Source organism: Jaculus jaculus, chromosome 6, assembly GCF_020740685.1.
Source record: "Jaculus jaculus isolate mJacJac1 chromosome 6, mJacJac1.mat.Y.cur, whole genome shotgun sequence".
NCBI lineage: Eukaryota > Metazoa > Chordata > Mammalia > Rodentia > Dipodidae > Jaculus > Jaculus jaculus.
In genome coordinates, this window is record NC_059107.1 from 1861467 (window position 1) to 2004241 (window position 142775).

The window sequence follows — 142775 nt, forward strand, 5'->3', positions numbered from 1 at the left end:
GGCCCAGGACTCCGTGTAGGAGAAATGCTTCACACTCTGGCATCGCTCTCTGCGATGGTTTAATGTCCTCAAATTTTTTTTTTTTTTTTTTTTTGGTTTTTCGAGGTAGGGTCTCACTCTAGCCCAGGCTGACCCGGAATTCACTATGGAGTCTCAGGGTGGCCTCGAACTCACGGCGATCCTCCTACCTCTGCCTCCCGAGTGCTGGGATTAAAGGCGCGCGCCACCACGCCCGGCAAATGTCCTCAAATTAAAGATGAGGAAAATGAGGCTCTGGAGGGGACAGGTCACGAAGTAACAAGGGCACTGTAGGGCCAGGCTTGGGACCCCTGCCCACTGCCAGTGCTCTGCACCACACTGCACGGCTGGGGTGGGGCTCTCACGCTCACAGTCCTGGAAGCCAGCGCTCCTTACTTTCCGCAGCACACACGGGCTGATGGGTGTGTCTACTGCTGTTGATGTCCTCCACCGACATCGGACCCCTGGTTCCACAGCCTTCTAATGTAGACTGAAGACCAGCTGCTTTTCAGGAATCCTCCAGACCTTCAACACGAGATTGGACTGCTGAGGCATTCAGCCTTGTGGGCTGAGCGGTTACCAAGCTCTCAACCTCTCCTGCATGCAAAGGGCTGTCTTTGGACTAACAAGCCCTGGTTGTGTCAGCCATTCTACTGAATATATATATAAATAATTTACATTCACTTCTGTTCAAGAGAACCCTCCCTAATTCAGTTGCTTTTCTTGTTGCTGGGACCAGATACCTGACAAAAGCCACTCAGAGGAGGAAAGATTCACTGGTTCAAGGTCCGAGTGTGCAGTCTATCATGGAGGGGGAGCAGGGCTGCAGGGGTGGCTGCTCCCAGCAGTGGGGACAGGAGCATGAGGCCACCTGCCTGCATCAGTGTGGACCAGGAAGCAGAGGAAGTAGAATGACTGTACTCAGCTCACTTTCTCCCTGAGCCCCTGGCCCAGCCCAGGGATGGTCTGCCCACATTCAGGACAAATCATCTCTCTTCAGTTATACTCCTTTAGAAATGTCCTTACAGGGCTGGAGGATGGCTTAGGGATTAAGGGACTTGTCCAGGAAGCCTAAGGATCCAGGTTCAATTCTCCAGGACCCACGTACCCACATAAGCCAGATGCACGAGGTGGCACATGCATCTAGAGTTTGTTTGCAGTGGCTAGAGGCCCTGGCACACTCATTCTCTCTCTCTTTCTGGAGACATGGCCCACCTGTTAAAAAAGCACTTGCAAAGCCTAACAACCTAGGTTCAAATCCCCAGTACCTACATAAAGCCAGATGCGCAAAACGGTGCATGTATCTAGAATGCATAAGCAGTGATAGGAGGCCTTGGAGTGCCCATATTCACTCTCTCTGTTTGCCTCTTTTTCTCTGTCTCACTCAAATAAATAAATAAAGTATCCAAGCATAGAGCTACAGAGATAGTTTAGGGGTTTAAGTTGCTTGCCTGCAAAGCCTAACGACCGAGTTTTAATTCCCCAGTACCCACGTAAAGCCAGATGTACAAAGTATGTGTGCAGTGGCTGGAGGCTCTGACACACCCATATTCATTCATTCTGTCTTTGAAAATTAGTATTTTCTTTCTTAAAAAGTATCTAAGCTAAGCATGATGGCACACACCTTTAATCCCAGTACTTGGGTGGCAGAGAAAAGAGGGCAGATTTGAATTCGAGGCCAGTCTGGGATTACAGAATGAGTTCCAGGTCAGCTTGTGCTAAATGACACCCTACAAAGACTCAAGAGTTACCATTTTCTATCACACATAAAAATACCAATTTAGCCAGGCATGGTGGCACACACCTTTAATCCCAGCACTTGGGAGGTGGAGGTAGGAGAGTGTGAGGCCAGCCGGAGACTACATAGCAAATTCCAGGTCAGCCTGAGCTAGAGTGAGACCCTACCTTGAAAAAAAAAACACCAATGTAGTCTATCTAATCATCTCCCTCCCTCCAAGGCCCACAGAGGAGAAGGACTCACATCAGGGCGAGTCCCCACCAGCCCCATGCTCCTTTCCCAAACTCTAGAGCCTACACGTTCCTGTATTGGCCATTAGAGGGCGCTTTGAGCTCAAGAGCCAATTTACAGACCCAAGGTTTTCAGGAAACCCTCCCACTTCAAGCCATTGGGGGGGTTGGTTCCAAACTGCCTAAGTCTGCCACAGCAGGCTGAAGACTCCACAGCTCCCGGGACACCGCTCCATGCCATCACTCACCACCTCCGCGGCCACTTCCTGAGTCCTTGCCATGGGCTTGGCTCACTTAATCCTCACACAACCCTCATGCCATCACCTCCACCTGGTGGAGGTACCACCACGGCACAAAGAAACGAAGCAGCTTCATGACGTAAGTGGAGTGCACAAGGTCAAGAGTTCATGACTGACAAGGCCAGGATCCCAACGAGACAAAGTGACAGACGCAGGTCACCAGAGGGTGGACACACACAGCGGGTGTGACCCAGAGTTCAGAACCAGCCTAGAATTCTCTCTCTAGGTGGCATTAGTGGAGCCAGAGGGGCACACGTGGGCTGGTGGGAGTGTGCCCAGCCCGAGTTCCCCTCCAGGCCTCTCATCCAGAGGGACCCAGCCATCCTGACCTGACTTCTGGAGGAGTGGGCCTGGAGGGAAGGGAATAGCACAAGGACTCCCAGCATGTCCTGGGAGGGGCTGTGGGAGACAGGAGGGGTGGATCCTGGCAGAGAAGAAAACCCAGGGAGTCCCAGAACAAGGCACAGGCATTGAGTCGCCGAGGTCTTGTGACACTGCTTCCTCGGGGAGTTGCAGCCATCCCCGCACCACCAGCATGGCCAGCAAGACTTTCTGGAAAGGGTACCCGTGTTGCACAGGAGTAAGTGCTCTAGAAAGAGACACAGGCCATCACCGAGCAGAAAGGCTGCCACCACCATTAGAAGCCCTAAGACGCAAAGGCTGCTTGCTCACTTTTGGACTAAAGACGATCGAGTCTCCAAGAGTTGGAGGGAAAAGAAATAATAACCTATGTGACGCTCTAAGATGTAAAGCGACTTGCCCAGGACCCACGGCCCGTTCAGTGGAAAAAAGACAGCCATTCTCTCGGCATGGTGGGCAAAGTCAGTAGGACGCCACCCTGCAGAGGCACTGGACAGTGCTGACAGCCCGGGTGGCCCCCCAAAAGAAACAGGAAAGGTCTCCAGAGAGGAGATTTTTCTCACAAGTCCCCACAGTCTCCAAGTTTCATCCAAGGAAACTGCTTGGATAGATGGATGCAAAAATAAACAGGATGACGTCAATTTCTGCCCGGCCAGGGTCCCGTTCATTACTGAAAGAGGCTGTGCTGAGTCACCGACAACTTCTGGTAAGGGCTGAGGGAGCACTGGGAAGTGAGTCAGTATCACCGAGCACACACCCTCCACAGCCCCAGAGCTGCAAAGTGGCACGTACAGGGTCCCTCCATATCCACATGGCTCTGCCCCCAATCCTGCCTAGAATGTCAACTGTAGGGCACTTTGTCCTTCCTGCCTTGAACAGTGGCATAATGTCTGTGGTTACCTACACCTGGTGTCCTGTGTACTTTGCATCACCTCTATGTTGCTTCTGATACCTGAGATCATGCGGGCAGGCAGTTGTTCTGCTGGGTTTAGAGGAAGATCACAAGGAGCATGTCTGGACGTGTTCAGCCCATGCACACCTTCAAGTCCTTCCTCTGTGAAGTCTGCTGAATCTGCCCTTGAGAACCTGCAGACCTCGCAGGGCTGACAGCACGGGCAGATACGAGGCTAACCTCAGAAGCCACAGGGTACGGGTTAGGAGGGAAGGAGTCATAAATTTCCACGAGCCTGTCCAGGGAAGGTTCCAGAGAGGAGCGGCCATCTGCTGCGTTCAGAGCGTAACTTCGGGTTGAGCCCTGCCAGGGAGCTATTTCACGCTGTCTGGAGACACTTTGGCTGTCACACGTGGTAAGAAGCAGCATCGTCTGGTGGGGAGAGGCCAAGGCTGCTTTTAAAGATCCTCTGGCACACCAGAGGGCCCACAGTAAGGATCTCTCAGCCTAGAATGCACACAGCAGCAAAGCAAGGCACCCAACCTGGCTACAGGAAAGACATGGCCTTTATGCAGCGGCACAGCGGCTGGGGAGAGAGCCCGGGGCGGAGCGCGGTGCTGCCTACAACAGCAGCTGCGCCACCTGCTTTGCTCACTGATTTAAAAAAAAAAAAAAAAAAAAAAGGCACCATAGGCCAAGTGTGGTGGTGCATGCCTTTAATCCCAGCACCCGGGAGGCAGAGGTAGGAGGATCGCCGTGAGTTCGAGGCCACCCCGAGACTCCATAGTGAATTCCAGGTCAGCCTGGGCTAGAGCGAGACCCTACCTCAAAAAACCAAAAAAAAAAAAAAAAAAAAAGGCACCATTCTGGGTTCTGCAGTGTAAATATCAGGTTGAATAATAAAAAAAAAGATGGCAGGATGGTGCTGTGTGCCTCTCATCCTGGCCCTTAGAGGTGGAGCCAAGAGCTCAGCTGCCAGTGCACGCCTTTAATCCCAGCAGCCAAGAGGCAGAGGCGGCCAGACTGAGATTACACAGTGAATTCCAGGTCAGGCTGGGCTACAGTTTAACTGCCTAATAGAGGAAAACAAGGATGTCAAAACAGAGACTTGATAGAATGAAGGATTCAGTGCAGAGGGAGATTGGAGGGGGGGAGAAGGAGGGTGGTGGGAGGAGCTATGATTGTGATTTGTTGTCGATATGTATGGAAATTGTCAATGAAAAGTGAAAAAAAAACCAGTAACGTATGACCAGCCTCAGCTACATATAGGAATTTGAGGCCAGTCAGAGCTACATGAGACTTTGTCTCAAAGAAAAAGAGAGAGGAAGGAGTGTGTGTGTGAGAGAGAGAATATATAACTATGTATTTTACAAATATGCTATAAATAAGATTGATTTAATATTCAGAGACCAATTAATATAATCTACCAAACCAACAGGTTAAAAAAAAAAAAAGAAAAATCATACTATTCTATCAAGTGATGCAAAAGAAAGCTCAAGGTCACACATATGCCCAAGGTAGCACATGTGTCTGGAGTTCAATTACAGTGGCTGGAGGCTCTGGTATGCCAATTCTCTCTCTCTCTCTCTCTCTCTCTCTCTCTCTCTCTCTCTCTCTGTCACATACACATACATATATATACATATATATGGGCTGGAGAGATGGCTTAGCATTTAAGGCACTTGCTTATGAAGCCTAAGGACTCATGTTTGATTCCCCAGACCCTACATAAGCCAGACGCACAAGGAGACACATGCGCATAAGTGCCACATAAAACTGGAGTTTGATTAGAGTGGCTGGAGGCCCTGGCACACCCATTCTCTCCCTCTCTCTCTCACTATCATAAGAAAAAGGCCAGTCTGTTGGGCTTGCCTCAAAAAAAATTTTTTTTTAAAGAACTGATTTTCTGTCTGGAGGGATGGCTTAGTGGTTAAGCACTTGCCTCTGAAGCCTAAGGACCCCTGTTCATGGCTCAATTCCCCAGGACCCACATAAGCCAGATGCACAAGGGGGCGCACAAATCTGGAGTTCATATGCAGTGGCTGGAGGCCCTGGAGTGCCCTCTCTCTCCCTCATTCTCATTCTCTCTCTTCCTCTCTTTGCATCTTTCTTTCTCTATCACTCTCAAATAAATAAATAAACAAAGCCGGGCGTGGTGGCGCACGCCTTTAATCCCAGCACTTGGGAGGCAGACGTAGGAGGATTGCTGTGAGTTCAAGGCCACCCTGAGACTACATAGTGAATTCCAGGTCAGCCTGGACCAGAGTGAGACCCTACCTCGAAAAACCAAAATAAATAAATAAATAAATAAACAAAAAGTTATTTTAAAAAAAACTGATTTTCCCCAAGTCAGCCAAGCTGCTTTCTTAGTCCTGCACACTTAGGCGGTGTAGCACTTGACACAGCACTCCTTCAACCCTCCCAACAATCGCTGAGTGTGGCCCTCCCTCTGAGCTATGGCAAAGCAGGAGGCAAGGGGTGCCTTGGGGAATACTTTAGTCTGGTACCAAAAGGCTGTCTCTGATGCTCTGAGACCTAGAGCTGGTTCCAGTTATCTGTACACGCACGCACACACACACACACACACACACACACACACACACACAGCCTTGCATCCTCTAACAACAACGGGCTATATAGGCACAGTGGTCAGGTAAGATGGTGTTTGTAGCCATTCATGTGTCTAAGTATATTCAGTGTGGCATGTGCATGCCTAAAAACAAACGGAATTCAAGGGACCAGCTTACCTGACTGTGGCACTGACAGCTTGAAAATGCATAAGCAGATGCTGTGGTCTTGAGACACAATCTCTTCTTTCTCAGGAAAATCTCAGTTTAATAACCTCCAACTGATAGATGAAGCCCACCACACCGGCAAGGAGCCTTTTCTCAGTCAACTGTTACAGATGTTAAGCACATGCACAAATACCTTTACAGTAGCCCCTAGGTTAGTCTTTGAATCACCACGTTGATGCACACAACTACCCACTCCATTCCACATTTATCCGATATGCAGACAGCACTGAAAACTTCTACTTAGGAGTTTAAGAATCATGAAGAGATCTACAGACAAGATTATATAATGGAAAAAAAATCCTGGTCTGGAGAAATGGTTTAGTGGTTAAGGTACCTGCCTGCAAAGCTTAGGAACCCAGGTTTGACACCCCTGAACCCATGTAAGCCAGATGCACACACGTCTGGAGTTCGGTGGCAGTAGCTACAAGGCCCTGGTGCACTCACTCCCTTTCTCTCATAACTCCCGTTCCCCCTTTTGGGCACCTCTCAATTCTGCAGATGGTTCTAACCTTTGCACGACTCCCGTTTCCCACTTCGCATAGTTGAAAACACTTCAACTCAAGATCTAGAGATATCTGAGTGACTTTATTTTTTACTTTTATTTATTTATTTGAGAGCACCAGAGACAGAGAGAAAGAGGCAGATAGAGAAAAAGAGAGAGAAAATGGGCACACCAGGGCTTCCAGCCACTGCAAATGAACTCCAGACAAGTGTGCCCCCTTGTACATCTGGCTAACGTGGGTCCTGAGGAATCAAGCCTCGAACCAGGGTCCGTAGGCTTCACAGGAAAGCACTTAACCACTATGGCATCTCTCCAGCCCATGAGTGACTTTATTTTTTAAGTGTGAAAAAAAGACACAGACTGCAATCTCTCAAAAATAAAAAATAATTCATTTATTGAAGGGGGAAATTTAACAAAAAAATCTATGTGTGCAACCCAACATGAGATCTACAAGCTCTGACGCACCCACATGTGTACAGACACCATGCTGGAAATACACAGGCACATGACACACCATACTGAATCAAGACTTGCTGCGTGATAACTCTCTTGTCCACTGGCAGGGTTCACAACAGTCACCTGATTCTATTGTTTATTAAAGGAACACAACTTGCCCCAGCATCGCCTTGATTTGAACCAAAGAAGAGAGCTAACATCAAGCACCTTCCAGCCTCAGTTTCTTCCTCAAGTATCTGTCAGCACCATTTATGTCTCTGGCAAGGGAATGACTCAGGGTGCATAGAAGAGAGAAAAAAAAGAAGAGACCCGCCGGGCTGAGGAGGGAGCCAGCATCGGGATTATCTACCTGCAAGCTTGGAATTCAAAAATGAGCCAGGCTGCTTGCTTTTCCCGGACAGTCCCGGCCATTTCTAATGTACTCTGGCAAATTAAATTCTGAGGCAGACTCTGATTACGGCATCCTGCCACTCTGCCGCTGGCTTCCCGTTCTGAGCAAAGCAAGGGCCCCACTGGGAGCAGCAACTGCCCAGCAGTGAAAGCAAAGCCAGGGTACAGAGCTCTCTGTACGATCAGGACATACAGCCTGCTGCAGACACACACAAACTGAGGTCTTGTAAAGATGGCGTGAGGCCATAGAAAGAGGAAATCCAAGAAGGAAAAAGGAACATGAGGCAACAGACAGGGAGAGGGGATGGTTTTCTAACGCTTGCCATCCACCTTAAGACGGTCCTTAAGACGGTTGGTCGCACCAACTCTTGCCTCTCATGGGCAATGGGCACCCGCACTGGCTGGAGAGGCAAGATGGGATCCTGGGCTACATTCTGCCCCCTCAGTCACATCTTTCTGGCCCAGACAGCAGCACAATACAAATAATGCCACATGCCTGTCACACTCTTGCCCATCCCGGGAGGGGGGCATTGCCCACTGGGAGCTGAGACTTGTGCCCAGCAACGGCATTTCAACATAGAACCAATAAGCGAGCCCAAAACAACCTTTGGGATCCTGGGAATCTGAGAACCAACTGGGGAGCTGGGGGAAGGGACTCTGGGGTATCTGGGAGATGCAGCCCCACTTTCCCTAAAATCTTGTCCAAAGCTTGGTGATCAGACTTCTACTAATCTGGGCGCTTTCTCACAAGGGACCGGTCAGGGCATGGTGAGAAGTGATGCAGCTGGCTCCCAACGGGAAGTGGGGGAAGCCAGGGGCGCCTGACTCAAGCGCCCTGTAGGCTGCTGTGGAGAAGCTGCACTGGCCAGGGCTCGCCCGCAGCAAAGGACGGTGGGCTTCCTCCTTCCACCACTGCTCCAGGCCTAGGAGCTGGCAAGGGCACTCCTGCCAAAGCTACAGTACCAGGGCCCTGGTGCCTCAGGAGCACAGGAAGAGCTATCCAACAGAGAGACAGGCCATGCTCGAGAAGCTGCCATAGCCTGACCCTAGAGCCGGCTCTCCTCCGCCCATGCTCTCAGGCCAGAGAACTTAACGCCGCAGCCTGTCCTCTGCAAGAGCTGGGGCCGGGGGACCTCGGGCGTCTACCTCAGACATCACCTCTAGGAGCTCAAGCACGCGGCTCACAGCAGGGTTGCCAGAACCTGAGCCCGGAAACAGAGGATGAGGGGGACAATTTCCAAGCCCACTCTGGTCACTTCCCACCTGAGACTTCAGAGGGTAGTGCCTCAGAGAACCCCAGCTGACACCTGGCAACGTAAGCTCCTGTAAGAGACTACCTACCAATGAGTGGGCAAGGGGAGACGTGACGCCCTCCCACGGGACAGCAAGGAGCAATGCCACATGCTTGGGCGGGTCAGGAGCTGCAGGACACACCATGGCCCGCAGCCCTTCCCCTGGAGCCACGGGGCGGGGGTGGGGGGTAAGGCCCTGGAAAAGAAGAGCTGAGCTAAGGGTAGGCCGTGACTCTTCCAGCTTCTCTGAAACACACGCGCAAGACATGATCAATTCTAGCTTTTCTCCCTAAACCCAAGTACAAGGCAAATCCTATCTCTAGGCAGGCAAGAGACTGGTGACAGGAGTGAAGAGACATGACGCCTGTGTCACACGCTGCTAGGACACACAGAGCGAGCGAATGCCCTTCAGCAACACTCTGACAAGGACACAGCCCCCAGGCAGGGGACCGCTGACATCTCTGAAATTTGCTACCTAATCTGAAGGTCCACCCTTGATGTGACCAACTCGGAAGGCCACGTACTCTCAGAAGCACATGGGGGGACAGACACATGTCACAGTTAGTGTTCAGTGGTTCCTTCGAAGCCCAGGGCATGAAGGCAGCTTGGGGCAGGGCACTGTAAACAAGTGAGCATGAGTGTGCGTAGTGTCAATGAATTCATTGTCAATGAGCTCTAAGAACGGAACGTGGGACGGACCTCAGCAACAAGTGGGTGTCTTTTGGCCAGGACGGCAGGTGGAGGTGGCTGTCTCCCCTCCCAGTGGGTCCAGATGCCCGAGGAGTCACAGACAAGCCTCGTCCTCGACAGAAACCCCTGCTGCTACTTGGCCACCCTTGCCCTGGGCCCAGCACACGCACAAGCATTTCCCAAGCGCTTTACGTTCAAGCTGACTCGTGGCCTCCCAAGGAGGTACACACTCTCTGATCCTGCTTAAGAGATCTGCACACGCCTGTGATTGCAGCGTGGCTCGGGAGCTCAAGGTTACCCGCAGCTTCAAGTTCAAGGCCATCCTGGGCTACATAAGGCTGTCTCCCTGGGCTATATGAGACTATCTCAACAACAACAACAACAACAACAAAAACCCAAGTAAATAAAGGAAACCTCTAGACGCTCAGCGAGTGCTGCTGAGGATCCTGCCCAGCCACCTCCCAGGGCAGAGATTTCCAGAAGCAGAATACAATTTACTGGGGAACAATTCATGATGAAGCTCAGTCTAGAGTCAGAATCTAATCATAAATAAAATATAAATATCTTCAATTTAGGCAGCATCTCATACCTTTTAAGAGCAAAAGTAATTAAAGGGATCGTATTGTGACCTGCACAGAGGAACTCAGAGAAGAGGTGGTATGGCCCAGAGGGCACAAGCCAGAGACAGCGGATGTGAATTTTTAAGCACTGGGGGGTGGGGGGGGGCTGGCTGTAAACTACTTGGTAAGTCCATACACCCCTGAGACTCAACTGGGTGGAAAAGTGAAGTACAGTCTTAGGGAGAGAGATGGGGAAGAGGCCTGGCTCCATAAACAACAAGAGTCCCCACTCATTTGACCCAGGCCTGGCCCAGGAAAGGAAAAGAGGTGAGGTGGGGAACACCAGTAAAATCTTTAAATAAAGTGAGCCGTGCGAGAGGAATACTTAGGTAAGGAGGGTCAGGAGAGGAAGGCCAATGTTGAGGTGTGAGGAGAAAAAGTGATGAGAAGTTCTGGGTTCAAATAAGGACCAGTGTGTGGTGACAGCACTGTCACGAGCAGTACCTCGCGAGGGTCTTCTACACCGCCCTCCACCTGCCCTCAGTCACCCCGGCGGGGCTACTCAGGTGCCAGGTGCAGCAGAACCCAGACAGCCATCCTGCCTGTCTCCAAAGGCTGGACCATGCCTGAGGCTCCGAGGACAGACCCTGGGGGGATGGGCAGGGGCATGGAATGCACCCGAATCACTACATAAAGGCACTGGTGGAGTTGGTGGCAATGGGACCGCTGCTCGGCTGGATGAGCTCATACAGGGCCTCGTAGGTCCCCACCACGAAGCCCACAAAGCCCAGCACGCTGATGAGGGCATCCTTGGCGATGGTGAGGGGGCTCATGCCCTCCGTGTAGTAGGTGGTCACCTCCAGCAGGGGCGGGATGATGAGGGCCAGGGCGCTGCTGCTCACGGAGCCCACCAGGGAGATGACCAGGTCCAGGCGGGGGATGAGGATGGCCAAAACACCTGCAGGGAGAAAGGAAGAGCCTGGTCAAGATTCCGCAGGGCTGGAAGAGACCACCTGATGGCCAACAGTCATGTCAGGTCATGGGATGGTGAGTTCTAAGGAAACCCAGACACTCTGGGCAATGCATGACCAGACTCAGGCCCTTGGCTACAATTCACATGTTTTTGTTTTAATTAATTAATTTTTAAGTGTGCAGGGGAGATTGAGATGGGGAGGGGAGGTAGAAGAATAGAGAGAGAGAGAGAGAGAGAGAGAGAAGGAAAGAGAATGAATATGGGAGCACCAGGGCCTCCAGCCGCTGCAAACAAACTCCAGATGCATGGGCCACTTTGTGCACCTGGCTTTATGTGGGAACTGGGGAATCAAACCTGGGCCGTCAGGCTTTTCAGGCAAGCTCCTTAACCACTGAGCAATCTCTCCAGCTCTGTTTTTTGTTTTTGTAAGATGATCTCGTTAAGTAGCTCAGGCTGCCCTCATTATCTAAGATTCTTCAGGCTTAGCCTCCCAAGAGCTGGTATTACAGGGGTGCATAAACTTGTCCAGCTGACATTTGTCCTTCTGAGGAAGCAGAACCAAGTTACATTACCAGGATAATCTGGTCTTCCCAAAGGAAGGAAGGTAGGTAGTAAGGTGGTAGGCCATTTCTGAGTAACAGCTTCTTCGACTAATGTTGCTGAGAAAACTAGTTATCTGTACATAGAATATGAACGTAGGCTGCTCTCTTTCACCTTGTATCTAAAAATTCAAATGGATCAAAGACCTTAATGTAAACCAGAAATGATTAGAGGGGAAAACTCTTCAGGATGCAGGCATAGGCAAGGAATTTCTGGTTTGTTTGCCTATGTTTTTTTTTTTTTTTTTTTCAAGGTAGGGTTTCACTCTAGCCCAGGCTGACCCGGAATTCACTATGTAGTCTCAGGCTATCTCACGGCAACCCTCCTTCCTCTGCCTCCCAAATGCTGGGATTAAAGGCATGCGCCACCACACCTGGCTGGCAAGAACTTTCTGAAACAGACTCCAATCACTCAGAAAATAAGGACAATAATTAAAATGGAATTTCATGAAATCAAAAAGCTTCTGGGGCTGAAGAAATGGCTCAGCACTTGAGACACTTGCCTGCAAAGCCTAAGGACCAGGGTTTGATTCCCCAGTGCCCACATAAAGGCAGATGCACAAGGTGGTGCACATGTCTGCAGTTCATCTGCAGGGGCTGGAGGCCCTGGTGTGCCCATTCTCTCTTTCAAACAAACAAATAACTAATTAGCTTCTGAGCAGCAAAGGAAACAATCAAGGAAAGGCCACAGAATGGGAAAAAATTCTTTGCTAATTTTACATTTGAGAGAAAATTAATATCTAGAAAACACAAATAACTCAAAAAACTACATAGGACATCAAACAGCTCAATCAGTAAAGGTACTAGTAAAATGAGCAGACAGTGCTCAAAATATGAAGAGTAAATGCCAATAACCACATGAAAAAATGTTCAACTTAGGGACAGGTGTGGTGAGCACGCCTTTAATCCCAGCACTCGGGAAGCAGAAGTAGGAGGATCACCATGAGTTCAAGGCCACCCTGAGACTCCATAGTGAAAAGCTCAATTTCACTAGCTGCCAGAGAAATGCAAATTGGCGTTCCCCACATGGCAGACAGGAAGCAAGCAAGCAGCAGTGGTGGCGAGGACATGAGGGAAAGGGAGCCCGTACCCACTGCGGGCATGGGCTGGTGTCAACACTGTGGGCATGGGCTGATGTCGACACCAGGGCCATGGGCTGGTGTAGATGCTGTGGGCATGTGCTGGTGTCAAAGTAGAGGTGCAGCAGGTGGGAAGTGTCCACTGGCACAACAGTGGCATAACAGATGTAGGGGTAACCAACCATTTTCTATTATTTATTTATTTGAGAAAGAAAGAGAAAGCAAAGAGAAAGAGAGAGAGAGAGAGAGGATGGGTGTGCCAGGCACTGCAAACACACACTAGACACATGTGCCACCTTGTGCATGTGGCTTATGTGGGTCCTGGGGAATTGAACCTGGGTCCTTTGGCTTTGCAGGCAAGCGCCTTAACCGCTAAGCCATCTCTACAGCCCCAACCACTTTCTGATTGGATCTGAGGCCCACTCCACAGGAGAGGATTCATGTCAGGTACTGTAAACTCCTGGCTGGAGAGATCATAGGCCCTAGTAGAGAAGCTCTTACTATTGCCTGGCTAAGTGGATATGCTGTGCCCGCCAAATGATTTCTAAACAACTATGTTTATGCCCACAGGTGGGTGCTGCTCTCAGCCTTGGCCAGAGAAACATCTTTTCCTCAGGGGGCAACGACTGCTGCAGAGATTATGACTGTGCTGAGACTACACGGGAGATCTATGTCACCCTCCAAGGCTCAGGGAGCGTCATGGAGGAGGAGACAGAAGGAACGTGAGAGCCGGAGGGAGGGCAGGAGTGCTGGGAGACGCTACCTCCCAGGCAGGACACGTTCACAACCTCACAGCAAGCGTGACCACCTGCAGGAGACCTGGGCAACATTCGGCCCATCAACGTGCTCTCACGGAGGGAGGAGCAGCTCGTGAAGCCCACCACGCCCTGAATATCTGCAGACTCTTGCTGGTTGCTGGGAGAGGGCGGCATTTCCTTATAGCCACTGACAAGTTTCCCATGAGGCAGTAAATAACCCCCACCCATGCTCCTGTGAGCAGCCCTAATTAAAGTTAGTGGGACAGACACATACATGTGCACACACACACACACACATGAAAGAGAAGGGGGATTCGTTGGGAAAAGAACAAGGATTATCAGGAGCTGGAGGAGAACAAGAGAGGGTAATGGAGGTTGCGTATGTTCAAAATAAATTAGATACATGAATAAAATTGTCAAAAACGGTAAAAAAGTATATTTACAAAACAAAGAGGAAAAATTGTCCAGGGAAACAAAGAGGAGTAACTGAGTGAAAAAAGGAGGAGAGATGGCTTAGCAGTTAAGGTGTTTGCCTGCAAAGCCAAAGGACCCAGGTTCAACTCCCCAGGACCCACGAAGCCAGAGGCGCAAGGATATGCATGCATCTGGAATTCGTTTGCAGTGGCTGGAGGCTCTGGCACACCCACTCTCTATCTGCCTCTTTCTCTCTCCTTCTCGCATGTGCTCTCTCTCTCTTTCTCAAATAAATAAATGAAAAAAATTTTAAAAACATTTTGTTAAAAGGAAGACTGAACGGGTGTGTGGAGAGGAATACTCAAAGTATATTACTGCCTGTACAAAAATGTCCTTAGGAGGGGCTGAGGCCAGACAGCTCAGTTAGTAAAGCCCCATACTTTCTCAAAAGCAGGAGGACCTGAGTTCAATCCCCCAGCACCCATGTAAAACACTAGGTGTGCCTGTAATCCGAGCTCTGCCAGGGTGGAGGGGGCAACAATAATCACAGCCCTGGAGACGCTAGCCAGCTAACTTAGCCTGACTGGTGCGCTCCACACCAACGCGAGAGCCTGCCTCAAACCGTGGCTCACGGCACTAAAGAGAGGCTTACACTGAGTGCGGAGCCCCTGCAGGGACTCAGGGACAGCACTGACCCTAGGTCGCCACAGTCCCCTCTCACAGCACCAAGCTGTCTGCAGTTACCAAACATACAAGCGGGAAATGAGTCCTGGCCCACGGAAAAGCATGAGAAAATGAACACCACTCTCTCAACTGCCCCAGCTGACCAACAATCTGAAGGTGACAATCCAAAGGTGGGTGTCAGTCACCAGCCACGTCTGTCCACCCCTGGGGTGTGGGGAGAGTGGTGAAAAAGATGAACCCCAAGTGGGGTAAAAATGAGGCTGGACTGAATCTCCCCTGTTTCCCTTGGAGATGGAAGGCGAGGAAGAGGATGAAAGGTTGGTGCAAGACAGGAAACCATCCAAGACAGCAATAAGGGCAGGCTACCATTAAAAAGCATAGCTATAACTGAAAACAGTCAGTCCCATCAAAGCTCTAACATGAAATGCCAGCCAGCCTAGTGCCATGGGATCTGAGAGAGCAGCGAAACAAGAGCTCACACAAATACATTGGAGCTGGTGCTCTCGCAAGTCTCTGGGACTCCCAGGGTTACTTCAAAGGCTGCAGGGAAGGCGCCGAGCCCCGCCTCTCTTCATAAGGTACTGAATCACAGCAGATCACAGAGACAAGAAACAACCTCACGAACTTGGAGCTCACACGTAGCCTCCAGCTGAGAGCAGAACGGAGCATCTTTCAATGCAAGGAAAGGAGACAAGACCCGCAGACAGAGCCAGAAAAGGGATGTTCAAAAAAAAAAAAAAAAGAAAAAAAAATAAAACCAAGGGGATCTAAGGACAGGGTGTGACGTGGGACCTGGGAGTGGTGCCCCTGCCGGGTGGTGTAGAGATAACCCTGTCAGGAAGCAAGACAAGCTGCAGGGAGGCTCAGCCAAGCTCTAGGAGAGACTGGGGTGGAGAACCTCCATGCCCCAGCTCCACAGGGTGGGGCGGGGGGGGGGGAAAGGAGGCCGCAGTCGGGCGCAGCACATTTCAAAGACAGACCTAAGACAAGGTGTCCTACAGACAAAATGAAGCCAGACAAACACACCTAAGCAGATGCTACCATAAAAGGCTTCTGCTGAAGTGGGGAAAAGGCATTATTTGAATTGTCTACAGCCTTCTTCCAACACCCTTTAGATTCTAGAAGAGGGCTCTTCCTCAGCACTCAGAACTCAGAACTAATCCATCCAAGAAAGAAATCCACATCCAAGAGAAAACACCAGGAGCTGCCGGAGGGGAGGTTAAAACCCGCCGTGCAGACAGTGGGGCTCACCACGGCGTTGTTTCAAATTTTTTTTATTTACTTATTTATTTGCATGCATATGTGGGGGGAGCCGGGAGTGGTGTACCAGGGGCTCTTGCTCCGCAAATGAACACCAGAACACTACTTTTTGCATCAGGCTTATGTAGGTGGCTTAGGATTTGAACCTGTGTCAGCAGGCTTTACAAGCAAGTGCCTTTAGCCAGAGCCGGCCATCTTCTCAGCCTCTCGGTGGCATGTTTAAGGCATGGTATCAGAAAGGTGAGAAGCATCATGTTGCTTCACAGTCACTCTGGCTCTGGCTTAGCTGTCACATGGACCGTCTATACACGGGCCCAGGAGAGAGGCTGAAGCCTTCCAAAGAGCCAGCGTCTTGGATGCCACAAGCTCTACAGGGCTGGCGGCTCCAAGCTGTTCATCACTTGCCCTGCTCCTATCTACCCTGCAATCCTTAGAGCTGCCTAAGGTTCAGATCAAGGTCACCCCATTAGTTCTAGGGAGTTCTAGGAGGCTGCAGTATTCCTGAAGCAAAACGAGAATGAGCTGAGCATGGTGGGGTATGCCTGTGATCCCAGCACTTGGGAAGCTGAGGCAGGAGGATTGCTGTGACTTTGAGGCTACCCTGGGCTGCAGAATGAGATTTTTGTCTCTAAGATTAAAAAAAAAGTGTGGCTGAGAACTGCAAGTGGCTTGAAGGTTCCCCATGGGACAGGCCCTTGTGCAGACCTCTGTCTGCTCAGTAGGGTTAGCAAGTCTCCTGCCTGCCCATCTCCCACCAGCAAAGCCTTCCTGACCGAGCGCCCGCCAGGTGACATTCACCTCCTTCACTCCCACGGCCCGCAGCTCCAGTGCAATGACAAAATCATACATAAGACGGGGGTGGGGGGAATTAAATACACCCGTCTTGACTGGTGGCTCACATCAATTATCCTAGCACTCTGGAAGCTAAGGTAGGTGACTGCTGTGAGTTCAAGGTCAGCCAGGGCTCAGAGTGAGTTCAGGTCAGCCTGGGCTAGAGTGAGACCCTGACTCAAAAAAAAAAAAAAAATATATATATATATATATATATATGTATATATATATACACACAAAATGTACAAAGGTAGTCAATAAGTTTCTTTTAAAAAATAAATAAATAACAACTCATTTATTTTTTCAAAAATGGAGGCTCAGATTAAATAATTTAAGGAAATTTTCAGAGAAGTCTCAATATAATAAGCAAAGTTTCCCAAAAGAATAAACCCTTTTAAAAACCTGGTATGTCCAAAACTAAACGTGTAAATGAATGTTATGTTTCAAGCATTTTAATTTGGAAAACAGCTGCAAAAATAAAGTCTTTATCACTTTTGATCAAACAGAAAATAAGGTGATATCTTCATTTCAATTGTCTTTTTTGTTTGCTTGCTTGCTTGTTTGTTTTTTGAGGTAAGGTCTCACTCTAGCCCAGGCTGACCTGGAATTCACTATGTAGTCTCAGGGTGGCCTCCTTGTATTTTAGCCTCCCAAGTGCTGGGATTAAAGGCGTGGTGGTGCATGCCTTTAATCCCAGCACCTGGGAGGCAGAGGTAGGACAATCACCATGAGTTTTTATTTATTTGAGAGAGAAAGAGAAAGAAAAACAAAGGAAGGGGCAGATAGAGACAGAGAGGGAGAGAATGGATGTGCCAGGGCCTACAGACACTGCAAACAAACTCCAGACACATGTGCCACCATGTGCATCTGGCTTACGTGGGTACTGGGAAATCAAACCTGGGTCCTTGGCCTTCACAGGTAAGCACTTTAACTGCTAAGATATCTCTCCAGTCCTATTTTAACTTTAAAAATTATTTATTTATTTTTAACATCTTGCATGTTGGTCATAGTCCCATTGGGCTATACTCTTATGTTCCCTTCTTTCCCTCCCCACATTCCACTGATGGCCCTCCTCAGTAGTTTTTTTTTTTTTTTTCTCTTTTTAAGATATTTTATTTATTTATTCATTTATTTGAGAGACAGAGAAGAAGAGGCAGATGGAGAGAGAGAGAGAGAGAATGGGCACACCAGGGCCTCTAGCCACTGCAAATGAACTCCAGATGAGTGGTGCAAGTGGCTTTATGTGGGTACTGAGGAATTGAACCTGGGTCGTTTGGCTTTGCAAGCGCCTCAACCACTAAGCCATCTCTCCAGCCCCTCAGTGGGGTTTTAACTCACATCTCAGCACAAAACAGAGGGAAAGGGAATGAAAACATACCAAGATAAATAGCTCGCTTATCAATACACATGTATTTTAGAAGGTTAGCATCCAAAAGGGTCTAGGATACTGTTCTCAGCTTAAAAGTGAGCAATCACCTGAAACACCGGACGGCACCTTCTAGTGAAGTACCCAGTGCTCCTCACGGACACAGGCGAGATGAATCTTTGTTTGCGGGACAAGGTCTCAGGCTGGCCTCAAACTGCATGTAGCCAAGGATGACTTTGAACTTCTTTGTATCCGCACATGTGTATGTTCGCATGTGTGTGGACACATGTGCGCTCATTTAGCATGGAGGCCAGAAGACAACCAGAACCTCAGGTGCTTCCCTTGGGGACATCGTCCACCTCTTTTTGCGACAGGGTCCCTCACTGGCCTAAAGTTCACTGATCAGGCTAGACTAACTATCTGGTAAGCTCCAGGGCTCTACCTGCCTCCTGGGAGACCTTGAACTTCTGATCCTCCTAAGAACTAGGATTACAAGTGGGCACCCAACACTTACATGGGTGCTGAGGGACTGAGCTTGGGTCCTCACACCTGCACAGCTAACGTGACCCACTGACAGTGGGTCTTCACTCTCCGCAGCACATTAACCTGCTATGGCGGTTTGACTCAGGTGTCCCCCATAAAGTTGGGTGTTCTGAACGCTAGGTTCCCAGCTGATGGAGATGTGGGAAATAACGCCTGCTGGAGGCGGTGTATTCTTGGGGGTGGGCTTAAGGGTGTCATAGTCAGTGTCCCCTTGCCAGTGTTTGCCACACTCTCCTGTCCCTGTTGTCCACCTTATGGTGGCCAGGAGGTGATGTCCACCCTCTGCTCATACCATCACTTTCCCTGCCATCATGGAGCTTCCCCCCTCGAGACTGTAAGCCAAAATCAACCTCTTTTGTTTTCCCCCCACAATCTGCTCTTGGTTGGGTGATTTCCACCAGCAATGCGAACCTGACTGCAACACCTACTGCCCTCCACTCCTGAGTCCTCGGGGTCACGGAGACCCGAGGCGCTCCACTGGCTGTGCTCGAACTCCAGCAGCGCGTGTGTGGCCGGGGACCGCCGAGGACCCTCTGGCCGTGGCCCCGCCTGCTACTCACAGGTCACGCAGACCAGCGCGGTGCGTACGAACAGGTCCACCACTAGCTCGCAGTGCTCGGGCGCCCGGGACACGAAGAACGGGACGATGATCTCAGCCGGGACGTAGAACTGCAGCGCGTACGTGAAGAAAATGCCGATGGAGTAGAGCAGCTTCACTGACTGGTACAACCTGCGGAGGCAGCGGCTTCAGGAATCGGCAGGCTTGGACGCCTCAGAGACAGTGTGAGGAGGCACCTGGAGACACCAGCCCACATGGCCTTCCCGCCCAGGAATTCCGTGCTGGTTATATGACACACTTCCACATGCATGCATAAGAACGTGCCATCGGGGCGCTGGAGAGATGGCTCAGGGGTTAAGGTGCTTGCCTACAAAGCCTAAGGACCTAGGGCTGACTCCCAGAACCCACATAAGACAGATGCACAGGGTGGCACATGTGTCTGCAGTTTGTCTGCGGGGGCTAGAGACTCTGGTGTCTCCTCTCTGTTTCTCATAAGCAAATTTAAAAATACATATATAAATGTGCAATCAACACAGTCCTCTGCAACTGTAGGTAAAAAGGAAACACTGAAAAAATAGTGGTATGTAATCTGGGGATAAGTGGTTGAGTAATCTCAATAACTCCATTTAGTTCTTTTTAAAAAATATTTTTATTTATTTATTTATTTGACAATGAAAGAGGAAGGGAGAGAGAGAATGGGCACACCAGGGCCTCCAGCCACTGCAGACAAACTCCAGATGTGTGCACTCCCTTATGCATCTGGCTAATGTGGATCCTGGGGAATCAAACCGGGATCCTTTGGCTTTGCAAGCAAGTGCCTTAACCACTAAATCATTTCTCCAGCCCTCTACATAGTGCTTAAATATCATGAGGGAAGCCGTGTGTGCTGGCACACACCTATAACCCCAGCAATCAGAAGGCGGAAGCAGAAGGATCAGGAGTTCAAGGTCATCTTTGGCTACACAGCTCAAGGTAAGCCTGGGCTACATGATACCTTGTACCAGGGGTTAACAACCACCCATGAGGCAGACAGAACTCTAGGTGCTAATAGAAAACTACCTACAAGGTGACTTAGTAAGTAAAAAATAAAGAAATAAATAAACGGGGGCTGGGGCGATGGCTCAGTGGGGAAAGTGCTTGCTGTGCAAGTGGGACAACTTCAGCCCCAACCCCAGGACCCAGGTAAAAGCTGGGCATGGCGATCCGAGTTTGCAATCCCAGCACTGAGCAGGCAGAGGCAGGAGGGTCCCTAGGGCTCTCCAGCCTGCTAGTCAAGCCTATTGAGAGACCCTGTCTCATGAAAAGGTGGATGGGGGCTGGAGAGATGGCTCAGCGGTTAAGTGCTTGCCTGTTAAGCCTAAGGACCCTGGTTCGAGGCTCAATTCCCCAGGACACACGTTAGCCAGATGCACAAGGGGGCACACGCGTCTGGAATTCGTTTGCAGTGGCTGGAGGCCCTGGCGCGCCCATTCTCTCTCTTTCTCCTTCTCTTTCTCTGCATCACTCTCAAATAAATAAATAAAAATGAACAAAAAACAAAGGTGGATGGTACCTAAAAAATGACACTTGAGATTGACCTGTAGCCTCCACATGCAACGCACACCTGTGTACACACCCTCACACACATAAGCTTGCACACACACATGTATACACACAAAGAATAAAAGGGGGAAAAACACCCACGCATACATGTTATTATATATACTAAACACCTCACAAGTTACACTGTAAATTTGGTGCCTAGGGCAGGCCGTGGTGAAAACACCTCTCCACACCACCAGGGCTGCCTTGCTACCATGGCCTCCAGAGCAGCTCACGAGAGAGGCGCGCTGACTCATCCCATGACCACTCGCTTCCCCGCCATGCTTAGCAGAGCACAGTGCTGCCTGTCCCCGTGTGACACTTGCGGACGGCCGCCCAGATGCCCAGCACAGCTCCATGGCAACAAGCCCCTTGTGTGCAGGGCAGCAAGCACCACCAGCCTTTCTGCGGAACCCCGATTCAGTGCAAGGTGACCAGTCTGTTGGGTTTGCCTCGAGAAAAAAATTCAAAAGTGGGTACCAGCAGCAAAGAAAAATAAAAACACATGCTAAAAAAAAAAAAAAAAAAAGCGGCCCATTTCAAGGCCACTGCTTGGCTAGCAATGCAATGAAGCTGACCGCAGAGTCCTGAGCCACACGCGGGCATCACGTAAAGTCTCACCATCCAAAACACACACGGAAAATCAGCCAGGCAGCACTCAGGCTGCTTGGAGTTCCAGTGTTTTCAAACAGCAGCTGCCCACGGTGAGACTGTCACCTTCAAAACATGCTGAGCACAAGGTGTGACCTCCGGGCATATCAGTATGCCTCTGTGCCATCCACGGAGGAAGGAGGCCACAAAAGGCCTGGCCGGCTTGGGGTCCACCACGAGTCACCTCCACCTGTACGGCAAGCCCAGGACTGAGTGACAGTGGCCAATACAGCCTCTCTCTCCTCTCGCCCCACGCACTGAGAGTGGCTCCAGGCGCCCCAGTGGATGTTTGGCCCGTCTGGGCTCAGGATCTCCCCGGAGGAATGTCCCTCTGGCTGGCTGTCTCACATGTGAATCCAGTACATGCCATGTCCCACAACCTCTGACACTCAGGGCAGCCCATGAGAGGCAGCAGCAGGCTGGCTGAAGGGGCAGGTGACAGGGGAAGCCCGTCACACGCTGACCCTTCGGCTTCTGGAAGTTTCCGTTCCCCCACATACCAGCAGTTGGGCAGGTTGAGTGTGATGCTGCCTTGAATACTGGCTCCAAACTGCAGGTATCCCAAGGACCCCAGGCTGATGTAGAGGGCGGTGACAATGGCCATCCCCACATACAGAATAAGCGGGAACTTGCGTGGATCCTTCATCTTGTTCTCAAGGGGCAGAACCTAGAAGAGAGGAAAAAAGAAAAATGAGCAGGCCAGCCCAGAAAAAGTAACTTCTTCACCTCAAACCCCCAAGGCACAGACAAGACAGATCACTTGCCCCAGCTCAAGGCTAGAAGGGGCTCCGAGCCCATGGTCTAAGCAGGTGTGTGGAGAGGCAAGGGCAGGCCAGGGCTGGAGCCCCAGAACCTTTCACCTTGAGGGCAGTATGGCCCCTAGCAGCTGGCCTGACTATAGCCAGGCTAACCTGGTTAAAGCACAAGACACGCCAGGAAAGCTGCCACATTGGTTCCCAGAACAGCGCTCTCACCTCAACAGGAGCAGCACTGGTGGTGAAAGGTTAAAACGAGCCAGTTGAATCCATGGTGCCAGGTTCCTGCAGGAGGTTCCGAGGCTCACACCCCAACTGAGCTAGGTTTCTAGCCTCCTGTTTCAAACCAGTGACCCTTGTGGTCTCCTTGGTCATATCAGAAGACAGTCTTTTATCCCCCCTCCCCCAACCAGGTAGTCCATGTTGGCCTCCAACTGACTATGTAAGTGAGGGTGGCCTTGAACTTCTGACCAGACAGCTCTACCATACTCAGTTTATGAGATGCTGAGATAGGATCCAGGGCTTCATGCATGTTAGGCCAGCACTCTATCAACTGAGCTTTAATCCCAGCATAGGGAGCAGTTCCCCACAATATCTTCACAACTTGATCTAGCACAGCTGAGAAAAAGCAACAAAGAGCCACATCTGGCTGCCCTGCAAGTCAGCTCTCATCTTGTCCCTGTGCACATTTTCCTGCCTGGCCTGTGGCCACCTGAATGACAGGTCGGAGCTGTGACCACCTGCTTGGTGCTCCAAGGTACACCACAGCGTCCCCATGGCTCCCACATCCTCAGCTTCAGCGGTGAAAATGGCTTCTAAGCACCAGCCCGTGTCCTTCACCCAGGACAACAAAAATCCATAGGGTGCGAGGCCAGCTCGCCCATGTCCTATCAGCCCAGGACAGCTGTGTCAACAAAGAGCTCTGACATAGCACACAGCCTGACATCTGACCCCAAACCCAGAACCAGGATCCACATGTCAACTAACTCCCGGCCCCTCTCCCTCCTCTATGCTAATACAGGAAAATACAAAGAAACCTCTGAGTATCAGAGAAGTGTCCGCAGGGTGTCTGCCTAAGCCTTGGCTACCGAAGGGAAGCAGACAACTGCTTCGGTGGTGCTGTGGCAATGGGTACAGACTTCCTACAAAGTTCCCCAAGAACCCGGGCCCTGAGCATCTGGCCAAACCTTTTCTGCCTCGTCCTTCAAGTCCCAAGTCCCCGGTCTGCCTTTGCACTGCTAAAAGCCTACCCTCAGGCCACTGCGCCCCAGCAAGAAGCCACCAGTGCTCCTGAGTCAAGGTGGGCAGCCCCCCTTAGCAACAAGAAGCCCCAAGAGCTGGTGCGGGGACCAGTCTGAAGCCCCAGCAAGATCTGGGCCTCACCCCCGAGGCTGCCCTGCCACGTCAGAGCCCAACTCACACCACCAGCGTCACCGGGCAAGTGCACGGCATTCCACAAAAACAGCATCCCACTTCTTTTTTTTTTTCTCTTAAAAATTATTTATTTGCAAGCAGAGAGAGAAAGGATAGAATGAATGAATGAATGAATGAATGGGCACAGTAGGACGTCTTGCCCCTGCAAATGGACTCCAGATGCATGTGCCACTTTGTGCATCTGGTTTTATGTGGCTACTGGGCACTTGAATCCCAGCCGGCAGGCCTTGTAAGCAAGCGTCTTTAAATGCTGAACCAACTCCCAAGCCTCCTCTTTTTCTTTCTTGACCATAATCTTGTTATATAGCCTAAGCTGGCCTGAAACTCACAATCCTCCTGCCTCAGTCTCTTTGGAGGGGGTAGGGAGGCATTGAGACAGTCTATTGCACAGGTTGCCCTAGAACTCACTAAGTAACCCAGGCTGGCATCAAACTCATACCAATCCTCCTGCCACAGCCCCCCAAACAAGTGCTGGGATTATAGGTATGTGCTTGGCACTAAGTTTTCTTAAAAATAGGGGAATAACTTGGGGAAAAACAGAAATGGGACAACAAGAGAAATGCTCCAGTCAACAGATCTGGTGGTAACTCCTGAGAGAAGAATCCTTGCTTTTACTGTGAAAATACAAATAAAAATGGAATCTGGTGAGGTCAGACTGCTCTCGTGAGGAGGAGCACAGTGAACTTAGCATGAAAGGGACAAGGGCCAGGAGGGAAGTCAGGCCACACCAATGCCCCGGGAAGAGGAAGTGGCTACAGGTTTATGGATTCAGTGAATTCAGCGCTGTTATAAATAAAAATACAGGGCTGGAGAGATGGCTCAGCAGTTCCGGCACTTGCCTGCAAACGCCTAACGACCTGGGCTCAATTCCCCAGCACCCATGTAAAGCCAGATGCACAAACTGGCACATGCTTCCGGAGTTTGTTTACAGGGGCTAAAGGCCTGATGTGCCCATTCTCTCTCCCTCTCTCTCTGCTTGCAAATTATATAGATACCTTTTTGTTGTTGTTGTTGTTGTTTTCAAGGTAGGCTCTCGCTCTAGTCCAGGCTAACCTGGAATTTACTATGTAGTCTCAGGGTGGTCTTGAACTCATGGTGATCCTCCTAGCTGTGTCTCCCGGGTGCTGGGATTGAAGTACATGCCCAGCTCAAATAAAATATTTTTTAAAATACGTTGAACATTTACTTTGTGTCAGGGACAGTGCATAGCACTTTATACACATCTTACTTAATCTTAACCAGTGCTGATCATTAAGCTTCGTTTCAGGACCATGGAAGAAGAACCAAAGAGGTCAAGCCTGGCGCAGCTGGCAACACTGGGCTAATCCCCAGTTGCTCTGACTCTAGGCCCAGAGTTCCTGATCACTACATAGCATCACTTACCAGGCACATACAGGAAGTTCTGAATTTAAATGCTTAAAATTACATATCATTTCTAGTCACATAAAATTAGATATAACTTATCTTTAAAAGTTGGAGCTGGGCCAAGCGTGGTGGCTCATGTTTTTAATCCCAGCACTTGGGAGGCAGAGGTAGGAGGATTGCTGTAAATTCAAGGGTACTCTGAGACTGCAGAGTGAATTCCAGGTTAGCCTGGGTTACAGTGAGCCCCTGCCTCAATGAAAAAAAAATGGAGCTGGAGGCAGCCAAAAAATCCTTGAAACACTTTTTACTAATTGCCCAGGAAGTCTCTTTTCTTTCTCTCTTTTTCCTTTTCTTTTTTTCTTTCTCATTTTTCTTTTGCACTCTGTTTTATTTCTGTCATCTTGTGTGTCTGAGACAGGGTCTCACGTGGCCCTCTACTGCAGCAGGGGGGGACCTTGAGCTGCTGATCTCCCCACCTCTACCTCCAAGTGCTGGGATTACAGGGGAGTGCCAGTGCCCCCAGGGCACTTCTGACAGCCTTTGCTGAGCACTGGAGCACACCGTGAGGACAGTGAGGGTGCCAGGGAGCACTCAAGACCAAGCCAGGGTGCTCTCTTACCATTCCAATGCCTTCAAATGCAAAAATGGCCGTGCCAAAGAACAGGGGGTAGGTCTTCCATGGCGCCACCAAGGGGAGGTGGCTGGGGTCTGGGATCCTCTGAAAAGACAAAACAGCAGAGGGCTCTTCAGAGACTCATCATCTGAACTCAAGTAAGAAAGAGAGAAGCTTCTTGAAAGCTCAACACAGACAAGATGCACTGGGGACGTTCAGCACCCCTCACTCTCTCTCACTCCCCCTCTCTGTTGAAGCTGGTAATCTCCTTTTGCTTTGGGGCAAGACCTGCCCAGTGTACCATAAAATAGTCAAACACTGATGCTTGCATACAGAGTCACATTGTTTCACTAGGATCCCATCCCCAGAAGTTTAATGTAAGGGAGGAAAATAATCAAGAGATAAGCAGATTGAGTAGAGCTATTTAGCAAAGTGACTGAAAACAATCATCTTAAATACTCCCCAAGAAATGATAAATTTAGCAATTAACCACCTACCAAATACATCAAAGAATGTGAATGTGAGAATTAAAAAGTAAAAGTTGGACTGGAGAGATGTCATAGTGGTTAAGGTGCTTGCCTGCAAAGCCAAAGGACCCAGGTTTAATTCCCCAGGACCCACGTAAGCCAGATGCACAAGCTGGCGCATGTGTCTGGAGTGTGTTTGTAGCAGCTAGAGGCCCTGGCATGCCCGTTCTCTCTCTCTATCTGTATCTGTCTCTCTCAAATAAATAAAAAAGTTTTAAAAAGAAAGCACGGAAAGCCATGGAAGTAGAAGCGGAGACTAGTTGGGAAGAAGGGGTCGGCAGCAGCAGGTGGGGACAAGGGAGGTGGCAAAGGGTGACTATGAACAAATTATACACAATGTATGCAAATGTCATAGTGAAACCCATTGTGTAGGATTAATATGTGCTAGTTGAAACATTTAAAAATAGGCAAACTGGGCTGGAGGGATGGCTTAGCCGTTAAAGCGTTTGCCTGCAAAGCCAAAGGACCCAGCTTCAATACACTGGGACCCACGTTAGCCAGATGCACAAGGGGGCACAAGCATCTGGAGCTCGTTTGCAGTGGCTGGAGGCCCTGGCGCACCCATTCATTCTCTCTCTCTCTCTCTCTCTCTCTCCTCTCTCCCTCTTTCTCTGTCAGATGAATAAATAAACAAACAATTTTTTAAAATAGGCAAATTAAAGCCAGGAGTGGTGGTATATGCCTAAAATTCCAGCACTGGGGAAGCAGAGGCAGGAGGATCAGGAGTTCAAGACCAGCCTCAGCTACACAGTAAGTCTGAGGTCGGCCTGACACTGGAGACACTGCCTCAAAGTGGCAAAAGGTAAACAGAAGGAGGAAACTGGTAACTGCAGGACCAAGGTGGGCAGCACCTACAAGGAGGCACCCCACAGCCTGCCTGGCTCACGCTGACCCGGCCACTGTAGGAGACTGGGTCAAGGCTAGCCGGGAGAGGGGCGAGCAGGAGGTGCTGTCCTTCTAGACGGAGGTTTTAATACCACATGCATACACTGCTTAGATCAGAATAGAAATGGGGGCCTGGAGAGGTGGCTTAGTGGTTAAGGCACCTGCTTGCGACCCTGACAGCGCATGTTCAAATCCTTAATACCCATGTAAAGCCAGATGCACAGACTGGCGCTTGCATCTGGAGTTCATTTTCAATGGCAGGAGGCCCTGGTGCGCCCTTCTCTGTTTCTGACTGTCTGTTTCTCTCTCTCTTTCCCTCTATCTCTCTGCTTGCAAATAAATAAATAAAAGTTTTATTTATTTTTTTGAGAGTGTGAGAGTGAGAGAAAGAGAGAATTGGTGTGGCAGGGCCTCAGCCACTGAAATCAAACTCCAGATGTTTGTGCCGCCTAGTGTGCATGTGTGACCTTGAACTTGTGTCACCTTTATGTGTCTGGCTTAAGTGGGATCTGGAGATTGAACATGGGTCCTTAGGCTTTGCAAGCAAGTGCCTTAACCGCTCAGCCATCCCTCCAGCCCAATATTTTTTTTATTTGTATTTATTTATTTGAGGGAGAGAGGCAGACAGAGAGAGAGAATGGGCATGCCAGGATGTCCAACCACTGCAATGAACTCTAGATGCATGCACTGCCTTGTGCATCTGGCTTATGTGGGTCCTGAGGGATCGAACCTGGGTCCTTTGGCTTTGTAAGCACCTTCACCACTAAGTTATCACTCCAGCCCAACACCCAGTTTAAATTATTACTCCATGCTATCTATTATTAACTTTTTTTTTTTTGAGGTAGGGTTTCACTCTACCCCCGACCAGCCCAATGTTTTTTAAGTGGACTTTAGTGCTGCCTTTACCAATGTGCTGTGTCTCACACACCATTTATCTTCTCTAATGCGCATGTGGAAACTTACCACTGAGGTGATGCTGGGAGATTTAACACAGCTGGTTTGGCTAGGGCGGGGGTGTGGCTCAGTGGTAGAACACGTGCCTAGTGAGAGTGAGGTTCTGAGTTCAAACCTTGAAACCACATTCAAAATAAGAGTGGATTCGGTCATTAAGAGGGACTGATGGCTTTCTCTGAAACAGGGCCACTTTTCTTTCTTTTTTCTTTTAAAATTATGACACATAGTTTCTTATATATCCTCTGTTCCTCTAGAACAGTTGTTTTAAAAGTTTTATTTATTTATTTGAGAGAGAGAAAGGCAGATAGAAAGAAAAAGAGAGAGAGGAGGAGGAAGAGAGAATGGGTGCTCCAGGGCCTCTAGCCACTATAAACAAACTCTGATGTATGTCCCACCTTGTGCATCTGGCTTACATGGGTATTGGGAAATCAAACCTGGGTAGTTAGGCTTTGCAAGCAAGTGCCTTAACCGCTAAGCCATCCCTCCAGCCCCAGGGCCACTTTTCAAGGGAGTAAGTAAACATCAGATCCTGTGGGACTGGAGGCTACTGTGTGGGTGGGTCATGGGAGAGCAAGGATGGCTTCACACTTGGGCACACACACGACGGCCTGCCCTGCGCCTGACTAAGAGCAGCGTGAGGCTGTCACTGTTATCCAAAGAGGCCAAGGTGTCATGTTGAAGGACCTCCCAGCCTCCAGAAGCGTGAGCTAATACACAGCTGTCAGAATGAGCCACCCAAGGGTTTCCTGTGGCAGCAAAAGAAAGCTGATGAAGACACACCATGGCAAAACTGACTTAACCATGTGTGGTGGTTTGATTCAGGTGTCCTCCATAAACTTAGGTGTTCTGAATGCTAGGTTCCCAGCTGATGGAGATTTGGGAATTAACACCTCCCGGAGGGAGTGTATTGTTGGGGGCAGGCTTATGGCTGTTATAGCCAGTGTCCCCTTGCCAGTGTTTGGCACACTCTCCTGTTGCTATGGTCCACCCTCTCTGCTCGTGCCATTGTTTTCCCCTGCCATCGTGGGGCTTCCCCTCAAGCCTGTAAGACAAAATAAACCTCTTTTACCCACAAGCTGCTCTTGGCTGGGTGATTTCTGCCAGCAATGCGAGCTTTCCACACTGCGACAGAACAGCTGAGACAGACAACTTACAAGGAGGAAGGCATGGCCGGACTCAGAGTGCGACAGGCTTCAGTCCACAGTGCTTGGCCCCACTGCTACGGGGCCTGTGGGGAGAAGGACAGGCTCGGCAGGAAGCACGTGGTGGAACAAAGGAAGCTACGTGCTGAGAGCAGAGAGAAAGGGTAGCTGCGCCCCCATGTCAAGGGCACCCCCCCAACAACATCCTCCTCATATAGGGCTGTATCTCTTAAAGGTGCCACCACATCCCAATGGTACCATGCGCTGGGGTCCAGGCTTTTAACACCCTCTTGTCCTCTGTAGGACATTCTCTCCAGGCCATAGCAACCACGCAGGTACGGAGGTGGGCTCAGGTGGGCTCTAGCAGTGTGACAGAATGATATCAGCTGAATGTGAAAGTCTGTTCTTAAGCTCCATAAAAGGCTTTGTGTGGTGGGTGGTTTGAATGTGGAATATCCCCCACAGCTTCACGGGTTTGCCACTGAGCCTCCCATTGAATCTCCAGCTGGGGCCTCTGGGAGGTGCAACCCTGCAGAAGGAGGGCGTGTGTCCCCTCAGCTTGTTGTTTCTATGTCCCCCGCCACTGAGGAGACACGATGCGGGCCATCTGCCCCTGCCATGACAACACGTCCCCTAGAAACCAGGAGCCAGAAATAAGGCCTTTCCTCGTGTGAGCTGCTTAGGGTCAGGTGTTTTGTTCCAGCAATGACAAGGTAAAACCATACCTCTCTGAATGATTTCAAAGTATTCATACCTCTCTCAGAACAAACCAAAAAAAAAAGAAATCCTTTTTTTTTTTTATGTGCCCCTACTTCAAAATTAGATAGAGTTGTTCATTAAGAAACATTTTAGTAGATGAATGCAGACAGATTAATCAGTGTTTTGGCTCTGAAATGAAACACAAGAGTAAGACTGCCCTGTAATTATTCCTGAGTCATGGATGAAAGGAAGTTTCTGAGAACAGGTACCACCTGGGGGGCTGGTGATTGACAGCTGCCAGGCTCCTCCACAGATCAGAAGGAGCTGGCGGGGCCTTCAACAATGATGGCTGCAGGTACCACATGAATGAGAGCTTAATGACAGCTACTGACGCACAGCCTACCCAGCTAAATGGAGAAGGTTTCACTTACAAAGAAACTTTGCTCATTAAAATCAGCCATTATAAACATAGCTCCTCAATACTCTCAATAATAAAAGCTTTTTGAGAAAATGCCATACAATGTACATGTGGATTGAAAGACAATGCTCCAATTTGGGAACTGTTACAATTGAACAAAAAAATCAGAATCAAGAAAAGAAATAATAATAGAATCAGAATCAAGGAGGGGCTGGGAATGTAGAGCACTTGCCTTGCACGTACAAGATCATGGATTCAATCCCCCACACCAAAAAATTAAATAAGCACATAAAGTGTTATTTAGCAAGAAAACATTTTGGAAGAGCGCCTCTGGGGCAAGACACTGGGCTCAAAACATCACTAGAATGAGTGCACGGGCTGAAGGCGGAAAGCCTGCTCAGGCGGATGACCCCTACCCCCCACCCCTCCCAACCCCGGCTTCCTGGGATGAACACACTTGCTCGAGGAGCAAGAGCGCCAGGCACGTGTGCTCAGGAGCGGGAGAAGATCCAGCATCAGCAGATGGGGACGGCAGGGATAGGCCAGAGCAGAACTGCAGCCAACAGCAGAGGCAGCAAAGATGATTTCAGGACAGCATCCAGAGCTGAGAGGCATGAGGATAGGGCGCTGCGACTATGCCAACACCCAGCTGGACCACCATCGTCCCTCTCGCTCGAGATGGGCACCTCCCTCATGTGGAAGTGAAATGCTCCAGGGGGGCAAATTCTCAGCCTGGCCCTCTGACCACTGTGCCCACCCGTACTGGGTAACGAGTCAATATAATATGTGTGTCTATGAAAGGTGGCCTCATGCACATCATGTTTAGATTCACTGGAATATGCACTAAGTACTCTTTATTAAATTTTTTATTTATTTGAGAGAGACAGAGCATGGGCACACCAGGGCCTCCATCCAGCCACCGCAGATGAACTCCAGACGCCTGCATCACTTTGTGCATCTGGCTTTACGTGGGTCCTGGGGAATCAAACCTGGGTACTTAGGCTTCGCAGGCAAGCACCTTCCTTAACCACTAAGCTATCTCTCCAGCCCTTGCCTAGGTACTCTTGAGCAATCTGAGTACAAAGTGAAATCACCTGTTTATTCACTCTTCCTTATTCAATCATAAAAATAGCCAATTGTATGTTGATGACTTTAAAAAGATATAGGCATAAGAGCTGCTCATTTTATGAATTAAAAATAACTTAGTGGGTGTGGAAAGATGGCTTAGTGGTTAAGGAAGGTGCTTGTCTGTGAAGCCTAAGGACCCAGGTTCAAGGCTCTGTTCCCCTGGACCCACATAAGCCAGATGCACAAGGTGGCGCACGCATCTAGAGGTGGTTTGCAGTGGCTGGAGGCCCTGGAGCGCCCATTCTCTCTATCTGCCTCTTTCTCTGTGTGTCACTCTCAAATAAATAAACAAAATAAACAACAATAACAAAAAAAAAAAACAACTCTGGGAGATGGCTCAGGGGGCAAAGCGCTTGGTGCACAAGAGTGATGACATGCATCTGGGTCTCCAGAACCCACACAGCCGACGCAGTACCGAGGGTCTGCAATCCTAGCACTCCCCCGGCAAGATGGGAGGTGGAGATGGGAGAACGGCCAGCAGCTTGCGGACCAGGCAGCCCAGGGCGCACAGCGGTGAACAAAAATGACAACTGACCTCCACATGCATGCTGCGGTACACATGTGCCCACACACGCACGCACGTGCACACACACACACACACACACACACACACACGCACGCGTGCATGCGTGCGCACACACAATTTTTAAAAAATTTAAGTTCTACAGAGGAGCCAGTCTCTATCAGCCAGTGACTTAGCAGAACAGGAGAACTTGTACACACTCTTGAAGGGGATGTTAATCTGCTTCTATTTTTATTGATGTTTCCTGTAAGTCCGTGCATACGTGTGCATGTGCGGCGGGGTGCAAGTGCACATGTGTGTAGGTGGAAACCAGAGAACATCGCTAGATGCTGTCTCAGGTACTATCCACCCTTGCAGAGCAGAGCCTCTCACTGACCTGGCGCTCACCAATTCGCCTAGACTAACTGAGCTAGTGAGCGCCAGAGGCCCTGTCTCCATGGTGGCCCAGTGCTGGGACGGTACTGGTGCTGCCACGCCTGGCATTTTTATGCAAATCCTGGGACTCCAAACTCAGGTTTTCACATTCGTGAGGCAAGCGCACTTCACCGACCAAGCTTTCTCCCCAGCCCTGATTTTTATTTTGATCTTAGAACATTTTCTCCATTTTCTGACTGTATACAATAACCAGTCACTTTATAAGAAGATTTACAATAGCAATTTCTGTTGGTAGTAATCCCATTCCTAACCTCCCCACTCTCTCCTAGACATGTTTTTTAATTTATTTGAGAGAGAGAGACAGAGAAGGGATAGAGAGAATGGGAGTGCCAGGCCCTCCAGCCACTACAAATGAACTCCAGAGCATGGACCATCATGTGCATCTGGCTTACATGGGTCCTGGGGACTCATACATAAGTCCTTAGGATTCACAGACAAGTGCTTTAACTGCTAAGCCATCTCTCCAGCCCTACTAGACATGCTTTTCAAAAATACATATATATATTTGGCTGGAGAGTTGGCTTAGCTGTTAAGCGCTTGCCTGTGAAGCCTAAGGACCCTGGTTCAAGGCTTGATTCCCCAGGACCCACGTTAGCCAGATGTACAAGGGGGCACATGCATTTGGAGTTCGTTTGCAGTGGCTGGAGGCCCTGGCATGCCTATTCTCTCTCTCTCTCTGCCTCTTTCTCTGTCTGTCACTTTCAAATAAATAAATAAACATAAAACAAAAAATTGAAATGCATATATATATATATATATATATGTATAATTTATTTGAGAGAGAGAGAAAGAGGCAGAAAGAGAGAGAGAGAGAGAGAGAATGGATGTGCCAGGGCCTCCAGCCACTGCAAACGAACTCCAGATGCATGTGCCCCCTTACTTGGGTCCTGGAGAGTCAAACTGGGATCCTTTGGCTTTGCAGGAAAATGCCTTAACTGCTAAGCCATCTCTCCAGCCAACACATACTTTAAAAAATATTTAATATATTTATTTGAGACAGAGAGAAAGAGAGAGAATGGGCACACCAGGGCCATTGCAAATGAACTCCAGGTGCATGTGCCATGTGCACCTGGCTTACATGGGTCCTGGGGAATTGAACCTGGATCCTTTGGCTTTGCAGACAAGTGCCTTAACAGCTAAGCCATCTCTCCAGCCCTCCTAGACATATTTGTGTTTTTTTCTTAATATTTTATTTATTTATCTGAGACACAGAGAAAGAGGCAGAGAGAGAGAGAGAGAAGAGAGAGAAAGAATGGGCATGCCAGGGCATCCAGCCACAGCAAATAAACTCCAGATGCATGTGCCATGTGCATCTGGCTTTCCACGACTGGTACCCTAACTGGGGTAAATGTCTCCTTGGGAAAAGTCACACCACATCTGTTCTACATATTTCCCACGTAAGCGACATACAAGCATTCCACATACGTGATTTGTTTGTTTCTCCCACAGTCCGTAGAAGGACGGGGTAGGGCCTGGGCTCGTACCTGGACAATGAACTGATAGATCATCACCAGGCTGACCAGCATGCTGATGTTGGCCAGCAGGGAGAAGATGGACAGGATGCGGAGGTTCCGGATGAAGGCCAGCAGCACCAGGAAGGGCAGGAAGGTCAGCATGTAGAGTCGCGAGTCCATGGTGGGCATCAGAATCACCGTTTCATTGTTGTGGCAGTTGTTGGTGGTCCCGTTAGCCGCTTCGATCACCTAGAACAAGAAGAAAGGAAAACGAGAAGCCCTCCCCCATGACTAACCCAACACGTGTCTCATTAGAAAAGGTTCCTGACTGAAGATCCAGGGTGTGAACTTGCCCTTATAGACTCCAGTGGCTAGGGAACCTTCCTGAAAGATCTTCATGGGTCATTGTTACCAAGCCAACTGTCTGAGCTGGGTTTGGTCCATCTTACTAAAAACAGAAGGCTATGAGACAGATGAAGGGGACCCACAGGGACACTCGGCAGGCTAACATTGTTAAGGCCTATTAAAACCACCACAATGAGGGCGGGAGAGATGACTTAGTGGTTAAGGCATTTATCTGCAAGTGCTAAAGACCAGAGTTTGATTCCCCAGGACCCTTGTAAAGCCAGATGCATAAAGCGGCGCATACAGTGGCTGGAGACCCTGGTGTGCTCATTCTCTCTGTCTCTCTCTTCTATCTCTCTCTCTGCTTGCAAATAAATAAAAATATTTTTTTAAAAACACCACAAGGATGGAGAGATGGCTTAGCAGTTCAGGTGCTTGCCTGCAAAGCTAAAGGACCTCAGTTCCATTCTCCAGTACCCACATAAGCCAGATGCACAAGGAGGTACACACATCTGGAGTTTGCAGTGGATGGAAGCCCTGGCACACCTATTCTCTCTCTCTGCCTCTTTCCCACTCTCAAAACATAAATAAAAATAAAATATTTTTGGGCTGGAGAGGTGGCTTAGTGGTTAAGTGCTTGCCTGTGAAGCCTAAGGACCCTGGTTCGAGGCTCGATTCCTCAGGACCCACGTTAGCCAGATGCACAAGGGGGCGCACGCATCTGGAGTTCGTTTGCAGTGGCTGGAAGCCCTGGCGTGCCCATTCCCTTCCTATGTGTCTCTTTCTCTCCCTCTCTCTGTCACTCTCAAATAAAGAAGTAAAAATGACAAAAAATATTTTTAAAAAAATAATAAAATATTTTTTTAAAAAAACACCACAATGACAGGTTCCCCAGAATCTCATCATAAGCGCCCCTTCCGATGTTCCTCTTGGAAAAATAAGCAGAGGTGCTGGGGGATGGGCAAGCTGCCCACTGAGCTGGCAGCTGTTGGCACCATGTCTTCCCACCCTGACTGCCATGCAGCCAGACGATGGGACAAACAAGTTCCCCAGGCTTTCCTTGTGACAACCCTGACCGTATTGAACACTCCGCGAGTGCCTGGAAGAGACTACACACCCACCCCCGTGGCTTGGTCCTGCCCCTGACCACAGAGCCTCAGCCAGGACTGTTTCAGGCAACTTCAGGGAGCTTTTTGCTCTCAGAAGCCTCTACATGATCCTGCGGCCACTTCCAACGCCAGAGGGAGCAATTCCCCGGTGGCCCAGCAGGGAGCGCTGTTGTGACAAGGCTGTGATTGGTGCAAACACAAACCTTCCTTCACGTGTGAGGTTTGCTGCCGCTGGTACAAACACTCCTCTGGCTATTGGACTCTCTTAGTGAGTCGGCTGAGAGATGCTCTACAACACTGCCTCCCCTGGCACTGCAACATTAAGCTCAACAAAGGGTAGGGTCTCACTCTAGCCCAGGCTGACCTGGAATTCACTATGTAATCTCAGGCTGGCCTCGAATTCATGGTGGTCCTCCTAATTCTGCCTCCCAAGTGCTGGGATTAAAGGTGTGCACCCCCTGCCTGGCTAAAAGGCTTATTCTGAGCAGATGTTTTCTTTTACTAGGGTGGGCTGCGCTGGGGACACAAAGACAGGAGTCACAGGGCCAGCAGAGCAGCAGAAGCAGAAAGGCGGCCATGCTTGACCATGGGGGTGGAGGAAACAGGGGCAGAGATGAGCCGCTGCAGGCCAAGACACAAAAGCATCAAAGTGGCCGGGTGCTCACAGCTGGAAAAAAAGACAGCTGAAAAGTTCAAGAGCACAACCAGGCCAGGAATAAGAGGACGGTCTCCATGGGGGAGATGGTGAAATGTGGCTAAAGACGACAGCCTGTGAGGCCTTGGCCCAGGGAGAGTGTCAGAGAGCTGCCAGGCCTTCCACGCAGGCACGTCCACCCAGCAGCCTGTGGGCCACAGGAGACCACATTGCCATCGAGAATAACTGAGAGTGGGGCCCGACACACAAAACCGTAAACTTTCTCAAAACATTTAAGAGGTTTGTGAGTGTGATTTTTTTTTTAATTTTTTTGTTTATTTATTTGAGAGCGACAGACACAGAGAGAAAGACAGATAGAGGGAGAGAGAGAGAGAATGGGCACGCCAGGGCTTCCAGCCTCTGCAAACGAACTCCAGACGCGTGCGCCCCCTCGTGCATCTGGCTAACGTGGGACCTGGGGAACCGAGCCTCGAACCGGGGTCCATAGGCTTCACAGGCGAGCGCTTAACCGCTAAGCCATCTCTCCAGCCCTTTTTTTTTTTTTTTTTTTTTTGTAACTCAATTGTCGGTTCTGGGACATAAACTTTGCAGATGACAATGTCATTTCACAATATCAAAAGGTTGGCCATGCCTACCAGGGCCAGTGTCTCAGACATCTAGGCACTTCAACACAAGCTGCTGTCAAGGATGCCTGACACCTGTGCCTGCCCTCTATCTACAACACCAGTCCCCCTAACAACTGGGGGAATCCTGTATTCCCAGGCCTACCCAAGAAGGGTGCCACTGGGAAAGCTAAGGGCCCCAGGATCCAAGGCCTGCTCTGGGGCTGTGACACCAGAGCATCTCCCGCTGCCACTCCCGCCTGCCTGCGGCAGCCCACTGCCAGCAGATGCCACAAAAACAAAGCCCTCCCAAGCCCCGCCCTCGAAGAGTTTTTCCTGCCTCCACACGGGCCCCCGCTGATGGGTAACAGACTGGCAAGACAACCCGGAGTTTCTTTTCACCCCCATGTTTGGATGAGAATCAAACAAGACGGTGCATAAGGGGTTAAAACCCATACACTTGGGCTGGAGAGATGGCTTAGCGGTTAAGCGCTTGCCTGTGAAGCCTAAGGAGCCCGGTTCAAGGCTCGGTTCCCCAGGGCCCACGTTAGCCAGATGTACAAGGGGGTGCACGGGTCTGGAGTTCGATTGCAGTGGCTGGAGGCCCTGGTGCGTCCATTCTCTCTCTCTCTGTCTCTTTCTCTCTTTGTCTCTCTCAAGTAAATAAATAAACAACAACAAAAAATGTAAAACACCCAAACATTAGGCTTGGAAGGAGCCCCAAGCAGAAATTCCATTCGATTCTCACCCCCCTTTTTTACCAGGACCCTACCTGTTTGAAGTTGTCAGCCAGAAACACAAAGTACACACAGCAGAAGCCCAGCTGGGTGACGATGAGGAAGAAGTCCACAGTGCGCCTGCGGAGGGGACAGAGGACCGCACAGACCATCAGGCACACAGTCTCCCACAGACATCAGTGCCACGTGCCCTTGCCAGCAGGTGATGAGAACAGGCGCCCAGGGAAGAGGACCAGGTGCACCAGTGGAGTCTGAGGAGGGGGAGGGGCTGGTCTATGCGGTTCCCAAGGCCCTTGCTGGCTTGAGTGTTCCTGCGTGAGCTCAGGGGATCCCCCAGCAGACCAGGTGCCATGCCTGCCCCTGGGCCTCCTCCCCAACCACCTCCCAGCTGACACCTTCTTTCCCACAGCCTCAGGGAGCCCTTGCCATAGGAAACTCAGGAGCACATTATAGACCCTTCTCAAATGGAAAATGGTACTGTAGTGAGAAAGAATGGATTGAATCTATGTACTGTCACAGGAGAATAGCTGAGGCATTTAAGGGGAAAAGAGAGTTGGCAAATGACAAACATAAAAGGTCCACTTGTGGAGAAAAAAAAAAAACATATGAATGTTTTGCATATATACAGAAAATTCTAGGAGGATAGCCATGCAATGATGACCAGTATTTGCTTTTACTTCACCCAGTATGTCCTCCAGTCATGTTCAGAAAATTGTTCTGGAGGCTGGGCGTGGTGGCGCACGCCTTTAATCCCAGCACTCGGGAGGCAGAGGTAGGAGGATCGCCATGAGTTCAAGGCCACTCTGAGATTACAGAGTGAATTCCAGGTCCGCCTGGGCTAGAGTGAGACTCTACCTTGAAAAGCCAAAAACAAAAAAAAAATAATTCTTGGGCTGGAGAGATGGCTTAGCCATTAAGGCACTTGCCTGTGAAGCCTGAGGACCCACGCTGCACTCTCCAGCTTTCCCGTACGCCAGACGCACAAGGTGACACAAGCACGCAAGGTCACACATGCGCACAAGGGGGCGCACGCGTCTGCAGTTCGACTGCAGTGGCTGGAGGCCCTGGCACACCAATTCTCTCTCACGCGCATGCTCTTGATCATCAAAAGAAAACAAAGTTCTTCCTATGAGCACACACTTAGGACAAGAAGGGAGGCAGGAAGAATCAACCAGTCAAACCATGGTGGTCACTCCCCAATCTGGCCTCTCCCAGTCAGTAAGGTGTGCCCATGCTCTCTCTCTCTCTCAAATAAATAAAGTATTTTTCACGGGCCCTGCCTCCAACCCCATCACCTGCGTCCTCAACCACCGCCGTCAGACATGAGACCTGACAGGCCCGCCCCCAACAGGGTTCTCTCCCGGTCCGTTTCCACCATCCCTGAGCTTCTGTCTTGCTTTCTGGCTTCTCTCCCCACAGGATTTTCACCCTATGCAGGTCATGCACCCCTGCAGGGTGGGGACCCACGTAATTTGCCCCAGGGAATATATCTCCCTTCCTCATCTAGAGCTGTTCTGGGCCACGTGTAAGAGACTACCAAGATGCAGTGGTTGAACAAATGAGTGAACAGAATGTGTTGTCATGAAACCCAAAGCAGAAATGGCCTTTAGAAACCTTTCATGCCAGGCCCTACCTATACGGATGAGAAACTGAAGCCTGAAAAGGGAAAGGTCACCCAGCCCAAGGTCTAAAGGCTTACCACCAGCAGAGCTGACCCCACCGATGTCCTCTACCCCGGCACTGTCCCCCGAAACATGACAGGCCATTGCCGAGGCCCTTGGTTTCCCACGAAGAATAGATGGTAAGACCCTAGTGCTGAAGACTCCACATACTTGGGCTGCAAGGCCACTGAGAATTCCTGCTGGAGCTGAGCTGAAAACCTCCTCCATGTAGACCAGCTGACAGAAAGCTGGAAGAAGCCATTCTACGTGCAATTCAGTTCACTGTCCCCACATGTCACTTGCCTATCTTTGGTCCCTGTAGTGATTTGATTCAGGTGTCCCCCATAAACTTAGGTGTTCTGCATGTTAGGTTTCCAGCTGATGGATATTTGGGAATTAATGCCTCCTGGAAGGAGTGTATTGTTGGGGGTGGGCTTATGGATGTTACAGCCAGTTTCCCCTTGCCAGTGTTTGGCACAGTTTCCTGTTGCTATTGTCCACCTTATGTTGGTCAGAGAGTGATGTCCACCCTCTGCTCATGCCATCGTTTTCCCCTGCCATCGTGGAGCTTCTCCTCAAGCCTGTAAGCCAAAATAAATCTGTTTTTCCCAGAAGCTGCTCTTGGTTAGGTGATTTCTACCAGCAATGTGAACCGGACTGCAACAGTCCCCCACATGGGGAGCCATGACCAGACCGAGCGGAACAAGGTAGCCGGTTACCTTCCCCAGTGGGCGTGGTTCCGGAGCCAGGCGCTGGGGCTGGATTCCAGTCCATGCATCACTGTGTCCCCGTAGTCCAGGTAGGGTTTGTTCAATCTGGGAGAGAGGGTAAATACAGACAGCCCAGAACACGTGGGTAAGACAGCGGTGGCGACAGAGAACACGGAACCACTGAGTCCCAGGGCCAGTTGCCCACTTGGCACCCCAGAGGACCTCTGAGTCCTGCATCTAATGCTCCTAAGGCTCAGAGATGTGCAGCGGACGGCATGCCCACCTTCATTACAATTCACAACCATCTGGTAGAATCATTTTTACAGGGCAACTACTAGCAGAAGCCTAGAACTTTAGAATGCAGTCTCTGTCCAGTGGACGTAAGTCACTTTAAGAGGTGACAATGCCCCAAAGTAACATGAAGCCAGCAGGGAGAAGTAACTCTGCTGTGACTGCACCGCCTCCAGCGACTGCGAAGAGCAAGCTGCACGGGCCACTTTCCCAACAGACCCACAAAAGATGCCCCCCCCCCCCCCCCGTAACAACTGAGACCCCCTCCAGACGGCCCGGGGCTCTCACCTGCAGCAGAGGTGGTGAGCACACTTCACCAGTATGCCCATGCAGTGCACAGCCACGATGCCTATGACCAGCAGGCTGAGGGGCCCCATCTGGGTACAGGGGTTGCAGGCAAGAGAGGAGAGACAAGCAGGCAGGATTAGGAGTATACACAACAAAGAAAGACTTGATTTGCAAATGATGTTAGTGAAGGGAACTTCTTTTTTTTTTTAAGAGAAAAGCTAGAGAGAGAGAGAGAGAGAGAGAGAGTGTGTGTGTGAATTGGCGCACCATGGCCTCAGCCACTGAAATTGAACTCTGGGCACTTGTGCCACCTAATGGGCATGTGCAACCTTGTGCTTGCCTCACCTTTGTGTCTGGCTTACATGGGATCTGGAGAGAGAGTGAACATGGGTCCTCAGGCTTTGCAGGCAAGCACCTTAACCGCTAAGCCATCTCTCCAGCCCATAAGGGGAACTTCTAAGGACAGAGTTTCTGGCTGATATGAGATACGTGATCATGGATATTAGCTCATGTGTGTGTGTGCATGTGTGTGTTTTTATCAAGACCTTAGACCTACCTTCCAGATAGTGAATTCTCTGGAGAACAGTTCAAGATAAGTTTGTCCCTGCACTGTTGTAATCAGCAGGACAGGAGTTCCTGTGACCAAGATAAGCTGGACTAAGGGACACAGGAGAGGAAGTTATCCTCAGAGCTGGGCTTATCAAGAAGGACAGCACCTGGCTGAGAACCATCGGCAACTCTGAAACTGGTAGTGTCTTAGAGCCCAGGCAGTGCCTGGCACACACACGACCTGAATACATAGCTTGATGAATGAATGTCTGAGCCTTGCTTTTTTGTTTTCCAGCTAAATTAAACGCACGCACACCTAATATTCCGACACTTGCCACTACCATACCCCTCCGCTGGTGCAGACTTACCAAGATGCCTGCGTTTTTCACTGCCAGAGGCAGTCCCAGCAGTCCTGTGCCGATGTTGCCTTTCAGCAAGTGGATCAGGGTTTGGAACCATCTGAGGCGGGAAGAAGGCAGACAGGGAATGTTAACCACAATGGGAGCTAAGGCCTCTCACACACTGAGGACACCGCACAAAGGGCTGACACTTGGTGCCCGCACGCATTACCTCATTTGAAAATAACCCTGTGAGATTTCATGAAGAAGCAACCTGCTCAAGGTCACACACATAATAAGGGGCGGGGCCAGAGTCCAGGCTGGCTAGTCTGACCCCAGAAAGCACTCTTACCAGGGTACCCAAGGCCTCTGACCTTGGCACTTCCCAAGCTCCTCTTCTCTCAGACAAGAAGCCAAGGGGATAATGAGACCCCTCCCAGGCACCCTATCCTTTACTCCTCTATTCAGGCCTGGTTGCAACCTTTAAATAGACCACTAGACAACACCCAGAGTACAACAGAGGACGACAAGACATAACTACAATGGGCAGACCCTGGTGTAGGAAAATGGGGGAACGACAAAATAAAAGTCCAAACCGTCAAACAGAAAGAGTGAACAGAATCAATGTCTATGAGAGACCAGAAGTTCCCATAGAAGCCGGAGCTGGAGTGATGGCTTAGTGGTTAAGGTGCCTAAGGACCCAGGTTCGATTCTCTAGGACCCACGTAAGCCAGATGCATAAGGTGACACATGCATCTGGAGTTTGTCTGCAGTGGCTGGAGGCTATGGCACACCCATTCTCTCTCTCTCTCTCGCTAATAAATAATAAATATTTTTAAAAATACAGAATCCAGGGCTAGGGAGATGACTCAGTCAATCAAGTGCTGCCTTGGAAGCATAAGGAACTGAGTTTGAGCCCCAGCACCCACGTGAGAGCTAGGCATGGTGGTGCCTGCTCGTAATCCCAGCACTGGGAGGTAGAGACAGGAGGACTTCAGAAGCTCGCTGGCCAGCCACTCTGACTTCATCGATGAGCTCCAGGCCAAGAGCTCCGGGTGGCTGGTAACATCCAAGGTTGTCCTCTAGCCTCTATGTGCATGTGCACATATCTGCATGCACGCCTGTACACACGTGTGCCTGCACCTTAAAAACACACAGAGACACACACGAGACATCAACTGCCACAGGCTGCAAGACTGGAGAAGGTCTCTTCAGAAGGTCGCCTGACCTACCCATCCGCCTCAAGATGACCCTGCCTTTGTACCGACTGCCCCTCTGTGCCACAGCTGCAAACCTTCTCCGATGTCCTCATTCATCCTTTCACTCAACAAACACCATCTACCTCGCACAAACACCACAGCAGAGGTGGAAATGGGCACAAGGCGGCCGCGGATCGTGGCCTGTGACACCTGGGGGAATACTTTCCTAACTGCCTGCAAACCGATGCTTTTCTTCAAGTCTGCGTGCAAGCAGAAACAAAGAACCAACAGCACTTGCCACCCACACGGGACATTAGTGAGAGCTACCCAGGCTCTCTCCCTTCGTCTTCAGAAAGCAAGTGACCCTCCCCACGGCTCTCGGGGTTCCAGGGAACAATCAGGAGCAGCTTTTGACTTTGCACGAGAAGAGAACATGCTCCCTGCTCTGCTCAGGAGCCCAGAGGCCAAGTGTATTATCAGTAGCCAGTAGCCAGGAGATAATGTACCTATTAAATTTCTATCTTAGCAAATGTTTAATCCACTTATGTGCAAAGGTAAACACCACAGTAAGCCCTTCTGCCTCCCAGAAGTTCCTCCAAATGTCCCCTGAGCCAGCTTCATGGGGACCAGGGCATTCTGGCCTCGCTCTGTCATCCCTTCCATGGAACCAAGCGCCTCCCCTTTCTTGGCTATAGTCTCACCTGTACTCTGAAGATACCGAACCAGGACACGATGATTTCCAAGGTCCCTTTGGTCCAGAGCCTCCAAGGTTCCAGACCACTAGTCAAAATTCTTCTTTAATAGACAGCCCCAAGCTGGAATGAGTGTCACGGAGTCCCCTCCAGAGGCCATGACATTGCACCCACAAGGTGGATGACCTTCCAGAGGGGGAAGGGAGAAGCCTTAACATTTGCACTCGCTCTTTTCTGTTTTGGGGTCGTCTTCATGACCCGAGGAACCACGGCCCCCAATACCTTTGCCTACATAGACTGCATTTCATGATATATAGTAGATTAAAGTGAAAACCAGAAAATCAAATGCATGTAATTAAAATAACAGGTTTGTTACATATGAACAGTTTTTGATGAAATTAACTCTATTTTCCAGTAAAAGAAAAATGTGAGAAGAATCACCCTGTGCTTCATGTCTTCCAAACCTCTGAAATGTCTCACAGAACAGAAGCCAACTGTGTGTGTCCATTTCTACACTCACTCCACATAAAACGTGATCTGCTCAGACATGTACTTGGAAAAGGAAGAAGTATTTTATTAACATTTATAAATATTTTATTTATTTATTTACTTGAGAGAGAGAGAAAGAGGCAAAGAGAGAATGGGCACGCCAGGGTCTCCAGCCACTGTGAAGGAACTCCGGACGTATGCACCACCTGGCTTAGGTGGGTTCTGGAGAGCAGAACCAGGATCCTTTGGCTTTGCAGGCAAACGCCTTAACCGCTAAGCCATCCCTCCAGCCCAAAGAAGGAGTATTTCAATAGTCTCTTCTGCTATGACATTTGTCTTTGATAACACTCCACGATGAAATGAGAGTTCCTCAGGGGCTCGCAGCAATGTGGAGTGGGAACATCTCAGACTCAGGTATCTTCTCACCTCCCAGTGGGTCATTTGCTCGTGCAGTTTCCTAACACACTTTGCCTACTTGGAGAACGCTGGCTTCCTGCATTATGAAGATGTTACCAAAATATCGCACACAGGAGTGTAGGCACTGTCCTCACAGGAGACGCTTTCCGGTAGAAAGCAGTTGCTGAGCTGAGCTCCCACTGGTCAATATGAGGGTGGTTTGGGTTTGTTTGTTTTTTTCTTAATTTTACTTCAAAACTCAAACTTTTTAAATGGGCAACAAATATTGTTGACTATTTTTCCTGAGCTGATGTGTACATTTCTTTTTTTCTTTTTTCAGAGAAAATACTAACTCCTCAGGTGTGGAAAAACCTAGTTAGCTGAGTGTTGAGTGTTCTTTCAACTTAAAAAAAAAATATAGGGCTGGAGAGATGGCTTAGCAGTTAAGATGACTGCCTATGAACGCTAAGTACCCGGGTTAGACTCCCCAGAACCCACATAAGCCAGAAACACATGGTGATGCATGGGCACAAGGTCACACATGTGCACAAGATGGCGCACGCATCTGGAGTTCATCTGGAGTTCGACTGCAGTGAGCTCCCACTGGTCAATATGAGAGTGGTTTGGCCCTGGAGTGTCAATTTGCACGTGCTTTCTCGTTCACTCTCGCTCATAAAAAAGTAATTAATTAAAAAAAAAATATATATATATATATATATTGCTAGTTCAGGGCTAGAGAGATGGCTTAGCAGTTAAGGCTCTTGCCTGAAAAGCCTAAGGACCCAGGTTCAATTCTCTAGGTCCCATGTAAGCCAGATGCACATGATGGTGCATGTACCTGGAGTTCGTTTGCAGTGGCTAGAGGCCCTGGCACACCCACTCTCCACCACCCCCCCACCCCCGTCTCTAGTAAATAAATAAAGAATAAACTTAAAGTGGCTAGTTCAGTTGGCAACTCCAAGCTCTCACTCACACTTTGCTCCTTTTCTCATTTTGTCATACAACCTAGTGAAAGACCTGCTGAAGTGTAATAAAAAGAAATTTGACTATTTCATCGTGGACATTGTTTTTTAATTAATTTTAAATATTTTTAATGTTTATTTTTATTAATTTATTTGAGAGTGACAAAGAGGCAGAGAGACAGAATGGGCACGCCAGGGGCTCCAGCCACTGCAAACAAACTCCAGACGTGTGCGCCCCCTTGTGTATCTGGCTAATGTGGGTCCTGGGGAATTGAACCGGGGTCCTTAGGCTTCAAAGGCAAGCTCTTAACTGCTAAGCCATCCCTTCAGCCTTCATCATGGACATTCTTTTGCAATTTTGTTTTGTTTTGTTTTGAGACAGGGTTTCAAATTACCCAGGTTAACTTTGAACTTGCTATGTAGCTAAGGATGACCTTGAATTTCTGCAACTCTTGTCTCTCCCTCCAAATGCTGGAATGATGGGCATGCACCATCACGCCTGGCTTAGGAAGTGCTAGGGGTCACATCATACCCAGGGCTTCCTGGATGCTAAACACACATTCTTCCCACTGGGCTACAGTTCCAGCTCTCATCAAGGATGTTCCTTTTCTTTCTTTCTTTTTTTTTTTTTTTTTTTTTTTTAGTATTTGTGTCTATTTGTGTGTGTGTGTGTATGTGTGTTTGCATCTGGCTTTATGTGGGTACTAGGGAACTGAACCCGAGTCAGCAAGCTTTGCAAGCAAGTGCCTTTTAACTGCTGAGCCACCACCCCAGCCCAAGGATATTCTCAAGGGAAGCCTTTCCTTTTGTTCCCTCATAACTAGCACAATGTGGAGCCACACCTCTCTTCATCACCCAGTGCCAGGTGCCAGTGGTTTTACCCACCACCACTTCCCATCCCCAGTGCACGCATCAGCGTGGTGAGGAACAAATGGTACCTTAGCACAACTATGCAGAGACGCTCTCGGGACCCCAAAGTCTGGAGAGCACCCTTGGCACATGGATACCCCAGGTCAACTAAGACCAGTGAGAGCCGGTGACCTACCAGTCTGGGAAGCAAGCCTGAGGCACCCTCAGCAGGTCACCCAGGAGGAAGGCGTGCCAAGGGGTGTAGTCTGAGGCTGCCGTCCCAGCTGTCAACAGGTAGACAGCGTCAAATGTCGAGGCCTGAGGTTCACATCTGCGACCGGACCTTCAGTTTCTGAAAGCACCGGGTGTGGGCAGTGGCTGAGAAGCTCAGCTATGTAATTTGTGCCTTAGCAAACTAGGCAACAAGGTAAGGCAAAGCACCCAGCTCAAAGCCTGTCCCTAACACCTCCTTATCAAAGTTCCACTTGGGTTCACAGGGGTTTCCAAGTCAGCTTTAACCACTCGTGGCGTGGCATGTCTCCTACATAAACGTCTTGGTACATCCTGCACCCCAGGCTGCAGTAAGCAATATTCCAAGTCCCAAAGGAAAAGCTTCCCTGTGCCAAGTGTGAGGGGACCGAGAAACCACCACCACCTGCACGCGGGCTGTCCCGGTCGCCAGGCACGCCAGTACCGGGGCTGGACGAGACCTGGGAAAGTGTCACGATACAAACTCAAGGAAGGAGTCTTGATTACCAAGAAAGCAGTGGAAATAAGTTTGGATTCTACCCGAGAAAGCCCAGTGTGAAATGAGCAGCATTCAGATCAGTAACAGAGGCCCCTGCATGAGCCAGAAGCTATGGAGTGGCGGGTGGAGTGGAACTTCATGCGGTGCATAGACAGGCTGGCGCTCGAGGGCAAAAACGGGAAGGGAGCCGACCCGAGAGAAGCTCAGAGGGCTTACACAACAGCATGGGAAGTGGTCACGAGTAGGGCTCCTTCTGCCTGGGGGACACCAATGGGGTGGACAAGGTTAGAAGGCAGAGGGGAGGGACGGTTCTCCTTGCGGCCAGCTGTGCTATGGGCAGTCTCTTCCAAGAGCTGAAACCACAGGCGAGTCGGGGTCTACGAAAAGCCAGCCACGTGAGAAACAAGCCACAGAGACACATGCCAGCTCGGGCAGTCAAGGGGCTGGGCCACGTGGGCAGACCGTATCTTCTAGATCTACCCCAGTTCAGGGAGAAAATAACTAACTAGCCCGGGGGAGTGTGCAAACAGGGGCGTTTCCCCCTGCAAGGGCCTCTGAGACAACTTCCATGGGCTCCTGGGGCTGGCACAACTCTAGGACACAAAGGAACCCTCAGTAAGTCACATTCAACCCACAGAGGAAGGAAGGGTGACCGCTGAGCCTGAGGCCAGATGACAGGGCTGCCAAGGATGAGGTGCTGGGGTCCCCAGAGACACTACAAGTGTGCTGAGGCGGGTGGTGGGAGGCCACTCACCTCTTTCCCGTCGTGGGAAGTGGGGGTTAAGTGCAAAATTAAGCTCTCCCCCCCACTCCTTCAGTCTGGTGAACTGGCTTCTTGGCGATGACGCAGAAGTCCCAAGGGGACTCTATCTGCCAGGGAGGCTCCAATGGAACCACGAGGCATATGAGGTTCCGGGGCAGATGGATGGCACAGGGTTCTACAGCAAGATAACACTATCCCGTTTTTTTTTGTTGTTGTTTGTTTGTTTTGTGTTTTTCAAGGTAGGGTCTCACTCTGGCCCAGGCTGACCTGACATTAACTGTGTGTTCTCAGGGTGGCCTCAAACTCACGGCCATCCTCCTGCCTCTGCCTCCCCAGTGCTGGATGACACTATCTCTTTGGATGGCAGCTACTCAGTGCAAGCTCTTGCCGGCCACCGACTTTCTGGGACCAACCCGGTGAAAGAATGGGAAATGCCTCACGAAGTGGCAGCGCCTTGGCACTGCCACCTGCGCTGCCTGGGGCAGTTTCTTCTGTCAAGGGAGGACACCGTTCACCTCCAAGGCAGGCCATGGGACGTGGCTCACAGCCAGGAGAGCGGGAGATCGCGGCTACTCACGTCGTGCTGCTGCTCTCCCCGAAGCGCTGGTAGGAGCCGGGGGAGAAGCTGCTCCGGCCTTCGGACGGGCTCTCCTCGGGGCTCGCGCCGGTGGAGCTGTAGTCGTGGTAGTCTCCGTTGCGAAGTCTCTGCGTGGACATGGTGGCTGCGGGGACAGAGGCAACGCTCAGGCCTCCCGTGCCTGGGGCCTTCAGCTCCAAGTGTGGAGCGGGCTCGGAGGCAGACGCCATCAGTGTCACAGCTGCTCCCTGTGACAGCCACACCGCAGAATGGGTCTGACCAGACTGCCTGGTACCAAGGAGAATGCAAGAGGTACAAAGTGCACAGGGCAGGCCGGACTCACTGGGCCCCTGCCTCCCCACCTTCCCAGAAGGTGGCACGCTCATAAACATCTAAATTCATCACAGTGCGCCTGAGCGACAGTGAGGCAACACCAAGGAGGTGGGGACGGGACGAGAAAACACCTCCAGGAATCGCTCCCTCCACTGAGATTACCTCCAGCCTCCTGGGACCTAATCTCTTGGACCTCAAACAATGGCCAAATCGTTCAACTTTCCCCAGAGCAAAGTCTCACAGTTCCAGGTACTTGGATGTTTCTCAATGCTCCCTCTTTTTCCTCTACCTTCCTAGAGAGTGTGGTTGCAGTCACAAAGTCCCCTCTGGGTCACCCAGCTCTGCTCAAAACCCATGGGGCCCTGGGTCATCAATAATACTCTCCTTGCTGCCAGGAACTCAGCCCTTCTCATAGCCTTTGGAGGACTGACGTGGGCACCCCCAGGCTCTGTTCTTGCCACCAAGCACAGTGCCAAGACACTGCAGCTAAAAGCAGCGGGCAGGAAGAGCAGAAACATGAGGGAAATGAGTCCCTGGCCTTCATCCAAGCCCCCCCAACCCCTTCACAGCGCTGTGCTGGGACTCACAGAGCGACACCCCAAAGTGCCGGTGCTCTAGCAGGCAAAAGAACAGGGGTCCCAGAGTCTGTCCCAGTAGCACTTCTAGGACTTTCTAAAGTGGCTTGTTTTCCCTGGGTCCCTTGGCCTTTCTCTGTGAAGGCTCCTGTGTCACATAAAACTTGGATTAAATAAATGTTATCCCTCCTTGTTAACCCGTCTTGTTAAGGGAGTGCTGGCTATGACCTCTTCAATGCAGAGGCAAGGTGTCACACCTTCCCCATTTCTCCGCCTCCTGTTCACATTTGAAGGTGCTGAGAGAACAATCGCGTCCTGTTGTGTGTGGGTGACAGAGTAAGCCTGGGCCAGATTCTCTCCACAGACAACTCCAGCAGAGAGACAGCAGACATTCTCTGGTAGACAGCAAAAATAGCCCCTGGAAGTCATGAACACCCCAAGAGTCTTCAGATTACTGCAGCCTCTCGTCTTATCAAGGAACGGTCCCCCCAAAATGGAGGGACCTGCCCCGCTAGGCAGTAGCAAAACAGGAAGCACACAGGTCTCCTGGAGCCCTGAGTCTGGAAAAGTCTCCTGGCTACAGTGTCAGGTTCTGCGAGAAGCACTAAACAGAAAAAGAATCCTCCAAGAATCTGCGATCAAGAAGGGGAATGGAGTAAAATTAAAAGTGACAGACAGAGGGCTAGAGAGATGGCTTAGTGGTTAAGGTGTTTGCCTTTGAAGCCTAAGAACCCAGGTTCAATCCCTTAGTACCCACATAAGCCAAATGCACAAGGTGGTGCGTGCATCTGGAGTTCATTTGCAGTAGCTGGAGGTCCTGGCAATCCCATTCTCTCTCTCTTTTCTGTCTCTAATAATAAAATAAAACATTTAAAAATGATAACAAAATCCTTTGACCTTGCCCATTAGGCTGTCCTTCAGCACGTGCCTGTATTCAGGTCCTCGAGCCTGAGGTGCCAGCTCAGAAACCTGCTGAGGAGACGGCTCTCCAACCACCATTACCACATCCATCCACCCCAAGGCCCCCAGCGCTGCCCAAGGACAGCTCTGAGCCAAGGGCTCCAACGAGGTCCAGTCTTGGAAAAACAGCTGCTGCATACCCACAAGTGATACGGGAGAAGTCACGTCTCCTCCTACCAACTGAAGGTAGGAGAGAGTCCTCGAGGTCTCACGAGGAAAATGCCTGGCAGAGAGTCAGAAAAGAACCTGGCTCAATCCACTACCTGCTGCTGTAACTAACTGTCTGAGGAAGAAGCACGAGGAAGGGCTTGGCATCTGCTAGGCTTCTGAAGAGGGTGCCATGCTTCTTTGACATGGCACAAAACTAGAAATCCAGTGGCTGAGGAGGAGGGGGTCACACGGAGAGGCAAGGAGAGATGCTGGGCTCCTCCACAAACAACCTGCTGTAACAGAAACTAACCCTCTCACTCAGAAACCACATTAATCCCTTCTTCAGGGTGGAGCCATCATGACCTAATTACTAATTACCTCTTAAAGACCCTAGCATTTCTCAACACCATCCCCTTGGGGATCAAGCCCCAGCATGACTTTTAGTGGTAACAAAGGCCTTCAAACCACAAGGGCCTACAAGCCCAGGGAGGAGCCAGCCTGGATAGCCCACCAGCATCTTCCAGCTGAAAACCTGAGGGATTGGTTTCTACCTGTGCTGGAGGAATTCACAGATATCGTCCCGCTCTGGGACAAACACACTCACAAGATAATCTGGGGGAGAGGGGTATCTATGATACCTTCTAACACAGAAAGTGGAAAGTCTCTCATCATGCAAGCAAAAGCTAGCAGTTAATGTGTGTGTCCAAAGCCTGCCTCTATCACCAATTTCCTTGACAACACTGAACAATTTTCTTTCCTGGTATCTTAGTTTCCAAATGTGCAAAGGTGGGGGAGGGGCAGGAAGAGTGGAATAAATAACCTCCACCTCTCTGTACAGCTGACATTCCAGAATCAGTGAATGTCATTATTTATGCAAACAGTTATTTCTAGTCTCTTTTTCAACATACCAAGAGCTTCTTAGGAACAGAACCTTTCAAGTGCTATTAGAAAATTTTCAATGCCAGGGATGGGATACCTTCCAGTGACTTGCTGGCCAGGGAGGTCCCTGATGCCCCCAAAACATTACAGGCCATTGCCGAGGCCCTTAGTTTCACATCAGGAAAAGATGGTAAACCCTATTGCTGAAGACACCACATACTTGGGCTGCAAGGCCACTGAGAAATCCTACTGGAACTGAGCTGATAACCTCCTCCATGTAGACCAGCTGACAGAAAGCTGGAAAAAGCCATTCTACATGCAGTTCAATGGGAGAAAGCGATATCACCAGTGAAGATACTCAACAGTGGACACTGCAAGCCTTATATTTGGCCAGCCAGGGCAAATGAGCCAACGGGTGCAATAGTGGCACATCTGTCATGGTGGAAACCAACTGCCCTCTAATTGGACTGGAGGCCTGCTCCAAGGAAGGGAATAAAACCCTAATACTGAAAACTTAAAACAGGGTAGTCATGAGCCCTAGGGGTGTAACGTCTGCTGCTGTCTGGCTAAACGGATAAACTATGCTTATCAAACCGCCCAGTAAGCACTTATCTTAATGTTCATACACTTATATTAATGTTACTCTCACTTTTGGTTAGAAAAGCTTCTCTTTTAAGATGGCAGTGACCTTGGGATGACTCACTCAGGTGGGAATTATCATCAGATATTGTTTATAATCATGGGAGTTGTTAATAAAAAATATTTGAATTTTTTTTAATTTTAAAAAATTCAAGATAATAGCAAACACAATTTAATTAAGAAATAACACAGAATTTAAAAAAATATCAAAACCCCTCTCAGCTGCTTCATGTGACAGATTCTTCTTCAGACACTGGAGAGAGGTCCTGTATGTTGTATCTAAGAACTGAAGTTACCCTGAGGAGAACATTGCTAAGAAAACTCATCAAAAAGCAGATCAAGCCTAAAGATCTAAAGTCTAATAAATGACTGCAGATGTGGGAGATGTGGCTTAGCAACCGCATGCATATTGAAAAAAGAAGAAAGTGCTCCTTGCAGGTTTTGGTTAATAATAAGCTCAAAGGCAGTCAATAATACAGTAACAGACGCCAGAGAAGTGAAGAGAGCTCTAGGCTGCTGTGTGAGCAAGGGAGAGAACTGCCCATGCGTCGTGTCCTGTTCCATGCAGCACTCGGCATGGGGAATGATGACACACTGTGTATATCCAGGGGTCAGGCCAGGATCAGGAAAGGGGTAGCCATCAACTAAATAAGGATGGCTGGAGGCAACAAGAAGGTTCAGTCTGGCAAGTTAGTGGGTAAGAAGATCTTGTTATGAGCTAGAGAGATGGTTTAGCGGTTTAGGCACTTACCTGCAAAGCCAAAAGACCACGGTTCAATCCCCTAGGACTCACGTCAGCCAGATGCACAAGGGGGCACATGCATCTGGTGTCCGTTTGCAATGGATGGAGGCCCTGATGTGCCCATTCTCACCCTCACTCTCTCTCCCTCCCTCTCTCTCTCTCTTTTGTTAATTTTTTTGTTCATTTTTATTTATTTATTTGAGAGTGACAGGACAGAAAGAGGTAGAGAGAGAGAGTCTCTCTCTCTCTCTTTCTCTCTCTTAAATAGACATTTTTTTAAAAAAGATGATGTTGCCAGGCGGGGTGGCACATGCCTTTAATCTCAGCACTCGGGAGGCAGAGTAGGATTGCCATGAATTCGAGACAACAGAGTGAATTCCAGGTCAGCCTAGGTTAGAGTGAGACCCTACCTTGAAACAATAAATAAATAAATAATAAATAAATAAATAAATAAGATCTTGTTATGATACACAGGCTGGCCTTGAACTCAATCTGTAGCCCATGGTGGCCCTTGAACTCTCTTACCTCAAGCCTTCTGAGTCGCTGGGATCCTAGGACCGTGCCACAAAAACTGTCTGTAAGAGCTATGCTATGGATTAGACTTGTTCTTTGGGGCTTTTAAAGATCACCCAGAGCCAGGATCAATGGGTAGAAAATTGAGGAAGGCAAACCTTTGGTTAGATGTAGGAAGAACAGCAACAACAAAAGACGTTTGTCTCAACAGAACAGACCAGTCTGGGAGAAAGCGTGCTTCCAAGGGCTGGGGAGATAGCTAAGTGGGGAGAGTGCTTGCCCAGCATGCTCAGGCCCTGGGTTTGATCCCCAACACCTCATAACCCAGCTGTGATGGTGTTTGCCTAAAATCCTAGCTCTAGGGAGGTGAAGGCAGGAGGAGCTGAAGTTCAAGGTCATCCTTACTATATAACAAGCTTGAGGACTACATGGGAGCCTATCTCAAATAAGAGCTAGTTTAATGGTTCAGATGGTCCAGCACTTTCAGTACATGCATGAAGTGCTGGGTTTGATCCCAAGAACTGCAAAACCAGGCATGTACCATCACACCCTTGTAGTCCCAGCACCCAGGAGTGGAGTGGAAGCAGGAGGATCAGGAGCTCCGTGTCATCTTTTGAGTCCAAGGACAGCCTAGGCTACGTGAGATCCCATCTCAAACCATAATCACAATAAGACAAGAAACCCCATCCCTGCTTCCTCAAAGAGGGTGGACAAGGCCTCTTCCTCCCCCTCCTGTTGCCCAGCTGTGCCCACTGCATGCTGGCCTCCGTGGCCACTCTCCCCTCTGTGCTTCCTTGAGGAAGCCTAGCATCCAAGCTGATTGCTGCAATGACCAGCTCTTGCCTGTGGGAGATTTTAACAGGACCTGTTGACTGGGATGAGTGTCATAACCATGAAAGTTGGAGACAAGCTTGTCTTTCCAGTTCTGGAAGACAATGCGCACAGTTTACAGGTCATGTGTGGTCCATCGACACAAGTCAAAATCCCCTTTAGATATTTTGTGGTTAGAAAAAAAAACTCTTCCAAGTACATTCAACCAAAATTGCAATGAACTAATAATTAGTTTAGTTTTGTTATATTTCCTTCTTTTCCTTCACAGTTTGTTACTTTTCATCAATAGATTAAAGTTGCTCGTTAATCTGTAAAATGCACCATTTTTAGAATGACTCTGAAAATGAGCAGCTGGAATCACCTTGTACAATGGTTGAAGTATAGAAAATATATTTGTACATTGAATTTTGTTTTTTATTTTCCTTAAAGTCATGTATTAAAATGTCTGGAGAATAAGTTTAAAAGAGAAGTCTGTACTGCTTTCTTAGATGTAAAGGCAGGTTCCTTTTTAAAATTAGCATATTGCTTCTATTTGAAAACATGGCAGATGTGAAAACTGGCATACCAGAGCTAGAACACAGTCTAGCCATCGAGTCCCCTGTTCCGGTCCCACCAACTCTTTATCACTTTACTGTGGAGTTGAAAGGATTGCACTGAGTGAATTGGAATTGGATTTTAAGTTTTAGTGGTGGATTAAGATTCAACAGTGCCAGCTAGGTTCTGTAGAGCTGTACCATCTAACAGTGCCCACTGGCACTCAATGGGTATCAAGAACTTAAAACACACTGGTAAACTGGGCATGGTCACTCATACCTATAATCCCAGCACTCAGGAGGCGTGCCCAAAAACCTGACAAGAAGCAACTTAAGGAAGGAAGGGTTGCTTTCAGCACAAAGTTCTAGAGATACTTTACATCACCGCAGGGAAGGCGTGGCAGCAGAAGCCACAGGCTGGCTGGTCACATGGCATGCACAGACAGGCGGCAGAGAGAGAACAGGAAGTGGAGTCAGGCGATAAAGCCTGAAGGGCCACGCCCCGTGATCCATTTCCACTAGTCAGCCTCCATCCACCTCCTGAAGGTTCCATAATGTTCTCAAATAGCGCCACCATCTGGGGACCAAGTGCTGATACTTGGGAGCCCGCCCCAGCAGCATTTTACATTCAAGCCACAGGAGGCTGAGGCCTACAGATTACCACAAGCTGGAGGCCCGCCCGAGTACACAGTGAATTCCAGACTCTGGGCAACTGAGCAAGACCCTGTTTCAAACAAAATAAAACAAACATAATAGAAAGACAACAACAACAAAAACCACAGGGGTCAATTCAGAAATGTGGGACACACTGGATTTCAATGACTCGGTTTTAAAAAAAAGTGAAATATCCATGATCTATAATCTCACGCTGGGCTGCAGAGGTGGCCCTGTGGTTAAAGTGCTTGCTTACTGCTGCAGTCAAGTCCACATTGCTGGTAGAAATCACCCAACCAAAAGCAGCTTGTGGGGAAAAAAAAAAAAAAAAAGAGGTTTATTTTGGTTTACAGGCTCGAGAGGAAGCTCCACAATGTCAGGGAAAACGATGACATGAGCAGAGGGTGGACATCACCCCCTGGCCAACATTAGGTGGACCATAGCAACAGGAGAGTGTGCCAAACACCGGCAAGGGGAAGCTGGCTATAACACCCATAAGCCTGTCCCCAACAATACACTGCCCCCTGGGGGTGTTAATTCCCAAATCTCCATCAGCTGGGAAACTAGCATTCAGGACACCTGAGTTTATGGGGGACACCTGAATTAAACCCCCACACTTATAATCCCATGCTGATTATATGTTGCAGTGATAGGGCCTTGGACTACGTTAAGTTACACATTAAAATGAAAAAAAAAATTGATTGGATCTGAAGTCCACTGGGGGGGTAATTCATGGCTGGTACTTAAAGCCTAGTGAAAAGCTATGGCTGGGAAGGTCATAGGTTCTAGAAGGAAATCTACTACTGTCATTTGGCTAAATGGAAATACTGTAGCCATCAAAGCAGCCTCTAAATATTTATGTCTGTGTCTACTGCTTGAGTCAGAGAAGCTGCTTTCTGCACTCGCCAGTGACCACCGGGAAGACTCAAAGCTCATCGAAGTGCTGCGAATAAGTGACCTTTGAGCGCTCAGCATTAAATGGGACCTCTCTATCACCCCCCCGCCAAGGTCAGGGAGCATTAGAGAAGACAGGGAGGAAAGGAGGTTAGGAGCCAGAGGCTGGGGGATAACTGTGGAATGCTGTATTCCAAGTGTGAAGTGGCCATTGCTCTCATGAGCCCGCAGTCATTGCCTCAGGATAGAGGCCCATCGGCAGGCCACCATGGATGGGGGAGGGGCAACAAGAACAGAAGGACATCAAAGTGGGGGGACTGGTTCAAAGAGAAGGGATTCAGTGGAAGTCCAAGATGGAGGAGGAAGGACAAGAAAAGGTAACAGGAGGGGATGATGATCAAAACACATTACAGAGCTGGGCGTGGTGGCACACGCCTTTAATCCCAGCACTCTGGAGGCAGAGGTAGGAGGATCGACATGAGTTCAAGGCCACCCTGAGACTACAGAGTTAATTCCAGGTCAGCCTGGACCAGAGTGAGACCCTACCTTGAAAAACCAAAAAAAAAAAAAAAAAAAAATTACATAATATATGAAAAGTGTGAACACAAGGGTTAATTAAAAAAATCACTTCTCAAACCCGTGCATGCTACCATATTGTTTTTATTTTTATTTTTTACTATTTTTTTATTTTCATACTTATTTATCTATTGGTGTGTGCAAGATAGGGTGTCACTGTAGCCCAGGCCGGCCTGGCACTCACTCTGTAGTCCCAGATGGGCCTCAAACTCAGCAATCCTCCTACTTCTGCTTCCCAAATGCTGGGATTAAATACATGCATCACCATGCCCGGCTGGCTCGTGGTCTTAATCCCAGCATTTGGGGGACTGAAGTAGGAGGACTGCCATGAGTTCAAAGCCAGCCTCAGCTACAAAGTGAGTTCCAGGTTGGCCTGGGCTACAGTGAGACCTCCATCTCAAAAATAACAACAGATCACTTCTCAGCTTTTTGGCTAATGGGGGAGAGAGAGATTGATTCATTTCAATTCAGGGACCAAACTGATTCCCCAGAACATTGTGGATTTTTGTTGCTATTGCTTTGTATTTGGTTTTTAAAATAAACTTGGAACTTTTACCACCACTATATTAAACTTAGTAATCGGCCTAGACAGAGAATTGCCATTTTGTACTACTGAATCTACCTAACCAAGGAAATTTTTGCACACAGGCTGTCCTTACTCTATAGCCCAGCCTGGCCTTGAACTCACTAAGTAGCCCAAGCTGGTGTAGAACTCTCAAACACTCATCAGCAGTTTTAGTTTTAACCAGCTTCCTGGGTGACCCTGATCGCAAGTAAATGTATGTCGAGTTTTTCAAAAATGACATGATCCTATGAGGTCTACACCTCAAGCCTCTCTCCACCAGAGCTCAGGCATGGGTCATATTTACAAATTAAAAGTATGGTCCACTGAGCATAGTAGTGCATGTCATTAATCCCAGCACTCAGGAGGCAGAGGTAGGAAGACCCCTGTGGGTTCGAGGCTACCCTGAGACTACATAGTGAATTCCAGGTCATTGTGGGCTAGAGCAAGACCCTACCTTGAAAAACCCAAAAACAATAAAAAGTATGGTCTACTATTTTGAAACAATGACACTGAGTTGGACTTTATAACCATTTATAACAATCGGTTGCTGCATTTTCTCTTCTCCACAGTTCAGATTCTAATTTGTTTTATTTTTATTTTTATTTTTGTTTGGTTTTTCGAGGTAGGGTCTCACTCTAGCCCAGGCTGACCTGGAATTCACTATGTAGTCTCAGGGTGGCCTTGAACTCACGGTGATCCTCCTACCTTAAAGACATGACACGAGGACACAGACCCAGCTGCTCTACGTGGTGTCAAATGTATGACCTCTCCAAGAACCGTGCTTGAAAGACAAACAGCCAGGACGGGGCTCACCCGGCACAGAATCCTGTGCACCCCGTGACTGGAGCCTCTTGTCCAGAAGCGCTGCACGCTGGGGCAGCCGCTCACATCCCCACACTCTGCACAGACAGCTGCTGAGCAAGCGCAGGCTCGCTTTTGACCCAGAGTCTCAAAGATCATCAAATGTTAGGACCAGGCGTGACTCCAGAAGATCTGGCTCCAGTGTCCATTCAGAAGCAAGATAAGCAAGCCGTGCATAGGACAGCCCCACTGGGCCCTGCAGCTCAAAGAGGGCTGGAGGTTAGACTCAGCACCCAGAGTCCCAGGTTCCCAAACCAGCCCCAGAGCCTGGAGCAGAATGAGCTCTGCAGGGGGTCCTCTGTCTGACAAACAGTATGTACCCTCTCAGGCTGCTATCGGGACAGAACCCCGGCCAAGTCACTGTGTCTGCCTTGCTCTGTGCTCCCTCATCTGAGAGACGCCCTAATAGACTCAAGTCACTAGATCGTTAAGAAGATATATGTCAGGCACATTGCCTGGTACATGAGCCTTCCCAGATAGAGGCAATCATGATTATTACTATAGAGACATCTGTGGACAGGAGCGAGAGAGCTCTTTATAGACACCCGGATGTACCTTCTCCAGTTAATGTTCTGAAAAGCTAAGCCAGGACCTGAGCTTGGAAATGGAGATCCAAGTGTCATACACACCTCAGGCGACCCACATAGAGATTCCTGGCTTCATGAAAAAAAAAAATCCCAGAAGAGCCTCTGCGGAAAGAGGAGGTGACTGGGATCCGGCCTTGGGTGTCTGGGCTTCCAAGGGAAATGTGTTGGGGACAGCATTAAAAGAATGGTCCTGTGGTTTTATTCTAGAATACACGAGATGTCAGGGCTGTGTGCTCCTCAGTGAAGCCTGGCTGGAGGAGAGACACGGGGTCCCTCACAGCCTGGCTTGCAGTAGACAGACTCGACCTGAGTTTCCCCCACAGGAAAAGGAAAAGTCGCTCAGCGAGTTGGTGGTGTCCACCAGCAACAGCCTTCTAGACGGGGTTAGCGGCTGCTGGCCAGCAAAAGTAGAAACAGAAATGGATTCGCTGCTCAGGACCTTGCTTCAGGCGGGAGAGGGACAAAGCGTCAGTAAGCAAGGACTCCTCCAGACATAGGATGGCCTGGGTACCCACGACCGCGTGGTGCCGGACGCTACAGACACGAGAGCCTCGTAACAGGACGTGGAAATAAAAGAGAGACTGACTGAGAGTAGAGTGGGTGTGGTGGAGAGCACAGTTTCAAAGGGGAGAGGGGAGGGAGGGAGGGAGGGAGGGAGGGAGGGAGGGAGGGAACTTGGACCATGGGTTATTGTCTACAATTACGGAAGTTGTCAACAAAAAATAAATGAATTAAATTTTAAAAAAGAATAAAGACTCAAGGGGCAGGGATGAGGGATAAAAAGGAAGAAAAGTGAGGGCTGCGGAGATGGCTTATGCTATGCAAACATGAGGACGTGAGTTCGATCCCTGGCACTCAAATAAAAAGGTGGACACAAACAAGTATTACCTTTAATCCTAGCACAGGGACAGGAGGCTCACTGGAGCCCACTGGTACCCAATCTAGCTGAAAAGTAACAGGCTCTAGGTTCTGCAAGAGTCTCTGCATCAGGGGAATATGGTGGAAGAGGAACAGAGGATGACACTTGATATCTTCCTCCACATATGTGTGCATGGATACACACACACATACACCAATAATAAAAATAAAGGGGAAGCCAGGCATGGTGGCACACGCCTTTAATCCCAGCACTTGGAAGGCAGAGATAGGAGGATTGCCGTGAGTTTGAGGCCACCCTGAGGTTACATAGTGAATTCCAGGTCATCCTGAGCTAGAATGAGACCTCACCTTAAAAAAAAAAAAAAAAAAAGAAAGAAAATGAAATAAATAAATAAAAGGAAAGAGGGCTGGAGAGATGGCTTAGCAGTTAAGGTGCTTGCCTACATAGCCAAAGGACCCAGGTTCGATTCCCTAGCACCCACATAAGCCAGATGTGCAAAGTGGTGCACACATCCGGAGTTTGTTTGTGGTAGCTGGAGACCCTGGTGTGCCCATTCTTTCACTCTCTCTCCCTCTTTCTCTGTCAAGTAAATATCTTAAATAAAAATAAAATATTTAAAAAAATAAAAGGAAAGAAAGCTGAAATGGCATTTAGGTCAGCTCTCCACCAATGCAAACAAACATTTGGGGCACCTGGTAGGGCACCAGGATAAGGCTGAATGAACAGCTACACGGCTGAAAGAAATAAGGACATAATCAAAGACCGAAGAGACGGCAGCAACGGAAGAAATCACGCGGCGGCTCTGCCCCCGGCAGCTCCAGCCCAGACGCGACCTCTGCTGCACTTGGTGTCACTGCTGGGACAAAGCACCTGACCAAAAGCAGCTGATGAAAGCCAGGAATTTAGTTTGGCTTACAGTCTTGAGGGGAAGCTCCACGATGGCAGGCAGGGGAAAGCATGGCATGAGCAGAGACCGAATATCTTCCACAGCAGGTGGAAAACAGCAGCAAGAGATGAAAAAAGGGGAAAAGCTGGCTACAGCACCCCTAAGCCCGCTCACCGCAACACACCTCTGTCAGCAAGGCCCCGCCTCCCAAACTGCCATCAGCTGGGGACCAAACATTCAAAAAAAAAAAAACGTTTATGGACGACATCTAATTCAAACCACCATAGCCTTGAACTCAAAATGAAACTGAACCTCTTACTTTTGACCTCAAGAGCATCTTTTCTTGCACGTACATGGGTGCACGCATATTTGTGTATGGGTATACATGTGTGGGTGTGCGTGTGTGCATTCAGGCATACGTGTGGGGGCCAAAGGTCAACATCCAGTATTGTCCTCAGTTGATCTGCCAGTGAGTCCCAAGAATTCTCCAGTCTTCAGCTCCCCCGTGCTGGGATTACAGGCACCCACCCCACATCTGGCATTTTCATGCATGCTTGGGATCTGAACTCCGGTCCTCCACCCACACAGCCATCTCTGCATCCCTCAAGAACATCTCTGATGGAGATGTGTTCTAAAATGTGCTAGGGTTGGGGGAGCTCAGGGGCAGACTCCTTATCTAGCACGATCTAGGTCTGGGTATCCTTCCCCACCACTGCAGAACAGAACCAGAAACCTTTATGCACTAAATGTACTAATTACTGTAAATGAAGATTTGGACAAGAGTCAAAACAGAGTCCCGGCTGGGTGTTGTGACTTGCGTCTTTAATCCCAGCACTTGAGAGACCAAGGAAGGGAACCATCATGAGTTTGAGGCCAGCCTGGGCAAAAGTGAGACCCTGTTTCAAAAAAAAAAAAAAGAGGGTCCCAGTTATCTAAAGACAATTAAAATTATCGACTGTTGGCATCTAGCTTAGCCATAACAGAGACAGGAAAAGCCTGAAGTTCAAGGCAATTTAGGAACGAGTATAGGAGAAAGCCCTTTTCAGAACTACTGGAAGTTGCAAGGCAACTCTGAGTAGAAAACAGAGCTAGATGTGGACACTGAATGTCAGAGCAGAAGCGCCCTGGGGGACTGAACCAACCCTGTCGCTGTACAGATGGAGAAACTAAGCCCGCGTGAGGATGGCATCACCCGGGTGGCGAGGAAGTGGTAGGGATGGAGCTAAAACACAACCTTCCCAATGCTCCAGTGTCAGATCGTCCCTGCACACCATGGCTATCTTGTTTCACCACAAAACATCCATCCAAGTCATGGGTTCTCCCGCCCCCCCCACACACCCCAGCCACACACACACACACACCCGGAAAAAAGCTGCAACTTAAAGCGCACACACACACACACACACACACACACACACACAGTGCAAACAAGTCTTTGCATTCTCCAGATGAGCCAAGCTCTCCCGCACTCCGCGGGGCCACTTGGCGCCTGGGAGCGTCACATTCCAACTCCTTTCATGTTTCACGTGACTTACACAAAATTTCAGGACGGTAACCATGCCTACAGAATGATGAGTTTGCAGAAAGAAAAAAAATTTCTGAACAAAACAAGAGAGAACCACGCCCAGGATCCATGCAAGCCCAGCCGGCGTGGAGGATGAACGGAGGGAAGCTGCACGTGCTGGACAAGCCAACAGCTGGCGGCGCTCAGAGATCCTTTCCCAGGGGGACCTTAACAGCCCCCCCCACACACACACCCAGTCCTGGGACTCGGTTTCCCCTGCTGTCGGAGCAGAGGGCTGCGGTTCTGCATGTGTGTGACCCACAGTCCCGCCACAGCTCGGCAGCGTCAAGGTGGACGCTTGGGGCAGCGCGCACAGGACACAGTCTCTCCCCCCACCACCACCCGGCTGGCCATGGGCGTGATGTCTCCATCTGGGGACCTCAGGCTGCACACCTATCCGAGGCCCCCGAGTCCTCCCAGCCGACCCGGAGGGCGAAGGCAGCAGGGTGGGGACCAGGGACCGGGAGTCGGAGGGCTGCCCTCACCGAAGCCCCTGACCCGGAGCATCTCTCTGCGCCTGCGCAGCTAAGGACCCAGGGACCAACCCCGCAGGAGGCGCGCGACTCACCGCTAGGGCTCGGGCTCGGGCTCCGGCTCGGGGGCTCCCGCACAAGCCACCTTCGCAGCCTCAGTGACAGCACCCAGCCATCCTGGTCTGCAGCCCGGGCAGCCGCTTCCGGGCCCTGTCACGTGACGCAGGCTCCCCGGCAAGCCCTGATCACGTGCTGCCGCTCTCCTCCTCCTCCTCCGCCTGCGTGCGCTGCTCGGCAGCACCACCCGGCGGCCTCCGGTCGCCGCTGCAAGGAAGGGCTGCGCTTCTGAGGACCACCAGGAATTTAGGAGGCATTGTTCTCGGAGCCTGGGCAAAACCAAGTGGAGCAACACTGTCTCCAGAGGCCGTGGGCTTTGCGAAATAGTCCTAATTTTTACACTTGCTGTGGATTCGGTAACACGTGTCAATGAACAGTGTGTATTACTTTGCAATGACAAATCTTTATCTTTTGAAAAACTCATGTAGCCAAGGCATGGTGCCAAGGGGATTGTAATCCTACCATTGGAGAGCCAAGGCAGGAGGATGAAAAGTTCAAGGCCTGCCTGAGCCACTTAGAGAGCTACCCTGTATCAAAGTTAAAAAGAATAATAAGGTTGTGGCCGGGCATAGTGGTCTTTAATCTCAGCAGTTGGAAGGCAGAGGTAGGTGGATCACTGTGAGTTCGAGGACAGCCTGAGACTACATAGTGAATTCCAGGTCAGCCTGGACTAGAGTGAGACCATACCTCCAAAACACAAAATAGGCTTGGGGTAGCTCGGTGGTAGAGTAACTTGGCGTGTATGCACAAGGACATGCACGTGCACGCGCGCACACACACACACACACACACACACACACTCATACACACAAAGAAAGAGCTGGGTTTGAAGGAGTCCAGTGAAGTGCTTGCCTTGCAGACATGAGGACCTGAGTTCAACCCCCAGAGCCCACATTAAAAGTGCCTGTAGGGCTGGAGAGACGGCTTAGCGGTTAAGCGCTTGCCTGTGAATCCTAAGGACCCCAGTTTGAGGCTCGATTCCCCAGGACCCACGTTAGCCAGATGCACAAGGGGGCACACGTGTCTGCAGTTTGTTTGCAGTGGCTGGATGCCCTGGCACACCCATTCTCTCTCTCTCTAAGTGCCTCTCTCTCTCTCTGTCTCCCTCTCTCTCTCTCTCTCTATCTCTCTGTCACTCACAAATAAATAAATATATATTTTTTTTAAGTGCCTGTAATCCCAGCACTGGGAAGGAAGAAACCGGGAGCCCCTAGGTCTGGTTAGTCTAGCCAAATTAGGGAGCTCTAGGTTCAGAGAGAGGCCTTGTCTCACAGAATAAGGGGGAGAGTGACTGAGGAAGACCCCTCGACATCAGTCAGCCTCTGACCTTCACGTGTGCACCAAACATGCACCTGCAATGCCCGCGCGCACATGCACACACACACACACACACGCACACACCTCTGGAGTGGCATGACTTACATTCTGAGCGCCCTGCAGGGTGGAAGGGAGGGCTCGCCTTGTACCAGCTGCTGCCCTCAGCTTCCTTTCCAGCCCTCCCTCTTCAGGCGGGCAAAAGCACATCAAATACATCTGCGGTCTCTGATCTCTCTGCTTTAGAGAGTGTGCCCAAATTATCTTTTATCTTTCTTCATTTTTCTTTAATTTTATCTCTTCCTTTCCCTCTTTTTTCTTTCTTCCTGTGTGTTTATTTGTTTTTGCAGTATTGATAAAAGTGAGCCAAGGGTTTTTAACCAAAGGTAAGACAGCATTCTGGGGCTGAGGTAGATGGCTCATGGTTAAAGGTGCTTGCTTGCAGAGCCTGACCACCCAGATGCAATGCCCAGCACCCACCTAAAGCTGGACACAAAAAGTGACACGCATGTTTGTCATTCATTTGCAGTGGCAAGGGATCCTTACATACACATGCAGAAATAAATTGAAATTTATTTAAGAAGCATTCTATCACTGAACAAGCTCTCCAGCTCTTTGGTAATTTATCTTGAGACAGAGTCTCACTGAGTTGCCCAGCCAGGCCTTTTGAGCTTGCAATCCTCCTGCCTCAGCCTCCCAAGTACCAGGACTTATAAGCCTGTACCACCAAGCCTGGCCCATATGTCAATGTCAACTAATTTGGGACTCCACTAAGAAGTCGCTTTCAGGGCAGCCCAGGGGCTGATGCTTGATAAAATAGCCAGGGTACAGGAATATCCAGGATCCGCCTTTAGAATTCCGTCTCCTATGTTGAGAACATTCTGCTAGGTTCCTCTCAGCCAGGGCTCCTACTACCGAGAAGAGAACAAAACTGGACCAAAATATAGGAGGATCACCGTGAGTTCAAGGCCACCCTGAGACTACAGAGTTAATTCCAGGTCAGCCTGGACCAGAGTGAGACCCTACCTCCAAAAACCAAAAAAAAAAAAAAAAAAAATCTGGACCACAATATTCCATGATTTTTTTTCTTTTTACTATGCGGCTTGGGTGGGAGGATGAGAGGGGCGTATACACATATGTGTGCAGATACACAATCCAGGTGAGGGGGTGTGGGGACCTGGGGAGAACGGGTGTCCTTCTCTTACCTCTCTCGTCCACGTGTTTCTTTCCTTGACATAGGATCTCTCCAGGAGCGGCTGTCCTTCAGTGAGCCCTGGCGGGTCTCTAGTCTCCACCTCCCGTGCGTGGACGAGGTTACAGATGTGTATAACCACATCCTGCTTTCAGTGGGTTCTGGAGAGTCAGGCCTGGTGGTCTCTAGCCTGAGAGGCCTTCGTGCTTGACAGGCAAGAGCTCTTACCCTCTGAACTATCTCCCCAGCTGTCTTCTTCCCATTGAGACAAGTTCTCCTGTTATCTCAGGCTGTTGGGCTGGCCTCAGAATGACTATGTAGCTAAGAATGACCTTGAACTCCTGATTTTCCCATCTCTACCCCCAGAGTGCTGGGAATATAGCTTTACTCCACACCTGGCCACCATATCTCTTTATTTTAAACAAATGCACAAGATGGTGCATGAGGCTAGAGTTCATTTTCAGTGGCTGGAGACCCTGGTGCACCCATTCTCTCCCTCTCTCTCTCTCTCTCTCTCTCTCTCTCTCTCTCTCTCTCTCTCTCCCCTTCTTTCTTTCTTTCTTTCTTTCTCCCTCTCTCTCTCTCTCTCTCTCTCTCTCTCCTTTCTCTCTCTCTCTCTCAAATAAATAAATAAGATATTTAAAAAGATGAGGGCTGGAGAGATGGTTTAGCGTTTAAGCACTTGCCTGTGAAGCCTAAGAACCCGGTTTGAGGCTCGATTCCCAGGACCCACGTTAGCCAGATGCACAAGGGGGCGCACACATCTGGAGTTCATTTGCAGTGGGTGGAGGCCCTGGCATGCCCATTCTCTACCTATCTGCCTCTTTCTCTCCCTGTCTGTTGTTCTCAAATAAAGAATAAACAAAAAAATTTAAAAAGATGAGTGCTGGGCTGGACAGATGGCTTAGTGGTTAAGACACTTGCCTGCAAAGCCAAAGGACCCAGGTTTGATTCCCCAAGACCCACATAAATCCAGATGCACAAAGTAGCACATATGTCTGGAGTTCATTTGCAGCACCTGGAGGCCCTGGTGTACCCATTCTCTCCCCCTCTCCCTTCCTCGCTCTCTCTAGCTCTCAAAATAAATAAATAAGTAATAAATGAGATTTTTTAACAAATGGGTGCTTTTATTAGTTCTCTACTATGTGTACTAACTTTCCATCAGTGCAGCAGTGCACAGCAGCCCAAGTCATGGCCCAAGTTGGGATCCAGCTCTCATCTGAAAGGGCAGCAGTGAAGAGCCTCCTTCCAACCTTCTTCAGCCCTTGCTTGGTTGAACTCATTTCCTGGCCGTGGAAGAACTGATGGCTTTAGATGATTTAAAAAAATATATATTTATTTGAGAGAGAGAATGGGTGCACCAGGGCCTCAGACCACTGCAAACGAACTCCAGATGCCTGCGCCACCTGTGCATCTGGCTTTACATGGGTCCTGGGGAGTTGAATGAACCTGGGCCAGCAGGACTTGCAAGCAAGCGCCTTCGACCACCAAGAAGTCTTGAGAGGCCTGGGCTTGAGATCCGTCTTGCCAGCCGAGTCTCCCCCCACCATGAGCCGGCGAGGGTTCAAAGTCTTTAGGCAGGCGTCTGCCACGGAGACGAGATCACTTATCGCAGCATCATCACACGGTAACATACTACTTCGGCTACATTCTATGGGTTAGACCCAAGCCACAGCTTCCACCCCCACTCAAGGCACGCATGCCCAAATGCATGAATGTCATGTCTGCCTGCCGCTGTGGAGAGAACTGGAAGCACGGAAAGGAAGGCAAGTCAGAAAAGAACCAGGCACGAGTCTGTGGGTCGGACAGCCGGGGCAGCGCTGGCCAGGTCGAGAGCAGCTTCCATAAGGCGACGTCTGCAGGAACGCATTGAGGAGAGAGCGGAGCGCGAGAAGCCAGAGAGAGCAGACAGCGTCCCTGGAAGGAGTGCGCGGCGAGAGAGCTGAGATGAGAGGTTCCGACACTGAGTGCGGAAGATGGTATAGAAATGGGGCGTCTTGACGGTGCATGAGAGAGCACAGGCCATCAGTAGAAGTGACCCTCCTGGGTGGGAAAAGGAAGGAGATCCTGTCCACAGGAAAGGAACGGAAGACAGAATGAGACAGCTCACGTATCACAGCAGGAGAGAAAGCACCGGACACCCATCAAGGCCAGACTGAGGCAGTGGACGGAGGATAAGAAGGAGCAGCTCTGGGGCTGCGGGTAAGGCTCAGAGTGGTTGCCGAACTCTCAATCCCCAGTCCTGAAAAATAAAAAGTCAGAGCTCAGCAGATGGTATTTAAAGGCGCTTACTTGCAAAACCTGTCAGCCTGGGTTCAATTCCTCAGAACCCAGAAAGCAAAGAGTTAGGCCAGAACCAGTGATGAGAATAACCTGCAAAGGCCCACCCACTCCAGTAACCATCCTTCCTCCGGCCACGTCCCACCTCCTAAAGACACCACGGCCTTTGAAAGAGCCCCACAGGACGCAGGATGGGGCTCCCAGGATAGAAGCCTGTGGAGGACGTTCTGTATTCAAGCCAGTCTCAGCAGGAATAATGAATGTCCTAAATGCAATAAGAACGAGGTGGTCACCCTTTCCCCACCCTGTGGCATGTGGGATGCAAAGTTAAAACAGCCTCCTTTCCTTTCAAAGCCTGGATGAAACAAAAACAGACATTAAAAATGGCTGCAGGGGGCTGGAGAGATGGCTTAGCAGTTAAGTGCTTGCCTGTGAAGCCTAAGAACCCCGGTTCGAGGCTCAGTTCCCCAGGACCCACGTTAGCCAGATGCACAAGAGGGCACACGCATCTGGAGTTCGTTTGCAGTGGCTGGATGCCCTGGCACGCCCATTTTTTCTCTCTCTCTCTATCTGCCTCTTTCTCTCTCTCTCTGTTGCTCTCAAATAAATAAATAAAAATAAACAAAACAAATTTTAAAAAATAGGCTGCAGGGCTAAAGAGATGGTTTGCCTGTGAAGGGTAATAACTCGTGTTTGAATGTCCAGGTCCCATGAGAGCCAGATGCAGTGATGCAAGCACACAGTGTGGCACATGCTCACAAGGGGTGTGCATGTCTAGACTTCATTTGCAGCAGCTTAAGGCCCTATCATGCCCATTCTTCCCATCTCTCTGCCTCTTTCTCTCTCTCTCTCAAATAAATTTTAAAAAATTAAAAATTGGCTTCAAACCCAAAATCAAAGGCAAGATTCTTTCTACTATTTTTCTCAATCCTTTTCATGTTAAGGAATTTCCCATGTATCCCCTCGGTGCCCTTCCTAAGACCCAGTGTTTCCTAAGAAGATCACTTCAACATCCCTTCCTTAAAGCTTTTGACATCAAAGCCCCAGAGGAAAGGCCTTGTGAAGATTGTCAGAAGGTGAGGTGGGACGGGGAGATGGGGTTGCATTGATAGAACGCTGGTCTAGCATACACAGAGCCCTGGGTTGGAGTCACATCACCACATAAACCAATTATGGTGGTACATGCCTGTACTCCCAACATTCAAGAGCTGGAGGCAGGATCAAGCCATCCTTGGCTAGGGAGTTTGAGGCTAGCCTGGGATACATGAGAACCTATCTCAAAAAAGAGGAGTTGCTGAGGAGATGTCTTAGTGGTTAAGCGCACTTGCCACTTAAGCATGAGGGCCTCTTAGGCCAGAGACTGCCAAGTTCAACTTAGCAGAACCCACGTAAAAATCTGGGCATGGCCATGTATGTCTATCACCCCAGTTCACAGGCAGCAGAGATCAAAGAATCATTAGAGCTTGCTGATGGACAGCAGCAGCTCCTGGTTAGGGGAGAGACCCCCCCCCCATCCCCAGGAAAAACGCGGGTGAATGATAAGAGAAGGACACTTGATGTTCTACCTCCGGCCAGAGGAGCTCACATGTGTGTACACCACACACACACACACACACACACACACACACGACCAAGCTCCCCAACAGGGAGTGTTGAAAAGTTTTACACATTCTCTCTTTCCTTCTTTTTCTCTTTCTTTCTTTCTTTCTCTCTCTCCCTCTCTCTCACCATCTCTCTCACATGCCATACACACACAAAATAAGCAAGCTCCCTCAACAAGAGTCTTCAGAAGTTTTATGCATGCACACGCACACACATGCATGCACACACACATACACACATATATGCTTGTGATGGTTAATTTTGTGTCAACTTGATCTATTTAGGAATCCACAGACATTACCCATAAGGGGCTCTCTGAGGTTGCTTGCAGGGAGGATTAACTAAAGGAGGAATCCTTCCCCCCGGGTGAGCCCTTCCCCCAGGGTGGGCAGACCCTCTTGGAGGGGGCTTTATCTAAGGAAGCTTGGGAAGGAAAGGACCCCCTCCTCCCTCCTGGCTGCTCACTGCTTTCCAGCACGGACTGGAGACCAGCGTGGACTGGAGACCGGTGTGGACTGGAGACCAGCATGAACTGAAGATCGGCATGGACTGAAGAGCAGCGTCTCTCCAGGACACCTCCAGGCCTTCAGTGCCGGATTGGGACTGCTGAGGCATCCAGCCTCATGCACTGAGCAGCTACCAGATTCCTTGACTCTCAGGCCTGCAACCTGCTATTATTGGACTGTCGTAAGCTAATCTAATAAATTCCCTTTTAGTACAATTGATTCTATCAGACATGTTCCTCTAGAGAACCCTGATTCATACAACATTCCTGGATGAGACAGCCCAAGCACACCCTGCCGGCCCCCAAGCCCACCAGCACCTCCACCCCGGGCTTCTGGCCAGAAGAGGGTCATGTCGGTGTCTGTTCTTCTCCACCAAGAGCTTCTGAGATATATATGGAAACTTGTGATTAATTTTCTTCCTTCTCTCCAGTAATCCAAACAGTTAAATCCGGGTGGTTCTCCATCCTTGGCGGACAGGCAAGGAGAGCTGTGAAAAGCTGCTGTTAGTAGCGAAGATCATGCTTATGGAACGTGAGGCTCTGCGTCCTGTTGTGGTTTGAATATGAGATGTTCCCCACAGTCTCATGTGTTGAGTGCTTGGTCCTCAGGGAGTGGCACCGCTGGGTGAGATTCTGGAACTTTAAGAGGTAGGGCCAAACAAAACTAAAGGGGTCACTGCAGGTGTGTTCTTGGGGGCCACATCTTACCGTGGTTTCTTCCTGTATGCTTTTTTATTTAAAAAAATTATTATTATTTATTTATTTGAGAGAGAGAGCGAATGGGTGTGCTAGGGCTTCCAGCCACTGCAAACGAACTCCAGCCATGTGCGCCCCCTTGTGCATTCAGCTTACACGGGTCCTGGAGAATCAAACCAGGATCCTTTGGCTTTGCAGGCAAACACCTTCACCACTAAGCCATCTCTCCAGCCCCTGTATACCTTTTTATCTCAACCTCATGTCCACCATGAAATAGACAGCTTCCTCCACCACATGCTCCTGCCTCCATGATGTACCGAGTACGTAGGGCCCAGCAACCTCTGAAAACATGAGCCAAAGTAGTTCCTTCCCCCTTTAAGTTGTCCTCTGGGGTATTTCAGTCACAGTGACATGGAAGTAACTGCTACAGGACTGTGGAGGTGGCTCTGTGGGTGGGGCATTTACCATAAAAGCATGAGGACCTGAGTTGAGATCCCCAGTACTCACATGAAAGGCTGCACGTGGTGGCACGTCCCTGTAACCCCAGCACTGAGGAGATGAAAGCCAGAGGAGCCCTGCGCTGGCCTGCTACTCTAGCTGAATCAGTGAGCTCTGGGTCTAGCAAGAGATTCTGTCATAAAGAGAAAGGTGGAGAGAGGCTGGGGTGGGAATCAGTGGTTAAAGGTGGTGTTGCAGTCAGGTCCGCATTGCTGGCAGAAATCAACCAACCAAGAGCAGCATGTCGGGGGAAAAAAGAGGTTTATTTTGGCTTAAGACTCAAGGGGGAAGCTCCATGATGACTAGAGAAAACAATGGCATGAGCAGAGGGTGGACATCACCTCCTGGCCAACAAAAGGTGGACAATAGCAACAGGAGAGTGTACCAAACACTGGCAAGGGGACACTGGCTATAACACCCATAAGCCTGCCCCCAGCGATACACTGCTTCCAACAGGTTTTAATTCCCAAATCTCCATCAGCTGGGAAACCTAGCATCAGAACACCTAAGTTTATGGGGAACACCTGAACCAAACCACCACATTCCGCCCTGGCCCCCATAAACTGATAACCATACATGATGTAAAATGCAATGCATTCATCCAACTTTTAAAGTCCCCACAATTTTTATCAATCCCAAAGATGTTCAAACATTCCCATAGCCCAAGGTCTTTTAACGGAGCCACAATACCAAAAAATTCCCCCCTCAAAAAAACCATAATAGCACAGAATAAAAACTCACACTACAAAAGATGGCATTGGGGATACCAAAGAAATATTCAACCAATACAAGATTTAAACAGGACAAACATCAAACTCTGTACCTCCAAGTCCAACAACTCTAGTCAGTGACAAATCTCCAAGTCCAAGAATTCTAACCAGTAACAAATCTCTGGAATTCCAATTCCACCCCACCAGCTAGGCTACTCACAGTCCTGGAGAACGTCATCTGGGCCAGCAGCTTTCCTAAGCAGCCATATTGTGGTCCCGGCATCTCCATTGGGTCTCCACTGCAATTCACGGTTCATCCTCATGGCTCCACTGGGTCTCCATGCAGGCATCCAGCAAACCTGCTTCACACTGCCCATGGCCATTTCCAAAACACAAGACTATCTTGCAAATTCAATGACCCTCTCCTGCATTTCTTATACTCCAGAATACCAGGTAGGGTGCTAATTTGTTAATCCAGGGGGGAATAAGGTAGACTTTGAAGAACAGGACACTCTTTGAGCACTCAGGCCCCTTCAAAAGAGTCTACATTCTTCCTATTGCCCCAGTGCAGATCAGCTGGCCCAATCTCAAAGATTGCAATCTCTCAATTGCAGTTAAACAAGCAAGTTTCAGCCCAAAGATTTCATTTATGTGCCATATCCCTCGGCTCACACCAGTCCATTTCTATGCAATGCAGCCCTGTACAACTTCTCAGGACACAGGCATAACAGTAAGCCTCTCACACAAACTGCTTCTATACCAGTCCAAGCAAAGCTCTTTCTCACCTTCATAAGCCAAACCTCACAGTCCATAGTTCTCACTGCATTCAGGTCTTTCAACTATGAGCAGAATAGTCCATCAAACTGTACTTACAGCAGTGCAAGGCATCTCTTAGGACAAGGTTTCAAATTCATCCACATTCCTCTTGAAAAACAGCTCCAAAAGGCCAAAGCCACATGGTCAGATGTCTAGCAGCAAATGACACCACTCTTCAGTACCAACATTGCTGTTATAGTCAAGTTTGCATTGCTGGTAGAAATTACCCAGCCAAGAGCAGCTTGTGGGGGGAAAAAGAAGTTTATTTTGGTTTACAGACTCAAGGGGAAGCTCCATGATGGCAGGGAAAACGATGGCATGAGCAGAGGGGTGGACATCCTCTGGCCAGCATCAGGAGGACAACAGCAACAGGAGAGTGTGCCAAACACTGGCAAGGGGAAACTGGCTATAACACCCATAAGCCCATCCCCAACAATACACTGCCTCTAGGAGGTGTTAATTCCCAAATCTCCATCAGCTGGGAACCTAGCATTTCTAAGTTTATGGGGGACACCTGAGTCAAACCACCACAGGTGCTCGTTTGCAAAGCCTGCTGCTCTGTGTTCAGTTTTTCAGCCTCCCATGTAAAGCCAGACAAATGTCCATTTGCAGTGACAAAAGATGTCAGAGGGGCTGGAGAGATGGTTTAGCCGTTAAGGCATTATCCTGCAAAGCCAAAGGACCCAGGTTCAATTCCCCAGGACCCACATAAGCCAGATGCACAAGGTGACTGATGCATGTGTCTGGAGTTCGTTTGCAGTGGCTGGAGGCCCTGGCACACCCATTCTCTCCCTCTCTCTCTCTATCTCTAACAAATGAATAAAAATAAATAAATTTTTTTTTAAAAAAGATGTCAGAGGCCAGAGGTAGAACATTGAATGTCCTTTTCTTAGCCCTTATTTCTGGTGTACCCGCAACCCCCCAACACACACACGTGAAATTAAATACATTTTAAAAAAATTAAGGTATGAGGCACACCCACCAAGGCTCAGGGAACATTGTGGAAGAGGAAGCAGAAAGATTGCAAGAGCCACAGGTTGGGGAGGAATACCCAGAGGCACTGCCCTCCACCCGCAATGACTGACGGCTGCTCTCACAACTCCTAACCCACAACCCCACGGTGAATACCAGTAACCCCACTAAGGAGGGGCCTCTGTGGAGTGGGGGCAGGGAGGAGGGGAAAGGTACCAACACATGTATCAACTTTGTTCCTACAAAGTTTCTACTTGATCAATACAACAACAAAGGAATAAGGCACCGAGCAATAGCGGAAGGGACCCGCCAGCAGCCTCCGGCCGCCCCAAGCATGCACAGCCACGTGCAAGTGCGCCTGCATGCATGTGAGCTGCTTTTGTGCCTTTTGAACAGCTTCCTTTCAGTTCTCCCTTGGCTGCACTGTGGGGTGCGGAACTGATCCACCACTCAGAAAGTCACAGATCATGGATTTTTCTAGACAACCAACAGCATAAATAAGGAAACCCGGGGCTTCTTTAGTCTTGACCTCACTACAACCCCTGATGCCTTGGCATCTTCCCATTAGGAGCTGGTGTACATCCTGGTGGGTAAGAGGTTCTCCTCTCCACCCAGGGAAAAGGAAATAACAACCCGTGTGTCCGCTGAAGGTCATCTTCCACCTAACACTGGAGTGGCGCGCCCCCTGGCGGACCAACTGCAGAAGTGCAACTCCTGAAAAGAGGCTCTGGGAGCGCAATTTTCTGTAACAAGTAACAGTGACTCTTCGTCCATGGGCTGCAAAGCTGCTCAGAGGTGAAGCGTTTCCTACAGGTGGACGAGGATACTCAAGGATGGATGGGTGGTGTAGCAGTCAGCCAACCAAAAGCAGCTGATGAGAGGACCGGGTTTGAACTCCAGAGGCACGCACCACCTTGTGTGCACGTGTGACCGTGCATGCTTGCATCACCTTGTGAGTCTGGCTTACATGAGACCTGTGGAGTTGAACATGGGATCTTAGGCTTCGCAGGCAAGGCCTTAACCATTAAGCCATCTATCCAGCCCAAACAAACCATAATTCTTCCAAGGAAGGAAGGGAAGGAGGGAGGGAGGGAGGGAGACAGAGAGAGAGAGAGAGAGAGAGAGAGAGAGAGAGAGAGAGAGAGAGAGAGAGAGAGAACAGGGTTTATTTTGGTTTCCAGTCTCCAGCAGGGAAAGCAGAACAGAGCGGAGGCTGGGCACCACATCTTTCCACCGCGGCTGAGGCTCCACCTCCCAAAGGCTGCACCAGCTGCGGATTCAGTACAAGGCTTAATCACAAACACGTGAGGCTGCGGGAACAAGTCACATTCACACCACCACATGTGGACTCACCGGTGCTAGAATTCAGTACTTCCGTATACCTATTGGGATTTGAAGATAGCACCATGTCTTGGAGGTGTTGGTTGGTTTTGCTCTAGGTTTTTCTTTATGTTTGCATGTGTATGTGGTAGAGAGAGAGTGTGCATGTGCATGCGTGTGTGTGTGTGTGTGTGCAGGTGAGCAAGAGATCAAGATCAGAGGTGTCTTCCTCAACTATTCTCTTCCTTATCCATTGAGTCAGGGTCTCTAGCTGGACCTGGTGGAAGACCAGGTCTCTAGCTGAACCTAGAGCTCACCAATGTGACTACACTAGCTAGCCAGCTGCCCCAAAGATTCCCTGTTGTTCAAGTGAAGGCAATTTCAACTCCCAGAGGAGTTGCCATGGAAACAGTGAGTCCATCATCTGGGAAGGTCTCAATGTCTTCATCCCCTTCAGAGTGTGATACTCTTGACACTCAAGTGAGACTCTAGTGCCTAGAGATCTGGGTAGAACTTTTTCTACTACAGAGCCCATGAACACTTGTGTTCGGGGAGTAGAGTGTTGTTGAAAGCACTTCTGACGGTTCCCAGCTCCTGCCCAGGGCTGTCGCGCGAGGCTGTCCCTCCCGCCCTTCACAGGTCCTGTGGAGGCAGTCCATACCTTTTTCGCATCTTCAGGGTCCCCCTTTGCCTTCTGCAGCCCACTCCAGTCTGGTAAGCTCCTCTGTTGAACAATCTCTTCCCCTCCTGTTTCCTACAGTTCCCCACCCTCACCGGGGTACTGAAGCCCTGAGCCTCGGCGCTCCCACTCCATCCGCACCTCAGTGTCGGCCTGACATGGAGCAGAAGGCAGCAGCCCACCTAGACCCTCTCCTGTCCTCCACCAGACCACAGGGACGCCCAGAGCTCGGGCTACTGATCTCCCTAGGGCAGTACAACATGTGTCTGGAGCTCATATGTTGAAGCAAGAGGCCCCAGCTTACCCATTCTCACTAATTCTCTCTCTCTCTCTCCCTCGCTCTCACTCATAAATAAATATTTTTTAAAAAAACATACTCTTGGGCTGGAGAGATTGCTCAGTGGCTAAAGGTGGTTTTTGTTGTTATTATTTTGTTTTTTTGCAAAGCCTGATGGCCTGGATTTGATTCCTCAGTAACCACATAAAGCCAGATGCACAGGGTGGTACATGTGTCTGGGGTTTGTTTACAGTGGCAACAGGACTTGGCAGCCATCCTCTCCCATTCCCTCTCTGTACCTGCTTGCAAATAAACAATAAGTAAAATATTTTTAAAAACATACTCCTGACCAATCAGTGGGTCAGTAAAGATGTGAAGAAGGAACATTAGAGATTACTTGAACCAAATACGAATGAAGATGTAGCCTACCAAGCCCATGACATTTGGCGGAAGCAGTGCTAAGAGGGACTTTCATAGCAATTAGCCCCTGCAAGGCACAAGCACAGTGGTCTCAAGGAAGCGGGGACACAAGAAGGAAGCACTGGGTGTTCTAGAAAAGGACAAACAACATGAGCCTGAATGGTGGCAGGGCCACATCATGAAGTGGAGAACAGTGAGATTGTCTTTTCAGGACAATTTGGAAAACTGGCTCTAGGTGAAAACAGACTTTAAGCAAGACCGAGGGGGGACTAGGAAGATATTGCTGCCTGCTAAGAGAGATGATGCGGGCTTGGCTAAGAATGGAGGAAGGAGGGGAGGAAGGGGGGCTGACTAGGGAGCAGCATGACGGACATCCAGCCCCTGGCACCCAGGAAGTGCTCAGTGAACAGGAGCTCTGATGCGGGGTGACTGTGAGGATGAGAACTGTCATTATTAGCTCCCGTTGAAAGCAAACAGCTAAACAAGGCTCCGTGCATAAAGTGCTTGCCTAACAGGTCTGAGCACCAGAGTTCTGCCCTCCCCCAAGGCCCACATAAAAGCCCGAAGCCGTGGTGGGTTTCTGTAATCCCAGTGCGCCTCTGGTGAGAAGGGAGGCCGAGACAGGGGGATTGCCCAGGAGTTTGGGAATGGAACAGTGAACACTGAGAGACTCTGCCTCAAATAAAGTAGAAGATAAGAGCTTGCCTGGAAATTTCACGCATATACCAACACACACACACAAAATCAATAAATAAACTTAAACAAATAATGACAACAGAAACAGCTGGATAAAACTCAGTGGCGCACACCTTCAATCCCAGCACTCGGGAGGCAGAGGTACAAGCATCACTGTGAGTTTGAGGCCAGCCTGAGCCAACATGGTGAATTCCACGTCAGCCCGAGCTACAGCAAGAGCCTAATTAAAAAAAAAAAAATTAGTTGTGTCACGTTAGTAGAGCTGACACTTGTCCTCATTCTCACACATCCATCCACCATCTGCAGCAAGTTCAGAAACCTAGAAATGTGTCAGAGACCACACCCACACATGAAAATGTAATTAGGCCACTTAAGGTTCCAGAGAGGAGTAGCTTTGACTTTTACAAGTGTCATGGTGGCCCTTGGGAGATTACAGCCGTTCTCCATCTCCCCCTCCCCTGTATACATGCACATGACACACACATACCTCTGCCCATCTGCTTCAGCACACCAACAGTCCAGGTACCCAGCAGGCCCCCCTGGGTCACCCATCGCCTGCTGCCCCATGAGCCCTGCCCCCTTCACTGTTCTGTTATTTCTTCTTACTGCTCTTTCCAAACCACTCCAGAGGCTTTCCAGCGCACACCAAGATAGCCCAGCTCTTCTCTGTGGTCTGCGCAGCCCAGTTAATCTCTCTTCTCATCTTGGCTCTGTTCCTTGAATTCACTGGGCTCAACCACCCTGGCTCCTTTTGGATCCAGGAATTCTCTGCCACTCCCTGCCCCAGGCCTTCCCCCTTCCTCCTGCTCTGCCTGGAACACACCCTCACTGCTCACCCCCATCACTAGCTACCCTCAGCTTTTCAGTTCTTAGCTCATGGTCCTTTCCTAACTAATTTCTTCCAATCGCCTCTTTTCTCCCACTTCCACCAGCGGGAACAATCGCAGTCCATTTACTGCTTTCTTGAAATAAGTTGTTCTTTTGACTTATTGTCCATTTTCCCCACTAGATCATGTTCCCAACTTGTTCCTCACCAACCAGCCCCTTAGACTGTGAGCCATCTGATGAGTCATGATGGATTGAATATTGTGTCCTACTGAAGTGTCTATGTTGAAGCTGTAACCCCCAGGTAGGAGGATGTGATGACTAAGAAAGAAAATAAAGTTATGAGGTCCTATATGCAACAGGACAGCGGAAAGGAGGCTATGATTGAGAGGAAGGCCCTGAGGAAAGAAAGATGAAGGGTGGAAGACAGAGAATAATGACACATTTTGTTTGGGGGAAAAAAATGCCACAACAAAGGGCTGGGAGATGGCTCAGTGGTTAAAGGTGCTTGCTGGAAGAAAGTAATAACGAAACCTAATTCTTTGTACACTAATAAAAATTACAAATTATTTTAAAAGTTATTAGTTATAAGGATGAAATCCTGATCCAATGGAATTAGTGTCCTTACTAAGAGAATGAGACATGAAAACAGACAAAGAATGACTTGGGAAAAGGAGGATCCTCAACTGGATAGTGGTGGGAGAGGGTAACAAGTGAGGGTAACAGAATGGGAATACTCTCAGATTACTATCCATTAACATATTACAATTCTCAGTAAAAGTATTTTTAAAAAATTAGTGTCCTGCCGGGCATGGTGCTGAGGTCAATTGTGTGTGCCACCATGCCTGGCAGGACCCAGGAACTGAAGGACAAATACTGCTCAGTTTCACATATGTAGAATCTGAAAATGACTGAGCAGAACAGCGGTTACCAGAGACCAGGAGGGGAGGGGAGGCAAGAAGGAGCAATGAAGAGAGATTGGGTAACAGGAGCACAAGCAGGGAAGAGAAATAAACAAGGATGTTCTATTACAGCAAAGGCAGCAACGCCGTGTGATTTAAAACACCGAGAAGAGGGCTGGAGAGACAGCTTAGCGATTAAGGCACCTGACTGCAAACCCTGAGAATGCATGTTCGAATCTCCAGGTCCCATGTAGCCAGATGCAGTGACGCAAGCGTGCACTGTCACAATGTACGCAAGGGGTGCATGCGCTTGGAGTCCATTCATTCACAGCAGCTGGAAGGCCCTGGAGAGCCCATTCTTTCTCTCTCTCTCTCCCCCTCCCTCTCTCTCTCTCTGTCTGTCACTCTAAAAAAAAATAAATAGAGAGTGTGGGACTGGATAGATATCTTAGCAGTTAAGGTGCTTGCCTGCAAACCCTAAGGACCCAAGTTCAATATCCCAGAACACACATAAGACAGATGCACATGGTGGCCCATGTGTCTGGAGTTTGTTTAAAAAAAGAGAAAGGGCTGGAGAGATGGCTTAGCGGTTAAGCACTTGCCTGTGAAGCCTAAGGACCCCGGTTCAAGGCTCGGTTCCCCAGGTCCCACGTTAGCCAGATGCACAAGGGGACGCACGCATCTGGAGTTTGTTTGCAGAGGCTGGAAGCCCTGGCGTGCCCATTCTCTCTCTCCCTCTATCTGTCTTTCTCTCTGTGTCTGTTGCTCTCAAATAAATAAATTTTTAAAAATTGTTTAAAAAAATAAAAAATAAATAAAAAAGAGAAATAAGCCTGGCATGGTGGCACATACCTTTAATCCCAGCACTTGGAAGGCAGATGTAGGAGGACTACTGTGAGTTCAAGGCCACCCTGAGACTTCATAGTGAGTTCCAGGTCAGCCAGGACTAGAATGAAACCCTACTTTGAAAAGAGAGAGAGAGAGAAATAAAAACAGACAGTAATGACTCACCCATAGAGCAGTGGAACTCAAACTTTGGCCTTTGGGCTAGAGATATTTCTCAATGGTTAAGGCACTTGCCTGCAAAGTCAACCAACCTAGGTTCAATTCCCTAGTACCTGCATTAAGCCAGATACACAGGGTGATGCTTGTATCTGGAGTTTGCAAAGGCTGGAGGCCCTGGAGCACCCATTATTTCTCTTTCTTTCTCTCTCTCTTTTCTCTCTATTTCTCTATGCTTGCATGCATGTAAATGAATAAGTTAAAAAAATATTTTTAATTTCCCTTGGCCCTGGTATGTAACTCCCAGTACCAGGATCCAGTTAACATCCACAATGAGCTGTTGATCAGAGAGACCTATAATGTTTCCCAAAAGAAGACAGACTTCTGTCAGAGCACTTGATTACGCAACAAAGGTTAATGGTAAAACCTGCTGCCAGAGACACCATATGCTGTAGGTACTGAATATGGAGAGACCTAGTAGGATGGAATTATGGTCATGGTATATTGTTTATATTTATGGAAGTTGTCAGTTAAAAATGATGAAATGCAAAAAAAATTATATTTTGGCCATTATCACCATTGCCTAATGAACTTGGTAAACATATACAACGACCCAGATGCTAGGACCATCCATGTTTCAGTCCCTGCATCTTCTCATATCTTCCTAGATGATCAATACACCCCAGGTTTCAGAACTGCCATTATATCTGAAAGAAACAAGGCTCTCTGCTAATTTCAGGGCCATAAATATACGACCACTATTGAAATCCCATCGTCCTCTCAAGCTCTATGGAGACCTCAGATGGACATATGGTTCCCACACAGGACACACATGTCGCACTCAAGGGAAGCTGGACCTACCCAAGCCCCTCAAATCCTCAGGCCTTTGGAAATCGTCTACAATCTAGTACCCACTTCACAAAGGGGACTGTGCCCTTCTCAGGGTGATCATAGCCATAGTGGAGTCCAGCACTCTGGATGCCTGAACCCAGATGTCTGGTTTTGGAGGCTCCTGCCCTCCAATGGTCAACAGTGCTGCGTGATAAACGTCCGTAGTTCCACCTCATCTCACAAGTTTCCTCTGGGCTGAGACATCTGGGAAGAGCCCCAGCCAAATTAAAAGTCCATGGGCACCTTTCAGAAAGACTAGAAGATTCACTGCAGATCTGCCCAGATGTCACAGAGAGGTAGAAAAGAAACATCAATTGATTTCCAAACCTCCCAGGCCCCTCGGCAATCTTGCTTTGCTGAGCTCATTGCTCAGGAGGGAATGGAGACCTATCAGTGAGATGAAAACTAAGCTTAGCATCCAACTGTGGAATGTCAATGGCGGGGCCCCAGAACACAGCCCGCTACCCCACAGCCAGGAATAGCACCATGTCACAGAGCCCAACAAGGGAATAAAGGACATTTTGCAAACCGCAGCAAAGGTCTCAGTGAACTCAGGGTAAACTTGAAGGGTGGGGCCGGTGCTCAGACCCAAGGACAGCGCAGTTGTCAGAACTTCAGGCTATTTGCAGACAAAGATCCAGCTGGGCCGCAGTGGGGACACCACCCAGCTGGTAGATACCTTTAGCAAACTGTTCCTGACTTCTCTGGGAGCCTCAGTTTCCATATCTGTAAAAACAAAGTAGCCAGGGTGCAGTGGCTCCTGCCTATGATCCCAGCACTATGAGCTCCAGCTACAGTGAGACCCAACAAACAAACAAGCAAACTAAAATAAATAAAGTAACGGTGCTGCCCAGAGAGGTGGCCAAGCCTTGGGGAACCTGATGATTATGCCTCTGAGAGTAGAAAGGGGAGTGGTAAAGGGATAGGGCCGGCCTCTTTAGGGGAAAAGCAATCACAAATTCAGAATTGTATCTGGTACCTCAGAAAAAGTCCCGAGTAAAAAGAGGGGCCCTGTGGAATCTGTCTTGGGTCTTTCTACTAGTTAGCAATGCAATGATTGCACTAACTCTCTCTCAGCACATACTCCAACCTCAACAAATGTGGCATCGAGATGATGGGGAGAGTGGTATGATGTGGAAGAAAGTGCTATAATTTTGTGGGAGGAGGAAATTTCAGCTTGTTCCTCTGCATCAAGCCGAGATAATGACAGAGAACAGAGTCCCAAAAAGCTCCCCAAGACTTTCTTTAGCCACAGAATTCTAGTCTGAATGTCATATTTGACCTTAGGCAAATCACACTCTCCCAGCACCACGGCCTGCCCGGGAAAATGCCACTGGGAATTAAACAATGTGGCCTTTCCTCATTCCCAGAGAAGCTCCTGCCCTCCGTCCATGGAACCTCCGGCGAGCAAAGAGGCAGGTAGGCAAGGCTCTGGCTCGTCCTTCCTTTCCCACCTTCTTCCCGTCTTAGAGCAGATGCAAGCTAGGCAGCCGTGGGCACCCTGTCCCGAGACGTGTGTAAGGAGACTGGGACGGGAACTGGTTTCTTAGAGGCAGAAATAAGGTGTTGGTTGAAAACGCTGGTAAGTTGGGATCTGGTCTCAAAACTGTCTTGTATGTGACTTCAGCCAGATTCCTTGACTTCAAGCAGCCTTGGGGCTGGGGAGATGGCTCAGTGAATGAAGTGTTTACCACACCAGCTTGAGGACCTGAGAGCTGACCACAACACCAGCATAAAACATTGGGTGTGAGCTAGGCATGGTGGCGCACGCCTTTAATCCCAGCACCTAGAAGGAAGAGGTAGGAGGATCACTCTAAGTTCCAGGTCAACCTGGACTAGATAAGACCTTACCTCAGAAAGACAAAATAAAATAAAACCTGGATGTGGCAGCATGTGCCTGAAATCCCACCCCTGGGGAGACAGAGAAAGACCTCAGCGGGCTAGCTAGTCTAGCTGGATCCGTGAGCTCCAGGAACTGTCTCCAAAAATAAGGTAGGCAGAGATTAAGGAAGACTCCTGCCATTAACTTCTGACCTCTACACACGTGTACATGTGCCCGTACGCATATGAACATGCATAAATACATGTGTGTATACCACACATAGACACACACACAAACCTAACAACTGTGTCACTGTCTAGTTGTGACCTCAGCCAGATTCTTTGATGTCCAGAAGCCTTAACTATTTAGTCTATAGACTTGAGGAAAGATAGAGGGAATCCTCTCCGGGGTGGGCACCCCTGAGGAAGATGCTTAATCAATAGCTGGCACTTGTGATTAAAATCACCAGCATCGGTGCCCCTGCTGCCATCACTGTTGATGGGGCAACACTCCTTGAAGTGACTCCCTCCCCAAATCCCGCCTTCCTCGTCTCCTCCCTTGGGCTTTGCAGGCAGGAGGAGGTGGGGCCTGTGTGCAGGTGGGAAGGGCCTAGACCAGCCAGGCCGAGCCAGCCCCCAGGCCGGAGCCGCTGAGCCGGCCTTGCACCTGCACCCACACCTTCCCCTGACTTTCTCGCAGAGCAGACTCCCTGGGTGTCCTGAGCTCGTCCTTGGTGATCAGTCATGCCTGTGACCCAGAGTGCCAGGGGTTCCCAGGAAGCTGCTACCCTCAAGCTGGACCCTATCTCACCTTCCAATGGCCCCAAGAAACCACATAACAAGGACTCCAGGTTTTTGGATGGAAGCTCTTTGGAGTCTCCGGGCGTGGAGAAGACCAAGGGTATAACGTGAGTGGTGCTCCCTGCAATCTCCATTTCTTTTTGCCTTCCAGTCTGGAAGATCGTACGTGGGTCACAACCTCAAGGTGGGTGTGTCAGACCCTCAACTCACTGGGCAGATGGGAACACCAGGGAGCAGGAGCAGGAGCCGAGCCAGAGAAAAACCCTTATGAATCTTCCTGGGGAAATTAAGACCCAGCTGCCCTAGGCCACACACTGAAGTACTGGCAGGGAAGGGCTAGAATCCAGTCAGTGTGGGATTTCTGACAAGTCCTGTTGAGTGTCAGGGAGGAAGGTGGAACGAGCCTGAGACTTTAGGGGTCTCCCTGGGGACCCAGAAAGCCGCCCTCCTCCCTGTAGCAAATCCAGCCCCTATTTCCAGTGGGATGTGCAATGATGCTGTACCGAATCACAGTTGATGGGAGGTACCAGTTTCTTCCACTTCCCAAGATAGGAGCCGTTCCCAAGGCTGTCATAACATGACAGAGGGGAAAAGCAAGCCACGGGCTCCCGTGTCCCTTACCCATACCAGCCCTCACCAGTAGCCAGTGCAGCTAGCTCACTGCAGGTGCCAAGAGGCTCTGCTGCTTCAAGAAGGAAGTTGGTAGGAAGAGCACTAGAAACCCTTGTCCTGGCTGTGCTCTGAATCTGGCTTCCTCCTTTACAAAGCAGGGAGGACCGGGTGTGTCTGAACTACAGCAGCATGTCCACAGACATTCAAGGTGAAGGCGGACGAGGGAGTGTGCAGCGAGGGGTGGGCAAAACCATCTGCAGGGCATTAAAGGGGGGCTAGGAGGCTGGCACAGTGGCGTGCATGATTAAGTCAACCCAGAGCTGGCCCTGGAAGAGCTTGGTACTAGGTACTAGAGGTCTTGAGATGGAGCCATCTGGGTCCCAAGACCATGCACTGCACGGCAGGGGTGTTTCCCAGCCAGAGGCCTTGGGGAAACAAAATGACTCTTGTGTCCTGTGTCCTGAACAGACATGTCTTGGGTGACGATTTCAGCTACTTAAAAACAGAAGGAATAAGGCAAGGGAAAGGCAGAGGGAGCTTGTGTGGCTTGGAGGGAAGCTGTTTAACAGGCTGGATCAGCTTGACAGGACAGGGTCTGGTCTCTTGGGTTCCAATTCCCACTTCCATGCTTACCAGTTTGAGGGAGTGACAGAACTTCGCTGTGTCCGCTTTCTCCCAGTGGGGTCACACGGGTGACATGAGCACGGAATCCCAACCAAGCACGGGCCTTATATAGCTGATGTGAACGCCATGACTGTCCAAGGTCACCCAGGGAACTAGGACCAGAACCCAGGTCTTCAGGCTACTGGTCCGGAATATTGCTCACCTCACCTCACTGCTTATAAGTTAGCCGGATGGCTGCAAACTAAACTCTGATTTCCTAAATTAGAAATTTCCTAAGTGACCCATTGGCCCTTTTCCAGTTGCAAAACAAGCCCATCACTGAGGGTGTAGCGCTTGGTCAGCATTGTTGACACCCACAGGGAGAGGGAAAGGCATGCACCGAGAATCTCCACCCCCTCACCCCTCAAATTGTTCTCTTTAACCCTTACCAATCAACAGTCAGATCCTGGGGACTCTAGGGATTAGACATCAAGACAGTGGGGGGGGGGTCTGTTCTTTCAAAATATGCCTACTCCTGATATTTGCAGAGCCTTAGCCGAGCTGAACACACGGCCCAGAATGACACCGGGTTAAGTAGTGGCCTTTGACTGTTGGTTTGTAGGATTCCAGAGTCCAGCTCCTTGCAGAATCCTTCTGCTGCTTTCAGAAGGCTCTTTGGGGGAACGTTCAAGTTTCCTAAAGGTGTAGATAAAAGCCCATCAATTTCACGAGGTCCAGGGACAGAGGGGCGCAAAAGCTGAATCCATTTGTAGTTCGCCAGCAGAAAGGGTACCAAAATGGAACCTCTTCCCCTGAACCAACCTTTGTCCTCTGGCCATTTGTGCATGTGTCTTCAATGGTGAGTGAGAGCCTAACATGCGGGAAGCCCCAGGTTCGATCCCCAGCACTGCAGTAAGCGGGCGGTGGCGCAGGTCTGGAATCCCAGTACTCAGGAAGCAGACGCGGGACAGTTTGAAGTTCAGTCTTCTCCAGCTTCATAGCAAGTTTGAGACCCACCCAGGATACTCAAAACCCTGTCAGAAAGACAGAAAGCAAGCTGGAGGGACAGCTTAGTGATTAAGGCGTTTGCCTGCAAAACCAAAGGACCCAGGACCTACGTTAGCCAGATGTACAAGGGGGCGTCCACATGTGGAATTCATTTGCAGTGGCTGGAGGCCCTGGGACGCTCATTCTCTCTCCCCCTCTTTCTCTGTCAAATAAATAAATAAATAAACGAAACAAAAAAGACAGAAAGCAAAAAGGAAGGAGGGAAAGAAGAGAGAGCGAGTGAAAGCTGAGGGTGTAACTCGGCAGCAGAGAGCGTCCTGGCACGCGGGCCCCGAGTCCCCCCCAGCGCTAAGAAACAGCGATGGGGCTGAGCAAGAGTTCGGAGGTTAAGAGCATTTGGTCGCAGAGACTGTTGGTCCAGGTTCAATTCTCTAGTCCCCCACATAAAGCCAGATACAACAATGTGGCACATGGGTCAGAAGTTCATTTGCAGTGCCAAGAGGCCCTGGCATGCCCACACTCTCCCTCTTTCTGCCTGTCTGTCTATCTGTCTCTCAAATAAATACATAAAAATAACAAAAAATGAAGCCTTTGTTTTTGTTTTGTTTAGATTGGGTTGGGGGCATCACATTCTCTAGACTTGATGTCCTGGGCTAAGCGAACAAAAGAAAACCCCAGTGGAGCCCAATCCCCAAATGACCCATCACCTGACTGTGTATTCAGATGTCACAGGGATTCACTTCTCCTGTCTATCGTTTTCCCTTTGCTTGGAGCCCAATTCTGCCTGTGCTACGAGGGTAGGGTTTGGGCTAAGCGCTGCCTTGCCCTGGGCCAGGCACAGTTTCCCCTGTGAGGAAGTCTGAATCCAAGAGCAGCTGAGCAGAAGTAAGGACAGGGCGCCCTGAAGCAGCTGTGGTCCCAACCCTGGCTCGCGGATATATCCATGTGTGCAAGTGTGTGAGTGTGCGAGTGTGAGTGTGTGTGAAATGTGTGTGAGTGTGTGTGCGACTGTGTGTGCGTGCAAGTGTGAGTGTGTATATGTGTGAATGTGTGTGTGCACAAGTGTGTGTATGGAAGTCAATATCAGTGTATTCTTCAATTACTCTCAGCTTGTTTTTATTTTTTTTCATTTATTTGTTCGAGACAGAGAGAGAGAAGGAGAGAGAAAGAGGCAGAGAGAAGGCACATCAGGGCCTCCAGCCACTGCAAACAAACTCCAGATGCATGTGCCCCTTTGTGCATCTGGCTTACATGGGTTCTGGGGAGTTGAACCTGGGTCCTTTGGCTTTGCAGGCAAGAGCTTTAACTGTTAAGCCATCTCTGCAGCCCATCAGCTTTATTTTTTGAGACAGGCTTTCTTTCTCACTGAGCCCAGAGCTTGACAACTGGTCTAGAAAGGCTAGCTGGCAAACCCCAGGGTACTCCTGTCTCTGCCTCCGTCATTCTGGCATGACAGGCAAGAATTACTATGCTCTGATTTTTATATGGGTGATGGGGGTTTGAACTCAGATCCTCGTGCTTGCATAGCAAGCACTTTACAGACTGAGCCATCTCCTCGGCCCCCAATAGACCCTTAATCAAGTCATTTAAACAAAACCTCTGAGCCTCTGTTTCCCATCTTCAAACTAAAGATTATATTACTATGTACTCTGTTGTGTTACCAAGACTTAAGTGGGATTATTATGTAGGCACTCAGTGCAATGTATCGTGTGGTTGGGGGGTTGCGGCATAGACAGGCGTGCACTGGTAAGATTGAGACTTCTGGGCAAATTGAGATGCTTCTGGTCACCTTCCAGGAGGCCCAGACATGATAGGCAAAAAGATGCAAGGACGGTGACATGACCGGGACTCAGCTGCCCAGCTTACGTGGGGCACCAGAGTGCTGTGAGGGAGCAACTGCTAGAGACCTCCCCTCCACCCGCACATGCTCTCCTCTCCTTCTTCTCCTGTAGAGCGCTCCAGACCTTGGTTCACCTGCTCAAGGGCAACATGGGCACTGGGGTCCTGGGACTCCCCCTGGCGGTGAAGAACGCAGGAGTCCTGGTAAGAAGAGTGGCTGGGTGGGGCCGTTATGACGGGGTGGCGGGATGGAGGGGCCAGGGAGTGGGAGGATGTTCTAGCCGCTGAGACCATCCTTCCAGCTGGGCGTGGGGGCGCCTGGCTCTGGCTTCTAACTCTGCTGTACATATCAGAAGTCAGGTTAAGTCATCTGGCCATGCTCTGTGCCTCAGTTTCCTCCTTTGTGAAATGCAAAGGCTGCAGTAGGCCCAGGGTCAGGATTCTGGGTCCACTCCCAACCACTATGTCTCCACTGGAATTCTTTATGTACGCACTGGGATCATGCTTGAGACTGTGGCTGCTAAAGATGGCTTGCAAGTCGGTTTGCTAGAAAACTCTGAATCCTCAGAGCACCCTGCATAAACCCATCTGTTGTCTCCCCTCTTGCCTTGCCTCCTTCCCATCCTGCCTCCAGATGGGTCCACTCAGTTTGCTGGTGATGGGCCTCGTTGCCTGCCATTGTATGCACATCCTGGTCAGGTGTGCCCAGCGCTTCTGCCACAGGTGAGGAGACAGCATCCTACGTCTGTTCCTTGGGTGTGTGGTCCTCGAGAGCATCCCAGACACATCCTCCCCACAGCATGACAGCTGCCTTCTTTTTTGTGTTTGTTTTCTTCTTTGGGTTTTGAGACAGGGTTTCACTCTGGCTCAGGCAGACCTGCAATTCACTCTGTAGTCTCAGGGCAGCCTCGATCCTCCTACCTCTGCCTCCTGAGTGTCAGGAGTAAAGGCGTGCACCACCACACATGTTTTCCCCTGCAGGCTTAACAAGCCCTTTATGGACTACGGGGACACAGTGATGCACGCACTAGGAGCTAGTCCCAGCGTCTGGCTCCGGAACCACGCCCACTGGGGAAGGTATCCTGTTCTTGCTTTGGGTGAGGTCAGGCAGGGAGTGGGAGGGGACTCCCTGCTGTGGGAGCCGAGCTGGCTCAGAACGTGTCTTCCTCCAGGTACACTGTGAGCTTCCTCCTCGTCGTCACCCAGTTGGGCTTCTGCTGTGTGTACATCGTGTTTCTGGCCGATAATTTAAAACAGGTACAACTCCTAGAGAAGGAGGGGCCGAGGGAGAGGAGGTCCCCCCCCCCCACTGTGTGCTCAACACAGGCCTCCCAAATGGCGTCCACGCTGCATGAGAAGGGAGCCAGAGCTCAAAGAACCCGGCCTTCCCTGCCTCCCTTCACCTGCCTGCAGGTTGCTGAGCCATTACCTTTGCCATAATACCCTTTGCCAGTGTCTTGGACCTGTCCACAGGGTTGGTCGCTAAAGTTCTGAGCTTCAAGGACCCTTGGAATTTCCAGCCTTAAAGCTTACTCACACAGCTTCTAAAATTGACAAGTCCTTTTTTTTCTTTTTTCTTTTGGTAACACCTAATCTTCTAGCCATCTTTATCTATCTCCATAAATTTAAGCTATGCCTTAACAGTTGTTCCCAAGGAGTCTTTGACTAATCTAGAAGTTATGTCATAGCAAAATGAACAACACAGTATATCTAATAACCCAGGCTATCTTTAAGCAGGAAAACTATATCCTCTATCTATCTTTGGATTTTTTTTTATTATTTATTTATTTGAGAGAGTGAGAGAGGAAAAGAGGCAGACACAGAGAGAGAGAGAAAAAATGGGCACGCCAGGGCCTCCAGCCACTGCAAACGAACTCCAGATGCATGCAACCCCTTGTGCATCTGGCTTACATGGGTTCTGAGGAATCGAACCAGGATCCTTTGGCTTTGTAGGCAAACACATTAACCTCTAAGCTATCCCTCCAGCCCATCTTTGGATTTTTTTTTTATTTTGTTTTTATTTTTATTTGAGAGCGACAGACAGAGAGAAAAAGGCACAGAGAGAGAGAGAGACAGAATGGGCATGCCAGGGCCTCCAGCCACTGCAAATGAACTCCAGATGCGTGCGCTCCCTTGTGCATCTGGCTAACATGGGTCCTGGGGAATGGAGCCTCGAACCGGGGTCCTTAGGCTTAACAGGCAAGTGCTTAACCGCTAAGCCGTCACTCCAGCCCATATCTTTGAATTTTTGAAGCAAGGTCTCACTCTATTGCAGGCTGGCCTGGAACTCACTCTGTAGCCCAGTCTGGCCTCATCACATGGCAATCCTCCTACCTCAGCCTCCTGAGTGCTGGGATTAAAGAAGTGCACTACCGTGCCCATCAGGAGAGCATTTTAAAAAATACATTTATCTATCTATCTATCCATCTATCTATCTATCTATCTATCTATCTATCTATCTATCTATTTATTTATTTATGAGCAGAGAGAGAAAGAGATCAGACAGGTAGAGAAAGTATGGGTACACCGGGGCCTCTTGATGCACGCACCATTTTGTGTATCATGTACGTATTGGAGAATTGAACCTGGGCCATCAGGCTTTGCAAACAAGTTCCTATAACTGCTGAGCCATCTCCCCAGCACCTCCCCCCTCAAATTTTTAACGAGGCCAGCAATGTGACACTTGATGACACCTCAGCCTGCCACTAACAATATGCTGTGGTCAAGGACTTACCACTGTGACCCACCTGGCACTGGGACGGCTGCCTCCAGGGGAAGCATCAGAGCTGCACGTGGCAGGGGAGGAGAAAGAGGGCGGGACCAGGGGAAGAGGCCCGACAGGCACAAGTGCGGGCTTGCTCAAGAGGAGCAGTGCTGTGGGTTACAGAAGCCGGGGCGGCCACCGCAAGGAGAGAGCCCGGAAGGCTGGACGGGGTCCGTTTATGCAAACTTCCAGATGTTTTTCCTATGGTTGGGAGGAATCATTTTAAAAAGCAAGCTGGGGCAGGAGAGATGGTTTAGCGGTTAAGGCGCTTATAGGCAAAGCCAAAGGACCCAGGTTCGATTTCCCAGGACCCACTTAAAGCCAGATGCACAAGGGGGCACATGCATCTGGAGTTCATTTGCAGTGGCTGGAGGCCCTGGTGTGCCCATTCTCTGTCTCTCATATTTTTTTTCATATATATTTTTTTAATTAAGCCTATAGGGAAGATACCAGCAAACTCATGAAATGACAGAGAAAGCTACCAGGCAGGCCTCAGGAAGACCAGAAGCAGAGCAGAGGGAGGGTGCAGGTAGAAGTGGCGAGCATCAGAGCTCACTTTTTACCTATCTGTGGGGGGAAGGATAACATGTATGTGGGGGATGCATGTGCATACGCATGTGCGGAGGCCAGGGGCTGACGTTGAGTGTCTTCTTCTGTCACTCTGAACCTGTTTGTTGAGGCAAAGTCTCTCGCTGAATCCCAAGCTCACGGATCTGACTAGTGTACGTAGGCAGCTTGGCCCGAGCATGCCCCTTTCCCGGCCTCTCATGCCCTGGGATTACAGGTGGCGGCCACGCCCACCTGGCGTTGATGAGGGTCCAAATTCTGGTCCCCATGCTTGCATGGCAAGCTTTTTACTCACCTGTGATCTAGTCTCCAGCCCCATTTTTTTAAAAAAAAGATTTAAAAATATTTTTATTTATTCATTTGCAAGCAGACAGAGAGAGAAAAGAGGCAGTAAGAGAGAATAGGGGGGCCCCAGGGCCTCCAGCCACAATAATGAGCTCCAGATGCATGTGTCACTTTGTACAACAGACTTTACATGGGAACTGGGGAATCGAACTTGGGTCATTAAGCTTTGCAGGCAAGTGCCCGAACCTGAGTCATCTCTCCAGCCCCCAGCCTCATTTTTACCCTTTTCCAGTTTGTCTTTGTATCAGCTGGCTTGAGATTTGCATTCTAGCCCCTGGGAGAGTTTCTGAACTGCCAAGCTTGAGTCAGAGGCCAGATCCTGTAACCCTATGGCACGACTGAGATATTCCGTCCTCTAAGGCCACTTTCAATAGTGAAAGGCAGTTCTCTACAAACAAGCCAACAGATGCCGGGTTGCCAAAAGCAGCGAGTAGCTACTGTACGTCCAGTCATTCGTCACTATATCTGTCACTTGGTGGCAGTGTGGTGCAGAGTCTAGAATCAGAAGTTGCCATCCTCACTCCAGATGCCCCAGCGTGTGTTTTCTTGCATGTATAAGCAAGTGTGTGTGGCGTGCATGTGTGAGCATATGCACATTCCCGTGTGTGAGAGCGTCTTCCTCCATCGCTGCCAGCCTTATTTATTGAGACAAGGTTTCTCACTTAGACCCAGAACTTGCTATGCACTTACCCCGGGGCCCTCTGTCTCCACTTGCATAGCGCTGGGATTACAGGTGGACTGCCACGTCTGCTTGGCATCTACACGGGTGCTGGGGACCCAAAATAAGGTCCTCATGTTTGTATTGAAGAGCTTTAACCACTGAGCAATCCTCCCAGCCCCGACATCCCAACTCTTTGCAAGAGGATCTGGTTCCATCTGGGTATGGTGGTGCATACTTTTAATCCCAGCACTCAGGAGGCAGAGGTAGGAGGATTGCCATGAGTTCGAAGCCAGCCTGGGACTCCTCGAAAAAAAAAAGAGGACCTGGTTTTGGTGAGAGCACTGAGCTTGCTCTGCACTGCGCTGACTTACTTTCTCCTCTTGCTGCGCCCATCCCTCCCTCAGGTAGTGGAAGCAGTTAACAGCACAGCCGTCAGCTGCCATGGCAACGAGACGGCACTTGCCATGGCCACCATGGACTCGCGGCTGTACATGCTCGCCTTCCTGCCCGGCCTGGCGCTGCTGGTCTTCATCCGGAACCTCCGCGTCCTTACCGTCTTCTCGCTGCTGGCCAACATCAGCATGCTGGTCAGCCTGGTCATCATCACTCAGTACATCAGCCAGGTTGGTCACACACCCCCCCTGATGCTCAGGGAACAGGGCTCCTGCGTCCACAGTAGATATCCAGCCCGAGTCTGACAGGGCAGTGAGGACCCGCCACACTGTAATGGTCCTTCCACAAAGATGTCTTTGTACAACCTGTTTTCAAGCTGTTTTTTAAAATATTTTATTTTTATTTATTTGTTTATTTGACAAAGAGAGAGAGAGAATGGGTGTGCCAAGGCATCCAGCCACTGCAAATGAACTCCAGACATGTGCGGCCCCTTGTGCATCTGGCTAATGTGGGTCCTGGGGAATCGAAACTGTGTCCTTTGGCTTTGCAGGCAAGTTCTTTAACTGCTAAGCCATCCCTCCAGCCCCCAAGCTGTTTGGTTTTTGTTTGTTTTTTGTTTGTTTGTTTGTTTGTTTGTTTTTGGTTTTTTGAGGTAGGGTCTTACTCCAGCCCAGACTGACCTGGAATTCACTATGGAGTCTCAGGGTGGCCTCGAACTCACAGCAATCCTCCTACCTTTGCCTCCCGAGTGCCAGGATTAAAGGCGCGCACCACCACGCCCAGCTCCCCAAGCTGTTTTTAAATATTAATTTATTAGTAAGCAGAGAGAGAGCAAGCAAATGGGCATGTCAGGGCCTCTTGCCACTGCAAACTAACTCCAGATATAGGTGCCACTTTGTGCATCTGACTTCATATGGGTACTGGGAAATAGAACCTGGGCTGGTATGCTTTGCAAGCAGGTGTCTTTAACCACTGGGATAATTTTCCAGCCCCCACTTCATTTTTCTAGCTTTCTCCTCATTCATGTGTCTCCAAACACCTGCTTTTTATGTCAGATTCTTAAAAAAAAAAAAACAAAAAAACTATGATTGGGCTGAAGAGATGGCTTACTAGTTAAGGCACATGCCTGCAAAGTCAAAGGACCCAGATTCGATTCTCCAGGTCCCACATAAACCAGACACACATGGTGGCGCATGCATATGGAGTTTGTTTGCAGTGGCTGAAAGCCCTGGAGTACCCATTCTCTTTCTCTCTCTCTCTCCCCCAAATAAAAAAAAAAATTTAAATATATGATCGTTTGCAAGGAAAACATCTTGATTAATAAACTATACAGCCCATTCCTATAATGGTTTGGTAGAAGCAAAAGGCAGATGAAAAGTAGGTTCTTGTACCGTATGTTACATCCTCTAGACTATGATTCCAAGCGCACCTAAAATCACCCCAAGGGAAGACTGAAGAGAAAAAAATAAAAAACTAAATATTCAGGCACAGTAAATAAATAAAGTGTCTCAAAACCCACAAGCAATCCTATGATGTTAATAACCATGACTTTGGCATTTTGTTGAGTTATATTTAGTTTTCTCAGTTCCCTCATTATGCATCACTTGTAACCTTTAAAAAAAACTTTTTATTTATTGACTTGCATGTGTGTGTGTGAGAGAGAGAGAGAGAAAGAGCACACACGTGCGCTCACATGCATGCATGCACATGCCAGAGCTTCTTGCAGCAACAAACCACTGGGCTTCATGTGGGCGTTGGGGGATTTGAACCTGGGCAAACAGGCTTTGTAAGCGAGTGCGCTTAGCCACTGAGCTATCTCCTCAACCCCCGTAGTCTTTCTTTTATAAGGGACAACTGTGTATCAACTTTTCATCACAGTGACAAAATAACTGAGAAAAACAACTTAAGGGAGGAAGGCTTTATTGGGCTCACAGTTTTAGAGACTTTGTTCCATGGTCACCTGGCGCCAATGTTGTGGGCCTGAGGCTGGGGCTGAACATCACCCCGGGAAAACATGGTGAAGAGAAGCTGCTTACCTTGCAGCAGCCAGGAAGCAGAGACAGGAAGGACAGGCACAAAATGTACCCTCCCAAGGCATGCCCCACACCCAGTGACCCCCTTTTTCCAACCAAGCCCTGACTCTTGGTTTTTACCACCTCCCAATAATTCCATCAGATGAAATTCTATCTGAGGATGAGCCCAGGGGTTAGATCAAACTATTTATGATCCAAGAACCTCCCCATGACTAGATCTTCCAGCGGAGAACCAAGCCTTCAACACATAACCAAGCCATAACAACTGTGGAAATGAAAGCCCCAGTTACTGACATATACAATTACTTCCAGGTGCTTTCCTCCTTAAGAACCCACAGAGAAAACAAGAGTTTTCTCGACCAGTCGCCTAGTGAGATGAGTCTGTAGATAAAGTGCTTGCCTCCTCATATTTGGTGTTCAGATTCCCAGGCCTCTCATAAAGCTGGAAGCTGTGGTGAGCTTTGGTGATCCCCGTGTGACTAGGGTGTGATGGGATACAGGAAGATTTCCCAGAAGCTCTCAGACCAAGTGGCTTGGCAAATGGAATGGTGAACAAGATACCCAAAAGTTGTCCTCCAACTGACTTCCACGTGAATTTTGTGGCATTAGTGCATGCCCGCACTCACATACTTGAGCATGCACATACACACACATGCACACATCACACATACACACCAGAAAGTTGTATTGACCATGGAATTCAGTGAAAATGGTAAATCATTCAAACAATAACACATTGGTCTCATATTCCTTAAGAGCTCCTGATAAATTCTACAAAACTTAAGCTCCTGATGAGATAGTTAGTTCTGATTTATTTTAGGGCTATTTTGGAAATCTTCAACTAAAACAATGACCAATCCGTTCTGGGTCATGGGGTACAGAGAGTGTTTACTCAACTCATCTCCCCTTAAATGCATAGCTCATGAAAGAAGAAAAAGGAATGTTCATCTTTAACTGCTTTCAGCTCTCTAGAATATTCTATAGCTACAGTAACAGTAATATCTAATACTCATGACCATCATCTGCTCCGAGATGTTCTTGGGTGCTACAGGCTAACACTAGGCTGTGATGTATACGATGCCCCCTAAGGATTTCTAATAAACCAAAACATCTCCAATAAGCTACTGACCTCGGGTGTTAGAAATCCCCATCGAACTTCTGCCCTTGGGATCTCAGACTGGGGAGTACTGGGACTTATCACGGCCTGCTTCTTTCTGGCTTCTTGGTAGTCAACGGTTTTTACATCCGGCTCTCTGCTCAGGCTACCTGAGATCTCTTAAAAGACCTTAACCAGGGCTGGAGAGATGGCTTAGCAGTTAGGATGCTTGGCTGCAAAGCCTAAGGATCCAGGTTTGATTTTCCAGGATCCACGTTATCCCAATGCACAAAGTGGTACATGTATCTGGAGTTCGTTTGCAGTGGCTAGAGGCCCTGGCGCACCCATTATCTCTCTCTCTCTCTCCTCTCTCTCTCAAATAAGTAAATAAATAAAATAAAAGACCCCAACTGTGCTTGCAAAGTAGTAATCTCACGGTATCTCTTTCCTATAGGGAATTCCAGACCCCGGCCAGTTGCCACTGGTGGCAAGCTGGAAGACCTACCCTCTCTTTTTCGGGACGGCCATCTTTTCATTTGAAAGCATTGGCGTGGTAAGATTTGAGTCAAGGTACCTTTCTGCGATGCTGTGAGCTGCTGTTTGGGAAGGAGCTATGAGCTCTGCTCTGTGTGCTCTTGGCTACTGTGCTGTGTCTGAGGAAAACACACACAGGGTCAAGTAACTCCTCACCTCCCCTGGGTCTATTGTCACCAGCAGGAGAAAAGTTACAGTGGAGAGGCAGGCAAGAGGCTGTAATTTCCTCTCAACATGTCTATTAAGCGTTTATCTTCCTGGCAACCTATGTTTCCTAATCTTTTAAATGAAGACTAGGGGGCTGGGAGATGGCTTAGTGGTTAAACTTGCCTGCACCTTATTTGTTTGTAAATAGAAAGAGAAAAGAGAGACAGAGGCAATGGGTGCTCCAGGGCCTCCAGCCACTGCCAATGAACATATTACCTCCCCATCTCAATCATTGTACTTACATATATACAATATCAACCTATTAAGTACCCTCCTCCCTTCCTTTCTCTTCCCTTTATGTCTCCTTTTTAACTTACTGCCCTCTGCTACCAAGTATTTCCCTTCTCAAGCAGAAGCCCAGTCATCTGTAGCTAGGATCCACATATGAGGGAGAACATGTGGCGCTTGGCTTTCTGGGCCTGGGTTACCTCACTTAGTATAATCCTTTCCAGATCCATCCATTTTTCTGCAAATTTCATACTTGATTTTTCTTTACCGCTGAGTAGAACTCCATTGTATAAATGTGCCACATCTTCATTATCCACTCATCAGTTGAGGGACTTCTAGGCTGGTTCCATTTCCCAGCTATTATAAATTGAGCAGCAATAAACATGGTTGAGTACGTACTTCTAAGGAGATGAGATGAGTCCTTGGGATGTATGCCTAGGAGTGCTGTAGCGGGGTCAGATGGTAATGTAACTGTGGTAAGATATGCCAAACATGAAATTTATCAACGTGACCACTTCCACGCTACAGCTCACATCACGCTCACACGCGTGCAGCCACGGCCGCCGGTCATCTCCAGAGCTATTTTCATCTCGCAAAGCAAAATTCCTGCACTCACTAAACAGGTTCTCCTCTCTCCTTCCAGACCTTAGAAGCCCCCGTTCTACTTTCCGTCCTGTGCCTGACTACTCCGGACACCTCACAGAATGGAGCTATACTCGGCCCGTCACTTTGAGACTGGCTCATGTCATGCACCATAACATCATCCAGTTTCACTCTGCTATAAAGTGTCAGAATTTCCTTTTTTTTTTTTTTTAATATTTCCACTTATTTATTTGAGACAGAGAGAGGATGAGTGAGTATGTGTATGTCAGGCCTCCTGCTACTGCAAATGAACTGCAGAGGCATTCCTCAGTTTGTGCATCTGGCTCTACATGTGTACTGGGGAATCGAACCCAGGCTTTTGGGCTGTACAAGCAAGCACCTTTAACCTCTGAGCCATGGCTCCAGCCCTCCTCCTTTTTTTAATTTTTTTGTTGGCTTTTCAGGGTAGGAGCTTGCTCTAACTGAGGCTGACCTGGAATTCGCTAGTTAGTCTCAGGAAGGCTTTGAACTCACTGTGAGTCTTCTACCTCCACCTCCCAAGTGCTGGGATTAAAGATGTGAGCTAGCCTGGCCAGCTCTTTTTTATTTTGAGAGAGAGAATTGGTGTGCCGGGGCCTCGGCCACTGAAATTGAACTCCAGACACTTGCGCCACCTAGCAGGCATGTGCGCCCTTGTACTTGCCTCCCCTTTGTGTGTCTGCCTTACATGGGATCTGGAGAGTCAAACATGGAACCTTAGGCTTTGCAGGCAAGTGCCTTAGCCACTAAACCATCTCTCCAGCCTTCATCTTTTTTCAAAAGGTACAATAATGTTCCATTGTGTGGATATAGCACATTTTGCTTATCCACTTTCCATTGATAGATAATTGTTTTCCACCTGTGAGCATTAGGAATAATGTTGCTCTGACGGAGCGTGTACGAATGTCTCTTTTGATTGATTAGGGTATATGGCCGGAAGTGCCAGGCCTTGCCCTTCTTGATGCTGATGGCTTCTGCTGTCCTCCTCTCTGCTGCCACTGTGGCCTTCCTACAGGTACTGCCCCTGGAGAACAAGATGAAGGATTCCCACCACTTCCCAGCCATCCTGTCTTTGGGAATGTCCATTATCACCGCCCTGTATATCGTCATTGGGGCTCTGGGCTACCTGCGGTTTGGAGATGACATCAAGGCCAGCATAACCCTGAACCTTCCCAACTGCTGGTACCTCCATGGGCTCCTGGGGAGAGGGATTGAGGAGGGGGGAACCCAGAGCTAGAAAGGCTCCTTCGGGGCAAAGCCAAGGTGGCATTGGAACCATGGGTCCCAGAGCTCATCCCTCAACAAGAGCTTCTCAGGTTGAGTCAGGCCTTGGTAAGGCCTTGAAGGAGGACCTCACACTTAAGGGAGGACAGAAATGAGGGTCCTTGGTGAACTAAGAGGAGAAGAGAGAAGCATGGGAGGAGGGCAAGAGGCAGAGAACCATCTGTGGTCTTCTCCATGACCACATCAGTGGTGCCCTTCCCTAAATCCTGGTGCTGGATTAAAGAAGCACAGTCCAAAGCGGGGAGTCACTGGACGCCACAAGCATATTGTATCTAAATGTACCCAAATCATGGACCAGCTGGGCACCACAGACTTCCACAGTGCCATACTTTATAGGCACACACACCCACAACGCCTTACACATTTTCTCCCACAAAGGAGCACATCATAAATTATAGCATGCCTTGGCCTTTAAAAAAGTTATTTATTTGAAAGAGGAAAAGGGAGAGAATGGACATTCCAGGGCCTCCGGCCACTGCAAATGGACTCTAGACACATGCACCACTTTGTGCGTCTGGCTTTATGTGGGCATTGGGGGATCAAACCTGGATCCTTAGGCTTTTCAGGCAAGTACCTTAACCCCTGAGCCATCTCTCCAGCCCCTGCCTTGGCCTTTTAAGCAGACAGACACAGGAGGCCTGATTTGCTCCAGGACACTTTTTTCCCAACATGATAAATGTCATTCATTGACCAGACTCTGCATGCCAATTGCATGCCAATATCAGTCCAGACATACAAGGGTCAAGGGTGGGGACTCTGTCCTTCAAGCTTGAATACCTTCATCGGCTCACTGACCCACAGACAGCATGTGGAAGGTGGAGGTTGTATGGTCACAGACCACTACAGACACCAGAGGAGGAAGCCTTTCTGAGCAGCAGGCAGGCCTCAGGATATCAGAGCGAAGATGGGACACCAGGGGCTGGAGAGATGTCTTAGCAGTTAAGGCACCTACCTGCAAAGCCCAAGGACCCAGGTTCAATTCCCTAGTACCCATGTAAGCCAGATGCACAAGATGATGTATGCATCTGGAGTTCATTTGCAATAACTGGAGGCCCTGGCATGCCCATTCTCTCTATTTATCTACCTATCATTCTCTCTCTCTCTCTCTCTCTCTCTCTCTCTCTCTCTCTCTCTCTCTCAATAAGTAAAGAAATAAAATATTTAAACAAAAATAAGGGACATCAGAATAAGACCGCAGGGAAGCTGGTCCACAAGACGACCCCAGCAACCTGGGTCCAAGGGCCAGTTCTACCGCCCTCCAGCCTGCACTTGCAGCTTCCTTCCCCTCAGCTGTTAGAACTCAGTGGAAGCTGAGTTCTAAGACACACACACACACACACACACACACACACTTCTGAACACATCAGAGGACTAAAGGAAAGGAGTTATGTCTCCACAAGTCAGGTAAAAACAACTGTAATGTGACAGAAACCAACCTCCTCATGCTGGGCATGGCAATGTAATGTAATCCCACCCTCTGGAAGCTGAGGCAGGGGGATTCATGTGAGTTTCACACCAGTCTGGGTTACATAGTGAGTTCCAGGCCAGCCTGGGCTACAGTATGAGACCCTGTCTCAACAAAAAGTAAAATTAAAAAAAATAAAAGCTCGGGCTGGAGATATGGCTTAGTGGTTAAGGCATTTGCCTGCAAAGCCAAAGGACTCAGGTTCAATTCCCCAGGACCCACATAAGCCATATGCACAAGGTGGCACATGCTTCTGGAGTTTGTTTATTGTGGCTGGAGGCCCTGGTGTGCCCATTCTCTCTCTCCTCTCTCTATCTTTATCTCTCTCTCTCAAATAAATGAATAAATAAATCGAATACTTTAAAAAATTAATAAATAAATTTAAAAAAGCTAGTGTTGGGTGTGGTGGCACACGCCTTTAATCCCAGCACTCAGGAAGCAGAGGTAGGAGGATCACCGTGAGTTCAAGGCCACCCTGAGACTCCATAGTGAATTCCAGGTGAGCCTGGGCTAGAGCAAAATGCTACCTCGAAAAACCAAAAACTAAAAATAAAATAAAATAATTAGAAACTTGGTAAGGGGATGTGGCTCTGTTGGTGGAGCGCTTGCCTGGCAGGCACAAAGCCCTGGTTCAGTGCCCAGCATTGCACAAGCACAGCATGTAGTGCATTCCTGTAATCCCAGCATTTAGGACATTGAGGCAGAACGATCATGGTGAGTCAGAGGCCAAAAAGTGAAAACAAAGGTCTTCTTTCTTATCGTGTCCCCTCACCTACCTTCTCTCCGATAACTACAGAACTTCCGGGAACCTTGTTTCTCCCCCATTTCCTCCCTGGCCCCAGCCTCCACACAACCCTTTTGTCTTTTCCCCCAAAGACTTGAGAGGCTGCAGGCCTCCTGATCAACCAGAGCCCATGGTGAAGAGCCAGTGCCATGCTCAGTCCTTTGGGGAATCCAGGGAAGTCCTTACCAACCCTGCTCACAACGGATTTTGGGCCCAGTGTTGGGGATCCTGGCGGCTTGCTGCTGTGTACCTCCGGGCGAGGTGTCCTGCCTCGGCCTCTCCTTCCTCAGTCTGAGCTGAGCATCCCTTGAGAGTGGCTTGTGAAGACCCCATGCATGCATGTGCTCAAGACCCCTTGTGGCTCATTGACACAAGGCCGGTCCCACCGTCCCCATGGGACCTTAACTGCTTCATTGTACTGCTACAACTCTCTCTAGTGAGACACCCTCTTCACGCTCAGAAAGCCCTTCTCCATCGTGTCAGACTGGGAAACAGAGACGCGAGGGCTTGTGCCCAGGACAGAGGATTGTGCCTCCCGCAGGCCGGGAATGGAGAGCTCTGCTCTGTCTTGCAGGTTGTACCAGTCAGTCAAGCTCCTGTACGTGGTTGGCATCCTCTGCACCTATGCGCTGCAGTTCTACGTCCCAGCAGAGATCATGATACCCTTTGCCGTCGCTCGGGTGTCAAAGCGCTGGGCGCTGCCTGTGGACCTGTCCATCCGCCTCGCCATGGTCTGCCTCACATGTGAGTACGCAGCAGAGCCCATGGGTCTAACGACTATTTCCTAAGAGCAGTCAGGAGCCAAGCACAAGGCAGAGGCAAGTTTTGTGTGCATGCGTGTGTGTGTGTGTGTGTGTGTGTGTGTGTGTGTGTGTGCGTGTGCGTGTGTGTTGTTTTTTGTTTTTTCAAGGTAGGGTCTCACTCTGGCCCACGTTGACCTGGACTTCACTATGTAGTCTCAGGGTGGCCTCAAACTCATGGCAATCCTCCTACCCCTGCCTCCCAAGTGCTGGGATTAAAGGCGTGCACCACCACGCCTGGCTTTTTTCAAAAGTTTTTTGTATATTAATTCATTAAGCCTTTCTTACATGAGTCACTCTTAGATTTTCTGATCTCCAGCCAAAGAATAGATTTGTTGATGTCCAGGGAATGAAACACTAATCATAAGAACTGGTACACATAGGAGGAAAAGATGATGGCATCAAAATAAAAGAGAGACTGATTGAGAGGGGAAGGGGTATGATGGAGAATGGAGTTGCACTTAGTAAGTGTCTGAAGCGGAATTCGGAGGGAGGGGAGCCTCTGTCTCAAGCCAGGTAGAAGAGGACAAACAACCCAAGGCTGTCCCTAGACCTGCACATGTGCACCACAGCAGGAGCGCACACATGTACACCCACACACACGCACATGCACCATAAACATCCACACACACTAAAAAAGAAGAAGAAGAAAGAAGGGCTGGAAGGATTGCCTAGTGGTTAAGGCATTTGCCTGCAAAGCCAAAGGACCTCGGTTCAATCCCCCAGGACTCATGTAAGCCAGCTGCCCAGGGAGGAGCATGTGTCTGGAGCTTGTTTGCAGTGGCTGAAGCATCTCCTCAACCCTGGGATGAATAGTTTTTAAACAAACCAAACTGAAGTGGCGGTTGCTCCATGGGCTGTTCATTGTTGCTGTTTTGTGTTGTTTTGTTTTGTTTTGTTTGTTTTGTTTTGTTTTGTTTTGTTTTGTTTGGGCGATATTGGGGACAGAACCCAGGGCTTTGCACAGGCTCGCCAAGCCCATCTCCCATTAGCAAGTAGGTAAACAAACCATAACTATGACTCTTCCGGAAGCCATTCCTCCGAATCCCTGGAGCTCATGCTTGGGGTTTATTTTCTCTTGTTAATTTCTGTTTTCAGTTAAGTTTGCAGATCTGAAAGCACTGTAACTAAATGTGCTGGGAAAAATGGATTTCTTCTTAACAATATGAATCTATGTATTTGAACAACAGGGAAGAGACATAATTTTTTGACATTTTACTGACAACTTCCACACATATACACATATACCATGAGCATAAACCCACTACCCTCACTGGCCCCCTCCACTGAATCCCTTTTCATCTAGTCCCTGATATATTTAGATGCATATGTATATATATATATATATATATATATGTTGGTTTTTCTGAGGTAGGGTCTCACTCTAGTCCAGGCTGACCTGGAACTCACTATTTAGTCTCAGGGTGGCCTTGAACTCACAGCGATCCACCTACCTCTGCCTCCCAAGTGCTGGGACTAAAGGCATGTGCCACCACGCCCGGCAGATATCATCATTTCTCCCCCTCCTATAATGCAGGTCTTGTGTAGGTAGCATCAGCCACTGTGAAGTCTTGAATGCCATGACAACTTAGGCAATGCAAATTTTAATATGTGGTCCCGAAGGGGTATGCATAGGGGCATTAGAGAACTTTCAATTTTCACTAGTTTTTTTTTCAGTTCTTGTACTTGCTATGTAGTTACGGGCGGCCTTGAACTTCCTTCTGTTACTCCTATCTTTGCCTACCAAGTGCTGGAATTACATGCGTTCACCACCATGCCCACTTTATACAGTGCTGGAGACGACCCAAGGCTTCATGAATGCCAGGCAGGCACTCTACCCTGCCTGGTAGCCACATTCTCAGCCCATCCACTCATACTTTTGAAGCCTGATTTTCTCAGAAAGGTGTGGTTTGCCTTTTGTGATGTGAAGAACCAACTTCAACGTATTGGTTAAGTGATGGACTCTCCGTCTGTGTCCTGTCACCTCCCATAGGCATCCTGGCCATCCTCATCCCCCGCCTGGACCTCGTCCTGTCCCTGGTGGGCTCCGTGAGCAGCAGCGCCCTGGCCCTCATCATCCCGCCCCTGCTGGAGGTGACCACCTACTACACGGAGGGCATGAGCCCCCTCACCATCGCCAAGGACGCCCTCATCAGCGCGCTGGGCTTTGTGGGCTTCGTGGTGGGGACCTACCAGGCCCTGGGCGAGCTGATTGGGTCGGGGGATTCTCCCCCCTCTTCCAACTCTACCATTTTTCTCCAGTGAGAGGCGCTGCCCGCTCCTCGCCCACCAGGACTTAGGATGACCCAGATCTTTCCCAGCGACTGTCTTGACGCTGCTTGCTTGGACTTTCCTCTGGGCCAAGGACTCGCCGGCAGCAAGGTCAACTAAATAGCCATTTTTTTTAAGTTGTCGTTATTTATTCTTCTTGTTCTCTCCATATCTAGCTCTCCACCACGCTGGGAGCACTCCGGTGCTTCCATGAGATTCCAACCAAATGTTTGGTAATTTAACCCAGTGAGTTTCATGCCTTGAGTAGAGCTAAGCGAGAAAATGGCACCAAGCGGCAGGAGGAAGTGCTTGCCAGCTCATGCTGCAGGGGACACTGGTTCCCTTCTCCTGGCCGTGGGGTAGTTAGGACTTACTGCTCAGCAGATGTGCGGGCGCCAGCATCCAGGTGGGAGAGGACAGAGGAGCACAGACCGCGAGAGCCAGCCTGCAGGCCGGAAGGGGGTGGTACGCAGGAGGGCACCGAACTTTCCAAACCGCTGGACAAACGCTGGAGCACAGAAGCTCGTGGGACGGGAGCTGGGGACATGCTTCGGCAGTTAAGAGCGCTTGCTGCTCCAACATCAGGGTCTTACAGGACTTGAGACTGCCTGCATTAGATTCCTCAACACCCACATAAACAGATGGGCATGGCACATCTGTGATCCTAGTCCTGCAGGAGGTGACCAGAGAATCACTGGGGTTTGTTAACCTAATGGGGAAAAATGGCAAAAACAGCAACTCTGTGGGCTAAGTGAGAGACTCCTTCTCAAAGACACTGGTCACTCTGCACTACGCTTACCACATAACACACACACACACACACACACACACACACACACACACACACGTGCATGCACATCAAAAAATAATAGTAATAATAGCCGGGCGTCTTTAATCCCAGCCAGCACTTGGGAGGCAGAGGTAGGAGAATCGCTTTCAGTTCAAGGCCATCCTGAGACTCCATAGTGAATTCCATCAAGGTCAGCCTGGGCTAGAGTGAGACCCTACCTCGAAAAACCAATAATAATAATAATAATAACAACAATAATAAAGTAGAAATCGGGGGAAACACCCAATGTGTGACTCATGCCTACATACACAAAAAAGGAGGTGTGACAGGGATATCAGGAAGCAAGCAATTGCCTTAACCACTAAGCCATCCCTCCAGCCCTAAATGAAATATTTTTAAAAAGAGAATAAAGGAAGACAACATTAACATCCAGGAAAGGAAATCTTTTTTTTTTTTTTTTTTTTTTGAGGTAGGGCCTCTCTCTAGCTCAGGCTGACTTGGAATTCACTATGGAGTCTCAGGATGGCCCAAACTCACAGTGATCCTCCTGCCTCTGCCTCCCGAATGCTGGGATTAAAGGCGTGAGCCACCATACCCAGCAAGGCTCCATCTCTTAAAGGTTACACAACCTTCCCAAACAGGCCACCATCTGGGGACCAAGTGTTCAAACATATGGGCCTACTGGGGACATTTCCCAGTTGATCCACAACCATGACAAAGACTGCTAGAAAATATCCAATCCAGTTCCATTGCTATTTCTTTATTAAGTTCTTCCAGTCTGAGTGCCTGAAATCAGTCATGATGGCAAAATAACCTAAAAGTGTCACCAGCATACCCAAGTTCATGTCATTGGCCACCAGAGGCCAGTGAGCAGAAGCTGGAATAAAATCTTTTTTAATTTAATTTTTTTTTTTTTTTGAGGTAGGGTCTCACTCTAGCCTGGGCTGACCTGGAATTTACTATGACAGGCTGGCCTCAAACTCACAGTGATCCTCCTACCTCAGCCTCCTAAGTGCTGAGATTATAGGTGTGTGCCACCATGCCCGGCAGGCATGAAATCCTTAAATTGTGTTTTATTCCAAGATTCTGTGATCTAAGAATGCAGAAGACTGCAAAATTTGGTGGGCCTGGATGTGTTGGCACACGCCTTTATTCCCAGCACTCAGGAGGCAGAGGTGGGAGGATCACCATGAGTTCGAGGCCAGCCTGGAGGTGAATCTTGAGTCCAGACCTAACAAGTATGTAGAGAGCCAGCGTGAGCTCTGGATGTTTGTGTCTGCTAGTGTTTTATCTGATTCTCTGCTGTGGATGTGTGAAGTGAGCCATCTTCCTCTGCCCCAGTGAAGCTTCCCCTGGATTCTGTAAGCCTGAAATAAACCCTGTCCTCCCCTGATCTGCTTCTGGTCGGGTGTTTGTCCAGCAACGAGAAGGTAACCGCAACAGTAAGACTAATTGGCCTCACATTTCCTTTTGTCATAAAAGCCAAATTAAGATCAATGGAAAGAAGGGACTCAGTGGAGCGGGAATTTGAGAGTGGGAAAAGGGCGGGAGGTGGGAGGGGGTCATGATCATGGTATACTGACTCTATGTACAGAGGTTGTCAATAAAATGTTTTCCTTAAAAAAAAAGATGGGTTGATTCATCTAATGGACTGCCCTGTCCGGCAAGGGTTAGGAACACCATGGAGGCTGGGGAGGTGGCTCCGTGGGTAGAGCACTTCCTGCTCAGCCATGAGGGCCTGGGTTTGGATCCCTAGTGCCCACATAAAGTTCCAGACATGGTGGCATGTGCCCATAATCCCAGCACTCAGGAGCAGAGCTAGGAGGATCTCTGAGGGTGACTAGCTGAGTGACCTCTAGGTGCAGTGAGAATGAGTAATACAGGGGACACCGACCTCAACTTCTGGCCTCTGCATGTACACACACACACACACACACACACACACACACACACACACACACGTGCACCTATGCATAGGCAAGCATGCACATACATGTGACACAGTCATACATATGCAAAAAGGAAACAGCAGGGCTGGAGAAACAGCTTAGCAGTTAAGGCATTTGTCTGCAAAGCCTAAGGACCCAGGTTCGATTCCACAGGACCCACATGAGCCAGATGCACAAGGGGGCACATGTGTCTGGAGTTCGTTTACAGTGGCTAGAGGCCCTGCTATGCCCTCTCTCTCGCTCTTAAATAAATATTTTTTTAAAAAAAAGATCTTTCTGGATGTGGTGGCACATGCCTTTAATCCCAGCACTCAGGAGGCAGAGGTAGGAGGATCGCCATGAGTTCAAGGCCACCCTGAGACTACATAGTGAATTCCAGGTCAGCCTGGGCTAGTGTGAGACCCTACCTTGAAAAACCAAACAGAAAAAAATCAAAAGAAAACAGCACCATGGGATGGAATCCCTGCCTGCAGACCATGAGATCCACTTGCCTTCCTGGTGCAAGTTCTCCCAACTTCTTTTCATGCCAGCTTTTCACCCCTCACTCAATGCAAGACACATTACTTGCCACTTACCTGTGACACTCGAGACATCAGTGAAAGGAACTGTGTTTGTCACGTGCTCACCTGTTAGAAAGACCGCAGTGTCCCTTCCTGGAACACTGGATCTGTCTGCATGAGTCCAGTGGAGCTGAAGATGACATCATCGCATGTAAGGAACAAGAGGTCTTAACGATGCAGCATGGCTTCATTTGCTACCTGGGAAGAATCTTAGCGCGCCTATCAAAAGTTGTGTCGGGCCATCAGCACATTCTTCAATAACATTCTCTGTGGAAGCACATTTCCGTGCTTGGGTACGCAGTCTAGTTGGTAGAGTACTTACCTAACAGCTACAAGACCCTGGGTTCAATCCCAGCACTGCATGAACTAGGTGTGGTGGTGCATATCTACAATCCCAGCACTCAGGAGACAGAGGCAGGAGGATCAGTTTGGGGATAGCTTGGATTACTGCAAGTCTGAGTTCAGCCTGCACTACATACTGAGTTCCAGGACAACCTGGGATAAATATGAGACCTGTCTCAATAACAACTAATTAATGTTGGGGCTAGAGAGAGGGCTTGGCTATTAAGGCACTTGCCTGTGAAGCCTAAGGACCCAGGTTTGATTCTCCAGGTCCCACATAAGCCAGATGTATAAGGTGGCACATGCATCTGTAGTTTGTTTGCAGTGGCTGGAGGCCCTGGGGTGCCCATTCTCACTCACTTTCTCTCTCCCTCTCTGTCTCTAATAAACAAATAAATAAAAATAAATTTAAACAACCTAATTAATGAAATAGGGGCTGGAGAGATTGCTCAGTGGCTAAGGCACTTGCCTGCAGAGGCAAATGACCAAGGTTCACCCCAGGACCCACATTAAAGCCATATGCACTAAATGGCATGTGCATCTGGAGTTTGCAATGACTGGAGGTCCTGGCGCACCTGTTCTTTCCATCTGTCTCCTCTCTCTGCTTACAAATAATACATTAATAATTTTTAATTATTTTTATTTTTAAATTTATTTGAGAGAGCGAGTGAAAGAGGCAAATAGAGAGGGAAAGAGAATAACTACACCAGGGCCTCCAGCCACTGCAAGTGAACTCCAGTTGCATATGCCACTTTATGTATCTGTCTTACATGGATCCTGGGGAATTGAACCTGGGTCCCTAGGCTTTGCAGGCAAAAGCTTTAACCACTAAGCAATCTCTCCAGCCCTATAAAAATATTGTTTTAAATATCACTGAGGAGCTGGAGAGATTACTCAGTGCTTGCTGGCAAAGCCAAAAGACCCAGGTTCAATTCCCCAGTACCCACATAAAGCCAGATGTACAAGATGGCACATGCATCTGGAGTTCTTTTGAAGTAGCTACAGGCTCTGGCATTCTCATTCTTTCTCTCTCTCTCTCTTTCTCTCTCTCAAATAAATGAATATTTAAAAATTTATCACAGGATACATGCCTTTAGTCCCAGTACTTAGGAGGCAGAGGTAGAAGGATTGTCATGAGTTTGAAGTCACCCTGAAACTACATAGTGAATTCCAGGTCAGCCTGGCCTAGAGGGAGATCCTACCTTGAAAAGCTAAAATATTAATTAATTAATTAGTAAAATCACACACCCAAAAATAATAGTAGGTTGAGATCAGTTCTGAAAACTCCAGATGCTAGAAACTTCTTGCCATTGCTGATATTTAGGCACCAACTGAAGAGAGGCAGAAAGGCTTACCCAGATTATTAAAATGCTGATGATCCCTCCAAAAAATACCTATGAAATCACAACAGGTGAAAGGACTTTCCTTAACAGTTTCTTTCCTGCATGAAGAAAGTTCCATATATACATATAGTCAGTAACTACTTGGGGAGCAGGGCAGGTGTGTAGCCTAGTTGACTGAGTGGTTGCCTAACATTTCAAAGTTTGGCTTCAATCCCCAGCACTCAGTAGGAGGCAGGAGAATCAGAAGTTCAGGGTTGGCCTCAATTACATACTGAGTTTGAGGCCAGCCTGGGCTTCATGAGACCTTGTTTCAAAAAAAAAGTATGGGTGCTAGAGAGATGACTTAGCAGTTAAGGCACTTGCCTGTGAAGCCTAAGGGCCCATGTTCGAATCTCCAGATCCCACATAAGCCAAACACACAAAAGTGAGGCAAGCACAAGGTCTCACATGCCCACTAGGTGGCGCAAGAGTCTGGAGTTTTATTTCAGTAGCTGAGGCCCTGGCACACCAATTCTCTCTCTCTCTCTCAAATAAAAAAATTTAAGTTTTGGGAAGAAATGATGATGATGGTGGTGGTGGTGTGTGTTCATGTGTGCACATGAAGGCCACAGGGCAGCAGTGGGTATTGTTCCTCAGATGCCACCCACCCTTTTGAGATAGCCCCCCCCACTCTCTCTCCCACCTGGATCTTGTTAAAGCAAGCTACATTGGCTGTCCAGTAAGCACCAGAAGCCTGCCTGCCTCTGCCTCCCCAGCACTGGGATTACAAGTGTGCATCACCACACCCAGCATTTTTAAACATGGGTTCTGTGGCTCAAACTCAGGTTCTCAGACTTGCTAGGCAAGCAACTTACCAGCCCCCCAACTGGCTTTGGAAGATTACTTGCACTCCTTTACTGATTCACGGCAGTCCATGCGTTCTCCTGTGTAGGAATTCTGAGCAGGTGGCATTTGAACCGTCCCTCACGGGTCACCATTCACCTGTGTGTGGAGGAGCTGGTACCAGCGATGGTCTACAGCCTGGGCAGCAGCTTATTAGCTAGGCAGCCTCCATTGTGAGGTAGCTCTGACCTGCTCCTTGCCACAGTCCAGTTCAGTCCAATGGTCCCTTCCTCCCCCCCATTCACACTGCTCACTTTGCCCTGAAGGAGTTAGGGGCTCAGCTGGGAGAGGCCAAAGGCCCAGGGCAGTCCTGGCAGGTATGGAGACAAGCGCAAGGGGCGAGGATCATCCTGAGATGAGCTCATAGGTGGGCCGTCCAGGCGAGGCATCTTCAATGCCAGCTTCTCCCACCCCGACAGGCCCTCAGATCCCCAGGCTTCGCGCTTCGACCAGCGCCAGGACGCCCGGGGTCAGGAGCCAGCGCCTGAGGCCTGCAGCCATGGCTCTGCAGCCCTGCCCCAAGCTGCCCTAGTCCTGCGCGCCGCACCTCTGCCACGTGCCCACCATGCCGGAGGCTTTGCTGCTTGGGAAGGGTGGCAACCGTGACCAGAACTTGCACTGCGGGTCTAAGGCCCCCTTGGAGAGCAGCAGCAGCAGCAGCAGCAGCAGCTCAGGGGACCCTCGCGATGGGGAAGCAGTCTCGCTCTCGTAAGTGGCCCCGTCGCCCTCCCAGGCCTCAGGGGAAGCTCTGCTGGCTTCAAGACCCTGGACCACATCCTCCTCCTCTCCCGAGGCCTCAGGCTCCCTGGTACAAGAGAGGAGTTTCAGGACTAGGAATGGCGACCACTGTGACCCTCGGGCGTATTCCTCGTACCCAGCTTCTGCAAGGAATCGAGATAGAGCAGCTGTCCCCCAGCAAGCGCTGCTTGTGCCCTTGTCCCCAGCAGGTGCTCCTCTTTCCTTCTTACTTCCAGGGACCTCATCTGCCCCTTTCTCTCTCTTTCTGTCTCTCTCGCATAGATCTTCCAGTAAACAAAGGATCACTTGATCACCTTGGATCCTACTTTTACTGCCCCAAACTCAGACACATGGGACTTTTTCTCTAGGACTTCATTGCCAAGTAAACTATTATCTCATAACAAGGTCAGATATTAAAGACAAGCTATTATGTATGTCCATGCCCAGTGTTAATTAGGCCATCAAGAAATGTCTTCTCAAGCCAGGCGTGGTGGAGCACACCTTTAATCCCAGCACTCAGGAGGCAGAGGTAGGAGGATCAGGGTTTGAGGCCACCCTGAGATGACATAGTGAATTCCAGGTCAGCTCAGGCTAGAGTGGGACCCTACCTCGAAAACAACAGCAACAAAAAGTCTCACATCCTTTTGGGAAGAATTAAATGGCAATTTTTTATTTGGTTGATTTTTTTTTTTGTTTTGTTTTTGTCTAGGGATGTTTTTTCTGAGGCAGGGTCTCATATAGCCCAGGCTAGCTCCAATTCACTACATATGGTTTTATGCTGTGCAGGGGATTGAACACAAGACCTCATGCTTGGAGGCAGGTACTCTATTAACTGAGCTACATCCCAGACTAGGTTATTATTTTATTTTTAAAATTTTATTTACTTATTTGATAGAGAGAGAGAGAAAGAGGGAGAGACAGAGAGAGAATGGGCACACCAGGGCCTCCAACCTCTGCAAACAAACTCCAGACACATGTGCCACCTTGTGCATTTGGCTTACATAGGTCCTGGGGAACTGAACCAAGGTCCTTTGGCTTTGCAGGCAAATGCCTTAACTGCTAAGCCATCTCTCCAGCCTCTATTAATTTATTTTTTGAAGTAGACCTGGAATTCACTATGTAGTCTCAGACTGGCCTCAAACTCTTGACGATCCTCCTACCTATGCCTCCAGAGTGCTGGGATTAAAGGTGTACACCACCATGCCTGGATCAGACTAGCTTTCTTTTCTAATTAATTAATTAATTTGCAAGCAGAGAGAGAGGCAGAAAGAACAGAGACAGCCAGAAAGAATAGGTGTGCCAGGTACTCTAGCCACAGCCAATGAACTCCAGAAACATGGGCCACTTGTGCATCTGGCTTTATGTACTGGTACTGGGGAATCAAAGCCAGGTGGTTCATCTTTGCAGGCAAGTACCTCAACTGCTGAGCCATCTCTCCAGCCCATCAGACAGTTTTTATTTGTTCTGTTTTGTCTTTGAGAGTCTCCCTCCGTAATCCAGAGTTTTCAGCCTGCCTTTACTCCCAAGTGCTCTCTTCTGTCTCCCAGTCTCCAGAATTGCTTCTGCAGCAGTAACTGCTGCCGCCGGTTACGTGTGTGTGTGTGTGTGTGTGTGTGTGTGTGTGCGCACTTGTGCTTCTCTCCTCTCCTCTTTTCTCTATCATCTTTGCTGCCTCTCCTGTGTGCGGCGCTGTCATCACAGGTGCAATGGCTTCCCATATCCCATAACGCCTGGGTCAGGTTCAAACGAAGCCTGTCACATCACAGGTGGTGGGAGGGGACGGAATGGGGAGATCGCATGTTTTTCAGACAAATAACTGCTCAAGAACCGACAGAAAAGAAAAACTTAGATTTGAGGGGAGGGCTTTGACATATTTTCCAATAATTGCCATTATCAATTGCATCTGGGAGGTGGAAGCAAGAGGATCAGGAGTTCAAGGTCACCCTTAACCAAATTGCAAGTTCAAGGCCAACCTGGGCTACAAGAGACACTGTCTCAAATCAACAAAAGAAAAATAATGAAAATTAAAATGCCCTAGGGCCAATAAATATCGTGTGGAGCACGAGTTAGCAATGTTTCATTATCTTTCCGATGCTGGACATGTGGTAGGTCTAATCCTAAATCAGAATGGGCCATGACAGAAATCAGCTGATGGATTAATGAACCAACTGGCACTAAGGGGCACCCCCAAATGGAGGTGGTTTTTATTTGGTTTTCCTTCAGTACTTCATGTGTGTGGTTTGTTGAACCACCTGACCTGGCGCCAGTCCTGGGTCATAGGTTACAGGACATGTCCCTGGAGCTGAGTCACACAGAGTCCACTTATCTGGTTCTGTCCCCCTCCCATAGGCACCAGAAACTCTTGGCAGAGGCGCATGACGGCAGCCTTGCCCTGACCTGCAGTTCACCTCCTTTCCCTTCCGTTCCCATCCGTTCCCTTCCCTTCCCTCGTGTCCTCCTTTTCCCTCCCTCTCTTCTCCTTTCTTCCACCCCTTCCAACAATATCTTCTCCATGACTTTCCCACAACAGGCTGATGAAAATCTTGGTGCACTTGTTGAAAACCAACATTGGCACTGGGCTCCTGGGGCTTCCTCTGGCCGTGAAAAATGCTGGCTTGTTGGTAAGAGGCATTGGTGGGCTGGAAACTGGGCTCATGCAAGCTGGTCAGCCCTGCTGACCTTTGACCAGTAGGGGGAGCTCTGCACTGCTTATCTGGGACCAATGAGGGGAGGTAGGCTCTATTCCATAAGAGATTTGGCCATCAATTCTTGGAACCAACCAGAAACCAAGCTGAACATCCCTGGGCGGGTAAAGGGCAAGGGGGCAGCGTCATAAGCCCCATGGCGCTGACAGACTCTCACTAGCCACTGTCTTCTGCAGCCCCTGTGATTCCTTGTCACCCCCCCCCTCACTCATTCACAGCCTGTCCCTGGGTGACTCCTGCTCATACCATGTGACGGTGAGCTGGGCGCGGTGGCTCAGGCCTGTAATCACATGAGGCTAGGGCAGAGGATCTCAAATTTGAGTACAGCCCGGGCTACATAGAGAGTTCCAGGTTAGCCTAGGATACATAATGAGATCTTCTGTCACTTTAAAAAAAAAAAAAGCAGGTCATTGTGTTGCACATCTTTAATCCACCATTCAAGAGGCAGAGGTAAGAGGATCGCTGTGAGTTTGAGGCTACCCTGGGACTACAGAATGAATTCCAGGTCAGCATGGGTAAAGTGATACCCTACATTGACGAAAGAAAAGAAAGAGAGAGAGAGAGAGAGAGAAAGAGAGAGAGAGAGAGAGAAGGAGGGAGGAAGGGAAGGAGGGAGGGAGGGAGGAAGGAGGGAAGGAAGGATGGGAGGGAGGGAGGGAGGAAAAAAGCAAGGAAGGAAGGGAGAGAGAAAGAAAGAAGAAAAAAAGAAAGGAAGGAGAGAGAAAGAAAGGAAGGAAGGGAGGGAGGGAGGGAAGGAGGGAAGGAAATGTAGCTTAGTAAAAGAGTGGTTGCCCAGTGTGCATACAGTCCCGGGTTTCATAACACACACAGAAGAAAGGAACAATCTATCATGTATGAGATAGGAGCCCAGCATGTGGATTAGCACAGCCCTGCTGACCCTCAGGGCCTGTCTGCCAGTCTCAGGGGCATCCTGTGGGAGCACCAGGTCCTGCCCTTTGAAGTTCTCGTCCTCTCAGAAACCACAGTGTATCTGGTGAGCGTTCGTGCTGCCTTGTGTCTTTTTCTACAACTCACACATGCCTCGCCGGGGGTTCTTAGAGCACTTCCAAAGCGAGCCATGTCTACCGTGAATCTCAGACGAGGAACAGTCGGATATCCCTCTCCACCTCCCTTCGGTCCCTGTCTGGTGTCTGGCATACAAGAAGCCCCCAGTAAGGTCCGTGGGCTTGAGTTGACATCACATGTAGAATTCCCTTTAGTCGAAGGGAGCTTGTCCTCTCTGAGCCTGGTAAGTGAGGATGTCACAGTGACACCCTGACCTCCTCCAACCTGACTCCGGATCAGTAGTGATTCCAACCAGAGTGGGAGATTGTCCCTTTGGAGCTGAAGAGTGACAGGACCATGTGGCCCCTGCCAAGCTGTCCCAGACAGTGCTGCTTTTGCTTCTGGGAAGTTGTGATGATTCCGTTCCACTGTCTCCATGACCATGAGGACTGAGTGCCTGCTGTGTGTGAGTTTGCGATGGACAAATCGGAGAGGCTCTGCTGCATGGAGGCTGCGCCTACAGGTCCTCATGACCCCTATTTGTGTCTTCGTAACGAATAATACCATCTTGGATGCATTTTCTATAAAGACATGAGCGTCCACAATAGAGGAGGTGAGAGTCCCGCATTACACCCTTCTGGTCACATGGAAACATGATTCACAGCTGGCCTTTCTCATTTTTTAAAAACATTTTTATTTATTTACTTATTTATTTGACAGAGAAATAGGGGGGGGAGAGAGAATGGGTGTGCCAGGGCCTCCAGCCACACTGCAAATGAACTCCAGACACTTGTGCCCCCTAGTGCATCTGGCTAATGTGGGTCCTGGGGACTAGAATCTGGGTCCTTTGACTTTGCAGGCAAGCACCTTAACCACTAAGCAATCCCTCCAGCCATGGCCTTTCTCTTTAAAAGGAATACTGCAGACCCAATACAGCAGTGATTCTCAACAGGGAATGATTTTCTGCACCAACCTCTACTCCCCTGTCCTCCCCACAAAAATGTCCCATACAGAGAGACAATTTTGGTTGTCACAACCTGGGAAAAGGACCCTGACAGCCCAGGGATGTGGCTTCACATCCTACACAGGACAGCTTCTTACAAGGACTCACCTGTCCCAAAGTGCCTGGAGCTCTGTTACTAGATTGTGCCTGGAGCAGGGAACTAAGATGACAGAATTGCTGAGGGCTAAGGAACATGAAAAGAATTAAATTCACCATGGAACCCAGAAGGGTAGACTGTGGACACAGATGAGAAAATGCCTGGGCAGTGTTGGGTGGCGGTGAGCTCTCTGTCACTGGAGGAATCCTAGCTGAGGTTGGGCAGCCCCTCCACTGTGATTCTAAGGGGGACACTCACACACAGCCTCTGGGGACACAGGACATTCAGCCAGGTCTCTCATTCCAGAAAGCATCCTGTGTGTTCAGTAGTTTGTGACAGGGTCTTATTGTCAGGAGAGTGTAAAAGAAAAGCGAAAGAGAACATGGGGCTTGATCTCTACAGACAGACTATTTATTGGGGTTCAGCGAGGGGCAGCAGCCTTTCCTCAGGATGAAGTCTGAAGCACTGAGCTAGGCTGGAGTTCAAGTTTACAAGAAGGATACTAAGAAAAACAGACTGTACCAGGTGCAGCAGATAAGGACCTTGTAGCTGTGTGTCCTGTGTCCTGTTCAGAATAGGTTTCTTCAGCTAGAATTGCCTAAGGGAGGGAGCCCCAGACAGTTTCTGCACCTTCAAGGCCTTCTGAGCTAAGGGGAATACATCAATCAGGGGAGGTGTCAGGCTTGTCTGGGGCTGAATGCCTCTGCTGTTTCTTTATGGCCTTCTAGTCTTCGGGATAGTTATTAACTCTTTAGTTCCCTCTGGTTTTCAGGGAAAGCTATTAACCCTTCACTTACTGGGTAGCTCAGACTAGTTTTCAACTCAGGGTGGTCCCCTCCTGCCTCAGCATCTCAAGTGGTTACGTTATGATTTTGATTATGGTTACAATCATGGACATGCTTGCCACCATAGCCGGCAGATTGGTTCTTTCTGCGTGGGGATGGAACCCAGGGCCTCACACTCACAGTGCTCCTCCACGGAGCCCCAGGCCTAGCTGGAGAGCTTCATTTTGCAAGGAGCCCCAGGGCCCAGATTGTATGAGGGCCGAGGCGTGAGCTAGGCCGACTCCTCAGCTCAATGTGTTTCTGTCCTGTCGCTCCAGGTGGGACCTGTCAGTCTGGTGGCCATCGGCGTCCTCACGGTACACTGCATGGACATGGTGCTGAACTGCGCCCACCACCTGGCTCAGAGGTCAGAGTCCACTTCTCTCACCCCACGACAGGCCCCACCCCACATCCCACAGGGTGCTGACTTCACTTCCACCATTAACCCAGCAACTAGGCCTCTCCAAGCCACCACCCCCCTGGCTCTAGATCCGCAGAGGTGGCCAAGGGAATCTCACTAGAAATCCTGCTGTGGTTTAAATGGGGAGTCCCCCACAAGCTCATGTGTGTGAGCACTTGGTCACCAGATGGTGGCGCTGTTTGGGAGGGTTGTGGAGCTGTTCGCAGGTGGAGCCTTGCTGGAGGCAATGATCCTGGAGGCAGGTTTTGAGGTTGTGTAGCCCAGCCCTGCTTCTTGCTGCCATAAACTCCCCTATTCTTCCCTTCAAAACTGTGAGCAAAAATTAATTCTCGACCAGGTGTGGTGGCACATGCCTTTAATCCCAGCACTTGGGAGGTAGAGGTAGGAGGATCGCTGTGAGTTTGAGGTCACCCTGAGACTATAGAGTGAATTCCAGGTCAGCCTGGAAAAAAAAAAAAAAAAAGAGAGAGAGAAAGAAAGAAAAGAAAAGATAAATGTATGGGAAACAGTGGGCCCTGCCCACAGCATCCAGCTTCAAGTAGATCCTCACAAAAGAAGAAAGACCACGTGCAGAAATCAAAGGAGGCTGAGACAGAACAGTCACCAATACCAGGCCAACCTGGGTTACATGGTAAGACCTTGTCTAAAACAAACAAAAATAAATAAATGATAGAGTCAAAGAGACTAGTTGGAAAGAAGGGAGTCAGTGGAGGGGGATTTGGGGAAGGGAAAAGGGAGAGATGGGAGGATGAGCATGTTATATTGTATATATTTACGAAAGTTGTCATTTTAAAAGTCCCTTAAAAATAAAATTAAAGAAAAAATACTAAGTAAAACTTTTCTGAACTAAAGATACAGTTCAGTGGCAGACAGCTTGCCAAGCATGTACTGTGTAAGGCCCTAGGTTTGACTCCCAGTACTGTAGGAAAAGCAAAAATTCTTCATACAACCTACTTAATATAACCAAGAGTATTAAATGTACCTGGAGTGTGAATCAGTCACTCTTAATTTACAGCTCACGAAACACCCTTTAGAACATGCACTCACTCAGCAGTTAGTTAATTGTACCAAGTGCTTTGCAAGGACTTTTTACCCCTTCCAGGAACCCCTGTGGTAAGCACTATTTTCATTCCCATTTTACAGATGAATACACTGAGGCTTAAATGCTTTGCCCTGGGTCATCCAGCTAGGAAGCAGCAGAGCAGGTATCTGAGGACCTGTTTGACTCTATTCTTAGCCATTAGCTGATCTTGGGCTCCCTGAGCGAGCTGGGCTCATTAGATTTGCCATGCACTCTGAAGGGTGGGCTGTCATGCCGGCCTGACTCCAACCTTTGGTTGATGCATTCTCATTTTTTTTCTCTGACACTCAGGTTTGAGGACAAATCAGAGAAGATTTCGGAGACTTTTCCATAGCTTTTCTTTTCATCTTATTTTATTTTTTAAAATATTTTAATTAGCCAGGCGTGGTGGCACACCTTTAATCCCAGCACTGGGGAGGCAGAGGTAGGAGGATTGCCGTGAGTTTGAGGCCAGCCTGAGACTCCATAGTGAATTCCAGGTCAGCCTGGGCTAGGGTGAGACCCTACCTCGACACAACAAAACTCCCTCTCCCTCTCTCCCTCCCTCCCTCCCCCTCCCTTTATATATGTATATGTATGTATATATGGATATATGGATATACGGATATACGGATATATATACACACATACATACACATATATTCTATTTATTCATTTGAGAGACCACTCACCATTCCAGGTTTATGACATTCTGGGGATCAATTCAAGGGTTTTGTGCATGCCAGGCAGGCTCTCTACCAACTAAGCTGCAGCCCAAGCCCCACAGGCCCTCATCTCTTGTTTTAAAAATGAATGTAGGGCTGGAGAGATGGCTTAGCAGTTAAGCACCTGCCTGTGAAGCCTAAGGACCCCGGTTTGAGGCTTGGTTCCCCAGGTCCCACGTTAGCCAGATGCACAAGGGGGCGCACGCGTCTGGAGTTCGTTTGCAGAGGCTGGAAGCCCTGGCACGACCATTCTCTCTCTCTCCCTCTATCTGTCTTTCTCTCTGTGTCTGTCACTCTCAAATAAATAAAAAAATTTTAAAAAAATGAATGAAGACTGGAGAGATGGCTTACTGGTTAAGGCACTTGCCTACAAAGCCTAAGGATCCAAGTTCAATTCCCCAGTACCCACATACAGCCAGATGCACAAGGTGGCTCATGCATCTGGAATTTGTTTGCAATGGCTGGAGAGGGCACTGGTGTACCCATTCTCTCTGTCTGTCTCTCTTCTATCTCTCTGCTTGCAAATAAATAATTTTTAGTTAATTAAACAATGAGGTCCTTCCTTAGGGGTTTCAGCTGGCTGAAGGGAGGTTGGTTTGGTTTTGGTTTGGTTTGTGGTTTTATAAGACAGGAACTCTAGTAACTCAGCCTGGCCTTGAACACCCTATGTACTTGAGGATGACTTGAACTCCTGACCCTCCTGCCTCCACCTCCCGAGTATAAGAGTGCAGACGTGTGCCAGCATTGCCGGGGGCATGTTAACTTTGAACTCTGGTTTTCTAACACATCTTTGGCCTTCTATCTGCTCTAGCAGCCCTGCCCTTAGCACTATAGATGTAGGATCTTGGCAACTGAAAACGGCTCCCACCGGGACCAGAAAGCTCCCTAGAAAGGGAGAGGGGCAAAAGTGGTAGAGCCTAGAACTTGGGCGCCACATGCTAAAGAGTCATGGCAGGTGTCCCCTTTGCGAGGGACCACGTCTGCAGCAGACATGTCCACGTGTGCTTCTGTCCTGGACTGTGATGTGAAGGACAAGAAGGACATGGACCCAGAACGGCCACTAGCTGGTCACACCCACCCCACCTCTTCCCTCACCTTCTCCCCTCTCTCAGCTGACACACGTAAATCACTGCACAGCTGCTTTCACTGAGAAAGAACAAAGGCAGTGAGAGCCTTGAAACATGCGTGTGTAAAAACATGCGTGTGGGGCTGGAGAGGCTCAGCAGCTCAGTGTGCTTCCTACACAAGTGTGAGGGGCCGAGGGCACCTGAGCCCCCGCAGTTCCAATCTCCAGAACCCACTTGTTGCAGTCCGGTTCGCATTGCTGGTAGAAATCACCCAACCAAGAGCAGCTTCTGGGAAAAAGAGATTTATTTTGGCTTACAGGCTCGAGGGGAAGCTCCACATGGCAGGGGAAATCGATGGCATGAGCAGAGGGTGGATATCACCCCCTGGCCAACATAAGGTGGACCACAGCAAGAGGAGGGTGGGCCAAACACTGGCAGATGAATACACTGAGGCTATCAGCCGGCCCCCAACAATACACTCCCTCCAGGAAGCATTAATTCCCAAATATCTATCAGCTGGGGAGCTAGCATTCACAACACCTAAGTTTACGGGGGACACCTGAATCAAACCACCACATTCCGCCCCTGGCCCCCATAAACTGATAACCACACATGATGTAAAATGCAATGCATTCTTCTAACTTTAAAAGTCCCCATAGTTTTTATCAATCCCAAAGATGTTCATACATCCCCATAGTCCAAGATCTTTTAACTGAGCCATAATACCAAAAAAATAACCTCAAAAAAAAAAAAACATAATGGCACAGAATAAATAGTCACACTGCAAAAGATGGCATTGGGCATAGCAAAGAAACATTCAACCAATACAAGATTTAAAACAACCAGGGCAAATATCAAACTCTGTAGCTTCAAGTCCAGCAACTCTAACCAGTGACAAATCTTCAAGTCTGATCATTCTAACCAGCAACAAGTCTCTGGCATTCCAATTCCGCCCCTCCAGCTAGGCTACTCACAGTCCTGGGAAACTTCATCAGGGCTGGCAGCTTCTTGGCAGCCATCTCGTGATCCCGGCATCTCCACTGGGTCTCCACTGCAAGCCACAGTTCATCCTCATGGCCCCATGGGGTCTCTATGCAGGCAACCAGCAAAACCACTTCACACTGCCCATGGCCATTTCCAAAAGACAAGACCATGTTGCAAACTCAGTGACCCTCTTTCCAGCATTTCTTATACTCCACAATACCAGGTAGGGTGTCAATTTGTTAATCCAGGGGGGAATAAAGCAGACTTTGAAGAACAGGACACTCCTTGAGCACTCAGGCCCCTTCAAAAGAGTCGACATTCTTCTTGTTGCCCCAGCGCAGGTCAGCTAGCCCAGACTCATAGGTTGTAATCTCTCAGTTGCAGCTGAAAGGTCAGCAGTTCACCCAAAGATTTTTCTTTCTGTGCCATATCCCTCTGCACACTCCAGTTCATTTCTACGCAAAGCAACCCTGCACAACTTCTCAGGACATGGGCATAAGACCAAGCTTCTCACACAAACTGCTAGCCCAGTCCAAGCAAAGCTCTTTCTCACCCTCATAAGCCAAACCTCACAGTCCATGGTCCTTATTGCATTCAGGTCTTGCAGCTCAGACCAGAATAGTCCATTAAGCTGTACTTACAGCACTGCAAGGCATCTCTTAGGCCAAGGTTTCAAATCCTCCCACATTCCTCTTAAAAATCAGCTCCAAAAGGCCAAAGCCACACAGTCGGGTGTCTAGCAGCAACCCCACTTCTCAGTACCACTTTACTGGTGCAGTCCAGTTCGCATTGCTGGTAGAAATCACCCAACCAAGAGCAGCTTCTGTGAAAAAGAGATTTATTTGGGCTTACAGGCTCGAGGGGAAGCTCCACAATGGCAGGGGAAAACGATGGCATGAGCAGAGGATGGACGTCATCCCCTGGCCAACATAAGGTGGACCACAGCAACAGGAGGGTGTGCCAAACACTGGCATGGGGAAACTGGCATAAAACCCATAAACCCACCCCCAACAATACACTCCCTCCAGGAGGCATTAATTCCCAAATCTCCATCAGCTGGGGTGCGAGCATTCACAACACCTAAGTTTATGGGGGACACCTGAATCAAACCACCACACCACATAAATCACGCATATCTGTACCCCAGTCCCCCTTCCCCACAGGGAAGCAGAGACCCAGGAACCCCCCAAGTTAGCAAAACACAGATAAGCTCCGGGAGCAGTAAAAGACTGGCTGAAAGGAGGACAGGCAGAAGAGCAATGGGGGCAGCGCATCCGCCTCTGCTCTGACCTCTGCAGGCCAGCACCTGGGGCACCACAAGGACACATCCTCATGCATACACCACCACACACACAGGCAAAACTAACAAAAATAGGGGCCAGAGAGATGGCTTAGCAGTGAAGGCACTTGCCTGCAAAGCCTAAGGACCCAGGTTCAACTCTCCAGGTCCCACGTTAGCCAGATGCACAAAAGTGAGGCCAGCGCAAGGTCACACATGCCCACTAGGTGGCGCAAGTGTCTGGAGTTCAATTTCAGTGGCTGAGTCCCTGGTATACCAATTCTCTCTCTGTAAAAATAATTTTTAATTAAAAAAACAATAAATAAACTCATAACTTCTGTCAGGCATCACCTATAATCCCAGCACTTAGGAGACGGAGGTAGGAAGATGCGGAATGCAAGCCATCCTTGATTACATAGTAGTTCAAGACCAGCCTGGGCCATGTGAAACCCTGTCTCCAAACAAACAAACAAGCCCTTCATAGGAAAATTTAAAAAGCAAGCTCCTAACAGTTGTATTAAAGGTTCCATTACTAGAAACTAATAGAACCCAGAATGCTAGCCCACATGTATAAGTTGCTTCAGGAGCACTTTGCACCTCCACAGAAATGTTTCTGAAGTCACTCGTCACTTGTTCTCGCCCTCCCCTCCCAGACTGCAGAAGACATGCGTGAACTATGAAGAGGCCGCCATGTACAGCCTGGAAGCGTGCCCAAACTCCTGGCTCCGGACGCACTCGGTGTGGGGAAGGTAGCGGGACATAGACGTAGAGTCATGCTAATGCCAACAGCCCTCGTAACACATGCCACCTGTGGTCCTTATGTCCCCTTGCACAAGTAGTAAGTGAACAGATACTTTTTGGAAACTATAAAGCAAGACAGGGACTCTCCACATACCTCCATCCCCATCCCTTTCTTCTTTTTTTTTTTAAGGTAGGGTCTCAGTCTAGCCCAGGCTGACCTGGAATTCACTATGTAGTCTCAGGGTGGCCTCAAACTCACGGTTATCCTCCTGCCTCAGGCTCCCGAGTGCTGGGATTAAAGGTGTGTGCCACCATGCACAGCTCCATCCCTTCTTTACTCCAGTCAGCAAATAATCCTTCAGATGTCTTTGTGCTGTGTGTACCCCAATGTATGTGTGTGAGATGACATGCATAACTTTCTTTTTAGATTTGGGGGACTATGTATGCATGATGTCTGTGGGAGTGGGGCTGTACGTGTGCCACAGACCATTCGGATGTGGGGCCACACCTCCCACCTTGTCCGAGACAGGGCATCTCATTGTTGCCCCTGGCTGTGTTAGCCAGGGTGGCTGGCCCAAAGGCCTCCTGGAAAGTTTTCTGTCTCCACCCTCCTCCTCACCACAGGCATGTTGGCATCACAGGTAACCACCACAACATCTGGCTTTGACGTGGGGCACAGGGATTTGAACCAGGCACCCACAACTCATGCACATGCTCTATCCGTGGAGCATCTCCCCAGCACCAAGCCTTGAACTCGTTAAATAACAGAGGATGACCTTGAACTTGTGGTTCTCTGGCTCTTCCTCCCCAGGGCTGGTTCATGTGGCATTGAGAATGGGACCCAGGGCTTGGGCTCTGTTAGGCAAGCACCCCATCAACTGAGCCGCATCCCCAGACCTAATTGCCTTTGTAGATTTTTGCACATAACTTGCAATCATATGCATATTTTGAAATTTGGCTTTTGGGTGTTGTCTGTCTGATTTTTAAAATATTTTATTTATTTATTTATTTATTTATTTATTTATTTATTTATTTATTTATAAGAGAGAGAATTGGTGCATTAGGGTCTGCAGCCACTGCAAATGAACTCTTAGATGCCTGCGCCACCTTGTGCATCTGGCTTTATGTGGGTCGTGGGAAATCGAATCTAGGTCCTTAGGCTTTGCAGGCAAGCTCCTTAACTGCTCAGCCATCTCTCCAGCCCCATTCGAATGTTTTTGAGACAGGGTTCTGATCCTTCTGCCTCTGCCTCCCAAGTGCCACCTCTCATACGCCACCACGCTGCCTTAAAATTTGATTTTGCTTTTTGGCATGCATGTGTGAAATATGTGTGGTGTAAAGTGTGATGTGATATGTGTGTGTAGTGCATGTATATGTGTGTGCAAGTGTATGTGTGCAGACGCACGCAGCCCGAGCACACGCCTGCAGAGGCCAGAGGAGAGTGTCAGGTGGCCTCCCTTTTTCCACTCATCTGTCTCCCACTCCACCCAGAGCTGCCACGCCAGCAAGCTCCAGTGATGCTCCATTCTCCACCCCGCTGTGGACCTGGGGTTCTCCATATGCATGGCCACACCCCGCTGTTTCCTCAGGTGTTGGGGAGTCCACCTTGGGTGGTCTCAGCTCCTCTTGGCCACTCACGCCTGTATAAAAGCTTTCTAAACAATTGAGCCATCTTTCCAGCCCTGAAATCTGATGTTGTTTTCTAAGTATTTATTTACTTATTTGAGATGGGGTGGAGAGGGAGAGAATGGGCACACCAGGGTCTTCTGCCACTGCAAATGAACTCCCCAGCACCCGCACAAAGGCACATGCACAAAGTGGTGCATGCATCTGGGGTCCATTTGCTGGAGGCCCTGGAGTGCCCATTCTCTCTGTCTCTCTCTCTGTCTCTCTCTCCGCTTGCAAATAAATAAATAAAAGTGTATTTTAGAAAAGGCAGACAGTGCCCAAGATTAACACCCAAGGTTGCCCTCTGGCCATCACAAGCATGCGCACACATTCATTGACGGTGTCCACAGTTAGTCTTGGCAACTCTGCTCCTCTGCTTTGTGTGCCAGGCAGGGTGGAGCTTCATTGTCCTGGGGAACTGAGGTGACCAGGGCTCCAGCAATAACATTCCACGACAGTGCAGCAGAGGCCACAGCCTAACCTCCCACCAAGACCTCCCCCAGCGAGGTCCTTCTGGCAGTGAGTCGTACACACTGCGGCAGCCACAGTCCCCTCTGCACTTCCTGTCCCGCACTCCTCAGCAGGGCACCGATCCCCCAATTATGAGTCACTGGATTGTCAGACAGGTGAGCTCATGATCCATATTTGAGGAGGACGTAAGGAAATATTCAGGGCAGGAATGGTCCTCAGAGACCACAGCATCCATGCGTGTACACAAGGAGAGCGCTAAGTCAGAGAGGACAACAGAGTCGCTCAAGGTTGGTGGCAGACCAAAGACCTCCACCCAGAGCGCTGAGGTCCCCACCTAGCTCCCATGGTGATGCCATTGAGGAAAACACTTGGGATAACGTTTTCACTCAACCAGTGATCTAGCCAGGTGTGGTGGCGCATGCACCTTTAATCCCAGCACTCAGGAGGCAGAGGTAGGAGGATGGCTGTGAGCTGTGAGTTTGAGGCCAGCCTGGGACTGCAGACTGAGTTCCAGGACAGCGTGAGATACAATAAGACCTTACCAAAAACCAACCAACAGACAAAGAAATAGTTATTTGTCACTTTTAGTAAGATAACACAGGAGCTTAAATAAAAACTGACTCCATTCTGCATGAATGGTCAACCTTCAGGTGAGATCAGTGGGCAACTTTAGTGTATACGTGTTCATGTGTGTGCAGATCACATGCGTGCATGGACATGTGGAGGCCAGGGGACAATATTAGGTGTCCTTCAGGTGCCATCCAGGCTCTCTCACTGGTCTGGAGCTTACCAGGTAGGCTAAACTGGCTGGCAAAAAAATTCCAGGGGCCCACCTGCATCTGCCTCTCGAGTTCTGGGACTTACAGGTATATGCCACCAACATCCAGCATCTTTAGGGGGGTTTTGGGGATCAAACTCAGGTCCTCATACTTGTGATGCAGGCACTTACAGACTCAGCCATGTCCCCAGCATCTGTGGGGAATTTTGTAAATAAAGAGTTTGTGGGAGCCCCCTTCCCAGCACCTTAGCAGCTCATGTTTGGGCAGGAAACAGCCGGACAGGTGTCTCATGATGGGGCACAGTAGGGTACCTAAGACCCAGGTTCAATTCCTCTGAAATGCCCTTGGCAGAAAACTCAATGAAGAAAAACACTTCATCTATTCAAGCCACTGGATCGAAGATCAATTTACAAGAAACACTGAGGAAGGAAGCAGACCACAAAGGACACGTGAGGCATCAGCTAGACCTAGAAAATAGGGGGTGTATACAGAACAGGTGGTCCACCAGCCAGAGGAGCCCCCCAAAAGCAAAAGGCTGGAAGAGCAAAGAAAAACCGGGGCCAGGGTCTAGCTCAGAGCCCCTGCCCAGCATATATGAGGCCCTGAGTTCGATTCCCACTACCGAAGGGTGGGAGCAGAAACATGGCAGAAAGAATATAGCGACTTTTAAAGCTTAATCAAGTCAAGTGCAATGCATAGACTTATTTGGAAACCAACCATAAAATGAGTATTTTGAGACAATTTAAGAAAACTGACTATGGACTAAATAACAGATGACAGAAATTATTAATTTTGGAAGGAGTGACAAGAACATGTATATGGCTATACTTTTTGAGCCCTAATCCACAAGATCTGCATGCTGGTTTTTTTTTTTACAAGTGAAACAAGATCTCTGGTTTGCTATAAACACCCCAACAGATGAAGGAAGTGTGTGGTGAGGATGTGGGCTCGATAGAGGAGGATTGGCAAAATGTTAATCACTACTCAGGTGGAGCCCGGCATAACAGTGCACGCCGGTCAATCTCGCACTTGGAAGGTGGAGGCAGGAGGATCAAGACTAATCTTGGCTACATACTAAGTTCCAGGCAAGACTAGGCTATATGAGACTCTGTCTCAAATAACAGGCCGGGCATAGTAGTGCACACCTTTAATTCCAGCACACAGGAGGCAGAGGTAGGAGGATCACCGTAAGTTCAAGGCCACCCTGAGATTACATAATGAATTCCAGATCAGCCTGGGCTAGAGTGAGACACTACCTCAAAAAGCGAAAAACAAAACAAACAAATAAAAAAACAGGACAAAGAACTGGGGAGATGGCTCAGCAGTTAAAGGTGCTTGCTTGCAAAGCCTCCTGGCCTGGGCTCCATTCCCTAGTACCCATGGAAGCCATAGATGCAAAACATGGCACATGAGTGTGGAGTCCATTTACAGTAGCAGAGGGATAGTCCTGCCCTCTCCTGCTTTTACCACAGACTACAAAAAGCCAGATGCACAAAGGAGCACAGGCATCTGGAGTTCATTTGCAGTGGCTAGAGGCCCTGGAACACCTATTTTCTCTCTCTGTCTTTCTCTCTTTCTCTCTCTCAAATAAAATATTTTTTTTAGCCGGGCATGGTGGCACATGCCTTTAATCCCAGCACTCGGGAGGCAGAGGTAGGAGGATCGCTGTGTGTTCTAGGCCACCCTGAGACTCCATAGTGAATTCCAGGTCAGCCTGGGCTAGAGTGAACCCTACCTCGAAAAACCAAAAAAGAAGCTTTTTAAAAAGAAAAATTATACATGCTAAAACATGATGTAAACCATCAGAAATAATTGTTATCAAAAACCAACACCTTTGTCTCCTGCCCGGTCCCTCTTGTCTGCAGGTACACGGTCAGCGCCCTGCTCGTCACCACCCAGCTGGGCTTCTGCAGTGCCTACTTCATGTTCATGGCAGAGAACTTACAGCAGGTGGGAGGCCTCTCCCGGGCAGGGAGGAGAGCAGAGCTCCCGCGGCCGGGCCCGTATTAGCAAAGGCATGGCATCCTGAGTCCCGGGAGGGGCCGGTTCCTGTCCACTCCCCAGTTAGACCACAGTTGGGAATGGCCTCCTGAAAGGAGCGTAATGAAGCTAGAGCCATTCATCTTTAGGCTGGAAAGCACTGGTGAGGTTTACTTTAGGCATCTTGAGTTGTCCTATTAAAGATGTCTAAGCAAGATGCAACGTCCCCTCGCTGCATTCCTCACACACGCAGCCAGCCAGTCAGAACATTCCTTCTCAGCCTTGTGGACGGGCAGGAGAGGCGAGGAGGGAGCACACGGGCTGCACGCCTGGCCAGCCACAGACTCCCGGGACAAGTACTGAGCCTGGACTACTCCACAAGGCGGGCCCCAGGGCCCTCGGTCCTACAGCATTTTTAGACGATCTGATGGGGATAAGTCTGTGTAAACTCCTTTCTTCTGGTTGGAAGATTTTTTTTAAGTGGCATTTCAGCCAGGCATGGCTTTCTTTTTCAAATATATTTATTTATTTGAGAAAAAGAGGCAGAGAGAAAAAGAGAGAGACTGAGAATGGGTGCTCCGGGGCCTCTCGCTCCTGGCTCCCAGCAGTCAGGAGATAAGAGGATCATCATGAGCTCAAGGCAAGCCTGGATGCAGAGTGAGTTCCAAGTTAGCCTAGGATAGAGTGAGACCTGTCTCAAAAAAAAAAAAAAAAAGAAAAAAGAAAAAGAAAAACCAGCTGAAGGGATGGCTTAGCAGTTAAGGTACTTGCCTGTGAAGCCTAAGGACCCAGGTCCCACATAAGCTAGATGCACAAGTCTAGAGTTTGTTTGCAGCAGCTAGAGACCCTGGTGCACCCATTCTCTTATAAATAAAACTAAGAATTAAAAAGTAATATTTCAGCCGGGTGTGGTGGTGCATGCCTTTAATCCCAGCACTTGGGAGGCAGAGGTAGGAGGATCACCATGAGTTCAAGGCCATCCTGAGAGTACATAATGAATTCCAGGCCAGAGTGAGACCCTACCTCGAAAAAGCACAAAAAAATAATAATATTTCATGAGGACACAGCAGCTGGGCTATCTGACAAAAGAACCCTTTGGTCTTCATGTTTTATGATCCCACTGGGTTTCCAGTTGTCAAAACCACAGGCTTGCTACGGTTGCAAAATAAAAATGCATAACACCCCAAACCAGGCATGGTGGTTCATGTGTGGGATCCCAGCCCTCGGGAGATGGAGGCGGAAGGCTCCAGAATGGAAGGTCATCCTCAGCCACATAGCAAATTCAAGGCCAGCCTGGGTTACTTAAGACCCTGCTCCCCCCACACCAAAAAAAGAAAGAAAGAAAGAAAGGAAGGAAGGAAGGAAGGAAGAAAGAAAGGCACCAGTTAAACTGGACTTGCAGATAGGCAGCGAAGGTTATCTCGTACTGTGAGGGGTGGGTTGGCCTGCTAAAGTCCATGTCGAGTGGCACATCCTGAGCTTCAGCATTGACCCCTGTCCCCCACCCCGTCCCCCGCTGTGCCTCCAGCAGATAGTGGAAGAAGCCAGCATCACCTCCAACACGTGCCAGCCCAGGAAGGCCGTGGTGCTGACACCCCGCCTGGACGTGCGTCTCTACATGCTGATGATCCTGCCCTTCCTGGCCCTGTTGGTGCTCGTCCACAACCCCAGGGCGCTGGCCATCTTCTCCACCCTGGCCAGCATCACCACCCTGGGCAGCCTGGCTCTCATCTTTGAGTATCTCATCCAGGTCTGTGCTCGGAACCATGCAAGAAAGAGGTCAGGGACCAGAGCGTTCAGAACACCTGAGGGCTTACTGTCACCATGGGTGGGGGAAAGATGAGGGAGGTCATCCCCAGCTTGGAACAACGCCTGCCTAGGTGACATCCAGGAGTACACCTATCCCACAAGCTATAAAACCTAGTCATTGCCATGGTCTACATCCTCCTCCACCATCACCATCATTGTCATATTGGGTAACAGGGAGTCAGGCAGCAGCTTGTGGTTGCCGGACGCCTTCTGTAATCATTGTGCAAGGGTCTGGGATACACCAGTGGGGTGTCTGATCTCATGAAGTCAAGTTAACCTGGGGATATTAACACTGATTCAATAACGCAGCCAGCAAGAATTGTTAACAATGGCAGGTAAACATGAGGTACGTGGGTGATTAAAGGACTTCCACCTACTTGGTGCCAAGAATCTCTTAGCATCCTAGATCTTCACAATACTATTGCAGAAGCACAAAGAACTGGATGAGTGGAAAGTGAGGAGGTTTTTCGGACGGTGCCAGTCGGACTGTCTCCCAAGCCCTTCCCTCCGGTCATCCATCATGGCTCCCGATGTCGTCATAACAGCTTCTGTTCTTTGAGTCTGAAAGTCCTTGGAATTATATTAGTTTCCTGTCGTTACTATAACAAGAGACCACAAATCTGGTGGCATAGATTCATACAAATTGCTGTTACAGTGCTGGAAGTCTCAGCGGGCTAATACAGGTGTGCCTCCTTTCCAGCCCCTCTGAGGGACAGCCTACTTTCTTCTAGAGGTTCCTTGTATGCCATGGCCCATGGCCCCTTCCAACCTCAAAACCAGTAATACCACACTGGGTTTTTCTTTTTTAAATATATTTTATTTGAGAGAAAGAGAGAGAGAGAGAATGGGTGTGCCATGGCCTCCAGCCATTGTAAATGAACTCCAGGTGCATGCGCCCCCTTGTGCATCTGGTTTACGTGGGTCCTGGAGAGTTGAACCAGGATCCTTTGACTTTGCAGGCAAACGCCTTAACCACTAGGACATCCTTCCAGCCCACACTGAGTCTTTCTCATGCTGCTATGCTTCTGGCTTTCTCCTCCAATTCTCTCTTCTGTTTTTAAAAATAATTTTATTTATTTACTTGAAAGCTGACAGAGAGAGGGGGGAAGTGAGGGAAGGAGGGAAGGAGAAAGGGAGGGAAGATGGGCACACTGGGGCCCCCTAGTAGATGCATACATGTGCCGCTTTGTGCATCTGGCTTCACATGGGCACTGGGGGGCCATCAGACTTTGCGAGCAAGTGCCTTTACCTGCTGAGCCATCTCTCCAGCCCTGCTCTCTTTTTCTTAAGAACCCTTGCTCCATACAAAGTATCCAAAGCCAGGCAAGGTGGCGCACACCTTTAAACCCAGCACTAGGGAGACAGAGGTAGGAGGATTGCTGTAAGTTCGAGGTCACCCTGAGACTCCAGGTCAGCCTGGGCTAGACCAAGACCCTGCCTCAAAAAACCAATATATATATATCCAGAAAGAGAGAGAATTGCCACTCCAGGGCATCCAGCCACTGCAAATGAACTCCAGATACATGTGCCCCCCTTGTGCATCTGGCTTATGTGGGTACTAGGAAACTGAATTTGGGTCCTTGGGCTTCACAGGCAAATGTCTTAACCCCTAAACCATCTCTCCAGCCCAATCTCCTTATTTAAAAAATATATTTTTTATTTATTTAATTTGAGAGAGAGAGAGAATGGGCACGCTAGGGTCTCCAGCCACTGCAAATGAACTCTAGACACGTTTGCCATCTTGTGCATCTGGCGTCAGGTGGGTACTGGGGTACTGGACGCAGGTCCTTAGGCTTGCAGGCAAGCAAAAGTCTTATCCCCTGAGCCATCTCTCCAGCCCCTAACCTCCTTATTTTAAGGTCAGCTGATTGTCCACCTGAATCCAATCTGAGCACTTAACTCTCTTGCCCGATGTGGCGCTGTGACCTGTAATCCCTGTACTTGAGAGCCAGGGTCAGGAAGATTGCATGGGCTCCCCAGTGAGACGCTATCTCAAAAAAATAGTATTCTGGGGCTGGAGAAATGGCTTAGTGGTTAAGGCGCTTGCCTACAAAGCCAAAGGACCCAGGTTCAACTCCCCAGTACCCACATAAGCCAGATGCACAAGAGGGCACACGCATCTTAAGTTCATTAGCAGTGGCTAGAGGCCCTGGCACACTCATTCTCTCTCCCTCCCTCCCCCTGCCTATTTCTCACTCTCTCAAATAAATAAAGAAAAATAAATAAAAAATATTTTTTTAAAAAATAGTATTCTCGCCGGGCGTGGTGGCGCACGCCTTTAATCCCAGCACGCGGGAGGCAGAGGTAGGAGGATCGCCATGAGTTCAAGGCCACCCTGAGACTACAGAGTTAATTCCAGGTCAGCCTGGACCAGAGTGAGACCCTACCTTGAAAAAAAAAAAAATCCAAAAAAAAAAAATAGTATTCTCCCTAGCCATGTAACCGCCCAGGTTCCTGGGATTAGGATGCAGACATCAATGGGCAACCATTATCCTATCCACCATAGAGATCTACTAAAATAATCATTCACTCCCCAACTTCATAGCGAGTTCAAGGCCAGCCTGGGCTACATGAGACCTCCTTGTCTCAGAAAAAAACAAAAAGTAGAAGCTTGCTTAGCAACTAAGAGCACTTCCTGCACAATCTCAGGGGCCAGGGGCCCTGAGACCACCGAGTTCTAATACAGAATCCGTGTAGGTGGCTGGATGTGGCCATGAACTTCTGATGTGGCCATGAACTTCTGTGACCCAGGGAACCGAGATTCAAGACCTCTGGGGCTCAAGAAATGGTGGAAGCCTTGTAGTCAGTAACAGACTCTTATCTCAAGGAAACAAGCAGATAAGCAATGTGGGGGGATTCTCCTCTGGCTTCCACCAGGCCTGGAGCATCACATCTATACACACACATGCACACCACACACACTATGTCATACCTACTACACATATGCACACTTGCAAAAATACAATCAAATGATCATTGTTCCCCTGGATCTAGGCCAGCTGGGGTACAAGCTAGTGGGCTATACTGCCCTGAGAGGAATGATGGGAAGAGGGTATTGGGGGAAGGGAAACGGGAGGCATGCACCTTTACTTACCCATGCTGTGTTGCTGGCTTGCAGAGCAGCCTTGAGCCATGCCGGTTTCCCTCTGTCCAGTCTCTCCACATATAAGACGAGACAGCGGGCTCCCCACAGCTGGAGGATGGAAACTCCTGTGTCCACTGGCCGATGAACGGGCAAGCAAAGGGGCTTTGTACATATTTGCATGAGGGAATATCGCTTAGCACTCAAAGGAATGAGGTTCCGATGGATGTTACAACATGGGCGATCCTCAAAGGCATAAGTGAAATAGGCCAGAAACACAATGAGCATGATCCAGTCCCACTTCCCTGAGGCACCTAGAACAGGACACCTGAGTGCTCCTGGCATGGTCTCTGCTGAGGTCAAGGGACTCAGCACCTGCAGGCAGTGGCCTGGGGTGACCTGGCACTGTGACGAAGCCAGTGCCCTTCGTCTGCTCTTGCAGGAGCTCCCCCACACCAGCAGCCTGCCTCTGGCGGGGAGCTGGAAGACCTTCTTCCTGTTCTTGGGTACGGCCATCTTCACCTTTGAAGGCGTCGGTATGGTAAGACAGACGGGGTTGAGAGGGTGGCCCCAGCGCTCTGCAGGGTGGCCACCCGTGGCTGGAGATGTCTGTGCTGGTAGTGTTCATGGGAAGTGCTGCATATGACCCTCCCCTGAGGAGGCGCAGATCGGTGAGCACGCATGCACGCTCCCAGCCTCCCACCACTGCTGACCCGACAGCTCCAAGGAGAATTTAGGAATTAGCCAAGACTGAGCAGGGCGCTGGGGAAGTAGATGGCATGAGGGAATGGAAGGGGTGTCACCACACGGAGGTGGCTTTGTGGAGGGTACGGAGTGGCCATGGGGAGTGGGTACACCTATGGGGAGGGACTGAGACCTGTAGAGGGTCTCTGCTCACCAGAAGGACATCTGGGCTCAAATTCATCTCACCCCCAGGTTCTGCCTCTGAAAAACCAAACGAAGAATCCACAGCAGTTTTCCTGTGTTCTGTACGGGGGGATGTCCCTTGTCATCGTCCTCTACGTCTGTCTGGGCACACTAGGCTACATGAAGTTTGGGTCGGACACTCAGGCCAGCATCACCCTCAACTTGCCCAGTTGCTGGTAGGAGCCCGCCAGCCTCGGGTGGAGGTGGGAAGGGGGACACTGGTGCTCAACAGCAGAAGGGACATGCCTTTTTGTTATTAGCATATTATTAGCAGCAAAAATGAACTGTTGAGGGCTGGAGAGATGGTTTAGAGGTTAAGCACTTGCCTGTGAAGCCTAAGGACCCAGGTTCGATTCCCCAGGACCCACATAAGCCAGATGCACAAGGTGGTGCATGCATCTGGAGTTCATTTGCAATGATGGCTCCAATGGCTGGAGTCCTAGTGCACCCATTCTCTCTCTTGTTCTCTCTCTCTTTTTCCCTCTCTCAAATAAATAAAAATAAAAATATTAAAGACAAAAAGACCTTTAAAAAATGAACTGTTGATATTAGCATTGGTGACATGATAGAAAAATTCAATGATCCAGGCACTGTGCTTACCTCTTTTAATTTCACAATTAATTTGTTAATTTAATTTCTCATTTAATTTATTTCTTTTTTCAGTTTATTTCATGAGAGACTGAAAAAAATTGGCACACCAGGGCCTCCAGTCACTGCAACCAAACTCCAGTTGCGTGTGCCACCTTGTGCACATGTGCAACCTTGCACGCTTGCATCACCTGTGTGTCTGGCTTACGAGGGATCTGGGGAGTTGAACATGGGTCTTTAGGCTTCACAGGCAAGTGCCTTAACCACTAAGCCATTTCTCCAGCCCAAGTTTCTCACTTAATTCCATGCCAAGATTTAGCATTATCATCACCCACCCCATTACCAATGAGAAGTTGGGGAGGAACTTTCCCAGCTCACACTATGAGGAGCTGAGATTCAAATCCAGTCTGTATGGTCCTCGAGTGCAAAGGCCAAGCATGTGTGACTGTGGGTTGGAGCCTCAACACACACACAAAAGTCAGTGAGCCAATGCTCTTTTTTATTTTTCCCAAGGTAGAGTCTCACTCTAGTCCAGGCTGACCTGGAATTCACTATGTAGTTTCAGGGTGGCCTTGAACTCATGATGATCCACCTACCTCTGACTCCAGAGTGTTGGGATTGAAGGCATGGGCCACCACGCCTGGCACCAATGCTCTTTTTGAGACAGGTTCTTCATAGCCCAGGCTGATCTTGAACTGGCTACCTAGCCAAAGATGACCTTGAATTTCTGATCCTCTTGTCTATATCCTGAGTGCCGGGGTTACAGGCACATACAACCACACACAAGATTTTAAGCATGGGACACAAAGTAATATTGGAGTACCATAGGCGGGCTGCTAATCAGGCTGCTGAGTGGCCCCAGCTGGGACTTGGTCTGCAGCGATAGTGTCCACTCATCCATCCATCCATCAGGGAACCAGCTAGAGGCTGACACATCATCTACGTACATCACACGTGAGCTGTTCTTACAGAGACGGTTCTGGGCACCTAGTAACTAAGCAACAATTCAGTCAAGGGCTGAAGTACACAGCTTCTGAGGCTAACTTCTGCATCCTGGCTCTTTCTGGCCCTGGAAATCCTCATTTCCACCCTCGATACCACTAGGGTAGTGCTCACACCTCTTTGTAGCAGTCACGACAATCTACACGGTGCTCAGTAACAAGCAGTCCCCATGGCTTGAACACACAATGCTTGATTCTTTGTTCACTCTGCCTGAGCATCGTGGGATGGCTGAGGCACACACTGATGGGACAGCCATTGAGCCCCACCCTTCCCACAAAGCTGGCAGAGCCTCAGTTGTGAGCAGCACCCTGCTGCCCAGGCTTCCTTCCTCCCCAGCAGGGAAGTGCAGGAAGAAACTAAGCGTTCATTGCTTCCACTGAGCAGAAAAGGCTTAGGAAAGTGCCTGGATGATAGGGAGACTAGTGTCACATTAGCTGTTCTCATCGCCAAGTGTCTCCACAGCCGTGGGACTTCTGGGGTGGGTGGGGTGGTGGGACGTTCATTTTCCATGAAGCCAAAGCAGTATAATGAGAGTGGTGTCACCAGCTCCACCCTCCTCCCTGTGTGCTGTTAATGACTAGATGAGGTCACGAATGTGGAACTTCTTTGAAGTTATGCCTTATTTTACACAAGTGAGATACTGTCTTAATATGCTATTTTTATTCTAGGCTAATTTGGCTTCCTGTAGCTACCCTGGGTGGAGCCCCTTTATTCCTGGGACTGAAGCTAGAAAACATGGGCAGCCAGCTCCACTGGACTTTGTACATGCTGGTGTGAATCAGCTGGTGAGAACCAGCTGGTGTGAATTGGCTGGTGTGACCCAGCTGACATCAGAGTCTCCAGAGAATTCATTTCTAAAATTAATTTTACTGGCAACCTCCATACATGTGCACAATGTATCTTGATCATAATCCCCTCCTGCCACAGAGCTTTGTCCCCCGACCTTGTTCCCCTCCACTGAACACTTGCTTCTTTCCTACTAGTCCTTTTCTATTTTGATGTCATTTTTGCCTTGTCCTCTTCTGTCTTCCATGACAGCATGTTGGTGAGGCCAGCACTCTTGCAGGTCTTGTGAGGTCATAGATACGACCACCACTTTGTGTCCAGGACATGCACCCAAAGCCCTGCTTCCCCATCCCTCAGCCTTTGCACTCTTCCCACCCCCTTCCCCATAGCAGTCCCTGAGCCATGGAGATGGCGACAGAGATGTCTCACTTAGTGTCCAGCACACCACAGTAACTTCTCAGCACATTCATGCGCTTTGAGGCTCCCCAGTGACCACTACCACCTGAAAAGACAAGCTTCTTTGGTCTCAAGTGAGAGCAGCCCTAGTATGTGCGCCGAAACATGAATGTCTAGAAGACAGTTTTGGTGGTGGGTATTATACGTCCACTTAGCCCAACAGCAGTAGCAGCTTCCCTACCAGGGTTGATAATTACGGCCTTCCTGGCTTCCGACTGGAGGTGTTCCGTACAAGGCATGGCCCCCTGCCGTGGAGCAGGTCTCAAAGCCAAGCAGAGTGCAGTTGGTTACCCCCGTAACAGACGCGCCACTATTGTAGTAGTGGCACATCTTGCCTGGCTGGCCAGTTGTGTAGCTTACAGGGTCTGCTGTTAGTTAGGATGATTGGTGACTTCCCCACCCCCGCCCCGCCCCGCCAAGCAGGCTGCACAGCACTTTTCAGCACTATGACAGTTTGCTGTCAGGGAGGAGGCTTCCAGCTCAGTTCTAGCTGCATTTCTCAATGACCTGCAACAGAAGCACGTGGTATCTTCAGCAATGGGATCATACAACCTGGTAGGCAATCAAAAGCATTAGCCTGTATTTTGAGGGGGCAGGCTTCAGGGACCTCTCTTACTAACACACTGAGAGGTATCCCACCCTGTGGATGTTTCTATAACAACCTCTGGCTTTTGGGTGCAGCACACTATCCACTCCCACAGGGAACTTCTGCCACAAACTCTCTTCTTTAAATTATACACACACACATTTGAAAGAGACAGAGAGAGAGGGAAGGAGAGGGAGAGAATGGGCATGCCAGGGCCTCCAGCCACTGCAAATGAACTCCAAAAGCATGGGCCACTTTGTGCTGGCTTACGTGGGTCCTGAAGAATCAAACCTAGGTCCTTAGGCTTCACAGGCAACTTCCTTAACCACTAAGCAATCTCTCCAGCCCAAATTATATATTTTTAATTAACAAAGAAGTACGTTTCCATTTGGCTTATTCATAATGTCCTAGATTAATTCTCCTTCTACCCTCCCCAGAGAATTTTTAAACAAACATACCTTCTCAATAAGAAATACATCAATAACCCAACAGAGAGGAAATGGTTAGGTAATAAGCAAATAAAAATGACCATTTTATATTTGAAAAGATCCTCCAAACTATTAAAAGAATGCCAGTTGGGAAAAAAATACAATGTCAAGGTTGGGGATGTAGCCCAATAGTAGAGTGCTTGCATAGCATACATAAGGTCCTAGGTTCGATTTCCAATACTTAAAAAAATGTATATTAAAAAATGACGGGCTGGGCATGGTAGCACACGCCTTTAATCCCAGCACTTGGAACACTAAAGTAGGAGGATCACTATGAGTTCAAAGCCAGCCTGAGACTACACAGTGAATTCCAGGTCAGCCTGGGCTACAGTGAGACCCTACATAAAAATAAAAATAAAAAAATAAAAGCAAAATAAGATAAAAATAAATGACAGGTTGGAGAGATGGCTCAATGGGTAAGAATGTTTGCTGTGCAAGTGTGAAGACCTGAGCTCAGTTCCCAGCACCCACATAAAAAGCCAGACCTGGCCAGGCATGCCTATAACCCCAGCACTGAGGGAGCAGAGACAGGCGCATCACTGGTTCAATGAGAGACTGTCTCAGGGAAGTGAGGCAGAAGACACCTGGTGTCCTCCTCTGGTCCCACATGCATGTACACAGGGCACGTAATCCACTCACATACACACCAAAACACATGTCAGAAACCAACATGCGGGGCCAGAGAGAGGTAGATGGATGACTGTGAGTTCAAGGCCAGCCTTACCTAGACAACAGAGTGAGTTCCAGGTCAGCCTGGACTCAAGTGAGACTCTACCTCAAAAAAAAAAAAAAAAAAAAACCAAGCCCAGCATGGTGGCACACGCCTTTAATCCCAGCACTTAGGAGGCAGAGGTAGGAGTGTCTCTGTGAGTTGGAGGCCAGCCTGTGAAGTCCCGGTCAGCCTGGGCTAGAGTGAGACCCTACCTTGAAAACATACTTTAAGTAATGGTGGCACTGAGGGCGCAGATGGGCTGGTAGAGGGCCTGCCTAGCGTGCGCCAAGCCTTGGGTCCCATCCTCGTACTGAAACCAGACGTGGTGACACACAACTGAACCCAGCACTCAGGAGGTGGAGGCAGAAGAATCGGGAGTTCAAGGTCACTCTTACTACATAGCAAGTACAAGGCCAAAATGAGTTCCATGGGCTAAGAGTGAGACCCTGTCTCAAAAAAAACACGAGGCTGGGTGGATGACTCAGTGCGTAGGGGACCCGCCATGCACAGTGAGGGCTGTGTTCAGACCCGTGGCTCCCGTGTGGGTGGGTGCCGCAGCCCACCTGTAACCCCAGCGCTGGGAGGCAGAGACGAAGCATGGCTGCTAGACTATCGCAAGCCGTCAGCTCTGGGTCCAGGTGAGAAAGCCTGTGTCGGTAAGCAAGGTGGGGAGTGAGCAGGGAGCACACCCAGGGACCAACAGGTGGCTCAGCACTTAAAGGTGCTTGCTTGCAAACCCTGGGGGCCTGGGTTCATTCCCCAGTATCCATGTAAAGCCAGATGCACAAAGTGGCATGTGCATCTGGAGTTCATTTGCAACAGCAAGAGGCCCTGGTGTGCCCATTCATTCTCATTCTCTCTCTCTTCTCTCAAATAAATAAACATGTTTAAGAAAGAAATACACCTAGGGCTGGAGAGATGGCTTGGTGCTTAAGGCATTTGCCTGTGAAGTCTAAGGTCCCTAGTTTGATTCTCCAGGACCCATGTAAGCCAAATGCACAAAGGGGTGCATGCATCGGGAGTTTGTTTGCAGTGGCTGGAGGCCCTGGAGCACCCATTCTGTCTCTCTCTCTCTCTACCTCTTTCTTAAATAAATAAATAAATAAATAAAACATGTTAAAAAAAGAAATACAACTGATGTCCAGGACACTTGTACACAAGTGTGTGCACACATACAGACATAAGCCCACGTACGTGCAAGTACACATGCATGCCCACTACACAGACTGCACACAAAATTAAGATCACATATACTTTTTGTTATTGTTGTTTTTTTGTTTTGTTTTGTTTTTTGGTTTTTTTTTTTTTTTTTGGTTTTTCGAGGTAGAGTCTCACTCTAGGCCAGGCTGACATGGAATTCACTCTGTAGTCTCAGGGTGGCCTCAAACTCACAGTGATCTTCTTACCTCTGCCTCCTGAGTGCTGGGATTAAAGGCGTGCGCCACCACCACCCCCGGCTCACATATACTTTTGAAAAAAAAATTTTTTAAACAGAGAGGGAAGGATGGAGAGAGAGAAGGAGGAAGAGGCAGAATGAGTTCAGTGAGACTCTGAAGGACATGCAGTGGAAGAGAGGTGAAGGAGGGCACTTCCTGCTCTGGCCTCTGCACGTTTGCAGATAGGAAAGGCGTGTCTGCACACACACATGCATACGTCACATGCACCCCCCCCCAAAAAAAGAAAAGTCTAGATTTTTGCGCCATGGGCCTATTGCCCCAGAATCTCCAGGAATAAGCCCTTAGCTGGCTTCCCATCTCCCACCGGGTCAGTCCGGCCTGGGTCACTGTCTGCTCGCCAGATGGCATATCTCACCCTCTCAATGCTCTCTCTGCAGGTGGCACCAGTCAGTCAAGCTGATGTACTCCATTGGCATCTTCTTCACCTACGCCCTGCAGTTCCAGGTGCCCGCCGAGATCATCGTGCCCCTCGCTGTCTCCCACGTGTCCGAGAGCTGGGCACTCTTGGTGGACCTGACTGTCCGCACGGCCTTGGTGTGTCTGACCTGTGAGTAGGATCAAGGAGCCACACTGGTGTCTAAGCTGGCAGCACGAAGTCTGCCACTGGCCTGGTTGTGACAGCCACCAAGAGAGCTCTTCCCCTTGCTTCTCACCTTCCCAACTAAACCAAATGGGCTTACCACCTGGGCAAAATGGCACGTGCATCTGGAGTTCGTTTGCAGTGGCTAGAGGCCCTGGCGCGCCCGTTCTCTATCTTCTGCATGTCTCTCTCTGCTTGCAAATAAGTAAATAAATACACTTTTTACAATGGGCTGAGAAGACTCTCACACAGGGGAAGGTACCATCAATTCAGCTGCCTACATCTAGGCAATATGAGCCAGTGATTCATGGCAGAAATCACTGCCATTCGTTCAGTCCTACGTGCCAGGTGCAGGTCCTCCAAAGGGCTGATTTGATTAAAAACTTAAGGAACATTTGGGGACACATTCTCTACCTCCTTCCTCACTCCCTCTCTCCCAGCTTTTCTCCATTCATCCACCCATCTGTTCACACTAGGTGACATGTGTAGGAAGTATCATGAAAAGGCCTAGGGTAGTTGGGTGTGGTGGCGCACGCCTTTAATCCCAGCACCAGGGGGCTGAGGCAGGAGGATTGCTGTGAGTTCAATGCCAGCCTGAGACTACCTAGTGAATTCCAGGACAGCCTGGGTTAGAGCAAGACTCTACCTCAAAAAGAAAGAAAGAAAGAAAGAAAGAAAGAAAGGAAGGAAGGAAGGAAGGAAGGAAGGAAGGAAGGAAGGAAGGAAGGAAGGAAGGAAGGAAGGAAAGAGGGGTTGGAGAGATGGCTTAGTGGTTAAGGTACTTGCCTACAAAGCCAAGGCTCAATTCCCCAGGGCCCATGTAAGCCAGATGCGCAAGGTGGCACATGCATCTACAGTTTGTTTGCAGTGGCTAGAGGCCCTGGCACGCCCATTCTCTCCCTTCCTCCCTCCCTTTCTCTCTCTCTCTCTCTCTCTCTCTCTCTCTTTCGCTCTCGCTCTCATGCTCTCTCTCTCTCTCTCTCTCTCTCTCTCTCTCTCTCTCTCTCTCTCAAATGGATAAATAAAATATTTTTGAAGGGAGGGAGGGAAGGAGGGGAAAGAAAAGGCCTGGGGAACCAGAGCATTTCAGGAAAGAGAAGAGGAGAGCAGAACGGGAGCTGTTTTACCTGGAGACGCCGCGGCTCTGGGAAGGTGCTTACTGTACAGGGCGGAGGGCAGTGTTAGTCTCACGAGGCTCCAGGATTTACAGCTGAGGCAGTCAGGTCCCTGTACAGGGTCAAGAGGAACCTTAGCCTGCAGCTGTGCAGCAGACACACCTGCCACCAGAGCATGGGGTTAAAATAACTAGAATTCTTCATTTATTTTTTTTTTTCCAAGATAGGGTCTCAAATATACAAGCTAGCCTCGAACTCACTATGCAGTCAAGGAAGACCTTGAACTTCTGATCTGCCTGCCCCAACCCAACCTCCTGTATGCTGGGATTTTTTTGTTGTTTATTTTTATTTATTTATTTGAGAGCAACAGACAGAGAGAAAGAGGCAGAGAGAAAGAGGCAGAGAGAGAAAGAGAGAGAGGCAGAGAATGGACGTACCAGGGCCTTCAGCCACAGCAAACAAACTCCAGACGCATGCGCCCCCTTGTGCATCTGGCTAACGTGGGTCCTGGGGAAATCAAGCCTCGAACCAGGGTCCTTAGGCTTCACAGACAGGCACTTAATTGCTAAGCCGTCTCTCCAGCCCCTGAATGCTGGGATTATAATTGTGCACCACAACACCTGGCTTATGTAGTACTGGGGATGGAACACACACACACACACACACACACACACACTCACACACACACACACACACACACGCACGCATGCAAAGACACAGCAGTATCGGTACTGAGGGTTCAGATAGGAATGCAGGCCCAGGGCCAAAGTGCCCACCTGCCATGTTCTCATCCACCTCCTCTTCCCAACGCCCTCTCAAATGGCTGCAAATTCTCGAGCTCCAAAGCCGGGACCTCTGTGGGGACTCTTGTTGCAGGGACACTGGGTGAGTCTACATGTCTCTTCTGGCTGCAGGTTTCTCAGCCATCCTCATCCCCCGCCTGGACCTGGTCCTGTCCCTGGTGGGCTCCGTGAGCAGCAGCGCCCTGGCCCTCATCATCCCGCCCCTGCTGGAGGTGGCCACCTTCTCCTCTGAGGATGTAAGCCGCGTCACCATTGCAAAGGACGTCATGATCAGCATTCTGGGCTTTTTGGGGTGCATATTCGGGACGTACCAAGCCCTCTATGAACTGAGCCAACCCGTCAACCCTCCCATGGGCAACTCTACAGGTGTCTATGCATAAGTGTCTATTTTTATTTTAATGGATCCTCCTCTCATTCCGATTTGGCCCCCACGTGAATGTTATAAACATTCATCCAACCCCGGCTCCTCTGTACTGGTTAGCGCTCTCCCGTTTTGCGAGAGCAACGTGGACGGCGCAGGTTAGGACGAGCCTCACCTGGTGTTCTCTCTTGGCCCTGGAGTTCTTTCCAGTCCTTCAGCTCCTCTGGACCAAAATCATGTCCAGTTACTCGTACCCTCCACCTCATTACGTGAAGTGGGGTTTTCTACAATGCCAGCACCCCGGGGGTGAGGCCAGGCATAAAGGCAAAGACAGCTGCTCTCTCTAGACTGCAGAAGCTGCCCTTGAAGCGTCCGCCTTGGCAGGAAGTGTCCTGGGACAGACGGCCTCTGTGATTAGACGTCGTCGTGAGTGGAGGAGTCAGAGGTGGATAACGGTACTTAGAGGTTAGGAGTGATTTGATCTCTTCTCTGAGATCTCGGGCCTCTTCCATGCTTGGTTCCACACTTTGTGAATTAAGGATAGGCCAGTTGAGGTTATGAAAGGCCCATTCAACTCAGGCATTCTGAAAGGAAAAAAAAAAAATGCTGGGCATGGTGGCACATGCCTTTAATCCCAGCACTCGGGATGCAGAGATAGGAGGATCGCCATGAGTTCAAGGCCCACCTGAGACTACATACTGAATCCCAGGTCAGCGTGGGCCAGAGTAAGACCCTACCTCGAAATCCACCCGCCCCCAAAACACATAATTTATCCTGAAACACTTATGAAAGTCATTTCCCATCAGCTAACTACCTCTTGCTCCAGAGCGAGTAAAAGCACACATCTTAGCAAACTTCCAGTGTGCTTGTGTCATTTAACAAAACCCGCGTCTCTGTTAACTCGAAGGCGGCTTCCCTGCCTGTACTGCTGCTCTCCCTTCCTCCTTCCCATTTCTTGTTCTTTTTCTGATGTCTTTCCCTTGCCGTGGCACTGGGAATTGAGTCGTATGCATTTTAGGTAAGCACTCTATCACTGAGCTGGCTCCCTTTTCTGATACCTTATTTTTAAATTGTTCTGTATTTATTTGTATGTGTATGCGTGTGGGTATCAGAACACGCAATGTCACAAATGCACCACTTTGCATCCTGCTTTACATGGGCACTGAGGAATCGAACCTAGGCTACCAAGCTTCACAATCCTAAAATCACTGACCCATGTCCTAAGCCCCTTTCCTGACATCTTAAAGCCACACAGAGCCAGGTGGTGATGAACAGTTTCTGTGGGGATTTTAGCATCTACAAGGAATATTGGCCTACTTTTTAAAATGATATTTTAAAATCTTGGGGAAAGGCAGAAGGAATGTACACTGTTAGTTTTTGTTTTGTGTTTTTGTTGTCAAGGACAATTTTGTAACACATAAGTCTTAAAACATGCAGCACTCTAACTCTCCGGTTCCATTTGGGAGGAAGTTATTCTAAGAATCATTTGTGTTTGCAAAAATTTAAATGAGGAGTTTTTGTTGACTAAAAATAATGAAAAGTTATAAATATGCACCCCACATTAAACAAAATGATTCATCAAGAAAAACTATCCTGCCTCCAAACATTACAAAACGCTGATATGGGAATATACCCGTGGGATATCAGTTGGATAAAGCTGATTAGAAACATGAACTAGCCAGGCTTGGTAGTGCGCACCTGTTAGCCCAGCTACTCAGGAGACTGAGGCAGGGAGATCAAAATGCAGAGCCTGACTGGATTACAGGGAGAGTTCAAAGCCAGCCTCAGCAATTTGGCGAAACTCTGTCTCAAAAAACAGCTGGACATGGTGGCACATACCTTTAATCCCAGCACTTGGGAGGCAGAGGTAGGAAGATCACTGTGAGTTTAAGGCTACCCTGAGACTACATAGTGAATTCCAGGTCAGCCTGGGCTAGAGTGAGACCCTACCTCAAAAAGCAAAACAATAAATAAATAGCCAGGCATGGTGGCGCACGCCTTTAATCCCAGCACTCTGGAGGCAGAAGTAGGAAGATTGCTATTAGTTCAAGGCCAGCCTGAGTCTACATAGTGAATTTCAGGTCAGCCTGAGCTTACGGAAGGCCCTATCTCAAAAAAGGGGAAAGGCTGGAGAGATGGCTTAGCAGTTAAAGGGAATGGCACCTGGGTCCTTAGGCTTTGCAGTCAAGGGCCTTAACCACTAAGCAATATCTCTTGCCCCCCCCTTTTAAGATTTATTTTTATTTATTTAT

The 142775-nt window shown here is 49.2% G+C and overlaps 3 protein-coding genes across 4 annotated transcripts; 2 read left to right on the forward strand and 1 right to left on the reverse strand.

Annotated features, from left to right (window-relative positions):
* Positions 1-7204: 7204 nt before the first annotated feature.
* Slc36a1 (solute carrier family 36 member 1) lies at positions 7205-62140 on the reverse strand. Of its 2 annotated transcripts, XM_004666596.2 has the most exons (11): positions 62003-62140; positions 47813-47957; positions 41168-41258; positions 40251-40339; positions 39681-39776; positions 37336-37420; positions 33883-34101; positions 25694-25792; positions 22021-22187; positions 19290-19459; positions 7205-11180 (listed from the first exon to the last, which is right to left on the reverse strand). In XM_004666596.2, exons 2-11 carry the CDS (start codon positions 47950-47952, stop codon positions 10909-10911), a joined length of 1428 nt encoding a protein of 475 aa, XP_004666653.1. In that variant the 5' UTR covers positions 47953-47957; positions 62003-62140; the 3' UTR covers positions 7205-10908. The 2 variants fall into 2 exon arrangements, with proteins under 2 accessions (XP_004666653.1, XP_045008272.1); XM_045152337.1 differs by lacking the exon at positions 47813-47957 and having other exon boundaries at positions 62003-62093.
* A 20046-nt stretch (positions 62141-82186) lies between these two features.
* Positions 82187-102495, forward strand: Slc36a2 (solute carrier family 36 member 2). Its single transcript, XM_004666595.2, has 10 exons — positions 82187-82350; positions 86419-86509; positions 86940-87028; positions 87287-87382; positions 87478-87562; positions 91047-91265; positions 94619-94717; positions 96770-96936; positions 99862-100031; positions 102081-102495. The coding sequence occupies exons 1-10, from the start codon at positions 82187-82189 to the stop codon at positions 102350-102352; spliced, it is 1452 nt and encodes a 483-aa protein (XP_004666652.2). The 3' UTR covers positions 102353-102495.
* Positions 102496-114907: 12412 nt separating this feature from the next.
* On the forward strand, positions 114908-140542 carry LOC101594124 (proton-coupled amino acid transporter 3). Its single transcript, XM_004666525.2, has 8 exons — positions 114908-114963; positions 120786-120881; positions 125657-125741; positions 127303-127521; positions 131105-131203; positions 131599-131765; positions 138042-138211; positions 140274-140542. Exons 1-8 carry the CDS (start codon positions 114923-114925, stop codon positions 140540-140542), a joined length of 1146 nt encoding a protein of 381 aa, XP_004666582.2. The 5' UTR covers positions 114908-114922.
* The last annotated feature ends 2233 nt before the right edge of the window (positions 140543-142775 follow it).

Excerpts from the sequence above, each read along its gene's own strand:
- LOC101594124 (XM_004666525.2), top strand. The coding sequence starts at position 114,923 with ATGGACATGGTGCTGAACTGCGCCCACCACCTGGCTCAGAG. Across the intron at positions 131,204-131,598 it reads CCTTTGAAGGCGTCGGTATG|GTTCTGCCTCTGAAAAACCA; the intron begins GTAAGACAGACG and ends TCTCACCCCCAG. Across the intron at positions 138,212-140,273 it reads GGCCTTGGTGTGTCTGACCT|GTTTCTCAGCCATCCTCATC; the intron begins GTGAGTAGGATC and ends TTCTGGCTGCAG.
- Slc36a2 (XM_004666595.2), top strand. The coding sequence starts at position 82,187 with ATGCCTGTGACCCAGAGTGCCAGGGGTTCCCAGGAAGCTGCTACCCTC. Across the intron at positions 82,351-86,418 it reads GAGAAGACCAAGGGTATAAC|AGCGCTCCAGACCTTGGTTC; the intron begins GTGAGTGGTGCT and ends CTTCTCCTGTAG. Across the intron at positions 96,937-99,861 it reads CTGAACCTTCCCAACTGCTG|GTTGTACCAGTCAGTCAAGC; the intron begins GTACCTCCATGG and ends TCTGTCTTGCAG.
- Slc36a1 (XM_004666596.2), bottom strand. The coding sequence starts at position 47,952 with ATGTCCACGCAGAGACTTCGCAACGGAGACTACCACGACTACAGCTCC. Across the intron at positions 37,421-39,680 it reads AACCACGCCCACTGGGGAAG|GCGCACTGTGGACTTCTTCC; the intron begins GTAACCGGCTAC and ends TCCCCTCCGCAG. Across the intron at positions 25,793-33,882 it reads TCTATCAGTTCATTGTCCAG|AGGATCCCAGACCCCAGCCA; the intron begins GTACGAGCCCAG and ends TTGTCTTTTCAG.